We start from the raw sequence: 143,030 nt of genomic DNA, 5'->3' as shown, positions 1-143,030 counted from the left end.
TATCAAAGGGCATGTTTTATGGGCAAAGGGCATTTTGGTAATTTTGCCCTAAAAGTTGGAAAAGACAATTTTGCCCTTGGACTTTTTGAGAAATTACAAGATTGCCCTTGGATATTTTTGACAAGATTCGATCTGGGCCGTCGGTTTCAAGATTAGATCGAATCTGGACCGTCGGATAAAAAATGTGAGAGAGGGACATTTTGGTAATTTACCAAAAAGTGGTCAAAATTGGGATATTTATTCTTTGACCCTTTTCTCTCTCTCTCCCCCGTGAAAGCCCCCCCTTGCCGTGAGCCCCTCCCCCTCCACCGATCTCTCCCTTTCTCCCTTAGCCGCCGCCACCGCGTCATCCCCATCGTCCGTGCGCCCGTCGGACCGCCGTGCCATCCTCGCCATCGTCACCGCCCCCAAGCCGCCGTCCCTCTCCCTCTCGGTTTCTCTCTCTCCTCTCTCGGCCGTGGACCCCTCGGCCGTGGACCCAGCCGCCCCCACCGTGAGCAGCCGCCGTCCGCCCCAAGCCGATCGCCGCCGCCGGGAGCCATTCTTCATCGCCGCCGTTCCCGATTAAGTGCCGCCGCTTTCCGTTCTAGCCGCGATAGTCTAGAACGCGGGTAAGTTGCGCTCTAAACCCAACTTAGGACTTCGGGTATCGGCGGGCGATTTTTGGGCGAAATCTGGTAAAAATTAGGTGCGGAATTACATGAATTGGGAGTGGAAATTTTGTGGCGGGCCTTAGGATTTAATTCGGGCAATATTTATTGGAAATTTGAGAATAACAGTGGCTGTGGTCTACTGTTCATGGGGCCGCTATGGGCCGATCGGGACGCAAGTTGGATTTTTAGAATCGAGAATTTATGGTGAAAAAGTCCCGTGAAGGACCGGAATCGATTTGGCGTCGTTTGGTGGGAGAAAAATAATGATTTCTGTGTTTTACGTGCGTTTGAAAATAATTAGACTGTGGTGGTGAAATTAAACGTGTGATTGTGCACTTGGTTGAGTTAATTATGTTTGTTGGGTGCACGCGTGGGCCACATTATTTTAATTACGGCAAAAGGACACTATAAGTGCCATAACTTGTGTACGGAGATCACTTTGGTGCCATAACTTTTTTTCGGATCACTTTGGTGCCAAGTCGGAGGAAAAACGATCACTTAAGTGTCATAAGTTTTTTTTGGATCACTTAAGTGCTAAAATTTTTGAAAAACGATCACTTAAGTGCCAATCTCCGGCGAGCCACGTCAGCTTCAGAAATTAATAAAAAAAATGCCACGTCGGATTTCCGGCGAAAAATTGTGTACGGCACCGGAGTTGGCACTTAAGTGATCGTTTTTCAAAAATTTTAGCACTTAAGTGATCGTTTTTCAAAAATTTTAGCACTTAAGTGATCGTTTTTCAAAAATTTTAGCACTAAAGTGATCCAAAAAAAACTTATGGCACCAAAGTGAGCGCCGTACACAAGTTATGGCACTTATAGTGTTCTTTTGCCTTTTAATTACTATTATTGGCCGTGTTGACTGCTGGGTGAGCATGGTTTGTGTATAATTGATGCGTGCACGGGCCATGTGTGATTGGCCAGCTGTGTGTGGTAAATGCTTGTTGAGCATGTGTCTGAGTGAGAAGGAAATGTGGCGTGATATGTATTCGTGGAAATTGTACCGTCCTGAGGCGTGTACGTTTACGCGGGACGATGCCCGGTATTACCGGAAGACTGCTAGCCTGAGGCGTGTACTTCAACGCGGGTTACGCAGTAGGTGGTAGGTATTGAGCCTGAGGCGTGTACGTTTATGCGGGCAAGAAACATGGCCTGAGGCGTGTACGTTTACGCGGGCCTGGAAGTGTTGTGGAAAGAGATCGCAGTGTACCTGAGGCGTGTACGTGTACGCGGGTCACTGGCGAGGAATGTGGATGAGATATGATAAGAACGGAACGAGTGCATGACATGAGAATTGTACATACTTGTGATTGTGCTGATGTGCCTGCTATGTGATAATGGTATGTGTGCAATTGTGTTTGTGAAATTGTCTGGAGGTACGTGATAGCCTAGGTAGGGTTTACGGGTGAACTTGCTGAGAAGTGTTCACATGGTTGTTTCAACCAACAAATTTCAGAACCTCGACTGGATCCATGAATCCTCCGCCACTGCCACCAGAACGTTTTGGAGTACCTGTGCACACCGAGCTAGAAGAGTTAGAGTTTCCGATGGGAGATGGTATGACCTGGATTAAGCACACTACTACCGTTTTCGTAGAAGTAGGTTTAACCCTTTGGGAGGAGCAGAAGTACACTGCCTGGTTCTTCCAAGATACTGACGGGGCTGAGTTCGGGCCCGTTAGAGGATTCGATGTTCCTTTTGATCTTGTTGGGGATTGGGACCCGACTGCCGTACCCCCGATTGATGGAGAGTTGACCAGTACGGAGGTTAGTGTAGCGCAGTCAGGGATGCATCCAGCACCCGCCGCTCAGGGATCTTCGGAGGCGGAGTATGAGCCCGAGCCCGAAGCATCACAAGCTGAGGATGACCCGATGGACATAGACTTAGGCTGCGCATGACAACTTGCCAAACAGTGTTTGATTCTGTTCTTTTGTTCCCAGAATCAGTTTGGGAACAGAAATGCGTTTGTTTAATTTTTTGATTCAAGGCACAATTTTTGTCAAAAATTGTTCCTTAATCGCTTTGGAACAGAATCAAGAATAAAAAAAGTAGCTTCTTGATTCTGAGAACAATTTTGAGAATCAATTTTTTTTTCTTCTTCCTTTTCTTGGTTTTTAATTTAGTTTCTAATGTCCGGCCCGAGGACCGCCCTCGCCGGATCTGACGAGAATAAAATATTTTAATAATAAATATTATTAATAAAAAATATTTTACCGGCCATGGCCGGCAACCAGGCCATGGCCATAAAAAAGAAAAAAATATATTTTTAATAAAAATATTTTAATAAAAAAAAATATTAATAAAAAAATTATTTTACCTGCCATAGCCGGTGACCAGGCCATGGCAAAAAAAGAAAATATATATATTTTTAATAAAAAAATTATTAATAAAAAAGATATTTTACCGGCCATGGCCAACGACCAGGCCATGGCCAAAAAAATAAAAATGTATATTTTTAATAAAAATATTTTAATAAAAAATATTATTAATAAAAAAAATATTTTACCTGCCATTGCCGGTGACCAGGCCATGGCCAAAAAAGAAAATATATATATTTTTAATAAAAAATATTATTAATAAAAAAAATATTTTACCGGCCATGGCCAACGACCAGGCCATGGTCAAAAAAATAAAAATGTATATTTTTAATAAAAATATTTTAATAAAAAATTATTAATAAAAAAAATATTTTACAGGCCATGGCCGGCGATCAGGCCATGGCCAAAAAAAAGAAAAAAATATATTTTAATAAAAAAAATATTTTATCGGCCATGGCCGGCGACCAGGCCATGGCCCAAAAAAAATAAAAATGTATATTTTTAATAAAAAAATTTATTAATAAAAAAATATTTTACCGGCCATGGCCGGCAACCAGGCCATGGCCAAAAAATAAAAATATATATTTTTAATAAAAATATTTTAATAAAAAAAATTATTAATAAAAAAAATATTTTACCTGTCATGGCCGGCGACCAGGCCATGGTAAAAAAAAAGAAAAAATACTTTTAATAAAAATATTATTAATAAAAAAATATTTTACCCGTCATGGCTAGGAAAGAGCTATAGCCAAGAAGGAGGAAAAGAAAAAAAGAAAAGAAACAAAAGAAAGAAATATTAAAATATTTAAAAATATTATTAATAAAAAGAAATTTTGTGGCGTTACCAAACGCATTTCTGTTCTTTTTCTATTCCAGGGATGGAATTTTGGGCCGTTAACAAACGCCTTAAAATGCTCAGAATCAATTCCGGGCACAGAATAAAAAAGAATCATTTCTGAACAGAATCTGTTCCCGAGCACAGAATCGTTGTCATGCGCAGCCTTAGAACCAATCCCCGAAGAGGAACCAGAGGAAGAGGAACCAGATGAGGAGGAACCAGAAGAGGAGGAACCAGAAGAGGTGGAGCCCGAGGTAGAGCCTGAGGACGAGTCTGAGGAGTCGGATGAGCCGGCAGGAGACCCGGAGTATATACTCCCGTTTGAGGAATATATGGATCCCAATTTCGTGCCAGAATATAATTTCTTCGATTTCCTAGTCGAGGAGTACCAGAACGCCGTTCCAGCTGAGTCGAGTGACATTGATCATCCGATTGTGATTGAGGCGGAGCCGGAGTCTTCGGAGGAGCCATCGGATCAGGGGAGCTCAGACTCCGGTGATGATGAGTCAGACTCAAAATGGACGCCTAGCAAGGGGCGTAGGGGTTAGTACAGGGGTTCCTAGTAAGTTTTTGGAAAGTATCATTTTTGGGAATAGAAAGCCAGGTCATCGATCTTTTTGGTATATCGATGGTTTGTAATGCGGTGTGCAAGTGTATGCGATGGTTGTAAATCGTGGCTGTTGGAAGTTCTGAATATTTTCTAAGTGGGTAATGGAAAGAAATATGTGTATTCTCCCTGAATATTCTCCCCAGTTTAAATTGTCCGGGTTAATTGTGGTTTCCGTTGTGAATTTAAATCTCTGATGATTATAATTGAGGTCGGCAATAATTCCTGGGTTGTCGCATAAATCGACCAGAGGCAGATGTCGCGAGCTCGGTAGGGTTCGGGGCGTGACAAAGGATGCGTATAATAACCATTTTGTTTCTCTGTTTTTCTATTTTTCTATTCCTGATAACAAGTTTTGTATAGAAATCCGTTTTGTGACGCAATTTCATTTTTCTATTTCTGGAACAAATTTCTAATCCAGAAATAGGTTTGGAATAGATATCAAAAGTAAAAATTTTCTACTTTTCTATTTTTAGAACATAAAAAGAAATAAAAAAATTTCTCATCGCTCGCCCTTGCTACTAACCAGCCGCCCACTTGCCGCCCGCAGTTGCCTCCCGCCACCAACCGCCGGCTGCCTCCCGCCACCGTGGTCCATCGCCGTCCTCCGCTACAAGCTGCCATCCTCCTCCCACCGCCGTCCATCGCCACCCGCCGCCAGCAACCTCCCACCATCGGCCGCTGCCGGCCGCCTCTTGCCATCCTCCGCCAGCCGCTGTCTACCGTCCTTCGCCGCTCGATGCCGATTGCCTCCCGCCGCCGGCCACCTCCTGTCGCCGCCCACCGTCCTCCACCGCTCACCCACCAATTGCTTGGGAGGTAGAAATTTTGTGCCGTTATTAAATGAATTTCTATTTCAGGAACATAAATTTTGTGTCGTTATCAAACTCGTATTTTAGCTCAGAAACTCGTCCATGGAATAGAAATAGAAAAATTTATTTCTAGCCAAAAATCGATTTCTAGAATAGAATGATTATCATTCGAGCCTGGGCACGCACGATAACTATTCTAATTCTCTGATTTTTTATTTTTCTGTTCCCAGTAATAGGTTTGGAACAAAAATCCGTTTGGTAACGCAATTTCATTTTTCTATTTCTGGAACAAATTTCTACTTCAAAAATAGGTTTGGAATATAAATCAGAAGTAAAAATTTTTACTTTTTTATTTCTATAACAGAAATGAGAAATAAAAACTTTTCTTATTACTCACCCACCTGCCACTGGTTGCCTCCCATCGCCTGCCTCCCGCCGCCACCCAACACCAGCCACCTCCCGGCCGCCTCTCGTCGTCGTCCTTCGCCGCCAGTCGCCTCCTACCGCCCCCACTGTCCTCTGTTGCTGCCCAACACCGGCCACCTCCCACCGCTGCCTGCCGTCCACTACCTTCCGCCGGCCGCTCGAGAGGGAGAAATTTTGTGTCATTATCAAACGCGTTTTTTGGCTCAGAAACTCGTCCATGGAATAGAAATAGATTTTTTCTATTTCTGGAACAAAATGATTATCATTCGCGCCCAAGTTACCGTTAAAATGAAAACTTATCATGTTACGAGAAATTAAACACTATTTGTTAATACTAAACTAATAAATATTTTTAAAAATGCCCAAAAAATAAAATTTTAAGAAAGGTAGCCCTCGGTGGGGCTGGCGATTCTGAGAAGCTCCAGCATCCACATCCATGGTCGACAGTCTTGGGCAAGTTTGAAGAAGGGAAGCAGAGCCAAGGCCATAGTTTCTGGTTGAATTGAACAGAATGAAATTGAGGAAAACCTCCAGCAGGATGTGAGAAAAGGGATGAATATGTATGTGTGAACATTATTGACGCTCAGAGATATGCAGGAGATAATATAAAACCGGTACACCTATGATAAATTTACCCAAAACTAATTTTTGGACCACCAAAAACTCTAAACTGGTACACCCATAATAAATTTACCCCCAACTAATTTTTTGACGAAAAAAAACTTCAAACTGATACATTTGTGACAAACTTACCCTCGTTAATTTCTATTAAATTATATTAATACCACGAAAAACTACAAACCGGTACACCTGTGGTAAACAGAAGGTAAAATCCCAAACTGGTACACTCGTCAACTATCACGTGTCATTCAACTCAGCAATTTGACGGTAAAATTTGACGAAAACTAATTTAGGGTAAATTTGTCACAGGTGTACCAGTTTGGAATTTTTTTTTTTGTGGTCAAAATATTAATTTGAGATAAATTTACCACAGGTATATCGATTTGAGGTTTTTCGTAATATTAACCCATTAGAAAATAGAGAGTGCTTGCGGGCGCGCAGGGCAGACAACACAGTTCAAACACCATCATGGATCGACCGAAGAGATGCGAAGAAGAAGCAAAAAGCTTACGGAATGCCTCGGCCTAGTGCTACTGCAACTTGCTATTTGGAAATTTTAAGAGAATAAAAGATTGAGGAAGAGATTGAGATGGCTGTGTTCCAGATGGAGGATGAACGGCCTCAGGCCGCGGTCATCAGCAGCCCGCGCCGCCGCCTCAGCCTGCTGCTTCACCTCCTCCTTCCTCCCTTGTTCTTCCCCCCTCTCTCTCTCTCTATCGCTTTTTCATATTTCTAATATTTTAATCCCCCCAAAACAAACAAAATTCCATTGTTATGGCTGGTTTGTTAGAGTTGATGTGCGTTGTTGACGTGACAAATGAATTGTATAATTTAAGGACCTAATCAGTAAAAATAAAATAAATTAAAGACCAAACTTTACAAATTACAAAGTTCAGAGATTTTATGTCAAAAGGAAATATACAGATGTAGCCACACCATCTGCCGCCGTGGACCAAGCATTGCCGCCGTGCACCACTACTAAGCCGCCACAGCTATCACAGACGACATAGGCACCACCATCGTTACCCGCTATGGACAACATCAGCACCGGCACCCTACCCCCGCTTGGCCTCGACATGACTCAGCCACAGCCACACCAGACTGCTCCAAGTTCACCACACCATCGCCACGAACCAGGCCAGCGTCGATCCAAAACTCTCGTCCTCGCTCAGGTCGACATCCAAAGGAGGTCACGACCTCTCGATCCGAGCTGTGGCCTCCAGATTTGGAGTTACGCGGCCTCGACTTGCAGGTGTGGTCGGTTGGAAATTTCATTATTTTAATCCACAAAGCAAACAAAGAAATTTTGCATTTGGAAATTGATTCTGGATGATCGGGTACAGAAGAAGACTTAATTCTATACCCATTACTTCTTCACTACAATTTGGACCCTAGCCCCATCATCCACGTCGAATTGCGTTCCCAAGCCGAAATGGTTTAACAGAAACCAGACTATGGTCAGAAGTTCTCCGCCCTTGCTCGGTTGTTCTGCGTTTACATCGACCTTGCAGTGGTTCGCGGCATATGACAATAACTCCACCCACACTCCTCCCATTATCTCCCATCTATTCGCCCCGAGCGCTACTCTAAAGCATTTCGCAAGGGAACAAGCAGCAAATAGCACAGACTTGCTCGAGTAACCTTTGATATAACTCGGTTTAACCGGCGTATCCACTTTGAGAATCTCCTCGCATAGGCTTTTCAGATCCACGTCAGGTTTTCCGGATTGCATATTTCTCAAAAATCTATTGGTTTCAGCGCAGGTGTCTTGGAACATCAACTGCCAATTGGACGAGAAGGCGGACATCATATTCGGTTGCAAGATCAGAACATAGAACACGTAGTCTGAGAGTGTCTTGCATATTTTTCGCTTCTTGCGGTCCTCATCTGTGAGGACCTCATCTGTGCTATCTTCATAGCAGAGTGTAGTGGCTATATGCCACAGTAGGACACTTTCGACGCAGGAAACTTCGACGATGCTACTAGACAACTCGCTGTTCTGATGTATGCCAGCGTCTGAAAGAGCCCAACTGCCTCGGTGAGAAGAAATCTTCAAAGCAGATTCAACATCCTTGGCGACCAAGGATCTCCTTCTCAACTCCTTGAAAACGAACTCCTTTAGATCGTCATCCACCTCACAATTGTGCTGCCAAAAGCTTAGCCTAATCTTATCCAGACGACCTCTCATTCGCACAAGTTCGGCAATATTGTTAAGTGAATTGCTTTTTTTATGCAGACAGAACTCTATTAGATTACATTGGGACAACTTTCCTGACCACCTCTTTCTTTTATTCATCTTTTCCAAAATGGGATCGTACCATTTGCTTTCGATGGCCATGGCAGTTCGATCAGAGAACAACAGTATGAAGAGGGAGATGACATCAAGGGAAACTGCCCCAAAGAACAGGAGGTAGGTGATGATGACGTCCGACTTGTGGTATCCATCCTTCTCAACTATATAGAATGAGGCGAAGGCACTCAAGATGGAACAGTAGCTGATGAGGCGCCAGATCCATCCCCATTTGTATCGCAAAACAAATGTCTTGGTGTGGAGGTTCTCATACAGGAAGCTGAGCTCCACTTCTACCAGCCGAAAAGCATGTAGGGCGTTCTGGTTGAGAAAGAAGTGGCGGCTCTCCCGGCGCTCTTTGGTGGTGAAGACGTAGCCGACTATGAGTCCCTTGAAGGTCTTAAACAACTTGTACCCATCTTGGAGGACCTCCCTTGGTGTTGGTTTCTCGTTGATCGTGGCTTCTTGCTCTTTGGGAGCACGAGGTGAGTAGTTGCTTCCGCGCTGATCGATCGTCACAAACTGCGTCGGCATGCCGCTCTCTTTCAAGGACTTGTAGATCTCCACAACTTTCTCATATTCAGGTCCAGGATCTGGCTTCCGGAACACCGAATCCCCGAGTCCGTCCAAGCTCGCTGCATATAGAGCTTGAATTCGCTCAGCGTACCTAACGGTCCCTGCGATAAGCACGAGAATGGTCGACAGCAACAGCAGCTTGTCTCCTGGAAGCGACTTAAGGAAGACATAAACGGCAGCGAGATCCTGCAGAACGAGCCCGCAAAGGTGCCTCGGCCACAGCTCATTGTCCTGGAGAGAGAAGGAACTGATGGTATCAGGGCCTCCCAAGTGGAGTAGGAGGAAAGGTGCCCACAAAGTCACGATATCGGCGTTTTCAGAGAGCCCGCAACCATTGATTTGCTTGCTGGAAATCTTGCCGACCGTGGCGGCGGCCACCCAGTCGGCAAGCAAGTAGACTGTCCAGATCAACGAGATCACAACCACGTTTCCGGTGCGTTTCCTCTGGGGCGTCAGCAGCGTCAACACGACCTGGAGCGAGAGACTGATCAGGATGAACATCCGGATTTCCCATTTGTCCCAAAGCGTCTTCAACTTGTCAGGACCCGGCAGCTTCATGGTTGGACTTCAGCGCTTTGCTTTGCTCTTACTCGCCTCCCTCACTCTTCTCTACTTCTTTCGGCCTTATAACTCCTTTCCGGTGGTTAACTATTGATCACCAATTGATATAGGCTCCCTTGGTTTAAAGAATATATAAATGTAAAGATATTTTCGTCGTCTACGAAAATATTTAGACATAATTATTGTGGATAAAGAAAATATTATTCATTGATTAATTAATTAATTTAAGCGATATAAGAGATTATTTTTTAGGAAAATATTTTTCAAATCATTCTTTTTCACGAAACAAACGGAGCGATAATTTAGAGTTATGCTACTTATATGAAGGTTGATCTACTAAATTGATATGATCTCTTCTTATAGATCATAATGTAGAAACTTGAATGTTTCGCAGCTTCCTCCTCCACTTGCTTTTATTAGCATGCGCAACATAAAAAGATAGCATTAACTAACAAGACGCTGGTTTGGTTTGGTCGGGTCTAAAACTATATTTGTTGTTTCATTTTAAATGTTGGCGAGGACGCGAATTTTCTGTAAGAGAAATAAAGAATATCCAAAGAATTATTAAAAATAAATGAATGTTCGCATCAACAAAAATCTCCCTTAGAGTTTGCAGGAGATTTTATTTATGGTTAATATCACAAAAAACCTCAAATCGGTACAATTATGATAAATTTACCCAAAACTAACTTTTTAACCACAAAAAACTCCAAACTTGTACACTTATGATAAATTTATTGTAAACTAATTTTTTCACCATCAAATACCCCAAATTGGTACACCATTGATAAATGTACCCTTCGTTAATTTCCGTTAAATTAAATTAATACCACGAAAAATCACAAACCGGTAGGCTTGTGACAAACGGAGGGTAAAACTCCAAATCAGTACACTTGTCAACTATCACGTGTCATCCAACTCAACAATTTGACGGTAAAATTTACTAGAAATATATAGAGCGTAAATTTGTCACAAGTATACTTATTTGGGGCTTTTCGTGATTTAATCCTTTTATTTATCACATAAGTTTATCCCCGATCAAAAGAAAAGATGAGATATTAAATTGTAATATGATATGAATACAGGCAACATTGCGAGCACATATATATAATATGAATCGATAACGAACGTGAATACATGAGGTAAATATTCATATTTCCCGCTCTTAGTAGAGTTGTTTGCTGACAAATTAAGCTTACGAAAAGATTATTGACTAGTGACTTTGTTCTTCAAATTTCGAGCCAGACCACTGTTGGTCGATTGTTTGTAAAACAAACAAAATAGTGCTTTTGCTTGTCTCACATAAAAGTTTTGACTGTGTAGGCCACTATATTAGCATGGATTTCTTCTAACTTGCTCAATTGAAGACGATGGGCTTTGGGCTAGATCTCACAATATCTACGTGATATCTGCGTGCAGGTGCACAATTTTGGCCCAATATTTTGGCGAATTTAGCACTTTGCACGTTTACGCACTCGCGGGGATCATAATTAACACTAATCCTCATTTATTATTTTCTATTAAAATAGTGTGACTGTTCGCAATAGAGTGGTGGTTAATTTTTATTAATTAATTTCGAATTTTATTATTTTGCATAACGGTTATCAGGTGCTCTTACAACCTTTGGAAGAATTGTGTTTATTCGGACATAATTAGTTTACCTTTGGAATGTTATATCTTTTCGGACATAACTCCTTTATCTTTGAAATGATGTATTTGTTCAAAGATTATTTTTTCAGAATTGATAAAATTCAGAATAATAAAAATGATATTTTATTTATAATTATTTTAATCCGAATTTTTATTCTTTTAACAATGCAACTTCTCCCGAAAGGTTGCATTTGGTTTAAAAGACTGAAGTATATATTCAAATTTTTCAAGTCTGTTTTTACTTTACTTATACTTCTTTTTTTAAAATCACACAATCATCTTTTCCAATTGTTTCCCTTGAGAGATCTTGGAGAAATACCGGAATTGCTATCTGGTATTGTCATTGAGACTTTGTTATATTTTGGAGGATTTTTTTTAATAACCATTATCAACGTTGTGGAGCAAATAATTCTTTAAAGAAAGTATTATCACGCCTTAAAATCTGATTTCATTGATCTTCCTGATTCACGTGCACATTTTTTCCACGATCACAAGAAGTACTTAATATGATGGATAGTGGTTCTTGCGAATGGTCATTGAAGTAGAATCTAAGTATAACTTTTCTCTAATCTAACTATAACTAAACTTACGATGAAAGTCGAGTCGAATAAACCGGGCATCCTTGGGATACTTGCCACTGCACCACCACCATTCTCATCGTCCCTCTGTAAACCAAGCGAAGGGGAGAGAGAGAGAGAGAGAGAGAGATGCAGCAGCCGACCGTGTCATACACAGGTCACCCTCACCTTCTTGCTGTCCTCGACGATGCGCCCCGCCACGCTCCTCCGTGCAACGAGTGTGGTCGTCCCTGCGACTCGCCGCCGGTCTTTCGCTGTGCCCGGTGCGACTTCAACCTCCATCTCCTTTGCGGCCCCTTGCCAACAACGATCGAGCTGGACGAATTTCCTGGCGATCCCTTCAGCCTCGCCGATTCATTCGCCGAGGATGACTCGGGCGAGTACTACTGCGACTTCTGCGAGGATAAAAGAGATCCGAGGGAGTGCGTTTACCACTCGGGAGATTACTATTTCGTGCACTTCAAATGCGCGATGTCCGAGGTACGCCTGGTTCTTTCAAAGCTCTGCATCCTTGCCCAGTTCATCTCTCCAGTCATCTTTCATTTTCATCCGACCGGAGGAAAACAGTCCCTTTTCCCAATGAATTTTCCTCTACTGGAGATGCTTACAAATAAACCATGACCACAACTAAGTAAGCATCGACTCGTTTAAGAGATAGCTCGTCTGCCCTGATAATAGATGGTGGTAACTCGTTTCGTAAGGATGGGATGACAATGGTTTGTTCCTTTCCTTTCATCAGTTATGCTGATTATTCACGTTTCCTCTCTACTTCTACTGGTATTTTGCCTCCAAAGTAGCATCATTTTGTGGCTGGATCCAAATCTGTTGGATCCCTCTTCTGAAGAGTGGGGAGGAGGAAGTTGAATTACCTCTCCATGCTTTTTGATTTACCTTGTAGGAGTCATTGAATTTATTTCAACAGTTGATCATGCCAAACAAACTGATGATTCTTTAATAGGTATTGAGGTCACTTAAGGGGGAGAGAGGGGATGTAGACTTGAGGACCTTGGGCAAACTTATTCCCGGCCGGGTCGTTAGCAAAGGGTTGAACTCTCAAACCACTGCTCAGTGGGAAAAGCAGATCACGGAATCTACTCTGACTTTGAAGGATATATACGACTCCTTGACTGAGAATGAGTTGATGGAATTCAAGAATCTGTCAATACCTTCTGCAGATATTTCATCAGACTATGCGACAAGTTTCCCCTACTCAGGTGACGCCTTCAAACAGCTCTTAGACAGGCTTGACGCTGTTACACTACCGTGGGAAGAATTGATCAAGTTATATAACTTGGATACCAAGGTTGTCGATGTCGGAGAGCACCAGATCACTTGGGATTTTGCCAACATCATGGACACATTGTTGCGGAAACATAAGGATTTGATTGCTGAATCCAGATTGAGTCCTAAAGTGAAGACGTTCATGTTCGTTTTGTTGTGTGATGTTGTGTACAGCATGTCCAGGACTAAAATCGAGGACGTCACTGAACAGATGCTTATGGACTGGTGGGGCCGCTTGAAGGTTGTGCAGCGTGCCAATTTCCGCATGCAACTTGTTAGGGATCAACTAACCATAGTAGTGAGTGCCTACTTTGGTCTTGCAGCGAATAAATTCAATGAACGCGCCACGGCTGATTTGGATGAACAGATTGACAAACTCTCAAAGGAGCTGGAGCAAGTCAGGGAGAACCGGGAGCAACATCAGAAATTAGTGGAATCCGCATCGACAATCATAGAAAAGTGCTTAGATGACGCTTCAGCTCTATCGTACAAAACAGTTGGCGCTGATCTACTATAATGAACTTGGCATTATAATTGGCGACTCTATGTATCCTTTGTAACTTCTGGTATTCCCGGTTACCACTTTAAATATCATGAATTTAGATTTATCGATAAGCTCGAAAGCATGTTTCTTGAACATGTTCTCCGGTTCATGTTGCACTTTTGTTACAGCAGTACAGTATCTGATCTTATCTTTATATAAACAGTAGTGTATAGATATAGATAGTGCACGCAATGACTTCTATTAGACTATTCCCAAACTACTGGGAGAACATATCGTCTTACAGATAAGCGCACATGCAGACAGTGTCTTTGAAACAGATCAAGAAAGCCGAAAATGATTACAATTTTAACCATTCAGAGTTGATTTATGTTCAATCAATGGAAACTCCTGAATACAAAGAGCAAGATTGCAGAAGATGTGTAATTGAGCTCCTTAGGGTCTGAGTGTCACTTTGAAACCATTGTTTGCTCATGGTCTAAAATATCTGTCCATCCAGCTTGAATGATGTCCACTTCCTGCGTCCTCTGTTCAACAAGCCAATGGGGATCTGTCTTTGGTTGTAAACTTAAAATCAAACGTGGTGAGCTCCTGAACACTGCATATCATTGGCAGCACGCAAATTAGTGTTACCATGCGGTTAACAGAAAAGGTAAGGACGAAACAGACATAAGAAGGCTAAAAAAGAACTCATATCTCTTTCAGTGACGAGCAACAGTACTTGCACATATATTTTTTTTAGCACACTGCGAAGAATTGGAAGTTCAACGTCGGTTAGACTAGCACGAAATGAACTGGTTGAAACGAATGCGATAGACACTATCTGCAGATAGTTTCCAGATGATCCAACGAGATCCAACGCCATCTGCAACGGGGAGTGGAGGGCTGGGCTAGGCAGCGGGTGTCCCCATCGTGAGGCTCGGGCATTATGCAGTGCGACCGCTGCCGCCGCGCCAAAAATCCCCATCTTAGCAACTTTTTTCAAGTTATGGATTTCCCGAATAGGTAAGTCCTGTATCAGATAAGAAATTTGAGCTAATCCAATGACTTATATGTTTTGTAAATGAAAAATCTAAATATGATGCTGATTTCATTTTCCAAAATGGTATCAGAAATTTCATTGCCAACAAGCACCTTCAAGTGCTATGTGCTCACCGTGATGCGGGGTAATCTGCTCATGCCATGGGTGCGACGGAAATTCGCTGGAGCACCGCTAGCAAAGGCTGAACGGAGGGTTGTTAGCAACTGGTGTTTTAACTTTAGGAACTTGAAATAATTTTTGCAAGTTTGAGTAGGATAGGAAACTTGCTAATCATTCTTTAGTGTTGATTTTTTCTTTAGTCATTTATTTATCAAATAGAAGGTGCTGTGTTATATAACTTCTCCGATGATCCTCTAACTTCATATATTAATGAAATATGCACTATCATGTCATATACCTTTTAAAGTAATTGTTTTTTGAATAAACTATTTGGGTTATTTAGTAATTTGTTATGAATTTGCTAATATTTATATTATAAATATGCGCAATCATGAAAAATAACTTCCAGCCTTATTTTTATATAGATATCCCAACATAAAATCTATATAAAACATTTTATCACCAAAATGTGCGCAATATCATCTAATTATACATAGATATTGCTATGTATAATCTAGATATATAAAAAAAATATTTATAATAATTAGAGTCGTTAAAATATGTGCGATAATCTCGATATATTGGCTAAATTATTCACCATATCCCATGTTAAACATTTTATTATTTTTTCTCTTTAATTTAATTTTTGACTTCTCTTCTTTGTTTTTCCTTTTAATTATAACTTAGATGCATGCAAGCCTCATTAACATTTGACTTTTCTCTTTAATTTTAATTTTTCTTATTATAAATTAGATATTGGAAAGCCTTATTTTAGAAAAAAAATCAGCTTCATTTTTACATAGATATACCAAATATGCATAAAGAAATATATTGAAAAATTTATTACCAAAATCTGTGCGCTCCTAGAACATTTTTGTCACGGAATGTAACTTTTTCCATCTATTATACATAGATATTGTAAAAGTCAGTTTATATACACCTAAACGATACGTGCATAAAAAATTAAAATAGAATCGATACATATATTGTTAAAAATTAGAGATTTGCTAAGGTGACATGAAAAAAGCAAATCACTAGAGAAAGTTCCCAGTGCGGACGTGCCACGTCGCATTAAAAACTCCATAACAGCCTGGTTCTTCCATCGACTTTGAAATTCTTGACTCAGATCAGTGGGAGCAATACTCATGAAACTTCCGTTCCTAAAGAACACAGCCGAAGGGAACCCTGAAATTATCATACGGAGAGGAGTAGCACCAAAGTGAAGTGCGTATACATACCCCTGTTGGATCCAATGCCGTTTTTAGTACCCTTCCCGCGAAACATCCCGCAACCCGAAAAGCCGGCCATAAACGAAGTCGACTACATTGAACCGACCAACGGGTCGCTCGATCAGTCTGTGGTTATCGGGCGTGAAGTTGAAACGTCATTCCTCGTCCATGGCTTGATTGCTAAATGCCAAAGCAACTGCAGTCAATTCATGGCGCTCGGGATCGCGGGAACCGCAGGTAGTGGAAAAACTACCATCTGTCAAATGATGTTCAACAGCGAACAAGTGAAAGAGCACTTTCTTCCTCGGATCTGGGTTTGCATGACGAAACAACCCTGGGATGACCCAGACCCGAAGGTCGCTCTCGCTGAGAGGATGCTGACTTGCCTCGGAGAAGACGAGGAGATCATCGAGGAGAAGAAACGTGATGAAGATAGAGTTTCGGGGTTGGTCTCTCTTCTGCATCGGCATTTAGTGGGCAAGAGGTACCTGATCGTGCTGGACGATGCTTGGGATGCGGATGGATGGTATAATTTGGGCTTCGCTAAGAAATGTGATCTGAACGGTCAGAAATGTGAGCCTCACATGAGACTCACCAATTCCATCTCAGATTACTCGATCCAGGACAAACCAAATAAAGGCAAGAATTTCACCTGGGTTCACTCCACGGACTGGAGTCGAGGCCTGGCTTCTGGGCTGCCGAAAGGATATGGAGGAGCTGTGATCGTTAATGGCAGGAGCGATACATTGGTGGAGATGATGGTTGGTAAGGAAAATGTGCACCATCTTCTTCCTCTGACGGACGAAGATTGCTGGGCCATATTCACAAAAGCATCTGGTGACGACGACCTTCAACGCGATCCTCAGGTAATAAGAAGAACACAAATTTTTGCAGATTTCTTTCATAGAGTAGTTTTAGTTTTCTTTACCAAAAAGTGATCTGATTTTTTTGTGAAAACATGTTCTGAGATTGAAAGTAATGAAAATAGTAAAAAAGATATCGGTAACTGCATCAAAATTATTAAAGAGACTGCTTTTTATATCTCAAAACATGTCTGTCTTCATTTGGAGCAAACACAAATGGTATAATCTCCGAGTCAATTCTACTTTATAACATAAGTCGCTTGGAAGCTAACGTTGCCAAGCATGTCTGCAGACTATTTTTATGTTCAAATGATGACTGAAAGACGTTCCGAACAAACAGATTAGATCTTCTTCGTATGGTCCTCACCACCTCATTGTTGTCTAATTGTATTGAGATTGGTTCTCGAGGATTAAAGCATCCAAGCCTGGAGGAGCCAGTATCTGTTAGAGAATGTGTCTACTGTTACACTGCGCTCAGTATTAAGTGACAAATTCTTTCTAGATTCGAATACAAATGTCGATAATCTCATTTGACATGCTACAGTAATATAATAATGGGAAATATGATAAATTACTTACGAAAGTGATTTAAAGAGTGGCATTACTTTGCAATAATTATGTAGATTGGTCTGTCTGTTTGTAGTATTACGTTTGTCTAAATGCCGTTGACATGTTATATAACAAACAGATCAATATAATCGTCGTATGGAATACTTTCTGATTCGTTAGGTAGTAGAACTTCGGAGATTTGTCGTGCAGGGAGCTGGTGGGCACCCACTTATGGCAAAAATTATGGGCCAATGTTACCGTGACATGCAACCACAGGTCGAAGATACTGCACAACAGGCGGCCGATAATAGGAATGTTTCCACCGAAGAAGAATCTGCGATCGGGCAAGCTAACAGTAGCAATGGTTCTTCCATAGCCCAAGTCACGGATCAAGCAGCAGCCCTGGTTACTACACCGCAACCGGTCAATAGTAGCAGTGGCTCTTCCATAACCCAAGTAACTGAGCCAGAATTGGCCCAGGTTACTACACTGCAACCGGTCAATAGTAGCACTGATTCTTCCACAGCCCAAATAACTGGGCCAGAATCGGCTCAAGTTACTGCACTGCAACCGGTCAATAGCAGCAATGGTTCTTCCACAGCCCAAGTAACTGGACCAGAATCAGCCCAGGTTACCGCACCGCAAACGGTCAATAATAGCAGTGATTCTTCCATAGCCCAAATAACTAGGCCAGAATCGGCCCAGGTTACTGCACAGCAACTGGTCAATAGTAGCAATGGTTCTTCCACAGACCAAGTAACTAGGCCAGAATCGGCGCAGGTTACTGCATTGGGTTCTTCCATAGCCCAAGTAACTGGGCTAGAATCGGCACAGGTTACAGCATCGGGTTCTTCAATAGCCCAAGTAACTGTGCCGGAATCGGCCCAGGTTACCACATCACAACCGGCCAATACTAGCACTGGTTCTCCGATGGAAGAATTTATTGGGCCAGACAGGGCCGAAGTTATTGCACCGCAATCAGTCGATAGCGGGGATGTGAAAAAGAACCGGCCGAGCCGAACCAAAAGTTTGGGGTCCTTACGGATCAAGTTTCCTTTCGGTTTGCGTAGAAGTAAAACAACGGGCCCTGACGGTTTCGGGCTGGGGTGGTTACTAGTTTTTTATATTTATTTTTCTTTCCTTTATTGCTTTATAGCTTAAAGCAATTTATTTTCCTTTAGCTGTTTAACGTAAGTCTCTCTAATTTATCAAAAAAGTACCAACTTCACTTTCTTCTAAAAGTTGTACGTAATGAACATATTTGTTTAACTTCTTCTTTACTTTATCTAGATAAAAGACCTTTAAGGACAATCTAAATGACCTAAAGCCATTATAGTGTCCAAATAATCCTTGTATTTTTGTTTCCACACATTTTCCTTGTAGTACTATAATTTGCTATTGCAAAGCGAGGGCTCGCCTATCTTTTAGACCATAAGGGATTAGACAACCAAACAGTCGCAAACATAATGAAAGTTTGGATTGGTGATCTCTTACTGGTAGTTAAGTAAGTGGGTATAGAATACAGTTTAGTTTGGAATACATACAATTGATTCTTTGGCCCAAGCACAGCTATTTTGCATAAAACCAAGTGACAGAGATTATATAACGTCTTATATATGCAAAATCCAACTATGTTATATGCATCAACATAACGAAGAGCATCTGAGAATATGCTAGTTTTGCTTGTGGGGCCAACTAAAAGCAAAAGAGCCATTGCTTAGTCTTGATCGAGTCAAGGTATACATTATTGGGCAAGGATGGACTTTTTCTTTTCCCCTTTCAACAATGAGTCCATAAAGTTCTTTTGAAAAGATATATATCCCATGAACTCAAGTAGGTCTTCTTTTTTCGACCCAAAAAAATAAAAGTAGGTCTTCTTTTTCCCTCCTATCTTCTTTAAGAAATTATGTCCACGCCAAACCCGCAAAACAGATAAGCAAGCCAACCTCTTTATTTCCTTTAAAATTTCAAGAAAGGATAAAGAACTGTGTGCCTGCGTGGATGTTAAAGATGAACAAGAAAATATCCTTTTAGGTCCCTGACGGGTTTTATAATTTTTGGCCGCCAATGTTGGGCTAACCCAGCCCGTTAGACATGAAAGAGCCCATGAGAGAGAGATAACCGCCGAGGCAGTTATTTGTAAAAACTACAACAAGAACAAAAGAGTGAGGCAGAAGGAAAAAGTACGTTCTATAAGTTTGACATTCACACTCACAAGAATAAACCTCTCTCACTCAAAAAGAAAAATGGCTGTCATTTGACGATCGAAGAATCGTACTCTCTCGGCGTTGCAATTGGAGCATTTAATCCGTAGAAAACAAGGTACGTCCTTCTTGGTGATGTACTTTAAACGATCGGTGATTCAAGTTTCAACTGGGCACTTTTCCACATATGTTTTTAGCGTTACTCGTTAGTTCGAGTTTTTCGTCGTTTAGGAATTTGTTTCCATTTTTCCGCATTTTGTTTAGGAATCTGTTTCCAACATTGGTATCAGAGCATGTGTTCTTGTTTCCTGATTGTTTAACGTGTTTATAAAACGGATTTTTGGCCGGAATTCGTGAAACGGTGCCGACGAACGCTCTGGTATGAAAAACCGACACCCGGCGGTACTGTTAGAGGTCGTTTCTCGATTTTCGTGTGTCAAATTTATTTTTGAAAGTGTAGGGTCGTAGTACTCGTCGAGACGAGAAAAACGACCGGTGGCACGCCTTCGGGGGAGGCCAGACACGCCTCCACGCGTGATCGCAAGTGGCGGCTCGCCGGCATGTGCGACGCACGTGCGTAGCGGTTACCACACGCACTTGCGCGGCACGCGCCAAGCAAGCGCGCGCGTGTGGACGTGGCTGACGTTAGCATGACGTCAGCCATGCAGGTTATTCTTCCGGGCCGAAAGGCTCGACCTGACCCGATTGATCCGATCCGACCCATTTTTTGACCCGATGACCCGACTCGCAGACCCGTTTGACTCGTTGGCCCGACCCGGTCATCCGTTCATCGTTGACCTGTGTTGACCACCGTTGACCGGCGTGGACCACCAAAAAAAAATTTGCTGATCATGTGCTTTAAGGATTATTTGTAATCCTGTTTGGTTCTGCATTTGTTGCAAGAACAATGTCGCCCTGTAGAATGCGCACACCTATTATCCCACGATCGGCTGAACAAAAGACAAAACTTGCAGCGTTGAGAGATGAGTTATATGCTTATCGATGGGAAAGTTGTGATTTGGAGAATCACATGGTCAAGATCAATAAGATGATACAGAAAATCATTTGGAATGGTTACTGTATGCCGAACTTTAAGAAGTTGAATGTTCTGATCAACACTCTTCCATCTGAATGGAAAAAGGTGTTGCATCGTCTACAGGAGGTCAACATGGTCCCAGCCTACAAAAAACTTGCAATAGATTTTGTGAGGGAATACTATAGGATTGAGACAACAAAGACTTCAACCCTAGGGATGAATGGAACTTGGCGAAGAATGAATGCGCCATGGAAAAATCCTAAGGAATATCCGATAGTCTTTTCTTGGTTGCCAAAGAAAGAAATTAAGTTTCCTAAAAAATTTGAAAAATCATTCTCTATTTATAGGAAAGTTAGGTATCGTTGATTTTATATATGTTTTAGGTTGATTTTAGATATCCTAGGTGGATATTTCTTTTCATGTTGATGTTGTTGTTTCTTTCCTATGCTGGATTCGTTCTTTATGTAAATAGTATTTAGTTAATGAATGTTGATGGATATTTTTTTGTTGTGAATAGTTTATGGTATTATTCTATTTTAATATCTATCTTATTAGTATCATGCGGTTGAGTGGGAATTCTAAAAGTTTTAGTAACTTTGAAGAACGTAATTTTACCTTAATGATTATATTAATGATAATTTCATATTAGGATTTTAGATGATGATTGGGAACATAGTGAACTTTCAAATCTAAAAACTATGTGAAATTACTTATTAATATAATCAGTTTGCGTAAAATTGACGCATAAATGAGTGGCATTAATAATTCATGCATATATGTCTGAAATGTTTAGATTCAATGGCTTCAGCAACTAAGAACATAATAGCTGAATTGAACAAAGGAGAGAAATTGAACGGTGAAAATTATGGAATATGGAACATGAAAATCCAATATGTGCTGGAAGAGCAAGAGGCACTAGAAACTCTTAACCAAGTCATGAAAGAGCCTGAAGATGGAAATACTGTCCAACACAAAAGGGACAAGGATGCATTTGCTGTTCGGAAGAAAAAGAACTCTCTTGCTCGCATCACGTTGCTGAGTAACAAGGAGAATGACATCATGCGAGAGTTTAGGCGCTTTGAGCATGCCGAAGAAATGTGGGAAGCACTAGCAGCAAGATTTGATCATACATCGGTGACCAAGCTGAGACAGCTCACTATAAGGTTTGACTCGTATAAGAAGCCTCATGGTCAAACCATAAAATAACACTTGAGAAAGATGTCGAACATGATCAATGAGCTGAAGGATGCTAGCCACATTCTGATTGATAAGCAGTAAGTACAAGCAGTGATCCGTTCCTTGCCTCAAAGTTGGGAGCACATGAAGGTGCACCTGACCCATAATGAGAATATCAAGACCTTTGAGGATGTCATGCGCCATCTTGAGTTGGAAGAGGATCGCCTCCTGGTGGCGAAACTAGAAACCGACATCTATTATGCTGGTTCTAGCTCACATGGGGCTTCGAGCTCTAAGCGCAAGCGCGTCGAAAAGTTCATGAAATGGAAAGGCAAGGGAGCAAGTTCTTCGGAAAAGAAACCGAAATTTAACCAACATGATAAACGAAAGCGTCCTTTCGTTAAGAAGATGTCAAGGGTGAAGTGTTACAACTGTAGCAAGAAGGGCCATTTCGCTTGCGATTGTGGCGAGCCAAAGAAGATAAACACCCCTTGTATTTTTGAGAACTTTGCTTATGTGTCAAGTTCTGTATTTCTAACTGAGTCTAATCCTTTGTGGACTGTAAATTCGGGAGCCACGGACCATGTAGCGAAGGATAGAGCTGCCTTCGTAGAGTTCCGACGGGTTCCGACCGGAACGAAATAGATCTATGTAGGGAACAACTCCAAAGTTGAAGTTAAAAGGATTGGCACCTGCCAGTTAATGATGCGTGATGGACGCACATTGTTCTTACATGATGTATTATATGCTTCGGAGATTCGTCGGAATTTAGTGTCTGTATTAGTGTTAGTTAAACTTGGTTTTAATTTGAACTTCCATAATAATGGTGTTGACTTGTATTTGAATAAGAATTACTATGGTTGTGGATACTTTCTGGATAGTTTTATTGTATTAGATGTTAACTATGGTGATATTAATTTTTCTTATTCCCTATTTACATCTTCCAACTCCTATGCTAATGATGTGAATGTGTGGCATGCTAGACTTGGTCATATTGGCCAATAACGAATGAATAGATTAGCCAAAGAGGGCTTATTAGGCAATATTGAAAAAGTCGATTTGCCTATTTGTGAGCATTGCCTGATGGGGAAAACAACAAGAAAACCATTCGGAAAAGGCACAAGAGCTGAGTTTCTTTTGCAACTAATTCATTCTGACATCTGTGGTCCAATAAATGTAAGAGCAAGGCATGGGGCCGTATATTTCATCACATTCATAGATGATTGTACTCGATTTGGATATGTCTATTTGATTTCTCATAAATTTGAGGTATTGAGTTGCTTCAAGAAATTTATGAACTTGGTAGAAAATCAACTAGATAAGAAAATAAAAGCATTAAGATCCGATCAAGGTCAAGAATATTTATCCGATGAGTTTAGAAATTTATGTGATGACAAAGGAATAGAAAGACAGTTATCTATTCCATCTACTCCTCAACAAAATGGTATTGCCGAGAGAAGAAACATAACCCTATTGGAAATGGTTAGGTCCATGATGGCATAAGCTAATTTACCAATTACTTTTTGGGGTGATTCTTTGTTAACTACTGCCTATATACTTAACCGTGTGCCTTCTAAATTATTTACTTCCACTCCGTATGAGTTATGGATAGGTATAAAACCCGATTTAAGTTTTCTTAAACCTTGGGGTTGTGCTGCTTATGCTCACGAGCCATCTCACAAATATGGGAAACTGGGTCTCAGAGGCAAGAAAAGTATTTTCATAAGATACTCAGAGCACTCGAAAGGGTATGTGTTTATAGGTGAGTAAGAAAGTGGAAGTATAACTGAATTTGAATCACAAAATATCACATTCTTAGAGAATGAATTTCCTAAGAAGGGCGAAATAGGTGAGGACTACTCACTATTTGAAACTTTGGATCCTGATAATGAAATTGATGAAGTTCGTCCAAGTGGGAGCAATGTGAGAAGTGAGGAATTAAAAATTCGACTCTATCTTAATTGCAACCGTTTGATGAGACAATATCGTCATTATCTAATCAAAGTGGGAGCATAATGGAGAATGATGTACCACGTGTACAGACTCCCGTATGGTGAACAAGTCACAAAAGTATTCCCCGACGAAGTTTTGACATTGAAGGGGAAACTTTTATGGTCGCTCCAAAAGATGAAGATGAGCCAAGAAATGTAAATGATGCTCTAAGTTGTCCTAATAAGGAAAAATGAATGTTTGCAATGGAAGAAGAAATGGAATCAATGAAGTCAAATCATGTTTATGAACTGGTTGATCTTCCAAAAGGACGCAAAGCTATTGGGAACAAATGGGCTTTCAAAATAAAGCGAAAAGCTGATAGCTCAATAGAAAGATATAAAGCTCGCCTCGTGGTGAAAGGATATAATCAACAGAAAGGAATTGATTATGAGGAAACTTTTTCTCCTGTAGTGAGATTTACCTCAATTTGCCTTATTCTGGCAATAGTGGCAAGTATGGATCTTTAATTACATCAAATGGATGTAAAGACTGCTTTTCTAAATGGAGAATTAGAAGAAGAAATTTACATGGAGCAACCTGTTGGCTTCATTGCGAAAGGCCAAGAACAAAAAGTATGTCGACTTTTAAGATCGATATATGGCCTTAAGCAGTCTTCAAGACAATGGTATATACGTTTTCATAATGCCATAGTGGCATATAATTTTACAATGATTGATGAAGATCATTGTGTATATATCAAAAGATCCAAATATCAATTTGTGATATTATCATTATATGTTGATGACATACTGATTGCCGGACATAATATGGAGTTGGTTAGTACTGTTAAGAGTTGGTTATCGTCCAACTTTGAGAAGAAAGATATGAGTGATGCTGCATATATTCTTGGAGTTAAGATTTCAAGAGATCGTTCCAAGAGATTATTGTCTCTTTCGCAAGAGACTTATATTAACAAAGTTCTTGAACGATTTTGTATGCATGACCGTAAACCCATGGATACTCCTATTACAAAAGGTGAAGGATTGAGCCATAGATTATGTCCTAATACTCCACAAGAGAAGGAACAAATGAAACGTGTTCCTTATGCTAGTGCTATTGGAAGTTTGATGTACGTGATGATGTGTACAAGACCTGACATATGTTTTGCAGTTGAAATGGTAAGTAGATACCAATTCAATATAGGTCAAGCACATTGGAAAGCCGTCAAAAGAATCATGAGGTATTTAAAGGGTACTGCTGATTTTTCTCTGAGTTATTAAGGAAAGGATCTGCGACTTGAGGGCTACTCAGATGCCGACTGGGGAGGAGATTTGGATGAAAGGAAATCTACCTCTGGATTTGTTTACTTACTAAATAATGGCGCCATATCTTGGAGCAGTAAGAAATAAACTTGTATAGCCTTATCCACCATGGAAGCCGAGTTCGTGGCATTGTCAGCAGTAGTATAAGAGGGAGTTTGGCTTAAGAGATTTTTGGAACATTTAAGTGTTACTGAGCATGCTGCAACCTCATTATTGGTTAATTGTGATAGCTAAGCAGCGATAGCTTACACTAAGGATCCAAAATATCATTGCAAGACCAAATATATAGATACCAAGTACAACTTTGTTAAAGATATGGTAGCATGAAAGGATGTAAATTTGCAGTACATATCTACGCATAGAATGATAGCAGATCCTATGACGAACCCAATTCCTAGAGATGTTTTCCATGGTCATGTAAAATCTCTGGGACTGCGTAGAGAGTGATGTACTATATATTGTATTTTCCACGAATGTTCACATTTAATGAAGTTGTTCTATCATTATTAATGTCTATGAGTTTATTTTATATTTATGCATCTTAATGCTTAGTGCATTATATTGAGAAAGTATGTCGGACAGATAAGATTAGCCCACTCACACGGGTAATCGACTCTATTTACTGTGTGATAAACAGAGATAAGATAATTTTTATGTTTATTATCTAGGTGATAATCGAGAGCTCAAGCTTAAAATATAAATGTTGCTTTAGCTGAGTGTTAAGATGAGGACATAATATTTGCTATGTCCGAAAGTAAAATAGCCTACATATTTTACTTTATCTGTCTTTGATGCTAAATATGAGTTATGATGGATTCTTTGGAAGAGTAGATACGTGAACTCAAGTTTAGATATTGAGTATGTCTAAACTATCATCTGTATGGTTTGAATGTAAAGACATAAGCTCTATGGGAAAGGAGTTAATACCATAATACGTATTTCATACTACGTATGCATGAGACGACCAATAAAAGTGGCAAAAGTTTTGATCTCAACTTTATGCCGTGTGAGACTCTTGAGGATAAGAGTTCCTCATTTAGTACCCTTACGACTCTAACTTATTCACAAAGTTTCTATTCAGTGTTTGCTATGTTAGAGTGTTGCCAATGGTTATGAATGATTTGACCTAATGGGGCATTTCTAAAAAAGCGAGCTGGACTGAAATGGAGGGGTTTAAGGAAAGAGGAAGATCAATTTGATTATGATGTCACATTCTATTTTTGTAGTCACAGGTCGATCAATTATGATTTTGAGTAAATCATAGTTGTGAATATAATATACGAGATACTAAAAGAGATCAAGAGAGATATAAATGTGATCGATTAATCTAGAGTACTGCATACTATATCTACTCGAAAACGTTATGCCCAATTTGAGCTGTTATGTACTCCTAACAGATGCATGGCAATGAGCTCTTAAAGTATGTTGGTCGCACGGATTATTTGCTAGTATGAATATTGTAGGGAAGAGAGAGTTATGTTTAGCCCACCATGTGCGAGTGGGAGATGATGGGTTTTATAATTTTGGGTTGCCCATGTTGGGCTAAGCCAACCCGTTAGACATGAAAGAGCCCATGAGAGAGAGATAACCGCTGAGGCAGTTATTTGTGAAAACTGCAACAAGAACAAAAGAGTGAGGCAGAAGGAAAAAATACGTTCTGTAAGTTTGACATTCACACTCACAAGAATAAACATCTCACTCAAAAAGAAAAAGAGCTCTCACTCGACGATCGAAGAATCGTACTCTCTCGGCATTGCAATCGGAGCATTTAATTTGTGGAAAACAAGGTATGTCCTTCTTGGTGATGTACTTTAAACGATTGGTGATTCAAGTTTCAACTGGGTATGTTTCCGCATATGTTTTTAGCGTTACTTGTTAGTTCGAGTTTTTCGTCATTTAGGAATTTGTTTCCGTTTTTCCGCATTTTGTTTAGTAATCTGTTTCCAACAGTCCCAAAAATCATGAGACATTACTCTAAAAAAGTAGATAAATGAGTGGGGATACATGTATATATAGGTTATTTGTTAACAATGGACAATCTGCCTGCTTTTTTATGGTAGCTTATACCGTTCTTCTCAGAAATCTTTATACATTCGCCCAACATGTCTAATTTTTATTAGATAAAGTAAAGGAACGTATTGTCTGCAACATGCATAAAGAAATATTCATTTATTGGCAAATATTCCTGAAAAGTTTAAAAGTAAAATTTATACATCCTCTTTATAATCTTGAAATTTGTAGTGGGCCTACTTCATGCTAAATGGGCTTGATATCTAACAATCAAGGATAGCTATGCAGTTCGATATAAAATAATAAAAGACATGAAGAGAAAAATTGATTGGTGTTCTACAGGGGTCCGGTCACCAAAAAAAATGTTCTTCATGTCCGCTTCAAATCGGATATTAGCGGAGACTTGCACCAGACTGACTCGTTAACACCCCCAATGGACATGGACCGAAAAGATTAAAATCAAGGACCCGATAATTAGACCTCCCGAATATAGCCCTATTTTCATTTTCAAAAGTTAGGCGTACTTTTTTCCCTCGACACTCGAAATAAGAATCGGGCCAAACGAAAAGAACGTCAAATATTTTCCATGAGTGAAAGAAAAGTATCAAATGTTTTATCTTTGTGTAATTGCTACCAAAATGTTCAATAGCATGATATTGTTGGCTCAGAGATGCAATGCAAATACTATAACAAAAGGCACGGAACTAGTTATCTTCCGTCATCTCCATTGAGGTTTAGTAGACAAAATCTTTGTAGAAATTTTATTAACGGTCACGTAAGATTGAAAATACCATAAGAAAAAGTCACGTTTGGTCCCCTTAAAACTTACAGGGTTAACAAAAGGACTAAATCTAAATGCATAGAACAAAGTTTCAAGTTTTAGCAGTTAAATATACGGGATGAAAGTTTTAGGACTTAATGATTTATTGAGACAAGTTTTAGGACTTTTTCTATTATTGTCTGTCACACCCCGAAACCTATCAGAACGAGGGATGACACGGCTATCCTTCCACCCGAAGGACGCAGCCTGAAACCACAACATGAAATCCAACTCCCAAAAGCTCCTACGACATCGCTTTCGCTCTATAAGCTACTAATCAAGGAACCTGAAAGATTAAAGAAAGAGAGGGGTGAGCAACCACAGCTCAGAAAATAGTACATATATATTCTAAGCAGATCGAGCAACCACTATGTATGTGTACATAAAGCAATACTATAAACTCATACCTCAATCCAACTCTTTAATATACATATCAAATTATATATGAGTTGTTTCATTTCCAAAAAACTTTGTACAAGTCAAAAATACTCATTTAATCACCATCAAAAGACAAACATCAATGGTCAAGTTCATTAATTAATCTCTATTAAAAGCCATGTCAATGGTCCATTCCATTGACCGATCTCAAATCACATATCAATAGTCTATTCTATTGATAAATCTCATATCACATCACACGTCAATGGTCCATTCCATTGACAAATCTATTGCTTAATATCTAACCATGATCACGACAAAACACCTTGAGACAAGGCTACCAAAATTTTTCCTTTGGCAATGTCTCCATTTACAAAGCCGGTGGCTCGACCCAAAAGGATATCCTAACTCGGTCTGCATACCCCAAACCCCTTAGTGGGTTCACAACGATTTTAAGCACAAAAACTCATATTTTCCAATGCCATAAATCCAATCCGCAATCAATATCACCAATTGATTTCACCAAACAAAACACATAATCTTTCTCAACTTTGTTTGTCAAACTAAACACATTTCACAAGACATTTCTCATGTTATTTCAAAATTCTTCGTAAACTAATATGTGCAACCTTTCGTGACATTTTTCATAAAAGTTTCTCAAATCATTTAGAGCTCATTCCATAAATTAGTTCACAACATAATACGTATATATCCGTTCGCAATATATTTCTTAAAACCATTCTCAAATGATTAAGGAATAGTAAATGCCCGATCCATACGATACTCAAATCCTTATCACTTTCAAAACATGAGTTTATAAATTCATAGAAGAGATAGCACCACTCACTTGGGAATGTCTATGACCAAACGACAAAGATTACTCGAACCGTTGAACTCGCAATCCTATCAAATAAGTGAGAAACAATATTAAAATTGAGTAAAACGCTACCTCAACCACGACTCGGCTAAACTAGGCTTAGAAGCTAACATAACGACTAAAATGCACCCACAAATCGCTCATTAAAAGCGAATATTCAAAACCGATCGCAACGCGGAGCTTGAGCGCGAAACTTGATCGTGCTATAACTCTCTCCACCGAACCCCTTTTCAAGAGAGCTTATAGTCAAAAGAAAGCGCATTTAAAGAACTACAAGACCCTTGACTTGGCCGACCCAAACTCAGGCCAAAGAGTGACAAAAATCGGCATGTAAAGCTACGGTTGAGCACTATTCATCACTCGTGGTCAACTTCAAAAATTTGTATCTGGCAAACCGTAAGTTCAAATCGAGTTCCGTTAAATTCCACAGCCTCACAACACCATAAACTACCATTTCTATATATATACGCCACTCAACAACTCAAAAATCGGACTACACGGGTTGAATTTCACCAAACTCGGAAATTTGAGCCCTAACCCGAAAAATATTTCGATTGGACGAACAAAGGGCACGAGTACTTACTAGGTATTACGATACAAAGTAACTCTAGCTTGGCGAAACTCCCATGGCAAATACACGTTCTCTTTCTTCTTCTTCTTCTTCTTCTTCTTCTTCTACTTCTTCTTCTTCTCTTCTTTCCTTTCCTTCCTTTCCCTTTTCCTTTCTTTTCTTGGACCAGTGAGCTCTTGGCCACTCTGTTTCTCTCTCTGCCTGACTTTTCCTTTTATAAAGCAACGTCCACTTTATTTCTTTTGTTGACTTTTCAACCCCTTTTTCTTTTCTTTTTTTTTTTAATAAAAAAGTCCAAATATTACATTATCCGCATCCGTAGCATTGGCCAAACACACCACAAAACATTTCCCAGCATGCGTGCACAATAATTTTTGAGTTAATATTGTAAATTCTATTTCCCAAGTTTATTTGGTGTATGCTATTCCCCAAGTTTATTTGGTGTTATGAATGTAGGGATACGATGAGAACAATCATCTGTTGGTGGAGGAAAAAAATGGTGCTGAAAAGAAGATTGCCTAAAATATAGGTATCTGTCAAAAACATAAGTTAAAAACTTATCTTAATTAGCATAGTGTCCCTAATTTTTCTTGAACACTTGTGGAAAGCGAGATAAAAGGGTATTTTGAGTCAATATTTTTATAGATAGAGAGATCTATAATATAAAAGATATTGCAAATGGACCAATCTTAAATTTTGGTGCTATTGTTCTGTTAGATTACTTAGTTGGCAGCATTAGAGCTGTTCTGTCTTATCGAGGCATTATGTATTTGTTACCCCTCCTCCTTCCACTGCTTTGTCCGCGGGGGTGTCCATCGAGGATTTCTTTCGGTTAAGGCTTTTCTATTTTTTAACCTATTAACATAGTCAAGTATTTCTTATATTACTAGACAAAAAAATCTATAGAAATTACATTGTATTTGAGGCCATCTCATGTTCATGAATTTATATTTCTACACTTATAAGTTATCCAAATTTTGACAAGTTTATTTAGTGTACAATCTTATCATCTATGATGTATTAACAAGACAATATTATACTTATGCTGAGACATTTCATACTTCATTTTGATTATACTGTGTATGATAGACCGTGCAAAGCCCCGGTTTACCCCTAGTTATGATGACTACGTTCTACTTTCCATGTGTAAAGTTACATACTTTCTATGGACCTAATTCCAAAAAAGAACACAAACTTTACTTTGAGTGACAATTCTGGCCTGAACTTTTTTTTATTTCATAAAAAATCACCAACTTTCACTTCAATTTCAAATCTGGCCTGAACAATTTGAAAATTTCATATCACGGGTGCCAAATTTGGGACTCGAGTAAAAATTGGTGCTTTTTATTCAGACAAAAAAAATGTTTGGGTCAAAATTATCACTCAAGATAAAGTTGGTGTTTTTTTTTTTGGAATTAGCCCCTTTCCTCATTATATTCATTTCTAGGACATTACTTAGGAAGACTCGGGGGATGACTTTGACTACGGCAGAACAAAGGCTAATGACTACCGGAGGTCTTTGTAAAAGGTAAACACCGGACTTTTGCTGCACATATGCCAAAACCATTCCATTATTTTTATGACTTTTGTTATGCTAGCAACTAATTATGTTTTGTTTTTGGCTACATTAAAATAATTTCTTCATGTGTACAATGGCCCTACAGGTGGATAGACCGAAGCACCTCAGCTAGTGTCTTATACAGATAATTGAGCACGAGGTGGCTATCCAAAATTGTCATTTTCACCAATTTCTCTAAACAAGAACTGACCAACTTGCAAATACTTTATTTGATTAGAAATATGCATTTCTTTGCTGGCATTAGCATGTGCATGCACTGATCAGCAAATATTCTGCTGGGCAAACGGTAGATATGGAATCTTTTTCACTCAGAAGAAAATTTGAAAAATAAAAAAGTCGTATGGTCATACTTCAAAGTCGAATGCTTAGACTTTTTTAGGATTACTAATATTGCATCTCAACTCCCAAAAACGAAATTATTTGGATTGTAAAATTCCATCTAAGAATAATGCGCTTGGAAAAACAAACTACAAAAACGTGGGCTTAGGCGACAAAATTCAAATTGATGTTTGGATGTTTGTTTTATTCGTTCAAGTTGTTATTGTCTTTATTCCATATAAATTATATTTAAATTGATTTTTTTCGGGGCCGTATGCTAGTTTAATTTGGAGGTGTTATTTGCGGATCGCTCCTACTTTAATGCACCACCACTAGTTCACCTCCCGGCTACCTGGGCGATCTTAGAGGGGAAACCACCCCCACTTCAGCCACATGCTTTAGAAAAACATTGATTCGGACGGTCCCTACCAAACAAAAAGGGCGATCCTAATATATGTAGATAGAAAAGAATCATTAATTTCCCATGTCCACATGTCACATTCCCGTTTGTATTTTATAAGATCAAGTTGTGGTCATATGAAAGCAAATGTACCTAATTCCTTGTATTCGACTAATGATTGCGTGTATTGCTTGTTCAAGGTGTTGTTATTTTATACCAAATTGCATGACCACAAGTCTTTTTATTCGGAATATATAAAGGTTTTTCTTCTTTTTTTGCATGGTTCCATAAAGGTCGGGCTTAGGAAATCGGTGCTTGTACTTGGTCGCCTGTGGCCATGCCCAAGTCCTTAGTGCTCGTGCTTGAGGCCTCGGTAGCCACGCTCAGGTACCCAACTCCCGCACCCAACTCAACGACGGCCGAGCCTAGATCCCTCGAGGCTGAGCCTAAGACCCCAGTGCTAGTGCTCGAATTCCCGGCAAACATGCCCAAGTACTTGACTCCTACGCACAAGTTAGGATCCGGTTTCACAGAGGTTGGGCTTGGGTCTCTCGAGGTCGAATGACCCCAATGCCCGTGCCCAAGTCACCAACGGTCATGCCCAAGACCTTAGTGCTTGTGCTCGGGTCTTCAATGACCTTGTCCAGGTATTCAGCTGTCGCCCACAAGTTAAGGCCTTGGTCCACGGAGGCCAACTCGTGTCTCTCGAGCCCAAGGACATTGGTGCCTGTGCTCGAGTCCTTGGTAGCCATGCCTAAGTACCTAGAACCCTTGCACAAGTTCCTAGCGCTCGAAACCACTTCGTCGACGGGTCAGGCTTGAGTCCAAAAGGCTGGGCCTAGGTCCCCTGAGGGCACACCTGAGACCTAGTGGCTATGTCCAAGTGCCCGGCTCTCGTGCCCAAGCCACCAACGATTGAGCCCGGGTCCCCAATGCCAGTGCTCAGGTTTTCAGTGGCCAAGTGCAAGATATCTCATCTCTTGTAATCTAAACCGTTGAGGCTAAGTATTTTTATATCACATGAATAGTGTAGGTCTCTTTAGAAAAATAAAATCAAGCTCTCCGTTTTAAACGGTGGAAAATAATTTCTAGTTTATTATTAAATTTCAACCTAACATCGAAAACTATTGTCACTTTCCTGGAAAATGATCTCTTGGAATTAGATTTAAATTGTTGTCAATAATGAAAATATTTTCCATCGACTATTTATTCCAAGCGATACAAGTGATCATTTTTCGAAAAAATTTTTTTAAATTATTCATTTTTTGCAAAACTAACGGAGCCTTACCTTCCCAAACAAAGTGTTTTATATTGAAGGTTACGCGACTAGTTGCTCGGTCATTCCTAAATGTCTAGTGGAGCTTTTCCTCCAAAAAACAAAAAATCAAAACACAGTAAAAAGGTAAAGAAAAGATGGTCTAATACCCCTAAAAATTTATAATTTTAGCTTTTGTCTCAATTTTACTGTTTGTCTCATAAAACACATCCAATTTTAGGTCTTGTCCCAATCCTGTCCCATGTAAAACCTTAACTTTAGGTCCTGTCTTAATTTTACCACAAACTTTTTTTGTCTCATAAAAAACCCTCAACTTTAAGTTCAATATTAATTCTACCTTAAACTTTTTTTTTTGTCTCATAAAAAAATTATAGCTTTAGATCTAGTTTCAGTTTTACTCTCATAAAAGATCACCAAATTTTACTTGAGTCCTAAATCAGATCTCCATTAACCCTCCGGCAAAATCGCTCTTAGTGAATTTGCGCTTGTTGATCTCTCATGCTAGGGAATGTTCTTTCCCTTGCAGTTGAAGAGCTCGCACTCAGTACGCTAAGTGAGAATTTTCCATATCTTGGTTGTCAACGAGAAATTTTGGATGGATGATTAATGAGAGCAGATTCACAGTAAAAGTTTGTGGTTTTTTAAGAGACTGTAAAAAATTTAGTGTAAAATTGGGACTGGACGGTAATATTGGGACAAGACCTATACTTGGGGGTTTTTCATAGGACAAAAAATTTTATGGTAGAATTAGGACATAATCTAAAGTATATAGTTTTTTATGGGACAAAAAAAAGTTTATGGTAGAATTGGGATATAACCTAAAGTTGGAGGTTTTTTTTATTAGAAAAAAAGGTAAAATTGGGACGAAAGCTATAGTTGGAGGTTTTTTTAGGGTATTAGGCGAAGAAAAGATACATGTATAGCAACGTGCAACGCACGTGGTGCTATCCGCGTATGCATTAATTTTCTCGAACACATCAGCTTGGACTCCTTCTCCAGCTCAGCAAGAGTGGAAACCCGTTGACTTCACATTCCCTTCATGAATCATCATACCGACCTCCGGCCATTTCTCCTCCTCCTTCTCCTCCTCCTTCTGTATTAATACTTCGGAGGTTCAACTCAACACTTCAAATTAGTAGTCATTGATTCATCAGTGAAATCCAGTTTCAATCTCTTCAACTCTTCCATCTCCATCGCATCCACCATGCAGCAGCCGCTGTCGTCGTCGGACGATCCACATGGAGAGATCCAAAGCGTTGACGCGATCATCGAAACCACCGACGTGTGGCACGCCGCAGTGAAGGAAAAATGTCTTGGTGAGCCTGAGCGCCGGAGTGACGGTGGCGATGTCACCACCGGCAAGGCCGAGGACGGTGGCGGCGGCGGCCAAACTGTCTGCTGCTGGAGCAGCGGATTGCCTGGCGACAAGAAGAGCCTAGGCAGCAAGAAGGCAGAATCAGCTCCGAATGGCGGCCCCAACGGAGGCGGAGGCGGCGGCAGCAACAGTAAGGGAGAAGCAAGCGCGAGCGCAAGCTCTCGTGGGCGCAATGGCACGCTGGGGCATCAGGTGGAGAAGTTGCAGAGAGACCTCAATCACATCAAGGGCGCGCTCACCAAGTTCAGGAAATTGGAGGAAGGATTCAGCTCTCAGTTTAACAACATCGACGAACAATGCCGTTCGCTGGATCAGATCCTGAGTAAGATGGCTATGGATCAGAGAAGCACGAGCGCGACCGACATTCAGCAAGACCACAACAAGTTCCACTCGATCAGGGATATGGTAATGCATCTGAAAAGTCAGATTCCTTCTCTCCACAAACAGTCCACCTCTAACACTAGTGCTCATAGATCTGACGCGGGGTTCGTCTTCAACGCGTACTACCTTGTCAATGACATGCCGAGAAAAGACATGAAGGAAAAGGTTCTGGATGCCCCTGCTTTCAAAGAATTTCGTGATGATCTTTCATGTATTTTGAAGGATCTCGCTCCAATGTCGAAGCTATGCTTGATGTGTTTCTCTGTGTTCTCTGAGAATGCTGTTTTGAGGAAGAGGCTTTTAGTGAATTGCTGGATTGGAGAGGGTTTGGTGGATCCCGGGGAGGCGAGGGTTGATGATATTTTCAAGGAGCTCATTGCCAAAGGTTTTGTTGAACCTGTACTCAAGAAACGCAGAGTCATCAGATTCAAGATGGATCCTTTGGTTCGGTTTGTTGTTATTGACATTGCGAAGAAAATTGGGTTCTTTAGTTTCAATCCGATGGGAGTTCCTACTGAAGATTTCGAGTGGTCTTACAGAGCATGCTTGGTAAGAAGTGAAGGAGAATCTTCTCGGGAGAGGTTGACAAAAATTGCGAATTTGGATCCGGAGGAGAAGTCGACAGCAAATGCGACTTGGAATCCTGAAAAACTACAAACCATATTCAACGTCAATGATCCTTATCCGGATTTTAAGCTGGATTGGTTGTCGAAGCTGAAAAATCTCCAAGTACTATACCTTGGCAGTTGGCAAGATTTAGCCAACCATCATATAGAAGTTGAGGGCACGGAGTTCTTGAAAGGGCTAAAGCATACGAAGCATCTTCAATTCTTGAGTCTTCAAGGTATTTCTAGAATTTCGGAGCTCCCGGGTTCCATTTGTAAGCTCACCAGCTTGAAAATCCTGGATCTTAATGCATGCCACAATTTAGAGTTGCTTCCTACGAAAATAGGTGCACTCAAGAAGCTGACACATTTGGATATATCGCAGTGTTACCTGCTGGATCACATTCCGAAAGAGCTTTCTTTACTCAAGCAGCTCCAAGTTCTTAAGGGGTTCGTCATCGGTGACTCGATAAGCGCCGATGACTCATGCACTCTTGAAGATTTAGCAGAATTGCACAATTTAAGAAAATTGAGCGTCTGTGCAGGGAGGGAAGATTTTCCGACAGTCAAAGAGCTAGATGTACTGCAACGTTTTGAGAAGCTTGAGAAGTTAACAATAGTTTGGGGAGGGAAACGGTCTAAACAACTTAAATCTCCAGCAAACTCGAGTGATGCAGTCAGTTTCAAGATGGGAGACAAAACAAAAAGCACAAAAACTAAGCAAGACAAAATTTCAGCACACCCAAATGAACCTCCTCAACCAGCACAGACAGCTCCTGCAGTCGGGAGAAAACTCAGCAAGGCATTTACCTTTAAGAGAAGCTCTACGCAGACCTCTTCCCTGAATGCAGGAGATAGCCCGGGCTTGCAGAAATTGGAGCTCCGTTGCTTTCCACAAACTGCTGCTCTGCCTTGGTTGATTCAAGGCAAATTGAAGTCGCAAAAGGCTCTTTATATATGTGGAGGAAATCTCCAGACACTAAGCATGATTCAGAACGAAAGGATAACATGGAATGTTAAGATATTGTGTCTAAAGTTCTTAAGTGATCTGAAGATGGATTGGGGAGAACTGCAGAAGTCATTTCCAGAGCTAATTTACTTGGAGAAGGACAGATGTCCCAAGCTCACTTTCTTCCCCTGTGATGAGCATGGAGTCTGGTTGAACAGGAAAATGGAAGCGAAAAAGATGGAAGAATCGGAATTGGGTTTGTCTTGGTCTTTTCTTAAACGTAAAAATATAATTCATCCTATTCCTGCTTCTTCCACCTCTAAATGATAATAGTTCATGGATTAAGTGTGCACATTCCTAGAGGAAGTGGACTGCCAGATGATTATTATGGAACTTCAGTGCCACTGGTATTGGTATTTTGTTTGTAATATCGAGTATCATTTTGCTTTGTTTACATTCTGGTGATGCAATGAAAGTCTTTTACCTTTACAGTTGATGAGAAACTTTCAGTCATTGTCAGAGAGAGATGAAATCTTGCTTGGTCTCAGGAGTTACATGGAATTTCATCACAGTAAAATGGCAACCCTTTCGTTTTTCTAGCAAACTGGATAACTATGCTTATTGCTTAGTTCATGCTTCGTAGCAGCAGAACTTGACCCATCTAAGGCTTTTGTTCAGCTATGGTTTGGCTATGTAATCATGTCCACCTTACAAAGTTCTCCCATTAGAGAATTCTTTGCATTCCCTTTGTGGAGCTGATAACTTTCAATCTGAGTGCTAATCTCAGCAATGATCCTTAAACTGCACACATAGAGATATGCTGCCTGATAATAACCACTTAATTGTGAGAGCAAGGAATCCCCAAATATGGATTCCGCAATGGCCATTATCGGTTCTCTGGACATGCTCATTCATAATTCACGGTCACGATTAACCTCAGCCATCTCCGGCTCTGTTTTAATGTTCAGATGCATACGTTTATCCTTGCTGCGGTGTTCTCAACTTCTTGCCTTCTTCTCCCTATGGAGGAACGTTGCTCAGACTACCCTATAAGCGTGATACTTTGAGCAACAAATGCTCGCATAAGTCGGTATGCAGACTTCAACAATTTTATCTGCAGGGTCTCATTAAAATGTTGAGAAAGTTTGGTTACTCGAAAGCACAGCACTGGACTTGGGGTGACAGTGCTACGCTGCAAAAGTAGAGACTGTATTTGAACCAAGATTTGTTGAGAACGACTAGCAAAACATTTATCTAGGAGAAGGAGGACGCGGCTGTGTGAGGAGATTTAAATGAACCGGATATGGGGTCAGTGTTGCGGTCATCGACCGGCCGGCTTTGGTTGTCGACATCGTAATATTGAGGATACCTTCTAAGTTCTGTTTAGTTATATGGTTGTTTGACTTAATGCTTAATCACATACAGCTAACGATAAAAACTTCATAATTCTAGTTCATGTCTTTTGCTGCAATCCAGTGTTTGTACCAGAGAGGAAGAGACACCGAGAAGACCTTTTGCTGGATTTAATTACTTGCAATATTCGATTTTTTTTACCTTGTAATTATGCTGTTGATTTATAATATATTTAAAGTAGTAAAATTATTTGTCGAGTTTATTCATATCTGATGTGATGAAATTATGAACTTTCGTTTTTTTATAATTTAATCTTCATCGATAAAAAAAACAAGAAAATAAATATAATCAAATTCCTATTAAAAACAAACGAATGACAACATCTAAGGAGCGATAGAAATACAATATTTGTCTCCATGCATAGCTCGAAAAGTAAATCAAACATGACAAAAAAATTTACCAAAGTCGGTGCCGATTTTTTACCTAACTCAGCAAACTTTTACTGATAAACGCGACGAACTGTTGTTGTTTGGCAATGAAAATGAGCTTTGTCGCGTTTGAGTAAGACAGCATCTTGTCACCTTAGATGCCAAAGATAAATTTTCTTCTTTTTTTGGCCTTAAATAGCAAAGGCGGAGAAAAAAAATTGTCGCCTTAGGTACCAAAAGGCAACATTCTGTCGCTATAGGCTAATGCCACGGAGCAAACGCGATAAACAGTTCGCTTTGTACCCTTGGTCCATTTTTTTTTCAAGTGTTTTTCCAATTCCAAGCTCATTATTTAGCTGGAATTTATCATTCCGAATATTTTAGCTAAACTTTGACTCAATGTACAATATGGTCTCTAAACTTTGACTCAATATGCAATGTGGTCCATGAACTTTAGCTCAATATACAATATGGCCCATGAACTTTTAATTCGTTTGATATAGTCCATGAACATTTGGTACATGTTTAAATTAGTCTTTAAACTATATAAAAATGTTCAATGTTGTCTGGGGACTAGTTTGAACATGTACTAAAAGTCTAAGGATCACATTGAGCGAATTAAAAGTCCATGGACCACATTGCACAAATTAAAATTTTAGGGACTACATTGTACATTGAGTCAAAGTTCAGGGAGTGTTTGTGCCATTATCCCTATCCAAAAATAAAAACCAAAAAAAGTAAATCTGGACAACAAGTTGATTTCAAGGCTCCTACTATTGTTGTAGCAGCTGATCGGTGCATGCATGCACATGCTAATTAGTTCGGGCAGCTAAGAAATGCATTCATAATAAACTCAATTTGCAAGTTGATTAGTACTTGTTTAGAGAGAAAAAAACAGGAAAAAATGACAATTTTGAATACCGACTTCATGCTTAATTTTCTGTATAAAAGAGACTAGCTGGGGTAACTGTCCAATTAAATGGGATTTTTCTAATGAAGCAAAAGACAAAACGGGATCAGTTGCAAGCATAAAAATAAGTCATATCAGTATCATAGTGGTTTGGTACATGTGCAGCAAAAGTCCAGTGTTTACATTTTACAAAGATCTCCGGTAGTCAGTCTTCCTTATTGAATAACCTAACGATTTTGCAATTAAATATCAAACGCAGGACAACGTTTGTGCCGGTGTATACATAGTTCAGTCCGAGTATTTGTACTTACTCCACGGGAAGAATCGGCTGCAAAGAATTCATTGTCTATTGGAGATTACAAAGTCACAATCAATCATCCAATTCTCACAGGCTCTGGCGTTTTACTCACAGAGTGTCATCAGAATACCTTGAGAGGAAGTCTCACAGACTCAACAAGTAATTTTCTTTGAAAATTTATAAATGCTAATAAGATAAAATAAACCCCAATTTCTAATGTATGTTTCGGGAAAAAATAAGGCATATAAACTTCTGCATACTAGAGTATAGACCAAACTGTCAAAGGCAACATTAGCATCATGTCATATGACAATTTCTTTAGGAACTGTAAATAGAAATCTTGCAGATGATCATGAAGAAAGGATAGAAAAATGCACAGACAAAGTCTTCAGAAAGTGCACCGTTCCTCATGAATTCGCTTTGTTTGAACTTCGGAGATTCCTACTAAGTTGTGACCAATTTATCTTGCTGCTACGAGAATGCCCCAAATTTATACAAATCTTTGTTTCTTCAAGAGACTTCCCACTTTATATAATCAAGAAATGATGTTCTCATCTCACGCTGTTTATATATAATTTCATTGCTCTCGCAATCATGGTCAATCATGGAGAAACAGAATAATGCAGTTTTTCAGTCTAGTGTCAAGTAACTTCTAATGGAGAGCAACTAAAGTAGTACACGTCCCAGGTCTGAATAGTATGAGCGTACTGGTCCTTCTCTAGGTCCCAAAAACCTTCAGCTTGTCTTATTTGCATCATTATTTAGCAGAATGTTGCTCGCCGATGATTAAATTTAGTTACATTGATCATTCAGACATTTCAAAATTCCCATCCAGATCTGCTGAAACCAAGCTGCCAGAGACTACAGTGGTTAAATCCTTGTGTTACTGAAGTATAAACACCTGGGCAGAGGTCATTATTTTTGTCTTGGAACAAGATGACAGAGAGCCCCAAATGCAAAATAAGGTAGAATCAAACATGTAATTCATTGATGGGTTCCCATCATTGATTAGATACCCAAATTGTACAACTTCTACACAGTAACAAATGGAATTTTTTTTCAAGAGGACATACAAAATGCAAGGAACACAAAATTTCAATTCAGTCTCGTTGCTGTCATGGATTAGTGTTTGCTGGTGCTGTTGAAGTTGTTGGTTCATAGATTTGACCCATTATTTTGGCAGCTAAGGGAAGGCCAGCACATTGATTCTTGATATCCTCCTGCAGCTCCAACACTTTGGTGGAATCTATTTGCTTTCCTTGTTGCTTGGCTGAATTCTTGAATATCGCCCTGCAAATTTTAAGATCCGAAAGTGGCATTATCTGGTGCAGATTGTCCTCTCCGACCATCTTCCTGGCCATTTCCTCGTTCCTACATGTGACAATGACTCCCCCACCATACCCTTTCGGCAATCCATGCGCAAGGCGGTCACCCCAGTGAACCATGTTGCTTAAGCTCAAGCCCAAATCAGAATACTATTCATCATCCGCATTGCAGACGCCGTCCAAGACGATCAGATACTTCTTCCCCCACAGATGCTTGTAGAGTAAAGCAACGAGCGCACTTAGGTTAGTTTCGAGATCATCAACTTCGTCTTCAACACCTAGCTGGAACAACATCCTCTTGACAATGTCTGCCTTTTTTTGGGAATCCTCATGAGGCAGTCTGGACAAGCTCACCCAAATTCTAGGAAGGAACTCTCTGGTTGTAACATTTGCCTCTTCTTTTGACCAGGTCAAAAGTCATAGGCCGAAGGAGGATTAAAAAAAAAATCAAAAAGTGAAGATAAAAGGAAGAAAGCAACGGCTGGTCGCGGGAGAACAGAAGAAAAACAGAGGAAAAGAAAAGGAGAAAGGAGAGGAGTTAGGAAAGAAATGAAAGGGAGGGTTTGTGCGCGTGGGTCCTCGCCGAGCCGTTCCGACTACGTAACGCAATGACTAGTAAGTACTCGCAACCCTCGTTAGTCCTATCGGAGTAATTTTTCGATTAGGGCTTAGAAATAAGAGTTATGTGGATTTGAGATGCGTAGTCCAAGTTTTTGGGTTGTCAAGTCTTAAATATCCATGAAAATGAAAGATTATGGTGTTGTGGGGCTATGCGTTTTGACGGATATCGATTTGGAGTTACGGTTTGTCCGGAATCAAATTTTCAAGTTGAGAGCATAATCTGGAATTTCGTGAACAGTACTTTCCAGGGCTTTTATTATCGTTTTTGGGCTGTTGTTTGGGTTGCCTGTGTTGGGACATCCATAGTATACTAGATGAGTTTCGTTTTGACTATAAGAGCGCGCAAAACGGAGTCTGGTGGAGGAAGTTATGGTGCGTGGAAATTTGGACCGCGAGTAGTTCGTTGTGGTTGGCATTAGATTTTTTTCCTTTGAGCAAGCCGTCGTGGGCACATGGGTGTCGGATTATTGGCTAGTTAGCCTTAGCTTATTCGAATTGCGCGTTAGGGGGAAGTATTACTCGGTTTTGATTCGTTTTCCGTATGTTTGATAGGATTTTGGAACCGTCGGCTCGAGTAACACATATGGGTTAGTTTTTGGATTACCAGGTGAGGGACATTATATCTTCTATGAATTTACAAATTCATATTTTGATAATGAGATATAATTTTTAATACAGTGGAGCATGTTTTCTGCATAAATTGGATGTATCATTTACTACCTTTTGTCGATTGTGAAATGAGTTGAAAAGTCTTATGACGTTATTGAAATGAAGCTTTTGTGAATGCTTATATTAAAGGTTTTGTGAAGAGGATTAGCCGAGGGCTATTCTTGTTACGAAATGTTTTGTGAAATGGATTTATTGGTGTTGATTATGGATTTCTGGATTGAGTTATAAGTTGCTGCTGCTCGTATTCCTATGTTGAGAACCCGTTGAGGGGGGAGTATGCATACTGTCAGGATATCCTTTTGGGCCGAACCGCCGGCTTATAATAGGTGGTAGACCTTGCCAAGAGGAGTAAACTTAGTCGCCTTTGTCACGGCGTTAAACTTGACCATAGTTTGATGACGAGCATGAGATTGGTTGATGGATGAACCATCAACGTGTTATGTGATGAGATTAGTCAATGGATAGACCATTGATGATTGGCTATTGTTGTTAAGTGAGTTTTTATTGTGTAATCTGATACGGATGACTTTTATTGAAAAGTTATTATACCTTTGAGATATTTTTGGCTATATTGTACATTGAGTTTGAGTTATGGGTTGTGACATTTTTGATACTATTGCATAGTGATTGTTTGGTCCGCTTAGAAGAAATATGTTACTCACTGAGCCGTGGTAGCTCACCCCTTATCTTACATACCTTTCAGGTTCTTCTGCTGGCCGAAAGTAGGGCGTGAGCGGGCGTTAGTCGGAGGATTTCTTTTTGATTGTGGGATTTTGGGTACGTTGTACATAGTGACGTTGAGCTATTGGAATAGCTTTTTGTTGGATTTGTATATATCCTTTTGATGGTTTTAGAAAGCTCTGATGTTATTCGGGTTTTGTTTAAGTTGAGGCTGCGTCCTTTGGGTGAAAGGACGGCAGTGTTATGATCCCGTTTTGGTTGTGTTCGGGGTGTGACATTTGTTGGTATCAGAGCGTAGGTTATGATTTTTGGGTGGGACGTTGTGAGATTGTGTGATAGACTTTAATGCATTAGTTTTAGATACTAAGGTGTATTCTTGATTCTGGATTTAGGTAATTATGAGTTTCAAGTCGGAGCCGCTTATCTCTTTTCGTAAGAATAATAAGGGAAAGAGAGCCATTACCTTCGACTCGAGAGATGTGCCTCGAGGTCCGAGAGTAAGGTCTCCGACAAGAAGGTGAGATGACGTAGGAGCAGACTCGCAAGAAATAAGAGGGGAAAGTCAACAGCCAAGGGCCCAAGACGTTGTAGTTGAAGCTGGTGAACCTGGGAGTGGCAGAGGCTACACCTTTGCCCAGTTTAGAAAGTCAAAGCCGCCCACTTATGATGGGAAAACTGATCCTCTTGCAGCTGAGCGATAGATTAGGAAGATAGAGGGAATATTCAGAGTTGAAGAAGTTCCGAATGATAAGAAGGTGGACTTTGCCACCCAATATTTGGAAGGTGAAGCTGAGTATTGGTGGGAAGGAAAGAGGTCCACTCTTGGAGATGAAGATGCTACTATTTCTTGGAAGTACTTCAAAGAAGCGTTCAACGCCCAGTTCTTTCCAAAATCCTTCCAAGCAAAGATGAAGGGCGATTTTCTGCATATATCGCAAGGTGATTCTTCTGTTTTAGACTATGTGGGTCGCTTCAATCAGATGAGCAGGTTTGCGGGGCATTTTATGGCAAATGAGAAGGAGAAAGCTGAACATTTTTTTAGAGGACTTCGACCTGAGATTCGTTTTACACTCGCATCTCTTTTACTCACCACTTATGAGGATGTCCTAGAGCGAGCAATTAAGATTGAACAAGAGATCATGGAGAGTGGCACCCAGGGTATTCCTCAGCCCAAGAGGCCGAAGTTCACTAATTTCCAAGAGATCCGTATTCGTGACAGCAACAAACAAAGAAGCACTAGTAGGTTTGAAAGGGGGAAGAGTCAAACTGTTCAGGGTGCTTGCATTACTTATGGGAAATATCATAGTGGCCAATGCTATTGGAAGCGGGGAACTTGTTTTCTATGTGGGAAGATGGGACACATGCGGCAGAATTGTCCAATACAGAGAGATACTCCAGCAGGTAGTAGATTATGCTTTGTATGTGGACAACCTGGTCATATAGCTCGCTTTTGTTCCATGAGGAAGGATGTTCCCTCAGTGGGTAGGCCCCAGGAGAATCAGCCAAAACAAAGGGCGACAGGGAAGGTTTATGCGATGACGGAAGAGGATGCGGCAGCGTCTAACACAGTAGTTGCCGGTAATATCTCAATTACCTCGCAATATGCTTATGCATTGTTTAACCCTGGTGCTACGCATTCTTTCATTTCTACTGAATTCGCAAAGAAACTTGATATGCTACCTGATCCTCTTGAATATGAATTGCGTATTGAGACCCCTACGAGTGACTTCGTTATTGTGGACCGTGTATTTAAGCGATGTATGCTTCTGGTCGATAATGTTCAAATGCCTGGAGATTTGATGTTGTTGAATATTCGAGATTTTGATGTTATTTTAGGGATGGATTGGCTATCAACATATCATGCTATTGTTGATTGTCATTCAAAGAAAGTTAACTTTCGACTCCCAAATGAGCCCGAATTCTCTTTTTCGGGAAGTTGTAAGGGTACTTTTCCAAGATTAATATCGGCAGTGCAAGCGAGGAAGCTTCTAAGGAAAGGTGGTTATGGATATCTAGCTTGCGTAAAAGACACCAGTAAAGAAGTTGTGAAGCTGGAAAATGTTCCAGTTGTTAGAGAATTTCCTAATGTGTTTCCTGAGGATTTGCCAGGCTTGCCACCTGATAGAGAGATTGAGTTCTCTATTGATCTGATGCCTGGTACAGGACCTATCTCGAAGGCACCATATCGGATGGCACCATCTGAATTGAAAGAATTGAAAACACAGCTGCAGGAATTATTGGATAAGGGCTTTATTAGGCCCAGTGCCTCGCCTTGGGGAGCTCCAATCCTATTTGTGAAAAAGAAGGACGGTAGCATGCGGCTTTGTATAGATTACCGCGAACTCAATAAGGTAACGATCAAGAATAAATATCCTTTGCCACAGATTGATGATTTGTTTGATCAACTTCAGGGAGCTCGGGTATTTTCTAAGATCGACCTTCGTTCTGGATATCATCAATTGAAGATTAAAGCAGATGATGTATCTAAAACTGCTTTCAGAACGAGGTATTGGCATTATGAATTTCTTGTCATGCCTTTTGGATTGACAAATGCACCTGCTGCTTTTATGGATTTGATGAACAGGGTATTCAAACATTACCTCGACCAATTCATTGTGGTGTTCATTGATGATATCCTGGTGTACTCGAGGAGTTTGGAGGAGCACGAACAACACTTGAAAGCTTGTCTTGCAGACCTTGCGTGAGAAGAAATTGTTTGCTAAATTCAGTAAGTGCGCTTTCTGGCTTGATCATATTGAGTTCTTGGGTCATGTTATCTCGAAGAATGGCATCGCAGTTGACCCAAAGAAAGTTGAAGCGGTTGTTCAGTGGAATCGCCTTACCAATGTAACAGAAGTGAAAAGTTTTCTTGGGCTAGCTGGCTATTACAGGAGATTTGTGGAGGGATTCTCCAAAATAGCTGGTCCACTTACTCGCCTAACTCAAAAGGGAGTTAAGTTTGTATGGTCTGATAAGTGTGAGCGCAGTTTTCAAGAATTGAAAAGGCGGTTAGTGACGGCTCCCATATTAACCTTACCTTTAGGAACCAGTGGCTTCACAATTTATTGTGACGCATCTAAAGAAGGTTTAGGGTGCGTTCTTATGCAGGACGATAAAGTGGTGGCCTATGCTTCTAGACAGTTGAAGACACATGAAAAGAACTACCCCACTCATGATCTTGAATTGGCAGCAGTTGTATTTGCTTTGAAAATATGGCGACACTACTTGTATGGTGAGAAATGTGAGGTCTTTACTGATCACAAGAGTTTGAAGTACATCTTTACTCAGAAAGAATTGAACATGAGGCAGAGGAGATGGTTAGAACTCTTGAAGGATTATGACTTATCCATCAATTATCACCCAGGTAAGGCAAATGTAGTAGCGGATGCCTTAAGTCGTAATTTTCTGGAAACATGGCAATGTTGCTCACTTCTCAGCAGCCTATCCTTGAGGATATGAGGAAGCTAGATTTGGAGGTGTTGGTGCATCAATTGGGTGCTCAGATAGCTAATCTTCGAGTACAACCGACATTGATTGACAAAATTAAGGCTAAACAGAATGATGATTCTCAGTTGGGAAAGATCAGAGAAGGCGTAAAAGCTGGGAGACAGTTGGATTTTAGTATTCATGTAGATGGGTCATTGAGGTTTCGTGGTTGGCTATGTGTTCCTGATGATCCTGAGTTGAAAAAGGAAATATTGCAGGCAGCTCATGGTACTAAATACTCGATTCATCCAGGAAGTACTAAGATGTATAGAGATTTGAGAGGACATTTCTGGTGGGTCAACATGAAGAAAAACATTGTAAAGTTTGTCGATCAATGCTTGGTTTGTCAGTAAGTAAAGATTGAACATCAGAAACCAGGTGGATAACTACATCCACTTGAGATACCTAAGTGAAAATGGGAGCATATTACCATAGATTTCATCGTCAGTTTACCGAGAACGCCAAGCGGTAAGAATGCTATATGGGTGATTATCGACCGATTGACTAAATCGGCACACTTTTTGTCGTATCGATTTGGCCTTTCACTTGAAGACATGGCTAAGCGGTACGTCAATGAGATAGTGAGACTTCATGGGGTTCCAGTGAGCATAGTTTCTGATCGAGATCCTAGGTTTGTATCCAACTTCTAGAAGAGCTTACAAAGGGCGTTGGGTACTAAACTCAACTTCAGTACAGCTTTTCATCCACAGACAGACGGGCAATCGGAGAGGACGATTCAGACGTTAGAGGATATGCTACGATCCTGTGTTATTAACTTCGGTGGTTCATGAGATGACCATCTTCACTTAGCAGAATTCTCCCATAATAACATCTACCATTTCAGTATTAAGATGGCACCTTTTGAAGCACTGTATGGTCGAAAATGCAGAAGTCCGGTTTGTTGGGACGATGTTGGTGAGAAGAGGTTGACTGGCCTTGAGTTTATACAACAATCAGAAGAAAAAGTCAGGTTGATTCGAGAGCGACTGAAAACAGCTCAAAGCCGTCAGAAAAGCTATGCAGACCTTAAAAGGCGCAAGATAGAATTTGATGTGGGAGATCACGTGTTCCTAAAGGTTTCACCTATGAAGGGTGTTATGAGATTTGGCACTCGCGGGAAACTAAGTCCAAGATATGTGGGACCGTTCTTGATATTGGAGAAGATTGGTGAAGTTGCTTATAAACTGGCTTTGCCACCAGCATTATCTGGAATTCATAATGTGTTCCATGTATCTTTATTGCGAAAATATGTGACAAATCCTGAACACGTATTGGATTTCACTCCTTTGAGGTTAAGAGAAAACCTGACATATGAAGAACGGCCTATTCGCATTGTGGATAAGACGGAGCAAGTGCTGCGGCGATGCACAATCCCTTATGTGAAAATTCAATGGCAAAATCATACTGAGAGAGAGGCCACATGGGAGCTTGAGGAGGAAGCAAGAAACAAATACCCTCATATGTTTGAAAGTTAAGGTAAGGCTAAATTTCGAGGACGAAATTTTTTAAGGAGGGTAGAATGTAACATTTGCCTTTTCTTTTGACTAGGTCAAAAGACTTAGGCTGAAGGAGGATTAAAAAAAAAAGTCAAAAAGTGAAGATAAAAGGAAGAAAGCAGCGGCTGGTCGCGGGAGAACAGAAGAAAAACAGAGGAAAAGAAAAGCAAAAAGGAGAGGAGAAAGGGAAGAAATGAAAGGGAGGGTTTGTGCGCGTGGGTCCTCGCCAAGCCGTTCCGACTATGTAACGCAACGACTAGTAAGTACTCGCAACCCTCGTTAGTCCTATCGGAGTAATTTTTCGATTAGGGCTCGGAAATAAGAGTTTTGTGGATTTGAGCTGCGTAGTCCAAGTTTTTGGGTTGTCAAGTCTTAAATATCCATGAAAATGAAAGATTATGGTGTTATGGGGCTGTGCGTTTTGACGGATATCGATTTGGAGTTACGGTTTGTCCGGAATCAAATTTTCAAGTTGAGAGCATAATCTGGAATTTCGTGAACAGTACTTTCCAGGGCTTTTATTGTCGTTTTTGGGCTGTTGTTTGGGTTGGCTGTGTTGGGACATCCATAGTATACTAGATGAGTTTCGTTTTGACTATAAGAGCGCGCAAAACGGAGTCCGGTGGAGGAAGTTATGATGCGTGAAAATTTGGCGCGCAAGTAGTTCGTCGTGGTTGGCATTAGATTTTTTTCCTTTGAGCAAGCCGTCGTGGGCACATGGGTGTTGGATTATTGGCTAGTTAGCCTTAGCTTATTCGAATTGCGCGTTAGGGGGAATTATTACTCGGTTTTGATTCGTTTTCCGTATGTTTGATAGGATTTTGGAACCGTCGGCTCGAGTAACACATATGGGTTAGTTTTTGGATTACCAGGTGAGGGACATTATATCTTCTATGAATTTACAAATTCATATTTTGATAATGGATATAATTTTTAATACAGTGGAGCATGTTTTCTGCATAAATTGGATGGATCATTTACTACATTTTGTCGATTGTGAAATGAGTTGAAAAGTCTTATGACGTTATTGAAATGAAGCTTTTGTGAATGCTTATATTAAAGGTTTTGTGAAGAGGATTAGCCGAGGGCTATTCTTGTTGCGAAATGTTTTGTGAAATGGATTTATTGGTGTTGATTATGGATTTCTGGATTGAGTTATAAGTTGCTGCTGCTCGTATTCTTATATTGAGAACCCGTTGAGGGGGGAGTATGCATACTGTCAGGATATCCTTTTGGGCCGAAGCGCCGGCTTATAATAGGTGGTAGACCTTGCCAAGAGGAGTAAACTTGGTCGCCTTTGTCACGGCGTTAAACTTGACCATAGTTTGATGACGAGCATGAGATTGGTTGATGGATGAACCATCAACGTGTTATGTGATGAGATTAGTCAATAGATAGATCATTGATGATTGGCTATTGTTGTTAAGTGAGTTTTTATTGAGTAATCTGATACGGATGACTTTTATTGAAAAATTATTATACCTTTGAGATATTTTTGGCTATATTGTACATTGAGTTTGAGTTATGGGCTGTGACATTTTTGATACTATTGCATAGTGATTGTTCGGTCCGCTTAGAAGAAATATGTTACTCACTGAGCCATGGTAGCTCACCCATTATCTTACATACCTTTTAGGTTCTTCTGCTGGCCGCAAGTAGGGCGTGAGCGGGCATTAGTCGGAGGATTTCTTTTTTATTGTGGGATTTTGGGTACGTTGTACATAGTGACGTTGAGCTATTGGAATAGCTTTTTGTTGGATTTGTATATATCATTTTGATGGTTTTAGAAAGCTCTGATGTTATTCGGGTTTTGTTTAAGTTGAAGCTGCGTCCTTTGGGTGAAAGGACGGCAGTGTTATGATCCCGTTTTGGTTGTGTTCGGGGTGTGACACTGGTCCTCTTTGGGTTGCTGAAGAACAGTTGGCATAGAGTTGTTTTGCCAATCCCGCCGTTCCCCACCACACCAATCGCCTTGAATTTGTCGGAGCTAGGTTTCTTGATCAGAGATTCCAGTAACACCAGTTCGCTATCAAACCCGTGATCTGCTGGCAGAGGAATTGGACCGGAAACTTCTCGGCTCTTCGTCGAGCATCCGCCATTGCTATCTTGTGGAGTATTATTGCTCCTGCTAGTTCCCAATTTGTGCTCAAGTTCCACCTGAATCTTCTCCAGGCTGCTCTTTATTCTGTATTTGGTCAAAATCTACTTCTTTGATAGTGTCTGGCACTCGGTCAGGATATTGTTGAGGGGCAAAAGTACACCAGAAGTGCCATAACTTGTGTACAGCGATCACTTTGGTGCCATAACTTTTTTTCGGATCACTTTGGTGCCAAGTCGGAGGAAAAGAGATCACTTTAGTGTCAATTTGGCCGGAAATCCGACGTGGCATTTTTTATTAATTTTTGACCCCGACGTGGCTCGCCGGAGGCTGAGTCAGCGTGTACAGTCAGCATTTTTTATTTTAAATAAATTTTTCCAGCGTGTACAGTCAGCATTTTTAATTTTAAATATTTTTTTCCTTTTTTTTTCTCTTCTTTCCTTTTTCTTTTCTTTTCTTTTTTTTTCTTTTCTCCCCTCGCCGGCCGGTTGCCGGTGGCCGGCCGGCCACCGGCGAAGCCCGGGAAGGGCTGGGCGAGGGCGGCCTTGCCCATGGCCGGCGAGGGGCGGCCTCGCCGGAGACAGGCGAGGCCGCCTCTCGCCGGCCCGAGCGAGGCCGCCTCGCCGGATCCGGCGAGGCGAGCCTCGCCGGCGTCGGGCTAGGGTCGCCCACGCCCGGCTCGGGCGAGGGCGACCCTCGCCCGCCCGGGCGAGGGCTTCCCTCGCCCGACCCGGCGAGGGTCGCCTCGACTAGATCCGGTGAGGGACGGCCTCGCACGGGCGGCGAGAGCGGCCTCGCCTGTCGCCGGCGAGCCGCCCTCGCCGGCCATGGGCAAGGCCGCCCTCGTCCAGTCCTTCCCAGGCTTCGCCGGTGGCCGGCCGGCGAGGGGAGAAAAGAAAAAGGAAAGAAGAGGAAAAAAATATTTAAAATTAAAAATGCTGACTGTACATGCTGGAAAAAATTATTTAAAATAAAAAATGCTGATCGTACACGCTAACTCAGCCTCCGGCGAGCCACGTCGGCGTCAAAAATTAATAAAAAATGCCACGTCGGATTTCCGGCTAAATTGGCACTAAAGTGATCATTTTTCCTCCGACTTGGCACCAAAGTGATCCGAAAAAAAGTTATGGCACCAAAGTGATCGCCGTACACAAGTTATGGCACTTCTTGTGTACTTTTGCCATGTTGAGGTAATAGAGATTGTCGCTGATCGATTTTTCCTCGCATGAAGATGAGCTGAGTCCATCTTTAAGCGGTTTCTTCAGCTTCTGGAAGTCTTTGTATAATGCAACTTTAGGGTTTATTCCATCTTGGAACTTCTTGAGCAGGTACAGCTCGATCTCTCGAGCCATAATAACGCCTGAATTCGTCCTCATTTCTTCTTCAAGAGGTTTTGGAGGAAGAGAGACATGACTGTCCGAAGGCATTTTTACTCGAATCTGTTTGTATGCTGTCAGATGATATGCCTCCAAGAATGTACACCCAGAAAAAGTAATTCTGGAGTTCTGATAAAATCAATAGAGAGGCTCTTGTTTCTTTCAGAGCCTTGAGGGTTACCTTAAAAACCCTCCGAAATAACTAACTTTATACATAAAAGCTTTCTTTTTATTAATGTCCTTAACAGTTGGCCAGTTGGTAATGATTAATTTAAAAGTTGGTCTGTTAAGGCGCGCATGGAATCCATTCTGGAACAGAAATTCTGCTCCAGAATGCATTCCGGAACAGAAATGCATTTGTTAAAATAATTTTGGAATGCATTCTGGAGCAATTTTTGCATTCTGAAATAAAAACGCGTTTGGTAAAACTTCATTCTTTTTTTTGCTCTAGAATGAATTTTTGCTTCCAGAATGAGTTTTGGCCCAAAAAAGAGAAGCTACTTTTTGTAGCTTCTCTCTTCCAGAATGCATTCTAGCCAAAATTTCCTTTTTTACAAGAAATAAAAAATTTCAAAAAATGAAAAAATCAAAAATTTCAAAATTTCACAAAATGGCTTAGAATACCTGTGGCCATCCACTTTGAGTGAAATTTAAATTTTTGAGGTGCTAAAAAAAGAAAAATAATAAAAAATAAAAATTTCAAAACTTCACAAAATGGCTTAAAATACCGTAGCCACCCACTTTGAGTGAAATTTAAATTTTTTAAGGTGCCCAAAAAAATAAAAAAAATAAAAAATTTCAAAACTTCACAGAATAGCTTAGAATATCTGTAGCCACCCACTTTGAGTAAAATTTAAATTTTTTGAGGTGCCCAAAAAAATAAAAAAAAATAAAAAAATTCAAAACTTCACAAAATGGCTTAGAATACCTGTGATCACCCACTTTGAGTGAAATTTAAAATTTTTAGGTGCCAAAAAAAATTAAAAAAAAAATCAAAAATTTCAAAACTTTACAGAATGGCTTATAATACATGTGGCCACCCACTTTGAGTAAAATTTAAATTTTTTTAGGTGCAAAAAAAATCAACAAATCAAAATAGATTTCTGTTCCAGAAATCAATTTCTGGAGCAGAATTAGTCATGTTTTACCAAACAGATTTCTCCTCCAGAAATCAATTTCTAGCAAGAATTCCAGAAATCAATTTCTGGCAAGAATTTGATTTCTGGAGCAGAATGGTTACCATTCGCACCCTTAGTCTACATTCACACCTACACCAGATAAATGGGGGTGACCTTAATTCAATTACTCCAAATTTGAATTTTCTGCTGAGATCGTTCTTTGTATAAACATTATAGAGGGAGATCATTGGTATGATCATCCAATTTTGAATGGTCAAACCATGGTTCTGAACTTCTTATTGGTGGATTTCCTCAGAGGTGGCCCACTTAGGCTGGTGCTAAGAATATTTGAGATGGAGATTTCTTTCTTCTCACCTATTGTGTCAACTATACAAAAAGATGGGTAAAAGTAAAAAATGAAAAGCAAAAAGATACTGAGAATCCAAATGGAATGCAGTCGATGGCTCCTATTATCAATGGTGAGAAAATTTCCACCATCCCTGTTTCTTTCTGTGCCAGGAAACATGAGTTCAATCATTAATAAAATGTATATCTATTTTGTTCAGATGAGGGAAACTTGCACAGTAAAAGGTTATGTGGGTCATTGATTGTAGTTGTCCTTTTCCTAGATACTTTGTGATGGTGGGTTTCTGTCATGCAAGCCTCAATACAATGAGAAAGATTAATTCATCATATATACTAATAAGAAAATGTCATTCTCCACTTAATAATAAATCACAGCATTGTATACACTTCACTTGCAAATGTAAAGTACATTATGTGCTCAGCTTGCTGGGGGTTATGCCATTCCCATCAGGGACAGCTGCAGAGCAGTCAGAAATGTGAACAGGGATGGCCTTCGACCCCATTAAAACAAGCTCAAGTCAAGACCTTTTTGGTCAACCAAAAAGTTACTTGAGTCATTGTTTATTCATTTTATGTACAATTCTAGGCAATTCTGAGATGGTTTCTATTCCCTCATGTGCTTCATCCAATTATAAAGCAGAAAACTTTGTTACTAACTTTTCTCTGAAAGTAATGTGATGGGTAATTCTTTTTTACTTCTTCTCTCTCTCTTACAGATCTTTTGGGAGACTTGCCATGTGAAACGCCAAGGTAAGTCATTGTTTATGGATTGTTTTAGCTTATCATTTTAGTGGAAAAAGAAAGAAATGCTGGGTATGCTTTCGTTGACGTGGAAATTGTGAAGCAAGTGTTCACAAAATACAGCATGGCCAAATGATCAATACCTCAGGAAAAAGATCTCTGGTTTCTTGATTCTCAGACTAATGGCCTTTTCTTCTCCTGCCTTTGAGTTTCCCTAATTCTTTTTCTTTAAAAAAAAAATTGAAACTTGAGTTGCTTGAGTGAGGTTGTAACTAGAGAGGTTTCACTTCAAGTAATCACAAGAACAAAACATGGCTTTCAATCCCATTCCGGCGAGCATCAGGAAGGTTTGGGACACATGGAACCTCAGGGGCTTCATCATCCTGAGCCTCTCTCTTCAGACCATCCTCATCTTCTTTGCACCGTTCAGGAAGAGAACGGCCAACATGTTCATGATGTTCGTCTTGTGGTCGGCTTACTTGCTGGCCGATTGGGCTGCTGCGTTTGCAGTAGGACTCATTTCCAACAGCCAAGGCGATGACTCTGCTCTGGCCGACAACGGAGATCTCTTAGCATTCTGGGCACCTTTCCTTCTGGTGCATCTTGGCGGTCCAGACACCATCACTGCCTTTGCGCTGGAAGATAATGCCCTCTGGCTGCGGCACTTGCTTGGCCTTCTTTTCCAAGTTTTTGCCGCGTGCTATGTGTTCCTCCAGACACTGCCCCATAACAAGCTTTTAGTGCCAACCATACTGATGCTTCTTGCTGGGTTGATCAAGTATGCAGAGAGGACTAGAGCTTTGTATCTTGCAAGCCTGGAGACTTTCAAGAAATCCATGCTCAAAGAGCCCGATCCGGGTCCAAACTACGCGAAGTTTATGGATGAGTACTCGTCGCGGAAGGAGGCCAAGCTCCCAGCCCGCATCAATATCACCGGAGAACCCGACAGAGAATCTAAGACTATGACCTATGACGGCGTGAAAGAAGGGATTCTTTCCAAGAGCGACGTCGTGATGCATGCCCACCACTTCTTCGAAATCTTCAAGGGTCTAATTGTCGATCTCATCTTCAGCTTTCGTGAACGGCACGAGAGCTGGCAGTTTTTCCAGCAGAGGTCTGCAGAGGATGCTTTCAAAGTCATAGCGGTCGAGCTCAACTTCATGTACAAGGTCCTGTACACCAAAGTCCGGGTGGTACATTCTATAGTTGGTTATATTTTTCGGTTCTTTGCATTTGCGAATATCGTGGTAGCTCGTGTTGTTCACCTGCCTAAAGAAGAATGGATTCCATAGTTTTGATGTTGGAATTACCTACTGCTTGCTCTACGGGGCTGTTTCTCTAGATGCAATAGCTCTTTCTATGGCCATTTTCTCTGATTGGACTGTTGCTACCATAAAAAATATCAAGAGAAGATCCAAAATGGCGATCCTGTTTGATAAACTCGTCGGTGCACAATTCCTCTTGATAATGGATCGGAGGAAGGATTTGGGCAAGACTAAATGTCGAATAGGCAATGTTGAGTATGATGTGTTCGATACACCAGTAATGTTCCGAAGGTGGTCTGAGACCATCTCGGTTTACAACCTGTTATCCTATTGTCTGAAAGAGCGTCCAACAAGAATCTCCAAACCGCAGGGGTGCCTGAGCAGCTGTTTCGGTAAAATTGTCAGTTTTCCATGCTACATCATGGGAATGGTAATGTCCTGGCTAGCTCCCTTGGTGAATCAATTTCAAGTTGCTTATTTTTGGGCTGCATCTTCAGAGATGTTGCTCACGTTTCCAAAAAAATCTTCAGTTTTATCACTGATAAATTGGGCATAGCGGACATACTCGACGAAATCAAATATGTGTCCAGTAATCCCTTCATCAAGAAGCTTTGGGAGTTTATATTCGACGAGTTGCAAGACAAGGCGTCATTCGCAGATGACGCTGAGACGGCCAGGAAGATATGTGAGGCACGAGGTCGAGTACGACCGTAGTCTTCTATTGTGGCACATTGCTACGGAGATCTGCTACAACAAAGACGACAACCCCAACCCTGATGCCCAAAATTATAGGATATTCAGTAAGATCCTATCGGACTACATGTTATATCTCCTAGTGAAGCAACCCAAGATGATGTCCGCTGTTGCGGGCATCGGCCAGATTAGGTACCGAGACACCTGTGCCGAGGCCAGGAAGTTCTTCAGCAGACGGGGGATCAAAATGGTTTCTGAGAAGACTAAGAAGGGAGAGGAAAATGTGGCTAAACTGAAGAACGCTTGCAATAAGATCTACGAGGTGGACACAAGCGTCAAACCAGTGGATGTAAAGGGTGATCGGAGCAAATCCGTGTTGTTCGATGGATGCATCTCGGCCAAAGAGCTGGAGAAGCTAAACAAAGGTAAGTGGAAGATCATGAGCAGGGTATGGGTGGAACTGTTGTCATATGCAGCCAGTCATTGTAGGGCCGAAACGCATGCCCATGTACTTAGTAAAGGCGGTGAGCTAGTAACTTTTGTTTGGCTATTGATGGCTCACTTCGGTATTGGAGAGCAGTTCCAGATCAACGAAGGCCATGCCAGAGCAAAGCTTATCGTTGATAAGTGAAGCACCAGCACATCGATCTTCCTAGGATAAGGATGAATGCTTCCTTGAGGAATTCTGTTTCTTGTGTAGAGAAACTTTATTTGGCACTTGCAATGTTGGAAAATTTTCTTCCCAAGTTTTGTCATGCTTCATTTTCCAACATAGTACAAACCCGGAGAGCTCTTTTGCTCTTTCCAGTTCTTTTAGCAATCAGTAGTTCTTCTTTAGCAAGGTTTCGGCCTTGAGCTCACCGTTGCCACTCTCCCTGATAAGCAAAAGGTAAGACTGAAATAGGGGAAGGCTTTCCCTGTGGGTTTGAGTTTGCTTTCGTCTCCAAGTGCCAATCTTCTAAACTCAAGATTGCTCGTGCGCCTAAACTATGGTCATGTTTCTAATGAACTTTAACACGGTAATGGACTGTTAGCGTGTAATATCCCCAATTAAGGAAGTCTGGCTAAACGTATGCAATACTGGTGTGAAAGAACCTGCAAAACTTGTTGAAGACTTGAAGTTGCAGATTCATGAATGGGAACTAGACATCATGCATGGAATTTTTTTCCGACTATTTTTACGAGAAAATATTGTCTACTTACTCCGCGTACATCGGATTAACGACACTCATGTAAAGAAAAAAATTACTTCTTTCAGCAGGTTATATATGAGTTCTTAAACAATTTGCTACTTAGGAGGCATAGATTCATAATTATAACATACATTTTGATGCTTACACTGTAGAGGGTTGCAAATCACTCAACTTCGTATGCTTACCTCTTATCGATTTCACCTAACAGATTAAGTTTTTAGAAAGCAAAAGGTACGACTGAAATAGGGGAAGGCTTTCCCTATTCTTCTAAATTAAAGATTGCTCGTGGTCCTAAAATACGGTCATGTTTCTAATGATGTTTAACATGGTAATGGACTAATAGCATGTAAAATCCCCAATCAAGGAAGTCTGATTAAAAGAACGAAATATCAGGGTACAAGGACTCACAAAACTTGTCGAAGTTAAAGATTTGGATGGATGAGTTCTTGAATGGGTACTGGGCAACATGTACGGAATTTTCTTGACTACTTTTGCGAGAAAATATTGTCTTCTTACTCTGCACATATCATTGGATTAACGACGCTCATGTAAAGAAACAAATTTCTTCTTTCAAGGCTTTATATGAGTTCTTAAACAATTTGATACATAGGTAAATGAAAGACACAAGTTGATGTTTACACTATAGTGGGTTGAGAAACACTCAACTCCATATTGTGACCATCAAGCGCTCCTGAGATCATAAGAGAATTACCTCTTCAACATGTTATGATCTCAGTTGCGTGCAATCATTGCGTTGTAACCATTTGATACTTTTTGAATCTCGACAGAATGGTGTGGGCAAAAGAAAAGTGGCATATTCTGATCAAACACCCATGTAATCACAGTAGAATGCATTATAGAGGCCAAATTGCACGATCTCAATCAGGAAAGGCACCTATCTGTGCCAATTAACTCGGCAGGTGGTCCCAGTTCTGGTTAAGTCTTAAAACAGCAAAAGCATACACGTGCATCCTGTTTTTTCGCCCACTTACACATATACATCTTCGCAGTTCACACTATGTTGCATTGAGGATAACCTGAACTCCATATTGAGGGCGAGAATTGTGAAGTTCGACAGGGGAGTGGACATAAGCAGGGGAGAGGGTGAAACTGAATCGCTGCAGAATCATAGCAAGAACAATTTTAGCTTCAACTGTCGCGAAATTCAGGCCAACACAATTTCTGGGTCCAAGGCCAAAGGGAAGGAATTTCGCAGGATTGTTGTTTGTAGCCTTAGCAACTCCTTCTGAGAATCTCTCTGGCTTGAAAAGATGTGCATCATCTCCCCAAATTTGAGGGTCGTGGTGAATCTTTAGGATTGGTATGTGTACCATTATACCTGCAGGAAGAATGAGATCACCGAGTTTTGCTTGCCTAGTCACTTTTCTAGGGACACCGACTCCTGGAGGATATAAGCGGAGAGATTCGTTTATGATCATGCCCATCTGCACATACACAAGTGCCAGAGTCATTCATGAGGAGAAGAATAATTGAAGATTCTTCGAAAACACAAGAAGATAAAGAAGCTTGTGTTGTTCTTTGCGGTAGAACAATTTGGGTACATAGGCAAAAGTAGTCTCATTACAAGCATTATCAGACAGCTTTCGGAAATAGACATTTATTAGCTCTGTTTCAAGGAAAATTCTTTTACAATCACCTTCTCTTACCTTCTTGAGCTTTGTAGTTCCATTGAAATCGGGATCTTGATCTCCAAGTGTATCAAGGACCTCCTTCCTTGCTTCTTGTTGCCAATCAGTGTGAATTGCTAGGAGGAAGACTGTCCATGCGAGTAATGAGCTTAAGGTTTCAAATCCAGCAGAATAGAACGTCTTGCACTCAGCAATTACATTATCGAATGTGATTTTCTTGTTCTCATCAACATCGTGCATAGCCGTTAAAAGTAACCCTAGGAAATCATTCCCGTAGCTCTCCATCTCTCCGGAATTCATCTTCTGTTGTCTTCTTTTGATAATCTTTAACACAGCTTCTCGTAACCCTTTCTCAAGTTTCTCTGCCTCAATCTCAAAAGTCGGTTTCCAGAGCTTACTGTAACAACAAGAAGCCACACAAGCAAGTACTATAAAACCCAAGTATTTTGTTCATCTGCGAAACAAACTGTGATATGCAAGAACTCTAGGGGGTGCTGTATTCTGTTGCATCCTATCCGTCGTAAAAGTCCAAAAGACCAAAAAGCAGACACATCGAATAATGACCGCATTACATAGGATGACAATCATTCGAAGTCCTGTCTGAATGTTTTTACTACCCTCCATGTCGTAAAATTTATTTACCTGACTCCAGGTAATCTTATTTGTGAAGAAGCTTTTGCCATTGTCAATCCCAACTTAACCACGTTCTCAAAAACAGTTTTGCCTTCAACGTAGCTGCTCCCAAATGCAGTTTTCGATATTGCATCCGATGTGCACAGTTTAAATTCTTCATAAACATCGATTTCCAGGCATTCTCGATCACGCCATCTCTGGATCATAATATGAGCACAGTCCACCATTGCCGGAACCATACTCTGCAAACAAATGGATTGACATTCCATCATAAGCACAATTTGAAAAGCACTCTCATGTCCAATACCTCCCACAAAATTACTTCACTAATTCTAATTCCTACCATGTTTGTTTTGGAAGCAAGGCTCCCATGGCCAGCATACAAATAATGTCTCAAATGTACCTTCAGACTTCCCCCGTGAAAAGCGAAATTCGCCAGCTTTCGGTGCTTTGCCCATTGCTCGCCTTCAGATGTCACCAGTCCATCACCTACAAGCTTCTTCACTTGGTCTTGGAGGAAAATTTTTGAAAAAGTGTGGTCTTTATCATTAAGTACCTCTTTAACCATGTCCAGATCCGAGACAACTAGGAAAGCTTGAGGGCCATGCCACACCAAGAAATTTCTCCCTGCGACATTTTTTAATTTTTGTGAGTAACATAGATTGAAGAGTTAAGAACGAGCCTGTTCTCAAATACAAATCAATATCCTCTCAAACGGCATGTCACATCCTGTCCAGCAAATGGGTGTTCAGAAAGTACTTCGCAAGTGATATCTCGTGATCTTAACATCGATAAACTGAGTCAACTACAGGACTATTAATCACCATAAGTTTGAGCCCACTTGTGGAAGTGAGGCTGGACGTAAGGGAAAATATCGTGAGAAAGGCTCATGGGTCTGCTGGTGGCTTCCCTCTTCATTCGAAGCATCTCTGTGGTGCTTCCATGGAAGAACCCGTAAGCTGGACCTTTGATTCCTTGGGCAGCCATCTTTCTTTGCATTTGAATTGGAATCCACCATAGTTTGTGCAGCATTTTGATAACAAGAGCCAAGAGAAGAGAAAGAACCAGAGAGGACAATGAGAGCAACACACCATTTCTGAGGAAATCCATGTTTCTTTCGCGAGTGGAGCTGTTTTACAGAGCTATGAACTTAAACTACCATTGGACTGATTCTTGTAGTCCTTTGGTTTCGGTCCCATGAGGGGTGGTTCGAAATGCTGAGTGACAAAGACTTGCGCCGTATGACAGTATGTTTGACCTTCAGTACGAGTATGTGGCACAAGATTGAACACATGGATGGGGGTCCCCTGCTAATAAATGAATAAGACTTTAATTTTAGCTACTAGCTTGGTTCGTCTGCACAATTCATGGATAGAGAAACGATCAATAAGGCTAAGGTTTAGTCGTGCACGGCATGAAATGTAACTTGCAAGTTGCCCCCACTTCTGTCAAATGCTTATAGTTTCTTGCCAAAAGGAACTATTGCGGATTTGCAAAACAATAACGGATTTTTCATGAACAAAAGTTTTAACTCATGAAGCATTTTAAAAGTTCGACATTATATGAAGATAAAATCTGAAACCCTAAAAACAAAAATAGAACTTTCGCGCCAATAAATTAAATAGTATTCAAATTGAAAAGTTACGAAAATTTGATAGGTAAATAATTAAAGCAACATCCGTATGTTTTGAAAAGTTTAGGCCATCTCGCTTTAAGGAAAGGCAGAAGGTTTGATAGAAATAATAAAAATTGAGAAATAAAAGCCCTTCCAATTCAACCGATCGAAAAAAGTTTCATGCTTTCATTTGGGACCACACAACCGACAAACGTCGAATGCACCTCATGAATAGGGAGTCTATCTGTAAGCCTAAGAAATGTGGCGACCTTGGTTTTAGAGCTCTCGAATTGACTTATCAAGGGTTCGTGATGAAACCAGCGTGGGGCTCATAACGCAGCCAAGTCTCGGGGCACAAGCTCTAATCGCCAAATATTGTCCACATCCTAAACAGGACTAATATTCATGCTAAACCTGGAGACTCGATCTCAATGAAGGGAATTATGAACCCATGGCCGAAATTAAAGGAGGGAGCTTTGTGGAGCCTGGGAAATGGCAAACAAGTTAGATTTTGGATAGATAGATGGATTTCAGATTTGGAGCCACTCTATAACTTTATTATTACTCAAATGTCTCTCTATGAGATGGAGAGAGAAGTTTGCGACTATGTGTTAAATGGGAATCATAAATATCAAGTACTTCAAGCACTTTTACCATAAGATATAATCTTTCGAATTCGGGCTATCAAACCTCCTTTAGCCTGTGATGGAGAAGATAATCTTCTGTGGGAGGGTACTGGAAGAGGGACTTTCTCCGTTAAGTCAGCATACGATTTATTCGATAGGGTAGATAATCAAGACTCTGATGGTATATGGTCCGTTATTTGGAAGTGGCAGGGTCCACAATGTATTAAAACGTTTCTCTAGCTAGCCACTCATAAGCGACTATTGATTAATAAACTGAAAACTACTCGCAATTTGGGAGGAAACCCTTATTGCTTGATATGTGAATCTCGTGTGGAAACAACCTTACATGTTCTTCGGGATTGTCCAATTGCTCACGAAATATGGCTTGAGATTGTCCGGCAACATTGCTTGGAAGAATTCTTCTTAATGATTTTGTCTCAATGGTTCAAAGTAAATATTACTACCAAAGGGCGGTCAAACTTTCATCGCTCCTGAAGCATAACTTTTGGAGTGGTTCTGTGCTTTTCTAGCAACGGCGGAATAAGTCGCTTTTCCAAGTCAATTTTGTTTTTTCTTCAAATCCTGCACAGTTTATTCGGTCACACATGAAGGAAATCACCAACTTCTCATCTGTGAACAACTTACTGTCGAGTGGAAATCCTGCGTAGTTCATTCGTTATCTTCTTGTTTTCATTAACTTCATGAGAAGCTCTCAAAAGCAAACCTAGAAAATCATTCCTATAGCTCTCTAAGGGCCCGTTTGGCAAGTTGCCAAATAATAAAAATTTCTGTTCTTTTGTTCTCAGAATCAGTTTGGGAATAGAAATCCGTTTGTTAAATTTTTTGTGCCCGGACACAAATTTGCAAAAAATTGTTCCCAGAATCAATTTTGGAACAGAATTAAGAAGCAAAAAAAAAGTAGCTTCTTGATTTTGGGAACAATTTTTCCATTTCTGATTCTTCTTGGTTTGTTGTTCTTGTTCTTCCTAGCTTGCCGTTGGCCTCCGGCCACAAGCGAGGGCCGGCGAGGGCGGCTTGCGGCCATGACGGTGAGGCCTCGCCTAGCCATGGCGAGGCCGACCTTGCCGTAGAGACCGGTGAGGGCGGCGGCGAGGGCCGCTACACCCTCGCCGGCCCTGGCCCGTGGCCGATTGCCGGCGTCGGCGACCAGCGATGGCTAAGGAAGGGAAGGGAAAGAAAGAAAAAAAAAAGAAAGAAATATTAAAAAATTCAAAATATTATTAAAAAATTATTAATAAAAAGAAATTTTGTGTAGTTACCAAACACATTTCTGTTCTTTTTCTATTCTAAGAATAGAAATTTTAGGAAGTTACCAAACACCTTCAAATGTTTAGAAATTGTTCCCGGGCACAGAATAAAAAAGAATCATTTTTTAGCAGAATCAGTTCTCAGGTACAGAATCGTTGTCATGCGCACCCTAAGTCTCAAGAGTCCAACTTCTCCTGCCTCTGTTTAATAATCTCTAGCACGGCTTCACGAAACCCTTTCACTATTTTCTCTCCCTCGATTTTGTACACCGGTTTCCAAAGTTTCCTATTAACAAAATATCCATCAATTTGTATATTACAAACATTGATCCAATTTGTTATGATCCTGGGTAAGAATTAACTAAATAAATGAGCGTTTTTTTTCGCGATAGTACTCGTTTAAGGCCAAGAACAAGGAAGATTGAAATGCATATATCTACGGTGCTATGTCTATGTCAGATCAGATCTATGCCAGAGAGAGAGAGAACAAACATTGATTTACCTAACTATCGGAAAACTAGTAGAAGCATGCACCATTACGAGGATCAACTTGTTCACATTCTCAAATGTACTTTCGCCTTCAATATAGCTGCTCCTAAATGCTGTTTTTGATATCACATCTGACGCATACTATCTAAGTTCTTTACGAACATTGGTCTCTTTTTCTTCTCGGTCACTCCATCTCTTGAGCATCGTATGAGTGCAATCTACCATTGCCGGAACCATACCCTGCAAATCCATGCATAATAGACCTCTCTATAATTAGCACAACTTTTTTTAGCAACTCAGTGAAATTTAGGGACCGTTCTTGCAATCTTTGATGCTGTTGGGAAAAATAAAGTAAAGACTAAAGTACCTTTGGATTCATATTTCATGTTTCTACGTCACAGTGGCATAACTAATTCCAACATACCTTCAAGTTTTCTCGGAAAAAATGTCAAAAAAGTCATAAACATTTTGCATTGGTGCCAATTTAGTCATAAACTTTTTTTGGTACCAATTCAGTCCTAAACCTTTTGCATTGGTGCCAAGTTAGTCATAAACTTTTTTTTTGTGCCAATTCAATCCTAAACCTTTTGCATTTATGCCAATTCAATCCTAAACCTTTTTGTCTTTGTGCCAATTCAGTCCTTCCGGCCAATTTTGGCCTGATTTTGTTGATGTGGACAACTTTTAATAATATTTTAATTTTTTTGAATTTTTATTTATTTCTTTATTTCTTTTTTTTCCTCCCTCCCCTCCTTCCTCTAGCAGGTCGCCGGAAAATTTTTAAAAATATTAAAATATTATTAAAAGTTGTCAACGTCAGCAAAATCCGGCCAAAATTGGCTGGAATGACTGAATTGGCACAAAGACAAAAATGTTTAGGACTGAATTGGTACCAATGCAAAAAGTTTAGGATTGAATTGGCACCAAAAAAAAGTTTAGGACTAAATTGGCACAAATGCAAAAGGTTTAGGACTAAATTGGTACCAAAAAAAGGTTTAGGACTAAATTGACATCAATGCCAAAGGTTTATGACTTTTTTGACACTTTTCCCAAGTTTTCTCCATGGAAAGCGAAATTCGCCAGCTTACGATGCTTTGCCCATTTTTCACCTTTGAGATGTCGTAAGCCGGTCCCCTATATACTTCTTGACTTGGTCTTGGAGAAACTCTTTCGAGTAAGTGTCATCTCTATCGTTGAGGAACTCTTTAACCATCTCAGATCCAAGATTACTAGAAAAGCCTGAATGCCGTACCACATCAAGATATTCCTCCCTAATACATTTTTAGGAACATTTGAGAAAGCAAGCATAGATCAAAGCTCGTGCATTTTTCGTGGGTTATAAATAAGAATCAGGAACTGGAATAATTTACCAGATCAACGCGATAAACAAACTTGATAGACCTATGATACTCGAAAAGCAAGTGAATGGCTAAGATGCATTTTGCAGAACATGTGTTGATATCTAAATAGGATAAATTGAGTCAAGCTATTGAAAATGCCTCGATTTAAGCTGAGTTAAACTATAGAAGTAGAAACCCTCGCCGTTTGCTCTTCTCTTCCACCTCTTTCTGGTTCCCTTTTCTCTTCCACTCCAAGCTCCCTCGACTAAGAGTCGAGAGAGGCTCTATCTTCTCAACTCGAATTGAGATTTTCTTTCCCGATTTGAATTGGGAGTATCTTATTATTTTCATATAGTTTTTTTCTTTGTTCACTGTGATGCTCTTCCTTGCTCGCTTGGCTTATTTTCTGCTTTCATCGTAGGAATCGACTGCTGCTTCATCTTCCAAACCAAGTCAAACAGGATCAAGGAGAAATATGGTGAGTTCATGCTGCACTGGAAGCGGTTATATGACTTCACCGAGTTTTAGAAGCTCTCATCTCCCGATCTAGATCTAGATTTGGGAGCTCTTCTGTAACACCCCGGGTTTATACTGTGTAATATTCTCCTTTTTGGGACCACTGACCCTCACGGCTTAAAAACGCGTTACACAGATATAGAACCACAAGCCTTATAAGCCAGTCCAGAACTCCCCCCTAGGCGATGTGGAATAAAAGAGGCTCCCGCTCCCTTCCCTGCGCGTGTCTGAAGACCGAGGCGCGAACGCACCGCCATCCCTCCTCCCCACGCACTGCCGCCTAGGCCGTCACACTCTCCATCCCTTGCGAGCACAGCGCCCTCGTTGTGGCTCCACACGCGGTTAGAAGTCGGCTCTGATACCACCTGTAACACCCCGATTTTACACTGTGTAATATTGTTCGCTTTGGGACCACTAACCCTCACGACTTTAAACGTGTTACACAGATATAGAACCCTAAGCCTTATAAGCTCTCCATCCCTTGTGGGCACATCACCCTTGCTATAACTTCACACACGGTTAGGAGTCGGCTCTGATACCACCTGTAACATCCCGGGTTTACACTGTGTAATATTGTTCGCTTTGGGATCACTGACCCTCACGACTTTAAAACGCGTTACACAAATATAGAACCCTAAGCCTTATAAGCCAGTCCAGGACTCCTCCCCTAGGCGATGTAGGACAAGAGAGGCTCCCCCTCCCTTCCCTGCGCATGTCCGAGGACCGAGGTGCAGATGCACCTCCATCCCTCCTCCCCTCACACTGCCGCCTGGGCCGTCACATCTTCTCTCCCGATCTAGTCGTTTCTATGCTCATTCAACTTCTCCTAATTTAAATCTAGATTTGGGAGCTTGTTTTTGGTGTTTCCGTACGATGATGGTGTTAAGGACATTGAACCTAAGCATGAACCGTCCACTAGGCAGGCTAGCTATTGGAGAAGAAGACTACATATGTGCTCATTACTTACAATGATGCGAGATTCGATAATCGGCCGCCATTCATTTTGTTTTGATGCTCAGATTGATCTATTCTTGTGGGATGAGAATGTGTTTATCATAACAGTTTGTGCTTTATTATTATATTTTACTGTTTGGCATTTGTTTTGTTTTGAATCTTTCATGTATCATCTTGAGATCTTGAAATATGAATGCAATATTTACTTTGGACATAAAAAAACTATGAAAGCAAACAAAGAAGCAGAAAAAGACGAAATAAAAAGCTGAAATTACCGTAAGTTTTGGACTATTAGTACAAGTGAGGATGGACATAAGGGAAAATATCATGAGAAAGGTTCATGGGCTTTTGGTGACTTCCTTCTTCATTTGAAGCATCTCTTTGGTGCTTCCATAGAAGAATGCGTAAGGAGGACCTTTGATTCCTTGTGCGGCAACTTTTTCTTGGATTCGAAGCAGATTCCACCATAATTTGTGCAGGGTTTTGATAATAAGAGCTAAGAAAAGTAGCAGAAACAAGGAGAAAGATAACGCTACAAGAACATTGCTCATTATATCCTTTCATATCAAAGAAAAGAAAGAAAGTGACTTTGGGCGTTTGAGAGCTGTGACTTCTAAGGGTGGCCATGTTTTCTAAGGGTGGCTAATAGTATCATCTAGAGGGGGATGAATAGGTGATTTCAAATAAAATGTTTTGTTGTTAGAAAAATATTGCAAAATTAAATATGCCAAGTTTGAAATAAACGTGACTGGGTCAAACAAAGTATTAATATAAGCAGGTTCTAATGATATTCAACAGTGTAGTGTAGTGCTTTTATCAAACAATAGGTAAATAGGAGTAGAGAAACATAGAACAAAACACAAGAGTTTATAGCGGTTTGGCTTGGAATAAGTTTACGTCCACTTTCTCAGACTAACAGAGTAGTGACTTGATTCCACTAATCAATTGTTGAGAAATTACAAAAGTAGGTGTCGCTTATAATCAAGCACTTCTCTTCAAAACTGGTGTTGCTTATATCCAAGCAAATAAGTCTCACTATCTCACACCTTAGCAAAAACTCTGACAACATTTCTCAAAACATTACAGTATTAAGCTCTCTAAGACCATACAACAATATGTAAAGCCCTCTGTAAATTTGGAATTATAAATTCTTGATCTCTCTTTGTCTTTAGCGTATTGGTTTCTTTTATACTCCTCTCATCCAAGCTTCCCGTTGGCAATCTTTAAGAGGATCAATCTTCAATCTAGCCATTGGACAATTGTTGAGAAGATTAGATAGCCATTGAGGTTGATAAATCAGAATTTCTATTAATTTGGTTGCCCATATAATCAAATCTTGGTTTCCAAAATGCAGTGCTTCAATTATGAAAATAATCTTGTCTTCGGAATCAGTCAAGATATCTCGCGTGATTGAGTATTACTCGTAGATAATCTTGGTCAATTTAAATCCTCTGTAATAAGAATCTATACCAAATCACAAGTTATCAAGGGATAAAATATCTCAAGATGAGTCTTGAAATTCATGATAAAGAGTTGTCATCGCACGTTTATAAGTACGCTGCTCATATTCACAGTCGTTGCCTATATCCGGCTAGTGATATCTAGCGTATACACTTCTAATATCCACTTAGTACTCTGCTTATATCCACACAAAAAGCCGCTAATATCCATGCAATACCTGGCTTCCTAGATCTATTCAACTGTTCTCATAAAGATACTTTGATTTTGATATTGATGTAGATCCTGTACACTTAACATTAGTATATCTAAGATTATGTGTGCTCCACATTGGTTCTTCTAGTCAATTAGAATCTTTTTTTCCAATAATATCAAAGTTCTTTTTCAACGTGAATACAACCTGAAATACAACCAACTCTTACATTTATGAAGATCGACATAAACCATGAATAATTTTGTGAACTTCAAAACATAATAGGGGTTTTCTCAACAATTTCAACTTGTATTGGATTGTTTTATAACTACTTTTGTTGCTGAATTGCCGGTGCCAAGTAATTATAAATAATGATAAGTGTACTAAAAGTCATAAAATTTATTACGAAAGTGGAATTGAGTCCTAAAACTTTCAAAAAGTGCAATTAAGTCCTAAAACTTCTCACAAAAATACAATTGAGTCCTAAAACCTTCAAAAATGCAATCAAGTCCTACAACTTGTCAAATTGGTCCAATTAAGTTCTTCTGTTGATTGCACATTTTGAAAGTTTTAAGATTCGATTGCGCTGTCTTAACAAGTTTTAGAACTTGATTGATCTTGTTGAAAGTTTTAGGAGTCAATTGTACTTTCGTAACAAGTTTTAGGACTTTTAGTGCACTTATTCCTTATAAAGAAAAGAAAGCATGCCCCATGTGAGAAAGTTTGACCTTCTTTAACAAAATCCTCAGGAGAAGTTTGAGCAAGTTTTGATACTGTCATTAGAGCTTCACTTCAGATAAATATATAAGTGCAAGTGGAGTATATGCATGAGATTAACTCATGGAGGTTATCAACTATTAAGTGCATAAAATTGAATTTTACCCGGGCACGAGATTCAGGTGCAATTTGAATAAATATTAATTAGAGTAACATAATTAAATTGTTACGGACTCAATGAAGACCGGATAAGTAAAATCACTTGTAGTTATCCACGGTAGGAAACATTCTAATGGTAGTCGATAGGCATACAAAAGTGGACCATGCTAGCGTTTGATTGGTGAGTTACATGTTTGGATATGATTCAAATATAACGCAAAACATAGAGCAGAAAATAATAACTGTCGCGACCGAACTCCCGAGCCCTTTTTTAAACAACATGCAAAAAAGGGGGGGGCTCGCCTGGTACGTGCTAAGTCTAGGTTCGGGACTTAACTCGGGCTCTCCCAAGCCCATACCATATCGCGACTTAGGGTTTAAGTTTTTAACATGCAAGTGGTTTATATCAAGGAGTCGCCACTAATCGATTTGGGGTAGGTCGATTAGAAACCCAAATAGGGTGATGGGAGAATCACCCTATTCCTACGAACCAGAGATTAAATGAGTTCGGGGACTTGGTTACACTAGTTGGATAACTAATGCCCTTTTGGTACCATTTTACCCTGTTCATTTCAAAAAACATTTGTCGGCAATTTGGATTGATTTTAGGACCTTTCTCCTAACATGTGAGGTGATCAAGCGAGTGCATAATCAGAAACGATTAGCAGTCAGGAACACAACCATTCATGCAGCCTAAGGTTCTAACCTTAACTAAGTCAGATGACATTCAAAACACAACAGCTCATGCAATTGTATTAAAAACATGCATAACAATACAACGGTAATAAAAACTATCATGCAAAATACTACCGCGTAATCCTAGGTTTATCTAATTTAAACATGGTAAATTATGCATAATAATACTATAACAAATAAAACATTTAGAATATAATACAATTTTAAAAAAGTTTTTTTTTTAAATTTTTTTTAATTTAATTTTTAAATTTTTTTTTTTTCGAAAAAAAAAATAATAATAATAATACAGAAGAAAAAAAAGGAAAAAAAAATAATTTTAATTTAATTTTTTTTTTAAATTTTTTTTATTTTTAAATTTTTTTAAAATTTTTTATTTTTTTAAAAATAATATTATAATAAAACCGGGTCGGGCGGATCCGGGTCGGAACCGACCCGGGCGTTGACCCGGGTCGGATCGGCTGATCCGGGTCGGTTTCGACCGACCCGGGTCAACGGGTCCGACCCGAGCGTTGACCGGGTCGGATCGGGCGATCCCGGGTCGGTTTCGGCCCGAGGCCGAGTCAGCGGATCCGACCGAGGGCGTTGGCCTATGGTCGGATCCGCTGATTCGGGTCGGGTCTGACCCGAACTCGCAGACCCGCAGGGAGGAACGCCGGCGGAGCCAAAATTGGCCGCCCGCCGGCCGACCCAGACCGGCGCCGACCCCAAAATGACCCCCTCGTACCACCATTAAGCTACACCACTCACCTGGGCCGCCGTCGGACCACCGTTCGCCGGCCGGCGACAAGACAAAAACCGGCCTCATTGAGGCATTTTGTCGAACACTGGGCGTGCGCGGTGGAAATCAGCCGATTTCGACCTCGTCCGGCGGCACGGTCGGCTCCGACGGCTGCGGCTGACGTTTGACTGCGAGTGGGGACCGGGAACGGTGACGGCATAGGCCGGGAATCGCGCGACTCAGCCGGCGCGAGTCCCGGCCGGACCGCGTGCAAAAACAGGGGAGGACAGAGCAGAACAGGGGCAGTCTAGACCGGGAGAGGCTCACCGGTCGACGGCGCGTCTGGGGACTTCCGGTTGATCAAGGGGCGACGGCGACGCGGCTGAGGACCTGTAAAAACCCACTCTCCTCTCTTTCTCTCTCTATTCTCTCTCGGTCTCTCTCAGTTTCTTCCTCTCACTCTGTTTTTCTCTGAAAATCGCCGACCGGGACTCTCTCTCTCTGTGTCGCCGCCGTCGACTCGGCGACGGGGATGGATGGCTGAGGCGCGGTGGCCGCCGGATGAGCTCTCCGTCTCTCTGTCTCGCTCAATCTCTTTCTTTCTCTCCCCGGCTTCTCTCTGTTCTGTTTCTTCTTTTTTTTTTTAAAAAAAAAAACGGCCGACCGGGCCTCTCTCTCTCTCTCCGGCTTTTATAGGCGGCGACGACGCGTCTCTCTGCCTCTCTGCGTCGGCGTGACCTCGGCCTGCACCGGCCTACGCCACGCCACGACTTTCGTGGCCATTTGCAGGCCGGTGCAGGGCAGAGCAAAAAGGGGGGGGCCGGTTCAGTGAAGGTGCAGAGAGACGGGGCAGAGAGGGAGAGAGAGCCTGGGAGATGGGGAAGACGGGACTGGCCTTAATGGCCAGTCCCTGTGGCGTGCCCGCCTGGGCCTCCTCTGACCGGATGACGACGATGAGGAGCGGCGCCGCCGTGCGTCACGCTTCGGTCGCGCACAGGGGAGAACAGGGGAGGAGAGAGCGACCGGCGCAGGGGGAAGGAAGGAAGGAAGAAGGCTGGGCCGGGCCAGGCCCAGCAGCGGCGGGGGGAAAAGAAGAAAAGGAAAGCGGGCCGGGCCCGCGCGAAGGAAAAAAAAGAAAAGAAAAGAAAAAGGGGGCCGGGCCCGGGGGGAAAAAGAAAAAAAGAAATGGGCCGGGTCGGGCCCGGTCCGATCCGACTCGATTTTTTTTTTTTTTTAAATTTTGTTTAAAATTTAAGAAAATATGCTCTAATAGGTCCTATTAATATACATATGCCTAATGTCTATATGCAATGCATTTAAATAGAAATATTTTTTTTGTTTTAGGAATTAAAGAAAATTAATTCCTAAATTTTGTGTAATTAATTTTGGGCAAATTAAAAATAGGTGTCAACAATAACAAAAGAAATGCCAAAATTAGCCCCCACCCTTACCCCTGCAAACCGGTGCAACGCTCCACTCCCACCGTCGCCACTTTCGTGCTCGTGCCGTCTCCAACACTCGTCCCGTCATGCCCAACGGTCTAGACTGTGGGACCAATCAACCGCATGGCAAAGCCATCCCGAGCCCCTGAACGACAGTGGGGTGTCATGGCTAGTCCGAGCTCGCGTCATGGCTGCGCCGATGGGAGCTTGGATAGGCCACCAGCGGCATGGCGAGCTGGGGATGGGTCGAGTGGGCTGCAGCTGATGTGAGAGAGAAAGAGAGGAGCAGAGGCAGAGAAAAAAAAAAGGATTGTTTCTGTTGTGCTTTCAAGTATATGGTGAAAGTCGCTCGGTGTAAAATCTCGCCCAAAAGCCAACCAATTAGGTGTTAAGAAAAGTTTCTCCATCTTTTAGATTGAATGAAAACAAGGACATATAAAAATGAGAAATGCTATGTTTATCCAGATTGGTTTACAAAAATCTATATACTAAATGATGTGGGAGTACCTTATTAGATATTAAATATGACTCACTTATTTAATTGACTCTTTGCAATCCGCCACATCATTTAATATACATACTTTTAAATTTGGATGTTTTAAATTGTCTTTGCTCTTACATGCAAAATAGAGGGGGAAGATGGCCGGCGCCAATCATTACTCTATCCATTGAAGTTCCCTGCCTATTTTAATAGTTTCAAAATAAATTCAATATCGTGGACATACTAAAACTTGAGAGAAAGGACATCACAATTGTCATAATTTTTGCACAGCACCCATTTTGATGTCATAACTTTTCAATTGACCACTTGAGTACCATAATTTTTATCGTTTACTTGAGTGATATCGGCGATTTCCCTTACTGGAAAATTCGACGTGGTATTAAAATTTATAGCGCTTGTGTTGAACGTCTTTAAAAAATTATGAAACCCAAGTGATTCATTAAATAATTAAGGTACTCAAGTGATCGAATCATTAATGTTACAAAATCCTTTTAGAAGTTACCAACTTTAATAAGTGTGATTACTAATTTTTCTCTGATTAAGTTGTCAACTAGTTTGCATTACCAACTCTTATGTGAGTTAGTCATCAACGCATATTGTTTTTTTTTTAAATTACAAACTTTTCTTATCTCTGTCAAAAAGCTCGTCTTATCTTTTATAAAACTTTGACTTAAGTATTTTTTGTCAAATCCTAAAATTTACCAATTGTTATATCAAATTGCCAATCTTAATTAGAATGACTTACCAACTTTTTTTACCGTTTTAGGGTTATCCACTCTCACTTGAGTTGCTTAGCAAGTTTATTTATTTTTTTAACTTCCAACTTTTCCATTGAGTTAGTACTTTTATTTACCCAATTAACCAACTTTTTTTAATTTCTTGTTTAGTTCCGTGCAATCATTGTGTTGTCACAATATGATACAGTCTTTGAATCTCGATAGAATGGTATGGGCAAAAGAAAAGCGGCATATCCTTATCAAACACCCACGTAATCAACAATCACAGGAGATTGCACTCAAGAAGCCAAATTGCGTCATCTCAATCTGGAAAGGCACCTATCTCTGCCAAATTAATTGGCAGATGGTCCGAGTTTCGATTAAGTCTTACAAACCAGCGAAAGTATACACATGTTTCTTCGCCCACTTACACATACACATCTTCACAGTTCACACTATGTTGAATTGAGAATAACCTGAATTCCATATTGGGGGCGAGAAGAGTGAATGTCGACAGGGGAGTGAACATAAGCAGGGGAGAGAGTGAAAGTGTATCGCTGCAGAATCATAGCGAGGACAATTTTAGCTTCAACTGTCGCGAAATTCTCACCTACACAACTTCTGGGTCCAAGGCCAAAGGGAAGGAATATCGCCGGATTGTTGTTTGTAGCCTTAGCAACTCCTTCTGAGAATCTCTCTGGCTTGAAAAGACGTGCATCATCTCCCCAAACTTGAGGGTCGTGGTGAATATTTAGGATTGGTATGTATACCATTGTACCTGAAGGAAGAACGAGCTTGCCGAGTTTTGCCTGCCTAGTAACTTTCCTATGGACACCGACTGCTGGAGGATATAAGCGAAGAGATTCGTTTATGAACATGCCCATCTGAATATACACAAATGCCAAAGTCATTCACGAGGAGAAAAATATTCGAGCATGCTTTGAAAAGATAAGAAGATAGAAAAGCTGGTGCTGTTCTTTGGTTTAGAAGAATATGTGCACATAACAAGAATAGTCTCATTACAAGAATTACTAGACAGCTTTCGGATATAGAAATTTATTAGCTGTCTTCAATGGAAATTGTTTTAAAATCACATTCTCTTACCTTCTTGAGCTTTTTAACTCCATCGAAATTGGGATCTCGATTTCCAAGGACATCAAGGACCTCCTTTCTTGCTTCTTGTTGCCAATCAGTGTGAATAGCTAGGAGGAAGACTGTCCATGAAAGTAATGAGCTTGTGGTTTCCTGTGCAGCAGAATAGAACGTCTTGCACTCAGTAATTACATTGTCGAATGTGATTTTCTTGTTCTCGTCGGCATCATGCGTAGCCTTTGAAAGTAACCCTAGGAAATCATTATAGTTCTCTCTCTCCGCAATTCATCTTCTGTTGTCTCCTGTTGATAATCTTTATCCCAGCTTCCGTAACCCTGTCTCAAGTTTCTCTGCCTCAAGCTCGTAAGTCGGTTTCCAGAGCTTACTGTAACGATAACAAGCCGTGTAGGCAAGTATTACAAAACCCAATTATTATGTTCATCTTCCAAAGTATGAGATACAAGAACTTTAGGTGGTGGTTTTGTATCTATTGCGTCCTATCCTTTGTAATAGTCCAAAAGACCAAAAAGCAGACACACATAGAATAATGACTGCATTACTTAGGATGAAAAATCACTCGATTTCATATGTCAGATTGCTTCTCTAGCTTCCATGTCATAAAATCTGGCACATCTTAGTTTTCCCTTTTTCTTAGTTTCTCTTTTGCCATTAAATTAGAGTAAAAGTTAATTACCTGACTCCCGGTAATCTTATTTGTGAAGAAGCTTTTGCGACTATCAATCCCAACTTGACCAAGTTCTCAAAAACACTTTTGCCTTCAATGTAGCTGCTACCAAATGCAGTTTTTGATATGGCATCCGATGTGCACAGTTTAAATTCTTCATAAACATTGATCTCTTGGCATTCTCGATAACTCCATCTCTGGATCATCATATGAGCACAGTCCACCATTGCCGGAACCATACTCTACAAATGAAATGACTTGACTTTCCATCATATGCATTATTTGAAAAGCGCTCTCATATGTCCTATCCCCCCACAAAATTAGTTCACTAACTCTAATTTCTGTCAAATTATATATACATATATACATATATATATATATATATATACATATATACATATATATATATATTCAAATGTACCTTCAGACTTTCCCCGTGAAAAGCGAAATTTGCCAGCTTTCGGTGCTTTGCCCATTTTTCACCTTCAGATGTCACAAGTCCATCACCTAAAATCTTCTTCACTTGGCCTCGGTCCAAAATTTTTGAAAAAGTGTGGTCTTTATTGTTAAGTACCTGTTTAACCATGTCCAGATCGGAGATGAATAGGAAAGCTTGAGGGCCATGCCACCCCAAGAAGTTCCTCCCTGCGACATATTTGAATTTTTATAAGTAAACAGAGTGAAGAGTAAGAAAAATTAGCCTGTTCTCAGTAAGAAATACAAATCACAATCCTCTCAATTTAACAGATAAATAAACTTGAAATACATTCAAATTGTGACACATCACATCCTCTCAGCAAATGGGTGGTCGGAAAGTACTACGCACACTATATGTTGTGATCTTTACATCGATAAACTGAGTCAACTTCAGGGATGTTAATTACCATAAGTTTGAGCCCAGTTGTGGAAGTGAGGCTGGACATATGGGAAAATATCGTGAGAAAGACTCATGGGTCTGCTTGTGGCTTCCCTCTTCATTTGAAGCATCTCTTTGGTGCTTCCATAGAAGAACCTGTAGGCTGGACCTTTGATTCCTTGGGCAGCCATTTTTCTTTGTACTTGCATTGGAACCCACCAGGACTTGTGCAGCATATTGATAACAAGAGCTAAGAAAAGAGATAGAACCAGAGAGCACAATGAGAAGAACACACCACTTCTGAGGAAATCCATGTTTCTTTCCAAATTCGCAATTTGCAAAAGAAAGGGAGTGAAGAGCTGTTTTACAGAGCTTTGAAGTCAACTACTGGCTTGGACCCAAAAGGGTTTGATTCGAAATTATCGAGTCGATAAAGACTTGCCCCGTGTCACAATATGATTGACCTCCTAAACTTTTAATTTTAGCTGATGGGCTCGTTTGCACCGAGATATCCATGGATAGAGAAAGGATCTTAACGTCAAATGTCTAGTCGTTTACGTTATGAAATGTAGCTTACAAGTAATCCTCGTTTGCCAGACTTCTGTTAAATGCTAGTAGTTTCTTGCCAAAGGAACTATTGCAAACAGAGAAAGCAACATATGTACGTTTTGTAAAGTTTAAGGCATTTCGCCTTAAAAGAAATATTTAACCGCGAATGAAAAAAAGTCACTCTAAACAAACAAAAATGCTTACATGCGTAAAAGCACATAGATACCCTTGTAGTCCTTGTATTCATGGTCCATTCTAATTGAGTCCCCCATATTGAATATTTCGTCACTTGTGTTCTTGCAATTCCCGTACTTCAATTTTCCTACAGTTTTAGGATTGATTTTAGGACTTTTATTTGTTACATTTACGGAATGATTTGTTAGTGGACGCATGGTATCACAAGCCAAAACTTTTGTGGCCGAGGACAAGCCCACGTGGCGCCATATGAGTTGGAACATCATGCTAACCTTCCCTCATTAAATCATTTCAAAGATTAGTATGGCAAATCGCATTATTCATTATCAAACGTACCACGTCTTATTTAACTTGGACATTCAGTCTCTCGAGTAAGACATACACATAACTTTAAAACATAATAACCGGTTCGGCCCATGACAATCATTAAGAGAGTGTCATAATTCCAGACTAGTTTGAACTTAGATTGCCAATCCCGCTCCGGGAGATCCCCTAGCAAGATTATCCCTTATACAAACATCTTGATTGACCTCCCACAATCTACTTGTACTGACTCTCCTGTATCCCTCCCACTACGTTCCGATACCGTGAAACCTTACTTCCAACCCACATAGATAAGGGAGAAAGCAAACGGTGACACTGTCCCTCGTCCAATTTCTGCAATATTTCCTTGACCATTTTTGCCACTCCCCTAGAACTCATGTGAATGGTAACCGCTCGCCCAAAGAACAGACCACTTCACACCGTCGATTGCTTCCCCAGATCAAATTTAATTTGGAATCTTCAGTGTTTGTGCTCTACCCTGGCAAGTGTGGTACCCAAAGCCCAATGTGCTCTAATGGCAGCACTTTCTTTTGTCTACACCGTCGATTGTTCTCCCCAGATCAAATTTAATTTCGAATCTTCAGTGTTTGTGCTCTACCCTGGCAAGTGTGGTACCCAAAGCCCGGTGTGCTCTAATGGCAGTTCTTTCTTTTGTCTACTAAGCTTATCCTTATTTCAGCAAACTAAAAGGCATATTCTTTTTAGTTGGAAAAATGGCAATGGATCTTATCGTGGCATCCACCCATACCGTTTAGAAAACCAGCTATGATCCCACTTGTCATGGGCCAACCTCACCACTGGGGATCCCCTAAGAAGATTAACACCACATCGCCGGGCCATTAACGCAAACGTTCGGACGTCACTCCCACGCCTCAATTGTGTAATATTAACCCTTCTAAATCCCTGACCCTTCACCTCTATATCATGAAGTCCCATTTTTCAGCTCACATGGATAAGGAAGGTGAATGTGCATTGCAGCAGAATTATTGACGAGGGGCGAGATGGGCGATAAGCGTTGACAAAGTCTTGACTAAAATAAATAAAAGAAAGTACAGCCCATGTGACAGGTAATTATAAATAAATGAGGTTACGTATATGTATGTACTCATAAGTAACTATAACTAAAAGAAAGGATGCCCCAGGTGATAACATATCGTCCTAAAATCATTCAAAGATCGACCTTCTTTTAAAAATTCTGACGAGAAGCTTGAGCAACTTTTGATGGTGTCATTCGAGCTTTGCTTCTGATGAATCTATAAGTGGAAGTGGAGTATATGGACACGATAAACAGATGGAGGTTGCCAACTAACTAGTGCATAAACTTGAATACATTACTCCTGGGCACGAGATTCCGTGCACCCTGAACTGAAAATGAAAGAAGAGTTGACTTGAATACATTACTCATCGAACGAAATAATTTCGTATTAAGGATAGATACATCTTAACACTATACAGAAGTGAGAATGAGTTGAACCCATATTCAGGGCAAGCAGGACGACCTTAGCTTCAACCGTCGCAAAATTCAAGCCGACACTACTTCTCGGAGTTGGCGACTCTGTTCGAGAATCTCTCCGGCTTGAAAATAAATACGTGCGTCATCTCCCCAAATTCGAGGGTCGTGGTGGATCTTTAGAGTCGGAATGTATGTTGTAACACCGGTCGGAAGAATGAGCTTTGCAAGTATCGCCTACCTAATAATTAACTTTTCTGGAGATGCTGACTACCGGACGATACAATCGTGGAGATCCGTTTATTATCATGCTCATATGCACTAAAAGAAAGTGCCAGAGATTCAATTCATCAGTACTTAAAATCGAACAATTCTACTCGTCCGTTCTGAAAAAAAACAGAAGAAAAGATTTGTCCCCACTTTGGTAGATTTCTAAAAGAGTAAAAACCGTTGATAAAATATTAGAAGAAATCTGATTTTTCGATAACTTATTAATAACTTGCCCACTTTGATGAAATTTACCAACTTTTATTTGTTTATTCTTATCGAAACTTTAAGCTTGACAACTCTTTTATGAATTTGTCTTGAATTACCTACTCTTATTTGAGTTACTTACCGACATTCATTTAGTTTTTTGAGTTTATCAATTATTGTTATTCATTTACCAACTTTTATTTATTTTTCTTACAAATGCCTTAAATTTATCAACTCTTATTTGAAATTGTCACATTTTACTTATGTTACTTACCACTTTTTCTCCCATTAGGTTACCCACTAGTTTTAGTTAGGGTTAATACCGCGAAAAACCCAAAATTAGTACACCCGTAACAAATTTACCCCAAAATAATATTTTTACCATAAAAAACCCCCCAAACTAGTACACTTGTGACTGATTTACCCTAAATTAATTTTTTGACCATCAAAAACCTCAAACGGGTACATTTGTAACAAATTTATACTCCGTTAAATTGGATTAATATCATGAAAAATCACAAAATGGTACACTTGTGACAGACGGAGGGTAAAACCCCAAACTTGTATACCTGTCAACTGCCACGTGTCATCCAACTTAAAAATTTGATGATAAAATTTAATAGAAACTAATAGAAGGTAAAATTGTCACAAGTGTACCAGTTTGGGGTTTTTCATGATCAAAAAATTAGTTTGGGGTAAATTTATCACAGGTGTATCAATTTGAGGTTTTCGTGGTATTAACCCCTTTTAGATAACTAATTGCTTAATGATGTTGATTTAATTTCTTCTTTGTAAATTTACCAATCTTTTTGTGGAGTTATTAACTTTTATTTGCCTTTTGTTTCAACCCGTTAAATTTACCAAATTCTTTTAGATAGTACCAAACCTAATACGAGCAATTACCAACTTTTCTCTGACTAAGCTGCTAACTAGTTTTGCATTACCAACTACCAACGTTTATCTGATATTTTCACAAATTGACAACTTCTTTTATCTCTATAAAAAAAATTTATCCCATTTTTTCACAAAACTTTAGTTTTCCTTTCTTGTCAACGCCCTACATTTACCAACCAATTATATCAAATTACCAACCTTTAGGGTGACTCATCAACTTTGCTTTGATTAAATTACCTACTATTTTTTTGCTAACTGTCATTTAAGTAATTAGTTACCAACGTTTATTCATTTTTTCTCTAAATTTTATCAAATTTTCATCTGGTTAACTTACCAACTTTTTTTAAATTTACCAACTTATTTTACAAATTATCAACTTCAATTAAAGTAATTATCAAATTTCTCCAACTAAGTTACCAACTAATATTGCATTACCAACTCTCATTTGAGTTAGTAACCAATGTTATTTTGGTTTTTGTTTAAATTACCAACATCTCTTATCTCTAATACATAAAAAAGCTTCTTTTCGTTTATCGATTTCTATTTACATTTCTTACTCAACTCTTAAATTTACCAACTATTTTATGAAAGTATTAATCTTTATTCGTGTGGCTTACCAATTTTTCTTTGATTAAGTTACCGAGTAGTTTATTTGTTTATAAACTCTCATTTGTTTTGTTTAGTAGCGTCTTTTTGTTTTTTCTTAAATTTACCAACTAATCTATTTTTTTTTTTGTTGAAGCCAACTAATCTATGAGTTACTGCTTTTTCTCTCACTTATTAAATTTATCAACTCTTTTAAATATTACTAACCTCAGTTAGAATAAATATCAACTTTTCTTTGATTAAGCTGTCAACTCTTAGTTGTTTTTAGGGATAAGTGTACTGAAAATCCTAAAACCCTGTCACTAAATTGCAATTAAGTCCTAAAACTTTCAAAAAGTACAATCAAGTCCTAAAACTTGTCAAATTAAATTTGTCAAATTGGTGCAATCAAGTTCTTCTATTAACTCTATCCAACTTCGCTAACGGAAAACACTAACGTGATTTTTTTTATTATTCTCTCTCTCCTAAAGCATGAAGGACAAGGCAAAAACGACATCATTTTGGTCCAAATCTATTTTTTAATCTAAATATCATTTAAATTAGATTAAAAAATGAAAAAAATTATAAAGAGTACAAACCGAGTGAGTGCCTGCGGGGTCCTCACCGCTGCCGCCCACCAACGCCGAAAAGGTGATGGTGGAGCGAGGCTCAGCCGGGGTCGCCAAGCCCCGGCGACCGTAGGCAAGGGCTTTTGCTTTTTAAAAAAAATATTTATTTTTAATTAAATTTAAATAATACTTAGATTAAAAAATTATATTTGGACCAAAATGACATTGTTTTGGCCTTGTCCTTCATGTTTTAGCCACGTCAGTATTTAGCTTTAGCCAAATTGAACAGAGATAACGGATGGACTTGATTGCACTAATTTGATAAGTTTTAGGACTTGATTGCACTTTTTGAAAGATTTAGGACTCAACTGCACTTTCATGACAAGTTTTAGAACTGTAAATTTAGCCCAGTGGTAAAAAAGGTAAATAAAAGTAGTTACATGATAAAAGAATTAAGTTCATCTTCAAAGATAAGAGAAGATTGTAATTCAAAAGAAAAAAAATAAATGGACATTATTAATCAACTGAAATAAGAACTGGCAACAAACTCATTGGTAACATAAATGGAGACTGTGATAATCACTCTAATTGAGATTGGTAATTTCATAACATGAATTAGTATTTAGAAAATTGGTACGTAAGGCAAATAAAAGTTGAGAAACAGTAAGAAGTTAATAATTTAAAAAAAAAGGAAAAAAGAAAGAAACAAACATTGTGGTACCTCAAATGAGAGTTGATAATCCAAAACTAGTCAATAACTTAATAAAGGTCGGTTAATTTCATTAATTGGTGAATTCAAGTTGATAAAAACGATAATAAAAGTTGATTTTAGATAATGGATTTTTTTTGTCTAAATAAAAGAAGTTGGTAACATAAACCAAACTATGTCGGCAATAAATTCAATTAACAGTTGTTAAAGCGAAACGAGATGGTAATTAATTGGAAAAAAGTTGGTAATCGCTCTAATTAAGATTCGTAATTTCTAAAAGAGTTGATAAGTCTTAAAAATAGTCAGAATGGCAAAGAGAAGTTGGTAACTCAATAGAAAACGTGCTAAATTAATTAAGCATTAAGAAAGGAAAATAAAAGCTGATAATCAGTAAAGTAAAGTTGGTAAATTAAGAAGAACCATATAATGAGTTTCCCCGCGTAGGATTGACCGGACAAATGGGTAAGAAAAGATTAATAAACTCAAGAGGCTCAATAAATAATGTACACTTGACTTTCGAACTATAAACCAATGATAAACTGGGCATAAAAGGCGGACATCTAAGTCTTTAATTCTCGTCTCCTTCAGTTAGTTTTATGAAAGTGTCGGTAAATTACAAATAAGTTATAGGAAATGAGGTAATGGATAGTTGTCTTCACCAATATTTTTTTTTTGGCATTCATCAACTCCTTTAAAAATCTACCAGAACAAAAAAAAAAATCGGCTAACGGAACGGGAGTATCCTCCATATATTAATAGGCAGAAGTTCAAGAGGGTGTCAATCTCGATGCCATCTATCTTCGTGAATTGGTTACACTTCTAGCCCAGGCACTTCGAGCCCATTTTAGATGAGTTTTTTGTACTCTCAATTATCAAAGACGATTTACGCAAAAGGGAAACTCATTTCCTCATATCCAAAATTTGTGAAAGACGATATGATATAATAAGTGTTGACACCTAAAATTTTACGCCCCAAAGATCTCTTTCGCATTTTGTAGAAAAGTAGGGACTAAATCCGCCGAATTTGACCCTTAAACAAATATACCAAAGTTGCACTGCATTCTTATTCTTCACTTGATTTCTTTGCAATAAGAAATTAAGCATTTAGTTTTGCTTAAACATGGCATGCCTACACCGAGCATCGACTTACGCAAGCTTACAATTTTTAGTGAACCGGCCCGATATGCGACCCGACCTGAATCATCTTGTGCCGAATTGAAACTGAGAAATTTTCTAAGGCTTCCGTACAGATTCTGAATAGGGCCCTATTGTTCACAGGGAACCTTGGCTTATTTCGATTCTGAAGCTCAGGCCTGCGAAACTCTACAAGCCCGGCTCATCTCCCTCTCTCTCTCTCTCTCTCTCTCTCTCTCTCTCTCTCTCTACTAATTGAACTGCTTGTCTTCCCCTCCATCTCTTCTACCGAAATGGCATTCATGGTTGCTTTCCACTTCGCACCACTCAAAGCAAGGCAAGGATCGAGAGGGGAGGGACAGGATTCCATGCAAGTGAAAAGGGAAGTCTCGGCCAGGAAGGAAGGAACGAGAGAGAGAGATGAATACGACTACGGAGAGTGCTTGGTGGTGGTCTCCTGGAGAGATCTCGGGGAGGGGTAAGTCAATGATTGGAACCAAAAATGAGGAATCTCGTCCAGACGAGAGAGAGAACTGATGTTGATGCTCCTCTCGGCTTTTTGGGTTTTCTGGCCATGACAGATGACCTCCATCTGGAGATATATTCGCTCACTCAGCCATTTAAAAGGAGGATTTCAGGAGCATATTCTCGTGCATGAGTGTGTGAGTGAGTGTGGGATTACAGCGGGGAAAGAGAAGAGAAAGCAAAAAGAAAGTATACAGAAAGGGGAAAGATTATGAGAAAGAGAGAAAATCTTGAGGATTGCTTGACGAACTGGAGGCGCTCGTCGTCAACTTGGTGATCCGCTGTCTCTGCTCCAATGGTTTCCTCTTCCTCAACCGAGTCCAGATACAGTCCTTGACGTCTCGCGAGGTCGTTCCCATCTGCCATCTTCGCATTGAGGTGAGCGACTCCATTCCATTCCTTTATATTGTGAAGTACCTGCTGGTGTGAGCTCAGTAACAGTTTCGCTTGTTGGTGTACATTCATCCCTCAGAAAATTCTGTGAAACTCATCAGAAGCATCATGTAACCCCTTGTCGAGTAAAGACTGATGCTTGATCGGGCGGTTTTTTTATCCGTTTTCATTTGAATAAAATTCTGCTTTGACATCATCATTAGAAGTAAATAGTTCATAATCACACATTCGTTTTGTCTATATCATCTTAGTTCGAACTTGCATTCGTACATTTAGCGATCTTATTTGCAGTGTAGGACCGCCCTAGAGTCGTGGAGGCATGTTTCTAGGACTTTACTGAGCCTGGAAGTGGGTTGAATGCTCACTGTTCAGACCGCCCCTCGGTTCAAATAGTGAGTGTTCAGCCCTCTCTCGGACCGTTCGCGCGTCCCTGGGGCAAATCTCGATGCCCTGATCTGTTTTTGTTGTTAGGAATTCGCCCGTTTTGGCATCGCATAGCATGTAATCACTCCTGTGGGATCCGTTTCCAACTTTTAATATGGAAAATAATACGAGATGTCGAGGATAAATATGTCGTGGACCGTGCTTGAACCAATTGCGTTCAAATTGCCTCAACTTTTGAGTCCATTCATATAAATTCTCTATGGGTTCTCTTTGAATTTTCAATTGCGATCGAATTGCTTCTCACGTTTCATGAAGGATTGGTTTGAGTCTGTTTTTTTCGCAGTTTTAACGCACATCATTTAGAGTTTGTTAGGTGAGTTGAATGACCTTTCTTTTCTTTAACTTTTATGCATAGCTCAAGGGATCTTGGATCGAAGTGTTACGACGAGGTCATGTGTTAATTTTGCCCAATACACCGCTCGGTTTACCTTTTTATTTCATTTACTTTGCTATTCTTATTATTTTTATTTTTTAGTGATTCATCCCATTGATTACATGCTTGCTCATGACCACTTCGATTTGCATGTTAAAGAATTATAAAAAGATTGCACAAAATGACATTTTCTCTAAAAAAAAAAATAAAGATATAGATAACGGGGTTAAGTAAAACTAGCATAAGCAAGTTCCTGAACATAAGATTTTTGGTTAGAAGATATAAGGCGGGATTCGATGCTTTATGTGGTTCCTACTTGGCCTAAAATAGGTCAAACGTAAATGTTACATCATGAGAGGATTATTAGCTCACGCCTAGAAATCCATTAAACCACCTCGAAGTCCATCTTGGGGGGTCAGTGACATTAAGGATTGGAAAATGCTTAATTAGGAAGTCACCCTAAAAGAGGCACCAACTTCGGGAAGAAATTTACCCACGAACCCACACCCTACCGCAAGCCTCCTCCAAACCCGAACCAAATTCCGCGATCAGAGAAGGGTTCGGCGGCTACTGTCGGTTTCGATGTCGATGGCAGGGCGGCGATGACAAGGGTGCGATGGCGACGGCGATGGCGGTTGGACAGCTCTTCTGTGGTTGTTGGTGGAAGAAAAAGATAGGAAAAGAAAAAAGGAAAAGTAAGGAAAAAGAAAAAAAGGGGTAGCTTTGTCTGGCTGAAAAAGCTTTTCAGAAATTGTATGGACTTTTGGATAATTTAACGTCACATATGGTAAACCACACAACATATATGTAAATATATATTTATTTTACATAATTTTGTTTTCCATTAATTGAAAACACAGTTGTACAGTATACACAGTATTTCTTTCCACTATGGACAATTTCTCTCATTTTCCTTCTTTTTTCACCTGTCCAACGGGTGATTATAAGGCGTTCGATAACTCAACTCATACCATCGTAATAGTAGATTACAACCGCATGCGACTCAATAATTAGATAGAAGGAAAAGCCCTTCCAGCAAAAAAATGTTTTATACCCAATAATGGTGTCATGATTGCTGTGAGATCCGACCCGGGTTTGCCTCCACCGCCACTACTTGAATATCCTCTCCGCCCGGAGCCTGAACCACCATCCCGGGCGGGTACGTCGGAACCATGCCTCCATTGCTTACCCCGTAGTATACCTGGTGGCTCACGCCATCGGCAACCACGGACCTCACCACTCCGCCGTACATCTGGCCCGGACTCGGGCCGGGCTGATGGTAGCCGACCGGTATTTGACCCGCTGAAGCGGGGTACTGCTGGTGCTGGACATAGTGTCCTCGGGCCATCATGGGCGGGACTGACATGTTACTGGGAGGCATGGGACTCGGGAGGTAATAGACGGGCATGTGCTGCATCGGAGGCCCGGAATAGTGAGAACTCGTGGGGTAGTAACCCGCCGGATTGCCCGGATACCCGCCCGGCTGCACGACTATGGTTTCGCCCGTTTCCTCGAAACTCTCGCTTTCCTTAGGGTCGGATCTGGGAACCGGATTCTCGGGCTTCGTCTTCACCGGAGGAAGGTCCGGCATGGACGCTGAAGAGGTCGAGCAATACGACGAATTGGCGACGGGGATGGGCGAGCCCGGATCGGAAATCGAGATGGTCTCGAGCAGCAAACTCCGGGCCTTTGATTTGGGCTCGCGGGGCTGATTCTCCTCCGAGATCTCCAGCCCGAACAAGTAGTCCGGGACCTCCGAGACGATCGAGGAGGCCTCGGAGCGGAGGCGCTCGAGGCCCAGGCACAGAGGCGGGCCGCCGCCGCCGCCGTTGAGGGCGTCCAAGAACCACTGCTCCCGGTTCGACGAGCCGTCGAGGAGCGAGCCAATGCTGCTGGTTCGCGAGTCGTCGCCTTTGTTGAAGAGGAAGAGACGGAGCCGAGCCGTCCGCGGGTTCTGGTTCTGGGCAACCCGGTCGTACTCCTCCATCATGTTCTCGATATCCTCGTCCGTCGTCACCGAAATCAAGGCATCCAGATCTTCATTGGGAAGCTGGTACTTCACTGTAATGTTCGTCGTACCTACACAGCATATTCCAATGAATACTTCCATCAATAAAAACGAAAGGCACAACCAAGGAGACAGCGAAGCAGACAAAGCAGATCTGTTATTCCCTCCTAAAAAATAATTTATTTTCCTCATGAAACGCGATATTATCTAATTTCGAACAAGTTAAATAGTCATCAAAAGTCCTGAATTCGTCTATGATACTGGTTCAATCAATCCAAGATCTTTCTCATATCAACCAGATCATTGCAAATTGTATAGATTGACATAAAGAAAGAATCAGTAGGGCACCAAGAGAAATTGGGCAAAAACTTGAATAACATCACCAGAGGACAATTTAACATGAACTTCCCTCATAAATGTCTTGAATTTGAGCGTGCCATATAGTCCAGATAACGAGAATCTCGATAAAAAGCATGTAATTTGTTGAGCATATGAACATAAGATCAGAATGGCTATAGAGATAGGGTCTTGGTTAGTGCCTGAGAGCTTGGAGAGCTTGTTGAGGAGAGCGTTGAAGGTGGTGGCACGCTGGACGGCGACGATCCGGGTGTCGCCGCCAACGTAACGGAGCAGATTATCGTGCGGGCGGGGGAGGATCTTGCCGCCGAAGCTGCACATGAGGCGGACGCGCTGGTGGAGATCGTGGGGGTGGTGTTCGGACCGCGGGGAGGAGGCGACCGAGTCGTTGGCGGCGGCCTCGAGGTCCGGCGGGTGGTGGGTGGCCATCTTTCTTCCTGGACAGGGAGTGAGAGTGGTGTAAAAGTTGAAAAAGGTAGGGGTTATATAGAGTCCAAGCGAGTAGAGAGAGATGAAGATAACGTGCTAGTGTGCGACCACAAAGGGAAGGTTCTAATAAAGATGCTCGGGGAGAGTTGTAGAAAAGAACAGCAACGAATTTAATTTTCTTCTCATGGCAACGGCAAGGGACATTGCACATAGATTGTTTCTTTTTTTGGACTAAAATTATTGCGTCGACCCAATACACGTACTAAATATGAATTCAAATCGTTAAAAACGGCGGGCCTTACATGGATCCCCTCGGATCTAACGATTTATATTCAATTTAATATACTTTTCCGGTTTTTGAATATTTGGTCAGACCGACTCAGGTTTTTTCAGGAAGATAACGCGAAATGTAATTGGGTAGATTTCTTTCGTAAGAAATAGTTGTTGCATCCACCCAAAATGGTATATATTTGGACCATCGAATTCCATGGGGCAATGGCAAATCTTAGACATCAGGATTATATTAAACGTTAGTCTCTCGGACGCGATAGATACAATTTCCACGAATTAAGACGCATTAGTAAACTTTGGGATGATCTAAGAACCTATTGTGTCGTCATAGAGATTTACAAAACGGACTACAATGATTCGTCGATATGGTACAACTTGTCTGTTTAATATATGAATCGTTACTTTTGTCGGGTTAAGATGTCCCGCAGAAATTTGTTTTGGTGATGAGTTGGACAGCAAAAAGAAAGAAGATGACAGCTCGTTTTTTGTTAATGTCGTTGGGCCATAGGACTCGATTTCAACGGCCGACCTTTGTGTTTGTTTTTTGCTGGGGAAAGTGACGAGAGAGCGACTCCATACATCAGACGTGCATGTCTATTTCTAATTTTTCATTTTAAAAAAGATAATAACACAAATAGTCTTTGAATTTTTGCTAAATGCAAGAATGCCATCACTGAATTTTTAATTTATTCGATATGGCCTCTTAACTTTAAATTTCAATATACAATGTAATCCTTAAACTTTTAATTTTAATGTGGTTACTAAACTTTTGATACATATTTAACTTAGCCCATGAACTATATGAAAATGGTCAATGTTATCCTTTTTAACTTTTTTTTTTTTTTGTAACCGAGGATCCGCTACCATTCCTCGGGGACGAGCCCGCACTGCAGTAACCCTGAGCGCCTATACCTCGGGGAGACTAGCCCAAGAACCCACCGCTGGAAGGCCCCACTTAAATTACTTGAACCGAGCGAAGATTCGAATCCAGAACCTCTCTGAGGGAAGGAAAGCGCCCACCAACTCGACCATGCGCAGGTGGGTCTGTCCTTTTTAACTTAGTCCCTGAACTATATGAAAATGTCCAATATTGGACATTTTCATATAGTTTAGGGATTAAATTGAACATGTAAAAAGATTCAAGGACCACATTGAATTCAAATTGAAAGTTCAGAGACTACATTACACATTGGGCTTTAATTTAAGGACCATATTGCACATTTGGTTAAAATTCAGGGACTACTTATGTCATTTTCCCTTTTAAGAAAAAAAATACATTATGAAGAAATTTGTTTTCCAATTTTCATCAAATTGACGGAAAGTCAGCACCGTGTTGAGTTGTTCCATGTGATACTGATGTTTGCTTATCGGACTTTTTATTTGTAGCATCGTGTTTATTAATTGGATGCTCTTTTGGTCTTGGTATATACATTGATGTGAACTCAGAAGCAGTCAATTCATGGAACATATTCTACACTTTGTTTAAATCTGGTACCTTTAACCAAAGTGCAAGGGTCAATTCTACTGTACTATTGTTAAGAAAAAAGTGATAAGTGCACCGAAAGTTTTAAAACTTATACGAAAGTCTTATTAAGCCCATAAAACTTTTTTAAAAATGCAATCAAATCCTAAAACTTTGTCGTGAAAGTGCAATCGAGTCCTAAAACTTTCAAAAAATCTAATCAACAGAGATAACTAATTTGACAAGTTGTAGGATTTAATTGCACTTTTTTGAAAGTTTTAGGACTCGATTACACTTTCGTGACAAGTTTAGGATTTCATTGCACTTTTTGAAAGTTTTAAGACCCAATTGCACTTTTGTGAAAAGTTTTAGGACTTCCAATACACTTATCCACACACACACAAAAAAATGGACTTTTTTTCATGCAAATAAATTTATGAAAAAGTTTATACGTGTGAAAAATAAAAATATTGGTAAAAAAGCTTTTATCGCCTATCTTTCAGGTAACTTGTTGGTCACTATCGACACTTCAATGAAATTGCTACTTCTTTTATATAGTGTTTTTTGGTCGAAATATTTTTTTAACCTTAACAACCCCTTAAATTTACCAACTCCCAGATGTATTTACCAATATTTATTTGAGTAACTTACCAACCTTTCTCAAATAAATTGTCAACTAGGTTTGGACCTCCAACTCTCATTTGAATTTCTTACCAATATTTATTTTATTTTTCTTAGTACATTAACTATTGCTATCGTTTTTACACTTTTATTTATCTCTCTTTTAAATATGTTATATTTACCGATTATTATATGAAATTACCAATCTTTATTTGTGTCGCTCACAAAAACAATTCCGGTCCTCATTTGAGTTGATCACCAACATTTATGTGTTTTTTCTTACATTTATTAATTATTAATTTTAGTTGCCATTTTTATTTACCTTGCTTGCAAGATTTTCATATCAGCCTACTCTTTTTTGAAACTTCCAACCTCAGTGAGAGTTACTAATAACTTTTCTTTGATCAAGTTGCTGATTAGTTCTGCTTTACTAACTCTTATTTGAGTTAGTTGCCAATGTACATTTTTATCTTTTATTTTTAAATTACCAACTTCTCTTATCTCTAATAAAAAGCATACTCTTAGATTATATCAATTTTTATGTATTTTTCTTAGTAACACCTTAAAATTTAATAACTGTTATGTGAAATTACCAACCTTTTGGGTTGGTCTTAACAACTATTCTCCGACCAACTAGTTTTGATTTAACTCTCATTTGAGTTGCTTAACAACGTTAATAATTTTTTTGTTAATTTAACGATTATTTCTTTTGGGTTACTACTTGCATTTTCCTTATCAACAACCATTGTCTACGATCAAATTATCAACTAATGTTGCATTAATAATTTTTAGTTGAATTAGTTACAAATGTCTATTTGGGTTTTTCTAAACAACCAATTTCTCTATCTATGACAAAGAGATATTTATGTTATTATTTGTCGACTTTAATTTAAATTTATTTCTAAAACCTTAAATTTACTTACTATCATATGAAATTACCAACCTTTCTTTAGTGATTTACCAAATTTATTCCCAATTTACTAACCAAATAGAAAGTCCGTATTCATGTAAATATCAATAACTAAATTAAGTGAGAGTTGCTAATCCAACACTAGTTTATTAAGTAATCGTGGCTATTCAATTAAATTATATTTAGTATTTTCATAAAGATTTGGTAAATTTAAGGGTTAATTAATAAAGGTGAATAAAAATTGGTAAAGGATAAGAAAATTTAGTAAGTAATAGCAAAAAAAGTTTATAAGTAATTCAAATGAAAGTTGATAACCCAAAACTAATTGGTAACATAATTAGAGAAAATTCAGAATGTTGCTCTAATTAAGGTTGATCATTTCTTAAAAAGGATGGAAAATAAAAAAATTCCAACAAATATTGGTAAATAACTCAGACTAGAGTTGGTAACCCAATATAGGTGGCAATTTAATGGAAGAAAAGTTGGTGAGTCATGCTAATTTAGGTTGGTAATCTTCGAAAATAGTTAGTAAATGTAAGAGATTGCTAACCAAGGAAAATAAAAATTAATAACTCAATAGAAAAGTTTAAATAAAAAAAGTAATTAAACGTGGATAAGTAACTCAAACTTAAGTTGGCGACCCAAAACTTGTTGGTAAATCACTTTAATTTAGATCTATGATTTCATATAAGAGATAGTAATTTCAAAGCGTACAAATAAAAGTTAGTAAACTGTTGCGATAATTTTCAATTTGCAATCTACCAAAAAAGATTGTAATTTCACAAAAATATATACAAATCACTAATAAGTTACCAAGAAAAAAGTCACTGGTCATTTTCCTTACTAACAGATTTTCTTTATACTTACCAATAGTTATTGAAATTTACAAGCACGAAAAAAAAATTACTACTTTTGCACATAGAACAATCGAATTTTTGCAGTGGAAAGATTTGAATTTTTATTGTTGTCTCCATCCAAAACAGATATTTTTTTTCACAAGTGCTATTAGGAGATTGGTATCTACGTTGGTGGTTTAGTAATGAAATATTAGAATTCCCGATTCCAACTATACAAGTTGCAATATTCATAACATTGTTTTGGGGACAATTGTATTCTTATCAATGTCGGCAAAATAACACTGAAAAAGTTGATCTGGTAATTGACTTGCGGTCTTGTTAACCAGTACCCTCGTTAAACATTCCGTATAAAAATAGTTTAATTTCCAATGCATTGATTGTGCATAACACAAGGAAAACAGTGCTTTGAAAATAATAAAATTCATTTAGTTACGTGTTTTACAAGTACTGCCGAAACACTCATTAACAAAACCCTTAACATATTCACATGTATATTTCCACAACGACTAGAATCAGTGCATGGGCCTTTTGGCTATTATGTGTATTTAACTATGGAAATTCAGCTTTTCTTTCCCAGTAATCTGAAATAAATACCCACAAGTTTAAACAAAAAATTTAAGCAGAATGATTGAGAGTTGAAAAATGTAAAGATGAGTGGAAGAGATGGTGTTAATAAAAAAATAAATCAAGAAGTTTAGAACATGATAACTCGTTGCTTCGATTCTATCACGTATAGCCAAATCATCGCCATGTCATCTACTGTTTTAATATATGAATTGCAAAGGGTATTTTAATCACCTAATTTCTATATTCATGGTCGGCACAAAGTTCTACCAAAACGTCGTCATCTCAACTCCCAAAAGAATATTAAAATATGGGAAATTATTTGGCTTAAAAGAATTCCTAGAACACCAAAACAGTTAGTAAGAAGCAGTAGCTCTACACAATTTCTTATGGCTTTTGTCATGTTGCTTGTTTGGAACGTTTCGATGAAGATGTGGCCAAGCGAATCTCAACGCTTGAAGATCTCACTAACATTGCTCTATTTCTTTAACACCGACAAAAGAGGGAAAATTAAGAAGAAAAATCTTCTCTTAATTTGAAGAGATTGGAGTTAATCATTGATTAGTAGCATATGTCAAAAGCGTTGCATCATATTACAACTCATGAGTATACTAAATAATGCATTTGTAGGCTGATGGATTCGTTAAAAGAAGGAAGGAAGTAAGGAACAAAGATAAGCACTAGCCGGACTCTATATTATTTTATCATCCTAACTTATTGAAATGTCACCGCACCTAACATGTGATAGATTGCGTATTTTGGGTAATGAGTCTAGTCACCGATAGTCTCTCGGTTTTCCATGGCATGCAACAAATTACTCAGTGAACCTAGTACATTTATTGAAATGAATCCAAACCATTAGATCTGATGGGATTCATATAGGACCCACATGAAAATCTATCATTTTCAAGTGTCTGAATTTAATCTAGTACATATGCTACATGTAATAATTAATTGAGATTAGATACAATCATAAAATGATTAAATTGAAGGTTTGATTGACTTGGTATATATTTGTGTCTACAACTGTAGCTACTATAGACTAACTTGATTGCGGAGGCATGCGAAATTCTTATTAGGCTTTACAAATAGACAAATAACCACATTTCATATCTAGAAGCTGACTTCTCTAAAAGCCTCAGTCTAAGTCTTCGTAGTTCCCACTAATTGGAGTATGATAAAGGGTAAAAGCCACAAAAAAATCTTAAACTATTCTCACTATTACACATTTACTATAAACTTTTTTTTTCTATGACACCAAGTGTCCACATTGCATTGTGAACCGCCTTAACTCGTGACAACCTCCTACCCAAGATCGACGAGCACCTGCAGTGATCGGCTAGTAGTTTTAAGGATATCGACAAGTTACTCTCTTCTTGCAGGTTTTCCAGTGATACTCTCCGGTTCTAGTGATGTCTCGGTTTCCTTCCACCATGGCGCTGACAATAAGCAGCTCGTACAATACCCCCATAGCGCCTGTTTCTTTGACCCACCCAAGGATCAGACCAGACAAGACAGTCCGATACGATCCAGGACCAGGTGGGCCAATTCTCAGTTCCGAAAACTAGGAATTGACCACTCTGGTTTAGTTCTCGGCCCACCCTAGAACTGATCACCCCTAATAAACGGTATATCTCTTCTATAGTCAAGCCATACACCATTATGTATTTCTAAGTGTCCACATTACACTTAAACGGGTCCCATTACTAAGCCTCGCGTAAGCTTTCATCTACAATTACAATACTTTTGTATTTACCCCTACTTTGGTGAGTCTAATGGTCCAAAACTCGGTTTGCAAATTGAAATCCATGAGTTCGATACCACAATCTATTCTCGATCTCCATAAACCTCAATGGGATTAAGTAAATCATCGATTTTGGACTTCTCACTCTCATCACGAGAGAGAGAGAGAGAGAGAGAGAGAGAGAGAGAGAGAGAGAGAGAGAGAGACAGAGCGAGAGAGACAGAGAGAGATGTTGTTGTCACCCTCGTGGTGGTGGCAGAGACAAAAGGGCGACGTTGACATGGTGGTGGATGGAAGGCTTGAAAAGTCTTTGGTGAGTTGGATCTGTGATTTAGGTCCTATATTTAGATGTGAACTTTGTGGACCGATTTCGAGGTGGAAACCATATTTAGCAAAACGAAATAAATACATTACTCCCTACGATGTCTACCTAAAGATATCAAACACATTCTGTAGCAAAATCCTGTAAAATCTTGTAGTCTTGGCTCTTCAATGAATCAACCCGAGTACTTTTAGCTTTGAAACCAAACTGAAGTCAACAAAAGTCGATCGTCAACAAAACCAACGTTGAGCCCCACTAACTTTAAAGTATCCAATGAAAAAGTCCCCGAAAGAATCTGAATTTAAGTATTAATGTTAGAATACCGTCGGACCAATGAGAGGATGCCAACTGGAAAGGCCAATCCCCAGACATGAGACTTTTCAAGAAAAATTGTTGTGCATTGGGCAACGTGCATCTCTCGTTCTATACAATTATTGGATGTTTCTCGCGTGCACAGGCCTCGAAGGTCACGTTTAGTTGTCGTTGAAACCGCTGATAAACACTGCTTTTCTTGGATTAAAACGACGAAAACAACTGCGCCAATCAAACGGGTAAGTCAAATCAAATTTAACTTTAATTGAAAATTGTCCGACCTTAATTGATTTATTTAACTCGTTTTAACTCATTTTCATATAGTGCAATCTAGCGAATCATACCCGATTTAACCCATACCCTACTCATACCCTACCTGACTCGATCCAAAGAGAAGGGTTAAATTTAAGTAAATTGTAAACCTATTTAACACAAGTATTATTTTGGATTTTAACATCTTAAATCCATTTATAACTTATTTACTGAATATAACTAACATATATAATAATAATCTTATCAAATATAGGTTAAAAGGGGATCTATAACACATTTTGATAAGTCTATATACAACTGAACATCAGCTCCAATCTGACAAGAAGAAATGTAAGCATCAGCTCCGTTCAAAAGTGTCTACAGTGTCAAACCAAATATTCAAAATTGGAAGACAATGGAATCACAAAAGAACCTTCATGTATCTTATGTGTTGAAAGAAGTTACATCATTATTTCTTCAAGTGTATATGATATTTATATATCAATTACCAAAGTTAAATCACTTTCTAAAACAAGTTGCAATTCCAGTGGCTTGACCTCGTCTTTGTGGAAAAAAAAAACAAGAAGATCTTTACTATCAACCCAATTTTTTTTTATCAGATAGAAGATATTTCATCACATTTATTAAGTAACAACAAAATTCGTATGTTATTATTTGAATTTTGTTAATAGAAAGGATCTTATGAAAAGTTCATCTAAAGTGATGGAATAATGATATTACTCCTTTTGACACATAAAATACTTTGAAGGTAGGTTTTATCTCGTTACTTATGACAAAAATGGGGACCCCTTCTCCATTTGATCACATTCTCCACCGTCTCGTCTTTCGTAGCTTGAAGATTCCATACTCTAAGCCCGTAAATATTTTAATGAGATGAAAAGTGAATTGCGTGATGATACATGCATTGGCTATTACTTCTATTAATTTTGTCCTCACAAATTCGTCCTTTGTTTTCAAAGTGTCAAATTTACAAGCCGTGATAAATAACCTAACAGTGATAAATTGAAAATGCTCAATCAATCTCACTTTAAAAGCTTAGAATGATTGAAAATATCAATTGTGCCTGCCTTCTACGCTTCAAAATCTTAATACATCATGTATAGTAGACATCCACCGACAGAAGAATTTTAACCAATCATAGCAACCACAAAAAACCAAACTAATATGAACTGTTACACGATTAATGCCTCACATAAACTATTTATGTTATACATCTAATTTTTAGTCCTTTTTTTTTTTTTTTGCCACATGCGATTATCTATCAATTTCAGTCCTGACCCTAGTCAAAACGGCTTGCGTTTGGACTAGAAGATGTGAGAACAATAGCTCAATAGCTCGGTCTTCTTTTCATACCTTTTTACGGGAATTGAGATGGATAGACACGAACCCACACTAGTTGTAAATGGTCATTAATTGATCCTTGAACAGTGACGTAAATGGCAATAAATCTAAAAGTACGAAGATCGGGAATAATCATTGCTGGAGATGTAAATGATACTGTAAAAGTAGAATATACTGAAGATAAAATTGAGCATGTGTTCTTGGATGGATTGGCAGTCCTTTATACATATTTCAATGCATGTGCTTGTACTTACAATCGATAGTTACATACATGGTTATTAAGAAACAAAGCGTAAGCTACATGGCTCCTACAATTCAGCAATTCTTACCTATAAGCGGTTACATCCAAGATTATCGATTCCACCATTTGAGGTGACATCACCTCTATTTCCTTAATGGTGACATCTTGCACTTATCTCCAATCAACTGAGTTAGTCTTTCATCCATCGACTCCACTCGAGTACTTAACCATTCGCATTGACTAGCCTGTCAAAATTGGATTTTCTGGTCGACTAACTATTCCCAACACTCAGCAATTTCCTGCCCGTCACCCTCCTGTCGGGCTTCTAATGATGCAGTTTTAATTTCACTTCAAAAAGGCAAAGAATCTTGATTTCGTTCCAACTGAGGTAATGGAGAAGGCCGTCGACAACCACACTAGTTTGCATCACCAAAATAAAGGTCTGTCTTTGTTTTCTGTTCGGTGTAACCACGTCACTCCCTCTGTACTGTGCAATGTCTCTTACGTATATAGCTTTTGATTGACCAGACTCAAAAGTAACTTTTTTTTAGGGCTGAATTTGTTTTGTTCGGCAAGTTTTGCAGGGAAGAAACAATGACCAATGCTGGTGAAACTGGGGTTCCAGTTAGACTTGAGGTCTGTGTCTCAATTCGCTTGTTTTTGTCCTGTTTTATAGTTTTATTAGGTAAACCAATACACGGGTATTATCTTGATCAATGTTGTCCTTTTGTTTGATGACATTTTAGAATCAATTTCCCAATTTCTTCAGGGAAGTTCAAGGCCACGGTGTTCTATTTGGTCCTTGGATTTGGGGGTCTCTTGTGGCTTGGTACAGTATGCCGACAGTTGGAGACTACTACTATAATGTGTTCCGGGCAATCAATTCCGGGTTATTCCCAATTTCCCACATGTTTTTAGAGTAGATTCCCTGATTCCTTTGTTTTGTGTCCTATGTTTTGTAAAATATCTGTTCTCTTTAGCTGTCTCATATTGATATGGAAGAGTATTGACTCTGAGTTCTGAGAATTGCAGCTCAGTTATTGTTTACACATCAGTGTCTGACTAGAAAACAGGTGTGCCCAATGACTTCTGCTAATCAAGTTGATTTTTGGTACAATGATTTCATTATTGTCATCTTGGGTATGGTTTATTCCCCTCATCACTGGCCTCATAGCAATAGGAGTTCGTTGCAATATGTTTGACTTAACCATCACTATGCTGTGTGACATATGGATGAGTTCTTAACTCAATCATCTCAGAAGTGCTATTTTGGGACTCGCAAACTTTTTACTTGTCTTTCAATATCTTTTCTTCTCTTATTTCGGTTTGTAATCAGCCTAGAGCAATTTAAAATCACAGGTTGATTGAGCTCTTCTAATTATGTGTTTTGTATTGGTTGAAGCATTACCATTTTTCAAGAGAGCTTACCATTGTTCATCAACCATCCGCAATTGGGACGCTGGCTTTCTTAGGCTACCACAAATCCATAGCTGATACAAGAAAGACGAATATAATTGGATCCACTTTTTTCACTTGGAGTACACTCTTTCTCATAGTTGTAAGTTGTCCGAAGGCATAAATATTTCTATTCATGATGCTCCTACTAGTTCAATTATCTAGTTTAAGTTATGTTCCCTAAATTCTAGTATCTTGCATTAATTCCATTGCTGGAATTCATACATCATAGGTGCATACAGCCACGTCAGGGAAAGGAGGAGTTGGGCCTTACTTTGGTGTATTTGTGCTTGATGCCTATATTGGAGTGGCCGATGCTCACGTTTAGGGTGGTATGGTCAGCAAACTGTCTTTCATGTGTCCAGAATTTATTCAATTTATTCAGGTTGGCGGTCTCCTACAGTTCCTATTGCATTTTTTTGCAGTTTATTTCCTTAAAGGCCTTTTGTGAGATGGACGGACTCTTACGGTTCCTATTGCATTCTTTTTGCAGCGTATATCCTTAAAGATACACCATTGTAGTCATATCTTGACATTTTATGAGATTTTATAGGACCACTGCCAACTGTTCTAAGAGATACCATGTAAGATTTATGGAATCATTGCCAAATGTTCTAAAAACTTAAGCTGTTAGATAAAAGTTTGGTTTAATATTTATATATTTTATCACTTTTTAAGTCAAATTATGCTGGAATGTCATTTATGTAGTCCTTTTTGGCTGGTTTAGCTGAATCAGGAGCTCTAACATCTGCTTTGAGGCTGATCGCAAAAGTAGCCTTTTGACAAGGCTCATGATGGTCTTCGCAAGGAAGCTAGTATGTAATTCTTTGTCGTCATCAGAAAATCTTTATCAATTTCTAGATTCATCCTGTAATGTAGGGATCTTGTTGTTTGTGGAATTTTGACACTCGAGCAAGTCTAGTTTGACTTGATAGTCATCTACGATCTCGTACTGATAGCGTGCAGTCCTTAAGGACTTGGGTTTTATGTTATACTATGGTCTCATCTTATATTTTAAGTTATTATTAGAAAGGAGGTAAAACTCACCTTTCTATGTTGTGCCTTGTCTATACACATAGGAAACTCGTGGTGCAAAAACCAGCTTTGTCAAGTGAAAGAAATAGGCAGAACCCTTACTCATTAATCTTCGATTTGTTTTTCAGTGTTGTTTTTGGCAATCTTCACGTTCTTTGAGTTTATCTGCATCATTTTGTATGCGACTTGATTTGCTAAGGTAGCCTCGGAATGGTCTAAAATTGTCTCGGCTGATCTTGCTACTGTTGGAATCCAAAGACAGGTGCATTGAAGTAGTGGACCTTTCTCTGCTATAGTTGTAAAATTTGTTTTCCTTTTGATGTATTTGCAACCTTGCAAAATTTTGAAATTTCAACAAGATGGAAACTCTAAAGATGATCGATTGAGCAACAAACAATTGTTGTTTCAGAACACAGATTATGCCATGGATCTATACCTTATACATGTTTTAACACTAACACTTTCTCTATGAGAACACCGGAACACACAAGTTTGGATCATGGTGAGTGCTGATGACAGAAGTTAGATTTCTCTACTTCAAGTAAATGTTACACTTATGAATTATATTCCTATATTTTTAAGATTTTGTATTTGTAGGATAATTTCATATGCTTTTGCTGATTGTATGCATATAGACACTTTGAATGTGGACTTCTGCAAAGGTTTGTGTACTCAATTACGATCTTGCTTGACTGATTCTGTTTTAGGTTCCCGATGGTTCTAATTGCCATGTACAATGTATGGGATTTCATATCTTTATATATTCCCCTTATCAGCCGGCTCAAGTTAGAGTCCCGAAAGGGCTCATGTTAGCGATTTTTGCCTGTTTCTTGCTTGTCCAGGCATTCTACTTCATAGCAAAGTATGGCGATCAAGGGCAGATGATAATTCTCACTTCATTATTGGGCTTGACCAATGGTTATCTCACTGTCTGTGTTATGACGGTAACACCTAAAGGCTATAAGTTTGACCTGAACTTCAACTCTTTTGTCGAAGTTGTATTCATTTTAGCGTAGTTTCTTTGTGCAATTCAAATGGGATGAGCTGTTTTTTCAGGGACCGGAGCAAAATGCCTTGGACAACTTGCTCGTGTTGTTTCTCTTGGATGGGACATTTTCAGGAGTCGCTCTAGGCTGGTTGTGGATAATAGGCAATGGCAAGTTTTGGAGATCGTCTCTGTCACCAGAGAAGGAAATTATCTGTTTCTTTTGATTCGCACATATTGAAAAGGAGACATTCAGTTCTTGGGCTAACTAGAGGTACACTTCGCTTTCTCTTTAGATGAATGCTACAATTAGATTAGAAAGTAATCATACATTTTTATTTGTCAATTGCAAGTAAATGTTTCGGTGCTCGTCCTTTCACACTTGGACCGAAGGGTAAAAACCCTATGTGGTAACCGCTGGGCCAGGGGAAGGGGAAGGGGAAAGGGAAGGGGAAAAAAGAACAAAGAGAAATGAGTATTGCAGCAAGACGACAAAGCAGATTTAATCGGCTTCACCACATTTTAGTGCTCATCTTTGAAAAGCCTCACTTAGGGTATGTTTCAAATCTTATAGCTGCTTCGAGCTTTAGCACAAATCGCCGAGAACAACCCCTTCCTTCAAATCCGCACAGCTGTGAACAGAGATGTGATATGTATGACAGTCATTTCAGACTTCCTAGTTCTCCTAAACTATGTAGCACCGACACGTGATATAACACGCGACATGCTATTTTTCAAAAAATAGATAATTCCGACACGTTAGGACCATTATATATTAAATTTATATTATTAACATTGACGAGGGCGCTCGCCAGGAGGGAGAGGAGGAGGAGCCGTATGCTAGAGGGGTTCTTGGTCCACAAAACGGAGGAGGGTGGTGGTGCGTTCAGGGTCTGAGGGTGGGGATTTGGGGGTTTGGAGCCTGGAGGATGCGAAGGAAGAAGATGAAAAATGATGAGGAAATAGACGCAATCGGTGTTCCTCATCAAGGCCTCCTCCTCAACAGATATCATTGGTTCAAGAGAAGAAGAGAAATCACGAATCGAGCGAGGGAGGGAGTACAGAGTGCGAGTGAAGGCACTCTAAAGACAAGAACATTAGACTAGGTTTTCTTTCACCCTCTTCTGTCTTTTTTTTTTTCTTTTTTTTATAAATTTACATTTTGACCCCTAATTTTTTGAAAATTTATAAAATTGACCCTATGCATGTCGAAATCGCATGTCGTGCTACCGGACTCGCATGTCAGCGACGTGTCTAGCACATTGACCGCGTGTCAGATTTCCGACACCTATTGATCGCATGTCGGACACCGACACGACGGCCTCCTAAACGTGTCAGTGCTATATAGCTCCTAAAGCTCAGATGAATCGAACATGCACTAGAAAGCTTATTAATTCTAACTTATTGTCTACTTGATGTCCAAATTGATCTAATTCCATATGCCGGCACTGGAAGCTGACAAGTCTCATCAGAATTAATGAAATGACTCAAATGAAGAAGGGGAAGATACGCTCTACTTTGAAGCGGAAGACTACATACAACGAGGTACTGTATAAAAGGATCAACAAAGTCAGGATCATATCCGATAACGCGGGGAATATCCAACTCTAGGATCACTTTTTCATCACGAGGGTCACTAGTCTAGGTTCACATTTTGTGCTTGACATGATCATCCCAGCAAAAGACCCTATTGACTGACAAAAAATATCTATCAGTTCGGAAACTCACGGTTATATAAATTCGAGCAATCAAATTCATAATAATCCCAAATTCTTTCCCTATATATTCTGCAGAAAGCAATAAAGAAGAAGACAGATATAAATGGATCGAAAACGGGAAATGCGTCACAAGAAAATATATGCTGCAATCAAGTTTTGTGCAGTGCATTGAAGGGAAAACATATCATGCTTGAAATTTGCAGTCTTTCTAAATCGTAGTAGCCAGAATCCAAATCCAAACCAAAACCACGCTTAAAACCCAAAGAAATTCATGAATTCCAATGCCAATTTCGACTCTCTGTTTCCTCGCAAAATGGACGGTTTGGCTGAACTTTTTAGACCCGATGGGCAAAAGCTTGGACAAAAATTCCAGGCGCCTGGAGGCCTGAACTGGCCCGCTCCTAAATGGTAAAAAAATAAATAGAATTGGTAAGTTAGTAAAACGTACTTTTAGGGTTCTGTGTTATTTTATTTTATTTATTACTTTGCTTTTGAGTTCTAGACCGATTTTCTTTACTATATTGGAATTCGGGCTTATTTTATCCTATTAATGTTTATTTATAATATTTATTAAAGTAAAATTAATATAAAAAACAGTTTATGTAGATATTTTCCTCCCACCTTGGTTGATGTGATATTTCTTCTCGACCAAAGAAATTGAACTCGGATTAATGTGATATCTTGGAATAAAGAAGCGTTTGGACATTGTGTTCTTTTCAAAGCCTCCTACGGAGTTGTCTCATACTTTGTTAGGTGACAACATAGGGGTGTTTGATTTTAGGAGATAATTTATATTTCATTTCTTTCTATATACCAAATATATATATATATATATATATATATATATTCTAACACTCCCCTCACACGTCGGGTAGACTTTGGCATAAGCTTAAAGCGTAAAAATATGTAATTGGGGAGGCAAATAGGAGCCTGGAAAAATTTAAAGTCGGGACATCCTGCTCTAATACTAAACGAGATTTTATGGGACCACCAACAGATCTAAAAGTTTAAGCTATTAGATAAAAGTACGGTTTAAAATTTTAATATTCTGACAAAGGTTATTGTCCTTTCAATAAAAACTTACTATAGTGCAAAAATGAGCAAACATTAGAGAGTAATAGATAGTATAAGAGAACATTAAGACTAGGGACCATTAACCTTGCCTTCAACTTAATTTAGGCCAACAATATTGCGCCGTTTATTTCATGAAAAAATTGATATTTTTCGATGTTTACGATAATATTTTCTATGTTCAATTGAAATATGAAAATGAACTGAATATTATTTTTTGTCATTTGAAAAGGAAAATTTGCTTTTATTCCCTTAAAGAGACATTCACTATTTAATGTCTGATGTAAAGGCTGCACATGCTATAACATCAAATTTTAAATAAAGTTATATTGAATTAAATTTTCATTACATAAATACTTTAATAGATGGTAGATAATCTATTCTTTTCCTCTTATGGATTGTCATGGGTGGAGCCTTGGGTTACTCGGGCTCTCCCGCTAAGTCCTATACCCGAGTGTTAAGGACCTCAGCTCAAGTGTCAAGGACTAGGCCTCAACCTCAGAGGAGTCAAGCAGGGCCGCTAGGGTCCCCAAGCCCAGGTGCTAGGGTCCCCAAGCCCAGGTGCTAGGGTCCTAGTCATAGGAGCCTAAGTTTCTCAAGCCTGGCCAATGGTAACCCAAGGACAGGCACCGAGGCCCCAAGTCCACGCCTCGATGACTTGGGCGAAGGATCCATGTATATGGGCATAGCCGCTAGGGATCTAGTCACTGGCATCGGGTCCTTGCGACCAGCCTCAAGAGACTTGGGCAACCTTTGTGGACTCGGGCCCGGTAGGCGAGGAACTAGGCTCAGGTGCTAGTGATTTGGCCCACAGGAGTTGGGTACACAAGATAACCTTCAGGGACTTGGGCATAGGCGTGGGTCCCAGGCTCTGCCACTAAGTACCCGGGCACAAGCATCGGGGTCCCCGTACCCAAGCACCAACGTCTGTAGTCCAATTGCCGAGTCTTTAGTTGTATTTTGAAAAATGATTTACAATTTTCAAATGAAGAAATTTCTAAATTTAAATATAGGCGTTTTCATTGGATATGATAAAAAAAACATCGTTTTGACCCATAAGCGATCCAAATGTTAAAAAATGAAATGAAAATATTTTTGCGAAATAAACAGGGCGATAGTTTTGGCTTTTCAGTGAATTCAATTTCTTTAGTTGAGAAGAAATATCGCATAAACCTGAGTTCTTTCAGCTTGAAACCAAACTGAAGGTGACAAAAGTTGATTGCCTCACTTTGGCTTTTTTATATATATATAGAGACCCAACACCGAGCCCACCAAGCTTAAAGTTTCCAAAGAAAACTCCTCCATTGAAATATCCACAGTTAAGTACAATGCGATGACGTGACATCCTGAAAAATAGTTCATTTGGAATTTATAAAATACTGAGTTTTATAAATATGCTCGTAGTTAGTTCTCACCCGGAACTGATCATTCCTGGGATGCTAACCATTAGGGAAAGGCTAATCGGGGAGTTAAATTCGTACGACTAAAGAAAATTCGATCGTGGATTGACTTTCGGCCATTAAATCGCCGAGATGATATTTTGGCCAGTTGGCCGTCCCCAGGATAGTCGGGGGTCGGTTCGCCATTGTCAGCATAGTGGATCGCGGGTGATACCGCTGGACCACGAAATGAATTGACGAACGATCTTGAACCTATACCAAACGATCGTGCCCCACGGATCTAGTAATTGATCCTCGCGATTTTATTGACAACCGAAGTCGTGACGGTCTGAATAAATTGCACGTGAGTCGATTTAGTGTCAGTCACGGGTCGAATAAGCGAATTTCCCCAACAAGCCACCCGTTAGTTTGAGAAACGCTCGAGTTACATTTAATAGAATTAAATTATTTAATTCAGCCCAAATTGGATACCGGAAAATTAGGAAGTCACGCCGGAATGTTAGGACGACGTTGCACGTGACATGTATGAATTTTTTGTGCGCTCAATTCCTTCGGAAAAATTCGATTTGGACAAAAAACGGAGAAAGTGACCAAAATACCCCTAGGATATATTAAAGGACAAGCTTTAAGGGTAAAGGGTATTTTGGTAAATTACCAAAAAAATGGTCAAAATTGGATATAAGCCCTTGACCCCCCTTTCTCTCTCTCCTCTCTCTTCTTTTCCCCCTTTCCCCGTGAAATTTCCCCCTTGCCGTGAGCTCCTCCCCCTCCACCGTATACTCTCTCTCTCTCTCCCTTTGCCGCCGGACCGCCGATCGCCGGTCACGCCCGCAAGCCGCCGCCGTCCGCTCGCCAAATCGCACCACGCCACCCCCCCATCCCGCCGTTCTCTCTCTCTTCCTTTTCGGTCCTCCCTTTGGCCGTGAGCCTCACCGGCCACCGCCCAAGCCGCGCCGTCGCCACCCAAGCCGATCGCCGCCACCCAGGAGCCGTCGTCGTCCCCGCCGTTCCCGATTAAGTGCCGCCGCTTTCCGTTCTAGCCGCGATAGTCTAGAACGCGGGTAAGTCGCGCTCTAAACCCAATTTAGGACGTCGGGTATCGACGGGCGATTTTTGGGCGAAATCTGGTAAAAGTTAGGTGCGGAATTGCATGAATAGGGAGTAGAAATTTTATGGAGGGCCTTGGGATTTAATTCGGGCATTATTTATTGGAAATTAGAAAATAACAGTGGCTGTGGTCTACTGTTCACAGGGCCGTGATGGGCCGATCGGGACGCAAGTTGGATTTTTAGAACCGAGAATTTATGGTGAGAAAGTCCCGTGAAGGACCGGAATCGATTTGACGTCGTATGGTTAGAGAAAAATAGCAATTTCTGTGTTTATTGTGCGTTTGGAATATAATTGAGTTGGGATGGTGAAATTAAATGTGTGATTGTGCGATTGGTTGAGTTAATTATGATTGTTGGGTGCGCGCGTGGGCCAGATTATTTTAATTATTATTATTGGCCGTGTTGAATGCTGAGTGAGCATGGGATTGTGTGTAATTGATGCGTGCACGGGCCACGTGTGATTGGCCAGTTGTGTTTGGTAAATACATGTTGAGCATGTGCCTGTGTGAGAAAAAAATGTGGCATGACACGTGATTGTGGAAAATTGTGCCGTCCTGAGGCGTGTACGTTTACGCGGGACGATACCCGGTATTACCGGAAGACTGCTAGCATGAGGCGTGTACTTCAACCCGGGTTACGCAGTAGGTGGTAGGTATTGAGCCTGAGGCGTGTACGTTTACGCAGGCAAGAAATATGGCCTGAGGCGTGTACGTTTACGCGGGCCTGGAAGTGTTGTGGAAAGAGGTCGCAGTGTACCTGAGGCGTGTACGTTTACGCGGGTCACTGGCGAGGAATGTGAATGGGATATGATGAGAACGAGGTCGCAGTGTACCTGAGGCGTGTACGTTTACGCGGGTCACTGGCGAGGAATGTGAATGGGATATGATGAGAACGAGGTCGCAGTGTACCTGAGGCGTGTACGTATACGCAGGTCACTGGCAAGGAACGTGAATGAGACATGATGAGAACGGAATGAGTGCATGACATGAAAATTTGTGCATGCTTGCGATTGTGTTGATGTGCCTGCTATGTGATTATGTGGTGTAGGTGAGTGATTGTGTTTTGTGAAATTGTCTGGAGGTACGTGATAGCCTCGATGGGGTTTAGGGGTGAACTTGCTGAGAAGTGTTCTCACGATTGTTTCAACCGACAATTTCAGAACCCCGACAGGAACCATGAATCCTCCACCGCCGCCACCAGAACGTTTTGGAGTCCCTGTACACACCGAGTTGGACGTTGCAGAGTTTCCGATGGGCGATAACTTCACCTGGATTAAGCACACTTCCGCAGTATTTGTAGATGTAGTTTGGGGTGTATCTGTATATTTAGTGACTTGTAAATTTTGGGGTACTTGCATATGTGGTGGCTTTGTAACTGTAAATATTATGGTCTAAGTTTAGCAATGGGAAAAGAAATATATGTATTCTCTCTATTCTCCCCAGTTTTATTTGTCAGGGATTAATTGTTAGTATCCGTTGTGATTGTAAATCTCTGATGGCGATTTGAGGTCGGCGACATTCCTAGGACGTCGCACTAATCGATCAGTGGCGGGTGTCACGTGCCCATTGAAGTTCGGGGCGTGACAGATGACGCCGCTCACAAACCGATGAGAGCCTCCCAACTGGAAATGCAAATCCCCAAACATGAGACAGTTAAGTACTGCCACATAATCTCTTTTTTTTGGGGGATTATTACATATTTGTTAATCAGTATATATATAATTTATAATATATTTCATGACTATTTTATCCTATATGATTTGATTTGATGTCTCTGACGTGACGGGGCTCAAATTTCTTGTCATTGCACGTCAATTGGTCGATGAAACAGCAGATAAGGACTGCTTTTAATAGATAAAAAACGATAAAACTATTATGTGCAAGAAAAAAGTAAACGCCAGCTCCGTTCAAAAGTTTCTACCGATATTTTATCTCAGTGGTTACAATAGAAGATCAAAGGCCTATCCAGATAAGCAAGTCGATCACCTACCTTATCTTGCCCGAAAGGCATGGTCGATGAAAGCTGATGCATGAACAGTTTCCCACCAAAGACTCATTAAGGATAACAATGGAATCTCAAAAGAACCTTTATGATCCTCTCTCTTTCTCTCTCTGTGTTTGTATTTTCTTTTGGATGATCATATTATAATTTATAAGGTATGCTTTTAGGGCTAGAGGGTGTGTGAACATGAGGATACAGCGAGCAAGATCTTTCCGTCCATATTGATTCTCGAATATGTATGTGATAATAACAGCTATAGCAAAAGATATGGCTCGAATTGTTTCTTGTATTTGGCGTTTCCTTTGAGTTCTTATGCCGTTGACCGGCCATTTTCTACTTGTCCTTTTTTTATTGTGGGCACACTTCCCTGAATATAACTAGTCGCCACCCAATTGAAATTTCTTCAAATTTATTACATATTTATTTATTATCTTTGTGGAAAACAAAGGAGAGAATCTTTACCATCGAGCCATCTTTGATAAGATAAAAAGATATATTATCACGTTCATTTCACCATCCGTCTCTCTCGTAACTTAGGGACTCCGGCCTATAGAAATTTTTATCGAGATGAAAAGGAGATTACATGACGCTTCACGTATTGGTAATTCATTCTATTAATTTCGTCCTCACAACTCCATCCCTACTTTTCGAAGTTTCTAATATTAGAAAACACGATAAACAAGCTAATATTAATAAGTTGAGAACACTCAATCGATCTCACTTAAAAAATTTAACACGGTGGAACATACAAATCTTGCCTGCCTTTTGCGCATCAAAATCTTCACACATCATGTTTAGTAGACATCAACCTACCGGAGAACTTTGACTAATCCTAGTAACCACAAAAGACCGGATCCCTAATTATAGGCAATAAAAAATTAAAAAAAATGAGCTGTTACACAATTGATGCGTTCACAAGAACTATTTTATTTTATATATTTCCAATTTATTTTCCGATATTTTTGGCCACGTGCAACGCCAGTCAAAACCGCTTGCGTTCGCATTGGAAGATGTGGAAACGATCGCCCCATAACTCGGGCTCCTTTGTTATACTCTTAGCTCCACGAAGGTCAGAAAGTTCTTAAAAAAGTTTCTCCCAAAGTAGAGAAGATTCTCTCGTTGCACTTTATTCATAAAGGCAAAAGAATCTTTCTTAATCTTCCTCTCCCCATTGATCACCAACAGTCCACATGCTCAGCTGTCCACGCCCCCACACTGGTTTGCATCTCCCAAGATAAAGGTCTCTGCATCTTGAGTTCCTCTAGATACAGAGAAGCAGATATCCTTCATTTTGTCTTTTGTTTGCTGTTCGGTGTTAGCCATCTCGCATCCTGAGTAAATCATTGTGCATATTCTCTTATGTCCTGAGTTTTTGAATGACCAGACTCGAAAGTAGATCATTTGTGAGCTGAGTTTGTTTGCTCTGGTGAGTTTTGCAGGGAAGCAACTATGGCCACTGCTGATGAAACTGGGGTTCCGGTTAGGCTTGAGGTTTGTGTCTCCATTCGCTTGCTTTTGTCCTGCTTTATAGTTTTCTCAGGAATACCGGTACAGGGGTACTAATGAATTTCCCAAACTTTTCAGGGGAAGTTCAAGGCCATGGTGTTCTGTTGGGTCCTTGGACTTGGGTCTCTGGTGGCATGGAACAGTATGCTGACTATTGGAGATTATTATTATAAAGTGTTCCCGGTAATCAATTGCGGGTTATTCCCAATCTCCGACTAATTTTTTAAGCAAATACCATAATTTCTCTGTTTCGTGTTCTGTATTTAGTGAACTCTTTGTTCTCTTTTGCTGTCTCATATTCATATGGAAGAGTCTTAGACTCTGTTTGAAGTGTGAGAATTGTAGCTCAGTAATTGTTTACTCCACAGTGTCTGACTATAAAACAGGTGTGTCCAATGAATTTCGCTAATCAAGTGGATCTGCTGTCCAATACTTTCATTACTGTCATCTTGACTATGGTTCATTTTCTTCATCACTGGCCTCATAGAATTGTGGCTCAGTAGTTGTTTACTCCACAGTGTCTAAATAGAAAACAGGTGTGTCCAATAAATTTTGTTAATCAAGTGGATCTGTTGTCCAATACTTTCATTATTGTCATCTTGATTACGTTCATTTTCTTCATCACTGGCCTCAAAGCAGTAGGAGTTCTGAGAACTGTGGCTCGGTAATTGTTTACTCCACGGTGTCTGACTAGAAAACAGGTGTGTCCAATGAATTTTGCTAATCAAGTGGATCTGTCGCCCAGTACTTTCATTATTGTCATCTTGGCTATGGTTCATTTTCTTCATCACTGGCCTCATAGCAGTAGGAGTTTGTTGATATGTGGTTGATATAACGATCCTTATGCTGTGTGACATCCGGATGAGTTCTTAACATAATCATCTAAGAAGTGCTTTTAGGACTCGCAAATTATTTACTTGTCCTTCAATATCTTTTCTTCTCTTATTTCGGTTTATAATTTGCTCAGGGCAATGTGAAGTCCCCGGCTGATTGTGCTATTCTAATTATATGTTTTTTTTATGGCTGAAGCATTACCATCCTTCAAGAGTGCTTACCATTGTTTATCAACCATTCGCAATTGGGACGATGGCTATCTTATCGTACCACGAATCCAAAGTTGATACGAGAAAGAGGAATATAATTGGATACATCCTTTTCACTCTAAGTACACTCTTTCTCATAGTTGTAAGTTGTCCAATACTCCTACTAGTACAATTGTCTAATTTAAGTTATTTTCCATGAATTCTAGTATATCACATTAACTCCATTGCTGGATTTCATACATGATAGTTGGACTTAGCAACGTCGGGGAAAGGGGGAGTTGGGCCTTATTTCGGTATATGTGTGCTCGTTGCCTGTTTTGGAGTGGCAGATGCTCATGTTCAGGGTGGTATGGTCGGCGATCTGTCTTTCATGTGTCCTGAATTCATGCAGGTGGGCGGTCCCTTAAACTTTTTATTGCATTCTTTTCAAAACTTATGTCCTTAAATTACATCTTTCGAGTCAGATTTTGGTCTTTCTACCTCAAATCATGGTGGATTTTCATTTATGCAGTCGTTTTTCGCTGGTTTAGCTGCATCAGGAGCTCTAACATCTGGTTTGAGGCTGATCACAAAAGCAGCCTTTGACAAAGCTCATGATGGTCTTCGCAAGGGAGCGAGTATGTAATTCTTTGTCATCATCAGAAAATCATCTCAATTTCTTCATCCTGTCATTTAGGGGTCTTGTTGTTAGTGGAATTTTAACACTCGGGCAAGTCTAGTTTGTCTTGTTAGTCATATGTGGTCACGTGCCGATAACCTACAATCTTAAAGGACTTTAGTTTTATGTCATAACATGGTTTCATCTCAAATTTTAAGGTATTATTGGTAAGTAGGTAAAACCCAACTTCCTATGTCATGCCCTGCGTATACACAGAGGAAGCTCGTGGTGCAATAATCAGTTTTGTCAAGTGAAAGCTATATGCAGAACTCATCTCATCAATCTTAAATTTGTTTTTCAGTGTTGTTTTTGGCAATCTCCACATTCTTCGAGTTCATCTGCATCATTTTGTATGCAACTTGGTTCGCTAAGATTCCGATTGTGAAGTACTACCGCTCCAAGGCGGCCTCAGAAGGGTCTAAAACTGTCTCAGCTGATCTTGCTGCCGCTGGAATCCAAACACAGGTGCATTATAGCAATGGAACTTTCTCTATTGTAGTTGCAAAATTTGTGTTCCTTTCAATGTATCTAAAACCTTGAAAATTTTGAAATTTTGGCAGGATGGAAGCTCTAAAGAAGATCGATTGAGCAACAAACAATTGTTGTTTCAGAATATAGATTATGCCATTGATCTATATCTTATATATGTTTTGACACTGACAATCTTCCCAGGCTTTCTCTATGAGAATACCGGAACACACCAGTTGGGATCATGGTGAGTATTGATAAGAGAAGCCAATTTCTCTACTTCAAGTAAATGTTACACTTCTCAATATAATCCTATGTTGTCTTGTATTTGTAAGATAATTTCATATACTTCTGCTGCATCTATGCATATCATATACTTTTTATGTCACCTTCTGCAAAGGTTTGTGTCCTCGTTATGATGTTGCTTTACCGTTTTAGGTACCCGCTGGTTCTAATTGCTATGTATAATGTATGGGATCTCATATCTCGATACATTCCCCTTATTGGTTGGCTCAAGTTAGAGTCCCGAAAGGGCCTCCTGTTCGCCATTCTTGCCCGTTTCTTGCTTGTCCCTGCATTCTACTTCACGGCAAAGTATGGTGATCAAGGGTGGATGATAATGCTCATTTCGTTCTTGGGCTTGAGCAATGGTTATCTCACTGTCTGTGTTATGACAGTAGCGCCCAAAGGCTACAAGGTTTGACTTGAACATATCTCTTTTGTCGAAGTTGTGTTTATTTTATCATAATTTTTACATACGATTCAAAATGGGATTGTTTCAGGGACCAGAGCAAAATGCCTTGGGCAACTTGCTTGTGCTTTTTCTCTTGGGTGGGATATTTTCGGGAGTTTCTTTGGGCTGGCTGTGGATCATAGGCAACGACAAGTTCTAGAGAGCCATCATCGCTGTCACTGGAGAAGAAAATGATGAGATCTTTCCATTCGCAAATATTGAAAAGGGGTCATTTAATTGTTAGGCTAACTACAAGTTTCCCTTCTTTCTCTTCAAATGAATACTAGTTAATTAGAATGTAATGGTACATTTGTAATTATCAATTGCAAGTAAATGTTTCGTGCTGGAAACTCTTAGAGAGAGAGAAGCACTAAAATTTCTATTACTTATGAGATGATACAAATGAGGAGAGGGGACCTATATATACAAATACTCTCATAATCACAACCGTACATATCCCTTCAATCTAATAGTGGAGGTTCTATCTTTCCTATCTACCAACTAACCACATTAATTACAAAAATGCTCCAAAAAAATATACAATTCTCATATTGCCTGCCCCTAAAAATATTCTAGAATACACAAGAAACCCTAGGACTTTTAGAAGCTTCAAGGCTCTCCTGTTCCTCTTGGATCATCTTCGGTCCATTCTACGTTGAAAACCCCTGGACCGTGACATTATCATCATGGTCTCCAATTCGACCTGATCAATGGATGGGTATGGGAGGGCCGGTTCATAGTGAGAATCGAGTCTCAAAGTCCTTTCTCCAAGGTCGCATTCATCATTTGATATAAGAAAATATTAAGTTTTTTCTTCATTAAATTGTCTGGTCTGGGAGAAGCCCGACAAAACCTAAGTTGACGGGCTTGGGCCGAATCGAATATACTTACCTAGGCCATCCTACAACATGCTTTGGGCCTAATGGATCACCTGTCCATGATCAGGCCAAGTTTCTAGCTTTCTACGCCCCCTTGCTACTAACATTAATTGGGCACCCTATCATCTCAGTTGTATAAAGAGTGATTTGAGAGACTTAAAACACTCAAATCAACCACTTTCTCCTCTTTGTCCCTTTCTTTCTCACCTTGTGGGCCAGGCTTGTGCAAGGGCCCTGAGGCTTGACCCGGCCCGCCCATATATTTTTAAAGGAGATATAAAATATGTTGTCTCGATAAATTTACTTTTCATATTCAAAGCTTATAAACAATAATCGGACAAAATAAGCCCAAATTTCTAATATGGTAGAGGAAAAATAGTGTGAAACTCACAGTTAAAGTAAAAAAAATAGAATAGAGCAAATCCCTAAACTTATGTTCCATTTGCTTTCCGATCCCATTTTTTGCAGAAAAGCTTTAAAAATAAAAGAAAAAAGGTGGCTCGCCCGTGTTTTTTTTCCCTTGGACAGGGCGAGCCGAGGCAGGACCTCAGGAGGTTCGCGCTCAAGCAGGCCCAGCGCGAACCCGCCCCAATGAGCTGCTCCACTTGCGAGCATTCGTGTGCCTTTGTAACCGATGGCAAATACCAAAAAGATAAAAGAAAAGGCAAAAAAAGCGCCGAATATCCTCTTCTTTTTTCGGAAGAAAAGGTTTTACAGGTGATGGGAGCTAAAATTATGGGTTAACTTCCAATCTTTGGATGACTGTCAAGAACTCGAAGTTGAAACAATGGCTTTCCTTCTTTGGAGCGAACAAACTGGTCATTAGCTGCAGGCTAAAAAGTTAACCGTCAGAACCAAACCAAAGACGTCCACTAACTTGACATTCACGTCTAGAAATCCGTTTATCCATGGGGTGAAGCAAGCAGCTGCATGAGAACCTCTTCTCGAAAACACAAGTTACAGAAACATGCACGTCATATCATGTGTACTTTTGTTACGAGGGTTTTTGTTTTTTGTTTTTTCTGATGGCTTGTTTGTTAAGGTAACTTGAGTCTTCGTTCCTTGCTCTCTCTGCACTCAAAACCATATATAAGACAGACTTGCATGAAAATTGCATGTTCATCATTCACAAGAAGGAGGGTGATCCTCATTGTTTTGTCAGAGATTTGCATGCACCCCCTTTAGCTGCGAACATCTTCCTTTGGGGTAATTGTCCTGGCCGATTGTGTCATGAGTTCGCCGATAGTTGGTGGTCGAGGTTAATATTTGTTCTTCGTCAGCCTTTCTTCATTTCTAAAGTTTCCACCCAATTTATGATACCGTATCGTATCATGTGTCTTTCAGCTGTAATGATCTAACCCTAGGTGACATATAGGTCCTTTTGTGCTTTCTTCTCCTTCCACATTCATCAATTCCTTTGTAAAGCATAGCATGTGGTTGAATTCAAGTTTCTGAGCAGAAAAATAACGGATTAAAGATTTTAGTCCGGCATTTTCTCTGAATTTCTCCGGAGAATAGTTGCTCGTTTTATTTATTTAAGCGCTGAAGTTTGAGAAAGAATCGCACATAGCTAAAAATATGTTTTTGGCGACAGCCGGGAAGAGTTTCATACGCCAAAGGCTAATCCAATCATGTCCATTAAGTGTATTCAATAGGAGTTTTCACAAGAAACCTATTCCGGTTTCCTGGGAAAAGCCCGAACTTGGTTGGACCAAACTAAACTTTGATGGGTCATGGAGAGGTAGGACCGGGAAAGCTAGCATCGGCGGGGTGTTTCGGGACCATAGGGCCGAGTTCTTGCTCGGCTACGCCGAACCCATTGGGAGAACCACTAGCACCATCGCTGAGCTAGCCGCGCTCCGACGAGGCCTCGACTTGGTGGTTCAGAATGGATGGAGCAACGTGTGGCTCGAAGGAGACGCGAAAACTCTGGTCGAAATCATCTTGCAGAAAAGGCGGGTCAAGTGCGCAGAAGTTCAAAAGCATTTGAGTCACATCAACTTGATCATTCCGGAGCTCGACAATTGCATCGTGACTCACATCTACAGAGAAGGGAATAGAGCCGCCGATAAATTCGCTCAAATGGGGCATCAGTCGGAGAGGCTTCGCATTTGGCGCTACGCTCCTCCCGATGAAGTTTTGCCCATCGTTCTCGAAGATGCGGAAGGAAAGATTGTTCTCCGCAAACGATAATGAAGCGCTTCACTTCCAATTCTTTTCCTAGCTTTTTCTTTATTATTTGTCTACATTCTTTCTTTGCTGGGCAACGTACAAAATGTGAATTTTTAGATAGAATATGACTGCTACTTAGATAAATGTAGAATCATGTACAGTTGGTCAGTTATACATAGGCAAAGATGAAGTTTCTTTTTTTCTGGAATTGTCAAATTGACTGCGCGGAAGAGCAGTGCTTGGTTTGAGCCTTTCTCCGACGTACATCTCCTTTCGCGTGTCCTCTAATCATGATGCAATAATAACGTAACAACACACCAATTCATTATCAGTTTATATAGTCTGATCTGATACGTAATTTCAAGGGCAAGCAATTCAGCTCTAAGACGAGAAATGAGACGTGAGTAAGGATCATATTCGTTCACTTCCCACCAGGACAAGCAAGATGGGGGGGAACTGAGATTGCCTGGTTGGCGACGTATGCTGCAATACGTTTACGTGAGAAGATATTGATTTAGCTTAATGTCTGCAAAGGGTATGAGCAAACACCGTATTTGATAAGCCTTTTGGCCATCGACCCAAGTTAAGTTTCGTAGAACGAAGAATATTCGTTATTTGTTTTCCATCAGCACGAAAGCTTAAGAAAAAGTAATCTATTGTAGCGTGACAAGCAATGTACATGCTCGGTGCTGAATGCTTTGACTTTCAGCAGAAAACTACTGTGGAAATGCGTTTCTGGTGTTGAAAGGAAAAGTCTACGATCTTGAAATGCCATCCCTTCGTTTTTGGACTCGGAAATGCATATGCAGATGACTCTGCCACATAACAAAGAATAACAACGGGGAATAAGGACTGAATTGCAATTGATTCCGCAAAATGATGAGGCGAGCTCTAAATGAAAAGGGAAATGAGATCCATTCTTGTTCCTGACCAAAAAGTTTAGCGCATCAGTTCGGTAATTGATTTTTGCACCTCGACAAGCCGATGTCATGACTCCCGCGTACTGTGTTCTAGGAAAGACGGGAAATTCCCACTCTGCCCCTACCGGGATCGGAACTTGATAGTTTCGACCACCTGTCCAGGATTAACTAAGGGGACTTGAGACACTAGGCTTTTAAGAGAGTCATCAAATCTTCTATTCATGTTTGAGCAATTTCAATAGAGGGTTCTTGTGCAATTTCAATAGAGGGTTCTTGTGCCATTCCTGGTGTCCTACTCTCAATGATCTGAAAATTCATGCTTTTATGATATGGGCTAAGCTGATAATCTGCAAATCCAAGAAAGGAAAGTCCACTTCTAAATGTTGCCAACCTCGAACAAGAAAGACTAAGCAAAGCATCCAAAAACTTGTAAAATTGAGTGAGTGAACGGTAATGTTGTCATATGTACCGAGATTACACTCATTTTTCCTCGCACGTAATCACTCGCGCGAATGAGAGTCGGCATCGCTGCCCGAGCACCTAACAATTTCTCGTAACGTAGAGCCTAGAAGACGAATCATCGATTCAACACGTGTGGGAGCAATTTGTTACAACTGTTATTGCAGGATTTATGCCAGCAGAGACACATGCTCAGAAGACCTTTGTGCGGATTCAACACATAAAACATTGCTCGTAGACATTTTCCCTTGATCCTGTAACAGCACAATGTAGAATTGCCTGAATTCAGGGGATCATCAGGTCCTCAAAACATGGTAAGTTGGAAAAAATATCTGCTTCTCACATTAATTATATCTGCATCATGGTTGTAAAAGACACCATCGACTGACCAAAATTTGTGAACCTAACAAAACTATCTGTCAATTCCTCTAGAGCAGCCGCATCAGTTCAGAAACTATCACTTACAAATGCATCAGAAATCAATTTAAGAGGAACCCAAATACAAATGCATCAGAAAAAGGAAAATAGATCAAGTGCAAATGAATGCTGCAATCAAGTTTATGCAGTGCATATAAGGGAAAACACATCATACCTCCGATCTTGGTGGGTTTGGCCATGAAATTTTCAAATTTGCAGTCTTTTGGGAAAGATGAAATCCTAGAAACCAAAACCCAAATCCCAAATCCCAGATCCAATCCCAAATCAACGCTTAAAACCCAAGAAAATCCATGAATTCCAATACCCATTTGGACTCTCTGTGTCCTCGCAATTCTCAAGAATGCCACTCCCCACATACTGTATCTGAATCTCTGCATCTTTTCTGCCCAAGATAAATACCCACATCTCCTGCTTAAAACCCTTTTCTTTGTCACCCGCAGAAGCACAAAACCCACCTCTGGGTCTGCTGATTTTCCACCGAAGATCGCCAGATTTTCCCGGCAAAGACCCCTTTTTTCCGGGAAATTGCGGTTCAGGGGGTCCGACCATGAAGGCAGACGCGGCTCTGCCGGACCACTTGCGGTGCAACCGGACGGACGGCCGTCAATGGCGGTGCAATCGCCCGGTCATGGAGGACAAGAAGCTCTGCGAAATTCACTACCTGCAGGGGAAGCACCGCCAGCACAAGGAGAAAGTGCCCGAGTCGCTCAAGATCCAGAGGAGGACCGGGAAATCGGAAGGTAAGGTCCCCGCGCTCCACAACCTCAAAATTAGGGCTCAGAAGATCGAGAAGCCCGGTCGGCGGGCGGTGAGGCTGAGGCGGAAGAATCTGGCGAGGGACCTGGTGAGGATTGTGGTGAAGAGGGAGGCCGAGAAGCGGCGCGAGGTGGAGGGGAGCGGCGGCGAGGATATGATGCGGCGTTTGCCCAACGGCGTCATGGTGATTTCGCAATCGGCCGCGCGGCGGCAGCAGAGCGGGGGCGCGAGCGCGAACGACAATGTGGGTTCTCAGTGCGATGTTAAGGTAGGAGTCGATGCTAATGTTGCTCCGAGGAGGCGGTTCCGGTCTAAGAATCTTGAGCCGCTGCCAATTGGGGCAGTTCAGGTTGGTACCATGTGTGTCGCGTGCTTTTGTTGTCCTCCTTGGTTCTGCTTTCGTGTGTGGAGTTTTCTTCGCTTGTTCTTGATTCATAGTTGTTTGGTAATCTCAAGGTTATGCCATATAAGAGGAATGTGGAGAAAGTCGGGAGGAAGAAGTGTCACTGGTGTAAAAGCAGCGATGCCGCGAGTTTGATCAAGTGTTCGAGTTGTAGGAAGCATCACTTCTGCTTGGAGTGCATCAAGGGGAGGTTAGTGCTTCTGTGATCATTCCAGTTTGACATTTTTTTTCGTGGCATTGAATTTCTTGTTCAATCTCGATTTGGTTGTAATGGTGGGTTGTTCCTTTTTTTTGTTTTTTCTCACTTGAATCATTGTGGATTGTCAGTTTTTGTTGTTGACTATCAATGTTCATCTTTTCTGCTGGAATGCTATCAATCTTCATGGGATGGATTTAAAGATTGAAGTGTGTTCATCTTGATTTTAGTATCTGTTCGAGTGAGGAAGGTTGTCTTTGATACATCATAAATGCAGTAAAAGGAAAAAAGAGACTACATATGACACTACCTAAGATGGGTAAAACTCAATTAATTGCTAATAAAGGATCTGAACTCTTAATTTTACATGAGAGTTGGTTCTGCATACAGGTGACATTGGAAACTAGCCAGTTGTCTGATGTGGGGATGTAGCATAGGTGGTCATGTCTTTGTGTTGTAGTACAGCTGCTAAACCTGTGGTCAACTTAAATTATAGCATTACTTATTTGCTTAAACTGGATAGCCAAAAGTATTGCCATCTAAAAAGTACGTTTCTTGGGCTATATAAAACTCCAAGTCTTGGCATTGTGGTTTGTGCAAGAAACAATATCTTTTCAGGCCCATGCTTCGGAGAATATTGATCTTTTCCCTTTCAAATCTCTAGAAAGGTCAACCTGATTATCTCATTTCTGGTCATTGTTAACCAGTAGGAAGGGGCATTTTTAACATACCATTATTTAGTTTTTTTTTACATATTCTATAGTCTGTAACATGAGAAATTCAAATGAATCCAGGTACTTCGACACACAAGAAGAAGTTAAGATGGAATGTCCAGTTTGTCGCAAAACTTGCAGGTGTAAGGGGTGCTTGGCTTACAAATATAAGGACAGTGCCTGTCAGGTCTGAATTGTGATTTTATTGACATGTGATCCAGAGGATTCCTTGTTTGCATTAGATGGGTTTGATTATATCTGCTTATCTCTTGTTTCAGGAACTTTCAATTGATGACAGTAGAGCTGACAAAATTTTACATTCTCATTACTTGATCTCTGTTCTTCTTCCTGTACTGAAAGAAATAAATCATGAACGAAGCATTGAGCTTGAGGTCGAGGCAAAATTAAAAGGTTTGAATATTACATGTTATTGGAATTTTTCTATCCGATATGATGCTTCAACCATCAATATAATTTGTAATTGATCTAATATCGGTTATTTGCTGCAGGAATGGAAGTTTCTCAAGTTGAAATCCATCAAGCTGAATGTGGCTTTAATAAGCAATATTGCTGGTATGTCCTTTGCTAATTAATAGTTCCACGATTTAGTCTCTTAAATAGTTGGCTTCACATATCTGATACTTGGCATGGTTCCTGGAGCAGCAATAATTGCAGAACATCAATCCTGGATCTCCATAGGAGCTGTTCAAGTTGTTCTTATAATCTTTGCTTAAGTTGTTATTGGGATTTCTATCGAGGGATTTTACCAAAAGGAGTGAAGTTGCCCAACAATAAATACGATAGAAAGAGAAAAGCCTCTGTTCAGGGTCATAAACAACTTTCTGCAAAGTCAATAAGCAAACTTGAGCAAAGATATGGTGGTAAATCTCTCACTGTTTCAATGCCGTTAGCGACTTCAAAAGCTTGTAACGGCGATGATGTATCATGCCCACCATGGGAGTTTGGCTGTTGTAGTAAAGGCCGATTCAACCTGCAATCCTTTTTTCCCGTAAACTGGAGTAAAGAGCTAGAGAAAAAGGCGGAAGAAGTTGTTTGCAGCTATGATTTACGAGAAAACTTAGATGGTAATTTGTGTTGCCCCTTGTGTCATGGGGATAATCATGAAGCTGTAAGTAAGCAGTTGCAACAAGCAGCAACAAGGAGAACTTCAAATGATAACTTCCTGTATTACCCAACTGCATTGGAAGTTTATGCTGATAAGTGTGAGCACTTCCAGAAGCACTGGGTTAGAGGTCATCCAGTTATTGTTCGTGACATACTTTGGAGGACATCAGATCTTAGTTGGGACCCGGTTGCTATGTTCTGTACCTACCTCGAGGGTAGCATTGCCAGGTGTGAAAATGAAAAGGAAGCATCAAAAGCCAGTCCTTGCCTGGAGTGGTCTGAGGTCAGTGTTTCTACGTGACCATTCGTCATATAAAAGGCCTTATCTAAGTTCCTGGTGAAAGAGATCACCCTCATTTTCCTTTCAATGTGCATTACACATGGCTTCCCTATTAAGATTCTTCTTGTGAACCTAAAGAATAGAATGGAGATCTTCCGTATATGTTTTAAAATGAGAACCACCCTTAACAGTCCAAAAATCAATAGACCCTGATACAATGGCTCAAAATGGTCTTTCATGTTCCTTGACTTTACTGATGATCAAATGTTATTCCATAACAAGTGCAATTCTGATGTTGAATCTGTAAAGTCATTAAAAGAATTCATTGCAGTCTGCATTGATACAATGGCTCAAATAATTCTTTTCATCAGGACCAGCAACTCAGATAGATATGATGTTAGATTTGCTAAAGCTGATCTTTTTGTCATTGGAATGAAATTGAAACCCTGAGTAACGTTTCAGAATATGACATACATGGTTTTCGCAGGGTTTATTAAAAAATATACATATTAAGACATACATATTCTATATCTTTACAGACCACTTAAGGACAGAACTGCCAATTTAAGACCACTTGTTTCATTATCTTAAGGACTTTACTGATGACCAATTTGTTGTTTGTCCTAGAATTTATGTGTTAAGAAATCGCTCTTGGCTAGTGCATTAAAACAATCTCTTAATGTAGCTTTTTTTGCAAACATGCCACTTATATCTTCGAAAGAGAAATATAGGGTGACCTATGCCTAATCTTTGTCTGGTCGGAAGTATGATTTTTCTGGGTTGTGTAAAAGCATATGCATATTATCTTACTCATGGGATCCTACTTAATATAGTCAGATTAGACTGTTATAATTTGGACCAAAGCTGGTGACCTTGGTGATTCTCCGCTTACCAGATGATAGTTGGAATTATGTTGCTTCTACCCCAGCCAAATCACATTTGGCATCAGAGCACTGACAATTATTGGTAGACCATGCGAGCAAGGATAATCCATAATAGCAACAACGACAGTGATTAGAAGTTGCTTAAATGGGAGTTGAGGCTTATGGTTCTACTTAAAGATGCAATGAGCAGCAACTATAGTAGGTTTACATCCTCTTTAGACATGTGATAGGTAGGATCACTAGTCACTAGTGAGGTGAGTTGGGCTTTAACTCGAGTTTCTTATCCCTTTTCCACTGCCTCAGGACAGCATTATGGATTAGCTATCCTCCATATACCTTGGGAGTAATTTCGCCAGCAGTGTTGTTTTTTTTTACCTTCGACAATTTCATAAGATATTTTTAATTATTGCTCTGTCCCTATATGCTCCAATGATTTTCTTGTTCTGTCTCCTTGCTTAGTGCACAATGCTAATTGCTATTAAATTAGCTTATGTTGTGCATGGCAGGTAGAAATCAGCATGAGACAATCGTTTATTGGCTCTTTCAGAGGGAAAGCACGTGAAAGTATTCGACATGAGAAACTGGAGATAAAGAGTTGGCTTTCATCCCGATATTTTCGTGAACAATTCCCTGCTCATTATGCTGAAATTCTCTCTGCATTACCACTTCAGGATTACATGAACCCAGATTTAGGCCGCTTAAATCTTGCCACAATGTTGCCTCTGGAAAATATGTCAGCTGAAATTGGTCCATATGTCTATATCTCCTATTGCAGTCCTAATGAACATCCCTCGGCACAATTTGGGTCAAAACTATGCTATGATTTGTGTGATGTGGTATGTTGCTCTAATCTCTTATTACTTTGTCAGCATTTTTTTTTTTTTGGCTTATGTTTGCATGCTTGGAACCACAATGCCCATTTTTTGTCTTGTATCTTTTTAACTCTGAATCTTGTACATTTGTTCTTTATAATTTGCACTTGCGCTTAGCCTGCATAGATGGATAATGAAAGAATGAGCATGTGGAAGACGTGTCTTACCATTCCTATTTATGCCTTTTCTTTGTTTTAAAAATAGGTTAATATTTTGGCGAATACTACAGATGATGTTTCGCCGGACAAAATTAATAGAATCAAAAAGCTGATGAGGAAGCGCCAGGCTCAGGATAAAAAGGGGTCAACTGGTGCTCCAAATGGTGAACTCTTGGGAACTGACATTGAAAATTCAAGTGAGGCGCTTGATGTGAGTATAGATGAGACCCAAATACGGAAGAAAATGGCAAGAGTGACTTGGCTGGCAACGACCTCAGAAGAACCGCCTTGTCTAATTGCCCGAGATAACAAACAGAAACAAGATCACAATAGCACATCGATAGAGGATATCCAACACTCTAAAGAGCCAAAGCTTTATGAGAATCAGACAGAAAGCCATAGCCATTACATGAAGAAAGTGGGAAAATCTTGTGGTGCCCAGTGGGATGTGTTCCGCAGGGAAGATGTACCAAAGCTTGTAGAATACTTTAGGCGATACTCTGCTGAATTCGTGCAGCCATGTGACTCTCAGAAGCGTGTAAGTTGATGAAGTAGTCACTTCGGCCTATATATGTGCCCCCCTATATCCTAGATTGTTGGACTGATGCCTTGCATGTGACAGGTCGTCCATCCAATTCTGGATCAGTGTTACTATCTTGACAAATATCACAAGTTGAGGCTCAAGGATGAGTTTGGTATGATGTTGTCATTATATTTCACTATATAGTTCAGCATTTCCTTATTTTGACTTATCCTCTCTTGGTTTTCTAGAAATCGAACCCTGGACTTTTGAGCAACATGTTGGTGAGGCTGTCATTATTCCTGCCGGGTGCCCATATCAAATTAGAAGTCCCAAGGTAATAACGGTATCTGATAATTGCTACAAAGAATATGCTTTTACCAACTACTGTTTCTTCATGGTACATTTGGTTTATGGAGCATTGCAGTCTAGTGTAAATGTGATTCTGCACTTCGTTTCACCTGAGAGCGCTGCTGAGTGCATCCATTTGATCGATGAACTCCGCCTGCTCCCAGAAGAACATGAGGCCAGAGTAGACAAGCTCGAGGTAAGTTTTACTATTTGGGATTATCCTTCCAAATGTGAATGTTAGAAATACTCCATCTACAATGCCTTTATTTTAATGCAGGTGAAGAAAATGGCTGTAAATAGTTTAAGCAGAGCAATCGACGAAATACGCGAGCTTACATCTGCAAAGTGAGTTACATTTCAAATGCATCTTTCCTCTGATTTAGTTTCGCCCTCTTTCTCTTCTGTTCTCCTCTTGTATCGGCCACCCGGTATTTACTGCTCGTATTTCGCTTCATTTTTGTTCATATGTACCATTTTCCTTGCTTCTTACCCCGAGTGTGCGCTTAAAGGTGTCCTAACTGATGTGGGTTTCTCAGGGATAGTGCTGATGCTTAGCAGTGTCTTCGAATGGAGTCTTGTATGTTGGGGGAAGTCATGCGAAATGCCAGGGCTTCACTCAGATGGCTTCATCAAGATATTCAGCATTCCTAGATTTCTGACTTGGGCAGATGGAAGGGCATGTTTCGTCTATAGAAATTTTGATACCTCTCTTTCTCTATTTCTCTCTCTCATTCTGTGTACAGAAGTTCAAATCCTGAACTGCATCCAGCATGCATATGCTGGAGAATCATTAGTTGCAGATCAATTGGTTCGGAATGTAGATATATTGAGCTGATTGACCATTCTATAAATAGATTCTCAGGCACATGTCACATTCATGCCAGCCAATTTGCACCTTGGTCTAAAAATTTGTTCATTTCGGGGAAAATTACGCAAAACTCCCCTGAATTTTGGGCTGGGCTGGGCTAGTACGCGTTCCCTGCCGCCCCCACCCCCCCGCACACGAGGTTTCTGTCGTGTGCTCCTGAACTTTCATTTTATTACTGTCATTGATCCTTTGTCGTTTTCTCCATTGTCATATGCAATGCACATTGCTTTCAAGGGACAAAGTGCACTTTCGTCATTTTTTTTTATCGAAAATATATCTTTTACTCTTAATTGTTGTCGACAAACAAAAAAAAATTTGGAAACGGAAGAATACTAAATTAACTAAAATAGTAATCATAGAAAAAGGAAATATCAATAATAGTATTAGACAATAAAGATATGTTCAAATTTGACGAATATAGCCACATTAATAAGAAAACGTAAGCCACTTTAATAAAAACAAAAAAAGTCAACTAATAAAAATTGATTACTTATTATGTGTTTTTAAATAATCAATTAATGTAAAAAAACGATTGATCAACAGAAAGTTTTATCGAATAATAATCGAGGTAAATAATTCATTAATAAAAACTTTAATTGATCAATCAAAATATTACTATTTTAACACATTTTTAATACTAACTAGTATTGTTGGTATTTATTTTTTATCTACTATCATTTAAACAGTAGATCTACTTCTCTCCCATTTCTTTTTTTTATCATTTTCTCCCATATTGCAAAAGATAAATTTCATATAAAAAATGAGATGAAAAATACACTTCTACCCCTTAAAAGTAAGTCATGAGGCATTGCACATTCAACGAAAAGAATAGTGAAGAACTAAACGGCCGTAACAAAATAGAATTTAAGGGAAAATATTGTCTGACGGTTGAAAGTTTGATCACGTAATTTTCCCGTTTCTTTTCGTACTTCCTTATTCCAAATCCCCGACAACAGACAGGTTGACATTTTAGAACAACACAATCAATCGATTTCTGTGCCACTAGTTACAAATTAGTACCACTGATTACTTTGATTATGTTAGGACAACAGAAGCACAATGTACTATGTTTCAAACAACTTCCTCTGAATCTCCTCAGGAAAGAACATATAAAGCCACACACACACAGAGGCTACACCTGAGGGTAAAAGGAACAATGATGAGCCACTTCATATCTTAGAAGGTCCAAACGGAGGGAAATGAAAGATTCTGCACCATCTCAAAGCTATTGCAGCCTACCTGTGAAGTACTTAAAAACACTTTCGATAAAAAAAAAAGTACTTAAAAACATATCAAACAAGCCATATATCAGATTGCTTGGTAGCTCCATTTACCAAATGACAAGATCCAGATTTCTTCAAGCAGTCCCATCTGCCTGAGAATCTCGTGCTCTTCAACTTGACGACCGAAAAAATGATCTTGGAAGGATCTAGAATTCCACCTCGTTGAAAACATTTACGAATTCGTAGGACTCTAACCACAAAACTGACCCCATATCAGCGAGGGAGGCGTACTCAGATATCGAAATCTCGGATGGTAAACCTAAACTGAATGGGAGAAATAGCCAATAATGGGAATAATAACACTTTTATTTCTATTTTCAGCAATCTTTGAGCTCTCATCAGTCAGTTGGAAGTCCAAACTCAACAGTCAAAACTTTTGGAACTGTTTTAAGTACACGAAATGGAACAAAAAATATGGTTGAGTACAAGCGAAAATATCAAAAACAAAAAAGAGGTCCTATAGCCCGCTTGTTATTTCTTGAAAGCACTGTATACCTAGACCGTTTCGGCTGTCAAAATTGTTCAGAAGAGTAGCTACACAGAGAAAATCCTTCTTATGGGGCCATAAGTCCATCAATTGTGTAGGATAGAGATTTTGCCCAGTCAGCTCTGAGCAGCAAAGTCTGCAGAGTCTGCATCACATTGTACCCTGGATCAAGCTTCCGTTGCCAACCCTGTACAACAATCAACCAGCCATGAGAAATGAATCTCTAGTTCCAATGACATAAACAAACCAAACATGAACGTGAGTTGGAAAAAAGCGGTCAAAAGCCCGAAACCCAGATCGTGGGTAATTGTATCTTCATGCTCTTTTATACATGTTGATAGCTTATTCATAGAAAAATGAGTGGAAGAGGCTAAAACGAATTGCAAAAACAGAGGCACTACAGAAAAAATCCCAATACCACTGAACATATAAAATGGGATTTAAGAAAGAGAATCAGTTTGAACAGCTTGAGATAGATAATTGTGATGCAAGGATCATCATTGCTTCACGAAATATTTGCCATGTCTTCGGTTGCTTCAAATTGCCAAGGAAACAAGACACAGAATTTACCTCAAGAACCAAAGTAGTTACCATCACAGTGCACACATTGCCATCGATATTAACTTTATGACGCCTAACTTTCTCAAGTAGTTCCTGCATGCAATCAGCAGGATGGATCCTATCACCTTCAGGAGTTCCCCAGAAACTGAAAGCCTCCTCCACTTCCTGTCATTCATTTTGTTTGACATTTCCACATTAAAAAAGGATAATAGCAGAAAGAAAGTTCACTACTATAATTTGCAAAAGCTCTCATGAGGTGCACTGGGGAGCCAATACGCATACTATTACAAAAAGCTATTACGAGCAGTCATTACATTGCGAAAAGCAAGGGTATTTCATAAAACAATATTCGAAAAGGGTCATTTTCAGGCACTTGCAAAGTGGCCTAATTATACATAACAGAGTACCAAAACTCTCCAGTGTAGTACCAGCATCGGGAAACAAGTATCCTCATGACACTAATCCATTAGTGAAGGTAAAAACCAACTAAAAGCTAGAATATTTAAGAAAATGAAATTAGACTAATTAGGTAATTGCCTATTCTTAATAAGAAAAATCTCATCACTCATGCCAAGTGAAATTTTAACAGACAAATCGATTTAAAGTCAGACAACAGAAATACTGTGTAGACACTCATAATGAATATGAAGGCCTGCAGATGAAGGTTTGAATTTTTCTAAATCATTTGATGAGGGTACTATAAAATATTGAGAATTTGCAAAAAGATTTCATTCTCATCAAAGTAAATGCCACAAACACAGTAAACAGTACCTCTATAAAGGATTTAGGATCTGGACAGTTTTGTCGCTTTGATAATCTAAGTGCACGTTCAGCAGCAGTACGGCCATCACGACGAGCTACAGCTTTAAAAAATTCCAATAAATTTACACGGTCACTTTTAGACAGTTCAGCGGTCATGCCAACATCAAGGAATACAACATGAGGCTTTGACTTAAACAGCTGTTTCCGAGAAGATTTGTTCTTAGCTACCCGGACAAGGATGTTCCCGGGATGCATGTCTGCATGAATGAAGTTGTCTACCTGATAAAGACACAAGACCAACGGTTAAGTGAGCTGGTAAAGCATGCCATGAGTTCTCAGGTCACATTAGTTCCATGCACTCAGATATTGGGCAACTTATGTCACTCAAAGATCTGGCACAAATTGACAAAAGAGTCGCCCATTTCTCAATGAAGAATCAACCGAAGCATCAAACTAGATAGAGAAAAAAAAATTATTTCATGTTTTTGGCAGCATTAATAAGTGAAATGTTACCAGAAGCATCTTCAGAAGTGCATGTGTCCCTATGTGAGCAAGTGCACTTTTAAGGCGAGCATGTCCTTCAAGCCCATCGACATAGTGTGAGACGCATTCCCCTTGCTCATATGTTTCCACTAAAACAGCTGGATGAACAAGAGGATACACTGGCTTCGGAAAAGAAACATCCTTCCACATCCGGAAATTGTAAATGAAGCGACTCAAATGGGCAGCCTCTCTTGCAAGGTCAACTTGAGACATCATAAAAACTGCAAACTGTTGGACACTCTCATCCAATCTCAACCACTTCAAAGTAGGAATAAAATTCGAAACTTTCGCTGCCAGGTTGATTATTGCAAAATCTCTTCTAATGGATTCACCAACGCCAGGATGTCTAACCTTTACAGCAACCACCATGGGTTTTGCCTGTTGACCAGGGTATCGAGATCTCAAAGAAGCTCGATGCACTTGAGCAATACTTCCAGATGCCACTGGAACCTCCTCAAAATGCTCAAATATATCAGAAAGTTTGCGACCAAATGCCTTCTCAATAGTCTTTCTTGTGTATTTGAAGCTATGTTGAGGGGCCTTCGTGTGAAGCTCTGCAAGCTGAGCGCATAAGTCTCTAGGAAAGAGGTCCGGCCTTGTTGCAGCCCACTGACCCCATTTTATAAATGCAGGACCTGCTCTTTCCAGTGTTCGCAGAACAACCTGAAGCCACAATCTCCGAAACTGGGCTCCACAACAATCCACAAATGGTGCCATCATTATGCTGGGTGAGAACAAAATCATTAAATATAGAGCTCTCAAAAGCAACACGATGCCTTCGTAAACTGCATACACTAGCGACGTGACAACAGCATGTCCATGCTGGGCACGCTTGTAGAGAGCATTCGGTGATGGGTAATAATCTGTATCGACAAAACTTCTCTCTGCCCATGCTAGCTGCCCTGTGGTGAAAGCAAAGATACCGGGAACAACAAGCGGCGAGCGGATCAAGCCAAGACTGACTGCTTGAGCTATCCTATTTGTGCGGGGAAAACCACCGCCACTAGAATGGCACTTCTGCGAGATCCTTTTCCAAGTGAGCTGGGCATGATGGCTCACTGCACTGCTTACCGAGAAGACAGATAATTTCCTTGACAAATAACGCATGTAGAAACATTGTCCAGGACTATATCGTTGGAAAGCATCAGGCCCTCTGCCGGGAAATCTACAGTGCACGTGTAACCTGTACGGTTGCCCCGCTAACCCAGCTGAAGCAATCGTCGCATACTTTGTAACTCCAGTGTAACTGCTCCTAGGATTACTCGAAATTGAATTTACAACTCTCCTGATACTAGAAATCGTCAGAAACCTGCATTCCAACAACTAAGAGCATTACGGCCAATTTCGAGACTCGAGAGCAAGCTCGCTTCATCATTAAATCACACAGGCTGCAGAATGACCACAGGGTGTTTAAAACCTAGTCTCTCGCCCCTGAAACTCCATCCTTAGCAACGAGTGCATCTCCCAGATTGTTGGAAACTACTATCCAGAAAAATTACTTCGTCACATCATCTAGGGATAAAAACTACTAACAAAGAAATCACCTTCCGCTATTAACTATGTACCAAAAGGGACAGGTTAAGCAACATGTTTCTCCACAAAGAGGAAAGCCTGCAAAAGTAATGTCGCCTTCAAAAACGCATTGTTACTATTCCTACGGGGAAACCTATAATCACGAAGAGGGCGGAGAAAAGAACCCCACAAAACAAGCACCACCGATCCAAAATTACAAGAAACTCAGCTGGCTCAAGAAACGACTTTTCGTCTGGAAAAACCCTCCAAAAAGCAGCTCAACAACAAACTCCCGAAGGAAAAAAAAACCGCCCCGACCCAAAACAAGCACGACCCACGTTCGAGCGCGCGACGAATCGGCAAACAAGAACGGCAACGACGAGCGGAGGAGCCAGGACCGACCTTGACATGGCGATCTTGATGCGGGGAAGGCAACGGGGGAGGGTGTCAACGCGGGCAGGTGGTGGTGGTGGAGAGACGTCGCCGCCAGCATCTTCTCATCGGCCGGGCCACGGGGGGGGGGGGGGGGCCGGAGAGAGCTCAAAAGGGTCCGCCGCTTCGATGCCCGAAACGCGAACGGCGGTGTAGCAGAAGGAAGAACAGAGAGAGAGAGAGAGAGAGGTCGAAGAGGAGGGAGGAAGGAGGGAAGGTGGACCCGTGGACCTTCGCGTGTGCGCGCTCTCTATCTATCTCTCTCTCTCTCTCTCTTGGGCCTTAAGCCAAGAAAGCCTGCGGTCCTTCGCCGTCCTAAAAGTCTCCACTTCCCTGTTTTTCTTTTTCCAAATTTTTGATTTCTTGAATATTAAAAAAGAAATAAAAACATTATATTTGTTATAGCACTATATATATAAATAGTCAATGGAAAATTTGGACCTTGTTATTTAAAAGTCGGAATGTCACACACGTTACTGCTTCGTGTTATTCATAAAAAGGTAAGGGAATATTTTACTTATTCTTGTGAATATGATACAATGGCAATTTTTATGCATAGAGATTGTCATAAAAGGGGAGCACGTAAGTTATTTATGATATTAAGTCTAGCATGGGTTTGAAATAAGAATGTAACTTGTTATATAAATGTATTGGTAGACAAATCGAACATGACATGGACTTAGTTAACACATAAAAGAGAAAAAAAACAAAAGAGAGGCAAAATCATGCGTCGAGATACTTAATCGACCAGCTAGGCATGAATGAAACTTGGGAACTCATCAAGGCAAAATCATGTGTCGATTACTCGAACACCTCTCGATGAACTTATATGATCCGAACAAGCCTAGAGTGATCAAACACGCATAAGTACGACCAATGTTACGTTTGTTTTAAGGAAAATTTGTAATTCAGAAAATATTTTTCTATATAATGATCGCCCGTATCGTTTATAAAAAAAGAATAAACGAAAAATATTTTTCATCTTACATGAAAATATTTAAACATAAATTATTGTTGACAATAAATTATTTCAAACGATACAAGCAATCTTTTTCGGGAAGATATTTTCCAAATTGTTCAGTTTCCGATAAATAAATGGACCCTAAGTGACAAAGTTGAGCCTAATAGGACTTATTAAGTTAAAACTTCATATTAAGCTTGGGCGGCCACCATCAAGCGATGGCCCCGGGGCCTCGCTTGGATCCTTAGTTGGTGGTTACATTGGTAACCTCACCAAACCAAGATTGTTTCCAACCAACAGGCCGTTTGTGCTTGTCCACAAATGTGGCGGACTGCCAGACTACGTTCCTTATTTTTACGTGCCGGTGCTCGTGCGCCCTACTCTCCTTAGTTAGGGAAAAGTTTTTCTTCCCTCGCCTAGGGGAATACTTCGCATTTTAGATCCCAAAGTTGAGATGAAGTAGTTTAAGGACTTGCTTAGGTGCATTAACCACGGGATTAAACTTGATATTAAGCTTGGGCGGCCACAATCAAGCGACGGATCAACCACGGCCAGAATCTAAATCGAGTGAGCCAGCGAGTAGAGTAGTCAATTTGTAATGTGGTCGGGCCTCAAAGTTAGTCACTAGTTAGTAAAATTAGACATTTAATTAGAACAGGCCAGCAAGCATTAACCAACTTGGTGAAGACTCGATCGTAGAGTTCAACTCAACGGCAATACAAGCAAGGTCCTTGTGGCTCACAGTGTTGACGGCAACATGGATCGATTGGATCGAGCGACGCCGGTGGCGACTCAATCTTACTTGCCGTCGCCGGCAATGTCCTGGGTAGATTAGTGATGGTGGTGAAATTGGTTGCCATCTAGATTTCTTTTTTCTTGTTCAAGTCGATACTTATGTTAAATACGCAAAGGGAATCTAACGTGGCATTCCATGTAACGCTAATTACACTAATTAGGGTGACGGGAATTTAATATTAACCAAGTGCTGACATAGGTAAGAAAAAAGGGAGAAATAAAAAAAAAAGCTTAACCCTTTCCCATATTCATGCATAGCCATAAGGAAGGGAGGGCTAGAGTGGGCAGCGGCGTCGGCCGGTCGCCGAGGCACGGCGAGGGCTGCCAAGTGTTCGCTGGCCTCTGGCGACCACCTTGTTGCTACCGCTGCCTCCGCTCGAGCACAAATGCCATGAAAGAGAAGGAGAGAAAAAAAAAAAAAAAAAAGACTGGCGGTGGCTAGGCAGGCGCTGCCCGACCCTAACAAGGCGTCGCTAGGGTCGCGAGACCTGATCGATACGAATCATATGGCCAGTTTAGGTAAGAAAAACGAGATCCGAAGCTATTAGGGAGTCTGTTCCAAAGAATTCAGGTGAATAAGGAAAGTAAAATATGGTTTTGCCAATATTGTGGATCTACCAAGGAAGGAGAACGATGTAATAGGGTTGCACTCTTCTTCCATTGCCTAATTCAATGAAAATTTCTCTTATCGACCAAATGAAAGAAAGCAAGACAATAGGAAAAGTTTCAGAGAGCCAAGTTAGATTGAGGAGCACAAAATCGAAGCTGAATGGTATCTAGTATTGGATATTTGGGTATAGGATGGGTATGGCCACAAATCAAAAAAACTTACCCTAGACTTGCCAATTTGAAATTATTAGAAATCTACATACCCATTGTGTAAGCTACGAGGCCATATTGATTACGCAGGTTTCACAGGTCCTTTGCACGTTTTATTACCAACCGAGTAGGTCGTTTACATTCTCCAAAGTCATATTTTCACGCTTGAAAGTAGACATTCGTCTCCGTTAGTGTTGGTACGAGCTATTCAAATGTACAAATTATGTTTCTTTAGCATGTGAATTCAAGTTAAAATCTTGTTAAATTTGCTGGCTAGAAAGCTTTATGAATAATTAGTCAGTTTAGCATACGGACTCGTTTGGATCATGCAGAGAATGGGCTATTGTAGCCCCTTCCAAGGCCCAGCTAAAAAAACTTTGGGCTTTTTAGGCTCTTTTCTAACCCGATTTGATTTTCGGACCTGCAGCTATAAATTTCTCTCTCGTTAAATCACTCCAAAGAGCCAATAGGCATTGGGCCCTGTTGGTAAAGAGGTTGGGGGGTGGGGACGCTAGTATCACAGGTGCGGGGTTCGACTCCCACACTCTGCAAGGGCACAGCAAAAGTTTGAGAGTGAGGTGAATTAGAGATAGGACGGTGAAGATATTAGCTGAACTTTTGTTTTTCTTGCCAAGAATGTGGCGCGTGTTTTGATAACTTTAACAAATGCTAAAAATTTAATATTTTTAGCCATTAATAAATTTGGCACACTTGACAACCACAACCAGTTTTGACGTAAAAGATTTAATCGAGTAAAAAAAATCATTTGATTCGTCATGGTAGACATGCGAGACTCAAAATCTCGTACAATTTTTATGCACGAGAAGACGAGTCCATGTGCGAAGTATATTCATTAATTTCTCACTTAGAGCACCACTGAAAAAGTTAAATGAGGCAAAAGCAAATAAGAGATTTGACCATAACTATCATTGATAGAGACTCCAACTGCATTATTTGGAGTAACAGAAGTGATGCAAAATTTCAGAGTATAGTACCTAAGATACACCATGTTATAAATTTGGCCTATATTTCATTCCTTTGCCCCTTTGCAGTGGACCTTATCATCTAAAGTTGATCATCCATTTTTCCTATTTGATCAGGCCATTTTCCAAATAATACGGCTATGACTAATGTGCAGAACCAAAGACATGATTTTCTTGGATGTGACACACGCATCGATAAATCCTAACATGCCGTTTCCCATGTTCAGTCAAATACACATCGATCACATGTACCTATTTTAAACATTGACTAAATATCGAAAATTCCCCCCCCCCCCCCTCCCCCCCAATAATATCATAATTGTGGAGAATATATCTCGAGTTTGACCCGGTCAAAGAAATCCATTCAAAATAGATTCCCTAGTTTGAATGGTTTCCTATTTTGGACACAAATATTACACTCACATACACAAAATAGGTTCTAGTCTGTTATCAAACACTAGAGCAAATATGAGGAATTTTAGGCTTTTTTCTCTATGATTTTCTGAGTGAGTTTTTTTTTGAAAGATCATGAAATAACATTTGTGGGTTTGCTTTAAGTGTAATTTAGGGTTGGAAAACATTTGAGCGATTGTAAACCCTGTGCTCTCCAAATTCATAGTGGATTTCTTGGTGGCTGGCTCTTCTCGTGGAGTAGGTATCAATTCGGATTGAACCACATAAATCTCTGGTGTTCTTTATTGTTCTCCCTTAATTTCTCTATTAATTTCGTTCACTTGTGTCGATCTTGAATTGCAAGATCCGTTAGCTTCTGCATTATGTTTACAACAAAAACTATAAGGGAAAATTGCACAAGTGCTTGGACAGTATTACCAATGCCAAAATACACATGTGGGAAATTACAGTTCTCTCCGTGTAGCTTGAGAGTAGTCTCACTTTGCCCCCAACTATTCTTAATTTTCTAACTTTCCCCTCTACATACTGCAATGTCTCAATCTGTCCCGGAACTTAAAACCACTGGACAAGTTTGGATGGAAAATTGGTATATGCCATCGTAAGAGTTAAAAGTATTTCACATTGCGTGCACACATGAAATGTACTAGTTTTCATGCACACCGCTGCATACGTCCGCGATTACATTTTTTTTTTACTCTTACGTATGATTTTGAGTACGTTGACAAATGACACTACGAAATTGTGGTTGGGCAAGCGAAATAAATTTTTGAACCAAACATATTCTTCTCATCAGAGGTGCTAAATTCAGATTGTCCATAAGCAAAAAATTTAAACCACAACATAAGGTTATTGAAAATCCTTGAGAATGTTTGCTCACCATGGAAAGTGATTATATGCTTATATCATATAGTACAGGGACAATAATCAATTCAATCATCTAGAAGCCATCTCAACAACACCTTTTTAGTAATTCCCAACACTTTCCATACCCCCAAAAAAGCCAAGAACACATGCTTGCCCCCTACAGGTGCAACGTAAAAATCAGAAAGTGGCCGTCTTTTTTAATGACCCAAAGCTTAAAAAAGCTTCTCTAAACCCAATCTAAGAAGTTACATATCCCACGTTTTGTAGCCAATCATGCCGTCAGCCCCCATCATCACGAGGAGGGCCCTCTTTGCTTGTATCTCTCGTGCACGATTTTCCTTTGGAAAATGTCGAGATTAACGTCAATCTCAAAGCCGACACAGCAAACGAAAAAAAAGAAAACGAAACATGGACGTCAACGAGACCCTTTCCTTCTTTTTCCTTGGGCGGTCGAGACGGAAAGCGAGGCTTTGTCGCTTTCCGGCGGTGTCGGGCGGTGGTCAAAGGCCAGGTCGTAATGGTTTTGCAACCCCAATTGTCGACGTCTTCGCGGGGCATGTTTTCCTCATGCTCATAATGCCATGACGCCAAGCAGAGCGAGGGTTTCTTTCTAATTATTCTAGGTTGTTCAAATTGCGTATAAGTCTGTTCTGACAATATTTTCTTGATGCTAACTTTGCTTTTGTCACTATAGGGTTTACTGTAATTGTCATTTCTGCTATATCACATGATTATTATTACTGTGTCAAAGAAGACTCAAAATCTTATGTTATAATTCAACTATCCCGGTCATTTATAATGAGGAGATTCGAATAAGTATCTTTAAATTATATCACGTGTCGAACTCCTCATCCGATATCGGGTTAAACTAGCTTTGCGTCAATAGAAAAACGGTAGAATCGGCACAAAAAATGCACAACAGGTTGGATCGGCACCTAATTGAATTGGTTTAACTTTTGATCAAGTCCACTTTTCAAAATATTGTTAGTCGTACTCCATTCATGTGGCTTAGATATGAGCTGCGAGATTTTTTTTTTGGCCATAATTATACTGTTAACATCCATTATAAGCTAATTTTATACGTCGATCTCAATTTTATTCATAAACATAATAAGAATTAACCAATCTTGTTGGTAAGTAAAATCAATAATTTCAAAATATAATAAATCATTTCCGTACCTTGATAGACTATATGTTACTTTGAAAATATGTTAAGAGTCCTGAACAAGTCCATGTAATAATTACAATTATACCGATTTTTAGTAAACAATAACAATTTGTAACAACTCAACATGACGGCAAAGTGATGCGTAGATTACGTGCAAGAAGATTTGACCTTAGAGGGCCTATAAGAAGTCAAGAACTTCGTCGGAGCAGGAAAAATAGACAGAGATAAAGTTACACTTTTGGAAATCTTTGAGGAAATTTGTGGTACTTCGGTTCGCTTGAACATGGAGAGAGTTGACTAAAGGGACCAATTTCATCCTCTACTAAATTGCCAAATTTGGTGAAAATGATTGCTAATCTTCTAATCTCAACGGCTCAACCATTCTTGTAAGCGAGTTTAATTCCTAAAACACGGGGGATATCAACTTTTTTCCCAACCCACAAGAAAATTTAAGGAATTCGAAAGGAATGACTTCCTTGTGGACTAACCTAAAAGATCGAACCCAATGAGAAATATAATCAAACTTAGGACACCGCGTTTCATGGTGGGTTTCGCCTTTCAGTCAGGAAGTACATATCAGGCAGTTGTCACAAAGCTTGCATAATGATCCTAAACTTAGCATTCTACATTGGGTCTAGAGTACCTTACGTTTGATGCAATCTTATAAACTCTTGTGTAATGATTGGAGAGGAAAATCCTATACGATCCATTTTGGATTTGTATGGACCTTGTGTACACAGGCCATGGAAACTAACAGCTTGGGATCTTGATGCTGACACATCACATACTTTTTTCTTTTTGTCGGTTGATCTTAAGACGTGTTCTCGCTTTAAAACGATCTAGTATTGGAACAGACACTTCGTTAAAAGGGTCATAAATTTGGAGCGGGAGACATCTTGAAGATTGTTAAAGTCGTGAAGGCAAATTCGCAAGCTCAGACAAGACATGAAAGAGCCATGAAAACTTGCTCGAAGACCGCGTAATAGGGTTCTGAGAACTCCGTGTGAGATGAATTTTAGCAATGTTATTTTCAGGATTTAAGGTGAAAAAATGTACCAGGACGGTTGTAATTGAGTATTTAAACAAGTAGATAAACTTCAAAGCACCCGACGGAGTTCTGATATAAACCGGCAATGACAATGAATGCTTCTTGAAACTTCGGTTATCTTAGTGTTTCAAGTATTTTGAGAATTTTTGGGATTTAGACTAATCACCATTTTATTGTTACTTGCTCTTCATTTCGTTGGTCATATGTTAGCATCAGCTGCTCATCATGAGATGAACCGTCTACATAAGCCTTTGAAAATCTAAAGTTAAATCCATTTAGGTCAAATTCTAAGTAGAATTGCAAAAGTTGATCATAATTAAAGTCTTTTCTCACTCCCATTTGAGACTTTGGTGCTGATGGGTGCTCTCAATCTTGAGATTTATCATCCTGATAACCCTTTTCACCAAAATGAGTCTTACTTCCTTACACATCTTGACTTTCAGCTATTTTTGCGCGCTAGTACGGAGTTCACATACTTCAGATCTTAATCGCCTTATCAAACTTTATGTGAGGGAGAACATTTTCATTTTTCTCAATTAAAACCGCCCCCCTACATTGAAATTCTGACCACAAGTGTCGGTTTTTAATTTTCAACTTTTTGTTCATTTAAGTATTTTAATCGAGTCGTTTTGGCTTTATGGGTCTCAAGTGAATACCACATATCTCACGATCTATCCAGTGTTCTTGATTTAGCCATCGTATAAGCAGTGCGTACAGCGCACTGAAATTAACACGTAAATAATTGGGCTTGCATGTTTATGATTTTGGGTCATATGATATAGCATTAAATTTATCGACAAAGAGCCCCTGAAATTGCACATATATGAATGCGACTTCGCGTAATGCATTAAAATCCACCTATTAATAATCAACTACATTCGGACAAATTGTTAGTCAAAAAAGTGGCTCATCGCCATCCGGGACGGGGAAACCCTAACGCTACTCGGCCAACCGGTCACCCAAAGCACCCCAAAGTGGGACCACAAACCGCATACATCGCCGTCCACGTGTACCGACCGTGACGTAATCGGCGAGAAGAGGGGCTCCTGGGGCTTGACGATGGAAGCCATTAATGGCACACACCAGCCAACAAAAGAGATGAGCAGCGCAAGAACCCCGCCCGAGATTTTCAATAAAGCAAAACACGCCCTTTCCTCGGTGGTCCCCCCACACGACAGCTGGTGCCTCGACACGTGGCGTTCCTGTCCGGGACGCCAAGAGTTTCCCGCGTTATCGGCACGGCGGTTTGGCGCGGCGGGAGACGGATCACCGTACACGTGGCGGGGGACAGGTGTCGTCTCCATCTGGTCCCGGCCTCTGTCGCCGGAGCTTTTCTCGAGTCTCCGCCGTCGGGGGTTCTCGAAACTAGCTTTGATTTCTTGTGACTTTGTCTTTAGTCTTGATCCGTTGCTCATTGCTTCTCTTTACTCGGCCGAAATTCATCCGAGAGTAAATGTTGCGTGTACTAAAACTCGACCGACTCCGGCTTACGAAATGATGCCCTTGCTTATGTTGCCGATCGGCCATGCTCTGCTCCGGCCCACCACCGATCCATCGTCTTTGCGGACCGCCCTCCCCATCTATGATGGAGTGTGATTTATACTCTCCATCGACAGAAAGGTACGGAGGGTCTCACTCCTCAGTGAGTGGGCAGAGGTCGCAGGTGGCCGCGCCCCCTACCCCAGCGACGCGCTGCCACCTGCGACGTCAAAATGCTTTTATAATTGGCCTAATTCTCTAAAAAAAACCCTAAACTTTAGGTCAAGTCTCAAATTTGCCCCGAACTTTTTTTGTCTAAAAAAAAACCCTAAACTTTAGGTCTAGTCCCAAATTTGCTCTGAACTTTTTTTTGTCTCGGAAAAAACCCCAAACTTTAAGTTTGGAGCAAATTTGGACTAAACCTAAAAGTTAGGTTTTTTTTTTTAATTTAAAAAAAAAATTGAGGTGAATTTGTTATCGTATCTAACTTTCATGTCTTAGAATGGTTTTATTTTGGAGAATTTCAACAACTTTTATTGGGTTGGATTTGTTATCGAAGGGGAAATGCAACGTCGGTCTGTATATATCGCCCCATTACTTTGCTGATGTGGATTTGTTATCGACGTGGAAGTACCACGTCAAGTTGGGACTGGATCACGGGAGTATATTTTTGAAAATAAATTGAAATTTGCTGATTTTTTTTTACACAAAACAAAACTCATGGCAGATTTGGAACTGAATTTGAAGTTTGAGTTTTTTTCTGAGACAAAAAAAAGTTCAGAACAGATTTGAGACTGAATCTAAAGTTTGGGATTTTTTCTGAGATAAAAAAAAGTTCGAGGCAGATTTAGTACTTGACCTAAAGTTGGAAGTTTTTTAGTGAATTCACCATTTTCACAATCGAATTCCTTCACCCATGCGCTTGGGGTCCTCAACATCCTTGAGGATTGGCTAAGGTCTCAGCCCGACGGCGATGACAGTCACTTTGTCGATCATTTCCCAGTATGCGCCATGTTGCTTCATGTTTTGGAGATAAACTCGAGGGAAAGTAGACTGATGAGATTGAAGAGGTTCAATCTTTCTCGAGTCTATTAATCTTCTTGAAGAAGGAATATATCCACAGATGCTGCCGCCTCATTCAGTATACCAGTCTTAGGCTCCGTTCGTTTGGCGAAAAATATTCTCCTTTTGGAAAATATTTTCCCGGAAGTCATTTTCATGGAAAATGTTTTCCCGGAACATAATTTTCAGGTGTTCGGTGATCAATATGAAAAAGTTTCGGAAAATATTTTTCGCCGTGCGCGCGGCGACCCGGCGACCGGCGGCGCGGCGGCGCCGCGCGGCCGGCGACCGGCAGCGGCGCGGCGGCCGGCGGCGGCCGGCGACCGGCGGCGGCCGGCGGCGGCCGGCGACCGGCGGCGGCGGCCGGCGACCTTAGTGAAGAAGAAGAAGAAGAAGCTCCGGAAAATGATTTCCGCTTTTGAAGAAGCGGAAGTCATTTTCCATAGACTTAGGCTATTTTGTGAGGGGGGAAGGAAAATATTTTCCCACGAAAAACGTTTTCCGCCCCCCGAACACCGGAAAACCCGGAAAATATTTTTCGGGAGAATATTTTCCGCTAAACGAATGGAGCCTTAGTATACATTTAGTAGATCTAGTATTACTCTGCGAATACATTTAGTAGATTAGCGATTTTCGAAGCTTAACGAGTGGATTGTGAATTATGCTAGATTTGGCTTTGAAGCGATTAGAATGTCAGTTTTGACTCTCCCATGCATCAAAAATAAAAAAATAAATTGTTAAAGTCAATTACGCAAAGTTCTGATATGAACTTAAGTTTAGTTTTTCATAATTTTCAGATCGACAATTTCTTTGGAAAGATAAATTTTAAGACGTTCAATATCCAATTTCATCTAAAACTTAAACTGAAGGTCATAATCTGATGGAAAAATAAACAAAACACCCAATAACCAGTTAGAAAAGTTATCAGTAACGAATTTCTTTAAGCACTCTTACGATTCTCAAATATAGGAAGGTTACTAAGATTAATTCTTAAAGCTTGAAAACAAGCAGGTCGATATGAAAATCATACGAAAGAGGGAATACAGAGCGTGAATGTGAGAATTAGTGTGCGAAACCCTCATTTGTCTATGGATATTATATTAAGCAGGATAAGCAGCCGATTGTATTGATAAATTATGCTATCATTAGTATAACCTCATGAGTACGGACATCATATCTTAAAAATAAATTTGATATTTCGTTCTCCAGTTACGTGCTGCAGTTGCTATATAAGCCTTGACATGAACTCAAGAGTTGATATCTGCTGGTGCTGATGTGCATGTCTTGGGGAAGATCTTGCACAGGATCCAGGCGACAGAAAATTTAGTACGACAATTGGTTGAAATATACAAAACTGTGGAGCTTGTGCAGCTTTAATTGACTTTTGTGCTCCCATAGAAGATTTAAAATTTTTGACTTGCCATCTATGTTGACCAGTTTTGCATGTCGGCTGGGTTGAAGATTCCCATCCTTGTAACAAGTAGATGAATGAATTGAAGATGAAGCACAAAGACAAAAGAGAAACCTACGGATAGTAATTAAAGACTTTTTATTGAAAAGAGCAGAGATGATCTTGCTTCCTGGTAATAATGTTATTGAAGTCACTAGAAGTTTGATACAAGAAAGCTCTATAGTTATCAACATCGACTCCAAGACCCGAAAAATTGGTAGCTTCCCATTAACTGGGACTCATTACAGTCTACTAAAATATCCGGTACTTCATATGTTAACATCATGTTGCTGCTATAACTTTCGTCTTCAGTGCCGCAACCATTGATGCCCGTTGAGTTCGAATTCATTGGCGCCGGGCTCGATGAAGGCGTTGATATAGCCGAGGAATTCGATATGGCTGGATCAAGAACATAAAGGTCCTCATAATTATGTGGGATCAGAGCATAATCATCCGTAAAGTTTGAGGACAGCCCATTATCCTTCCAATCAATGACTTGAGAACTTTGGGAGCTCGAGCCGGCGAAATTCGACGGAAATTGTTGCTCTAGATTGGACTGCAGAAGTCTGGTAGCTTCGTCGGAAAATGAAACACTGTGAGTGCTCACCGGCGTGCAAGCCGGGACTTCTTGAACTGGAGTTTGCATTTGGTAGTTTTCAGGCAGTGCTTGGCATTGGCTTTGGTTAATATCTTGCTGTGCTTGCGGAAGATAATTGTGACGTTGATGTTGAGATGACAGGAGCGAGGTTGCAAGCGTTAGGAATTCCGGGTTAACATAGGGCTGGACTCCGACTAATCTCGAAAAGCTCATCTGGGATGAGCTGTAGAGAGAAGAGCTTAGGATCGAGGAGAGGTCGAGAAGGTCGAGGCGAGGGCTGTGAGTCACCGGATCGATTCCCATCCGAAGAAGCCTCTTCCGTATGTGGGTGTTCCAGAAGTTCTTGATTTCGTTGTCGGTCCTTCCGGGCAAGCGGGCGGCGATGGCGGACCACCTGGCGGCCACAAAAGAAGACGATGAGCGAGAGCGTTCTTTTTCTTGAACGGTGTAATTCGTTTTAGATACGCGCACCACGTGAAGAGAAAACAATTCATGCGTCATGCAAAGCAAAAGGGACCACTCACTTGTTGCCCAACAAGCAGTGGAGCTGAATGATGGTCTCTTCCTCTTCGAACGAGAACCGTCCCCTCTTGATATCGGGCCTCAGATAGTTGGTCCAACGCAAGCGGCAGCTCTTCCCGCACCTCTGCAACCCTAACACAAACAACACCAAGAACTCAGAACGATGACCCTAAACAAGAACCCTAAAAGCAAAAACCAGTTAAAAACTACCCTAAACCTTGAAACAAGAAGGTCATATGCAACAGAGAGACGCAAACTTTTGAGGAGCGTTATGGTCCTTGATAAGTACCTGCATTCTTGGGGAGGGTCCTCCAGTTACCGTAGCCGTGCCCCTGGATGTAGTCGATCAGCTTCTGGTCCTCCTCCGGCGTCCACGGGCCTCTCTTCAGCCCGTTCTTGTCGCAGCACGGCGTCCTCCCCATTCTTCTTCAGGACAAGCTCACAATCTCCGGCGCACCGCCCTTCTCGTACGCAGCCGTCGATCGTTCAGAGAGAGAGAGAGGGTGCGTGTGGTGAAGATGAAGAGCTGCGTGTGAAGATGTACGCGTATATATAGTGGCGAAGCAGAAACCCGTGTGGAAGACGGAGGAGGAGGAGGAGGAGCTGGAGGAGGCAAAAAGTCAAAAGGATTCGGTGCCGTCCTCTTCGCGAGACGGTGGCGACGTGTCCCTCTCCGATTCCCTGGAGCAACAAACGCCAACGTTGCTAACTTCAGTCTGCTTCCTTTCTCTCTCTAGGGCTTCGCCTAGTTTCTCTCTCCTGGCCCATCCATCAATCTCCGGCGACGGGGAGAGGTGGCGATCTGACCTGTCCTGGCTTTTGGGATTCACGTTAGCTGTCCACCGAGCAATGATAGGGCCACGTACCCCCCCAAACCTTCAAGGAAGAAAACAATTACATATTCTTGAAAATTGACATGAAAAATAGTAAAATGATATGGATTTACATGATCTTAATGCCAATCTCGTGTTACTTTAAATTCTCAATTGCACGCGAATCATATTAACCGATATAAGATTGAACGGTTGAATAAGATGGGATTCCGATTTACATAATCTGAATACAAATCATATTTATGCCAGAGAGTATCGTGCATTAATCAATATTATACCATGTGCACGAAATTCGATCCATCCCTATCGTCGTCTTGTCGATTGGTCTTACTTAGCTTTCACGTGGACTCGTCAAAACCCGACGAATCAATACATGCGCCGAATCTGCACGGAAAGGAATTTAGCGTGAAGTTAAACACGATTAATTTTAGATTTAATCGAACGCGTCGTTTCGAGATTTCGATTTGGTTTGATTTAATTTCTATAATATCAATTTATTTTTTTCGTATAGTTGATGAAATTGTTTTAAGCGAGGGACATAAACTTAACAAGGCGGACAAGATGGCACATCGGCAAGAGCAAAAACAATGAAATGACACCGATCACCATCCCGATTTTCGGGGATGCATTAATTCAATACAAAATCACATCATCAAAGTAGATATTTTCAAACATATTATATAATTTCGACTTGGCACGGGCTGATTTGGAACGATGCAAGGGGCAATTTTGGGATTTCTCCGGGTGTACGGGTGGTCAAAAAAGTTGGGTCTCTGAAGAAAATTTCATGGATGTCATTGCCGTGAGCACTTAATTCAAGGTGGGCAATAATTGATCGACCTCGGTGCTTGTCCCAAAATAGGAACGTTTGTGGTATATCTTGACCAAAAAGGTTTATCCAAGAAACATGTTTAAGAAATGAAAGGTGTGGTATCATATATATGGTTTGTTTTGATGGCCTGTAATGACCAACTGGACCGACTTGTCGGATCGGCAAAGCGTAATATTGATCGGTAGGATTATATTGAAATTTCATATGAATATTTAAGATTAAATTATTAAATTTAGAAAGTTTAGAGTTGAACTCACATCCGTACAATATAATCTAAATTTGATTGGACAATTTTCCCCGGGAGGGTCTCTTATGGACCAAGATCGAGTGAGATAGCTAGATAGAACAATCTCGTTGGCTATCATAATTACTCCAGACATGGCGATAACTTGAGGATTAGCCCTTTGGGCTTTAATCTTTGTCTCGGCCAACTTCGGCCTTTTCCTACAATATCAACAGTTATATGTGGGCGGTATATATAACTTGCAATCCACCAATTAGAGGCATAGTTAAAGGAAATTTCCTCCAAGCAGGGGTGGAGAAAAATATTGCACTCATCAGAGTTGATACTAACTCCATGCCCGACTCCAATCTTCCCATTGTGATGAACACTATTATTGCCTGCTTGTGCGTGCGAGAGAGACGTGATGATGTTAGTATAAAAGCTTGTAGAAGAAGTAGTACTTCAGTATTGTCTTCTTGTTGAATGAATTTACTTCCTTATCAACTAACAAACTGTGTGTGCGAAGCAAAAAGTCATTGGATTGAAAATCAATGATACTAGCTTAGTACTTTTTCTACAAACCCTTAGCCGTTAAAACCCCTCTCTCTCTCTCGACCACACGTTGATGATGATCTGCTGTCGAGCAAGAATCGAAGAACTCAATTTCATTGACTTTGCGCAAAAATGATTGAACGAATGATTATATAGCTTTCATCTTGGTGTGGGCTTC

General features: G+C 40.1%; 10 protein-coding genes and 3 pseudogenes across 14 annotated transcripts; 7 read left to right on the top strand and 6 right to left on the bottom strand.

Annotated features, from left to right (window-relative positions):
• Window positions 1–7,640: 7,640 nt before the first annotated feature.
• On the bottom strand, window positions 7,641–9,698 carry LOC115694157 (uncharacterized). Its single transcript, XM_030621276.1, has one exon. It carries the CDS (start codon window positions 9,696–9,698, stop codon window positions 7,641–7,643), a length of 2,058 nt encoding a protein of 685 aa, XP_030477136.1.
• Window positions 9,699–11,954: 2,256 nt separating this feature from the next.
• Window positions 11,955–13,825, top strand: LOC130135244 (uncharacterized). The gene is made up of 2 exons (XM_056303872.1): window positions 11,955–12,409; window positions 12,888–13,825. The coding sequence occupies exons 1-2, from the start codon at window positions 12,059–12,061 to the stop codon at window positions 13,725–13,727; spliced, it is 1,191 nt and encodes a 396-aa protein (XP_056159847.1). The 5' UTR covers window positions 11,955–12,058; the 3' UTR covers window positions 13,728–13,825.
• Window positions 13,826–16,271: 2,446 nt separating this feature from the next.
• On the top strand, window positions 16,272–18,716 carry LOC130135251 (uncharacterized). The gene is made up of 2 exons (XM_056303924.1): window positions 16,272–16,948; window positions 17,675–18,716. The coding sequence occupies exons 1-2, from the start codon at window positions 16,292–16,294 to the stop codon at window positions 18,653–18,655; spliced, it is 1,638 nt and encodes a 545-aa protein (XP_056159899.1). The 5' UTR covers window positions 16,272–16,291; the 3' UTR covers window positions 18,656–18,716.
• A 28,609-nt stretch (window positions 18,717–47,325) lies between these two features.
• On the top strand, window positions 47,326–47,949 carry LOC130135188 (uncharacterized). Its single transcript, XM_056303730.1, has one exon. The coding sequence runs from the start codon at window positions 47,326–47,328 to the stop codon at window positions 47,947–47,949; it is 624 nt and encodes a 207-aa protein (XP_056159705.1).
• A 5,693-nt stretch (window positions 47,950–53,642) lies between these two features.
• Window positions 53,643–56,536, top strand: LOC115690856 (uncharacterized; annotated as a pseudogene).
• A 1,079-nt stretch (window positions 56,537–57,615) lies between these two features.
• Window positions 57,616–60,321, bottom strand: LOC130134416 (cytochrome P450 CYP749A22-like). Of its 2 annotated transcripts, none has more exons than XM_056303857.1 (5): window positions 59,927–60,321; window positions 59,446–59,729; window positions 59,112–59,344; window positions 58,488–58,866; window positions 57,616–58,265 (listed from the first exon to the last, which is right to left on the bottom strand). In XM_056303857.1, the coding sequence occupies exons 1-5, from the start codon at window positions 60,210–60,212 to the stop codon at window positions 57,837–57,839; spliced, it is 1,611 nt and encodes a 536-aa protein (XP_056159832.1). In that variant the 5' UTR covers window positions 60,213–60,321; the 3' UTR covers window positions 57,616–57,836. The 2 variants fall into 2 exon arrangements, with proteins under 2 accessions (XP_056159832.1, XP_056159833.1); XM_056303858.1 differs by having other exon boundaries at window positions 59,506–59,729; window positions 59,927–60,315.
• Window positions 60,322–72,966: 12,645 nt separating this feature from the next.
• Window positions 72,967–75,458, bottom strand: LOC115667393 (cytochrome P450 CYP749A22-like; annotated as a pseudogene).
• Window positions 75,459–84,190: 8,732 nt separating this feature from the next.
• On the bottom strand, window positions 84,191–86,669 carry LOC130135210 (uncharacterized). 2 transcript variants are annotated; one of them, XM_056303772.1, is made up of 3 exons: window positions 86,310–86,669; window positions 84,817–85,841; window positions 84,191–84,410 (listed from the first exon to the last, which is right to left on the bottom strand). In XM_056303772.1, the coding sequence occupies exons 1-2, from the start codon at window positions 86,554–86,556 to the stop codon at window positions 84,829–84,831; spliced, it is 1,260 nt and encodes a 419-aa protein (XP_056159747.1). In that variant the 5' UTR covers window positions 86,557–86,669; the 3' UTR covers window positions 84,191–84,410; window positions 84,817–84,828. The 2 variants fall into 2 exon arrangements, with proteins under 2 accessions (XP_056159747.1, XP_056159746.1); XM_056303771.1 differs by lacking the exon at window positions 84,191–84,410 and having other exon boundaries at window positions 84,760–85,841.
• A 9,419-nt stretch (window positions 86,670–96,088) lies between these two features.
• LOC115690858 (equilibrative nucleotide transporter 3-like) lies at window positions 96,089–99,196 on the top strand (annotated as a pseudogene).
• Window positions 99,197–107,285: 8,089 nt separating this feature from the next.
• On the top strand, window positions 107,286–110,892 carry LOC130135238 (equilibrative nucleotide transporter 3-like). 3 transcript variants are annotated; one of them, XM_056303846.1, is made up of 10 exons: window positions 107,286–107,508; window positions 107,708–107,759; window positions 107,853–107,957; window positions 108,804–108,959; window positions 109,065–109,208; window positions 109,329–109,434; window positions 109,777–109,940; window positions 110,036–110,190; window positions 110,382–110,640; window positions 110,726–110,892. In XM_056303846.1, the coding sequence occupies exons 2-10, from the start codon at window positions 107,718–107,720 to the stop codon at window positions 110,834–110,836; spliced, it is 1,242 nt and encodes a 413-aa protein (XP_056159821.1). In that variant the 5' UTR covers window positions 107,286–107,508; window positions 107,708–107,717; the 3' UTR covers window positions 110,837–110,892. The 3 variants fall into 3 exon arrangements, with proteins under 3 accessions (XP_056159821.1, XP_056159819.1, XP_056159820.1); XM_056303844.1 differs by having other exon boundaries at window positions 107,286–107,603; XM_056303845.1 differs by having other exon boundaries at window positions 107,286–107,613.
• Window positions 110,893–115,696: 4,804 nt separating this feature from the next.
• On the top strand, window positions 115,697–122,709 carry LOC115690839 (lysine-specific demethylase JMJ28). The gene is made up of 13 exons (XM_030617319.2): window positions 115,697–116,648; window positions 116,756–116,892; window positions 117,693–117,798; window positions 117,890–118,022; window positions 118,121–118,184; window positions 118,275–119,019; window positions 120,407–120,736; window positions 120,977–121,468; window positions 121,553–121,625; window positions 121,702–121,787; window positions 121,878–121,997; window positions 122,079–122,146; window positions 122,338–122,709. Exons 1-13 carry the CDS (start codon window positions 116,091–116,093, stop codon window positions 122,354–122,356), a joined length of 2,931 nt encoding a protein of 976 aa, XP_030473179.1. The 5' UTR covers window positions 115,697–116,090; the 3' UTR covers window positions 122,357–122,709.
• Window positions 122,710–124,237: 1,528 nt separating this feature from the next.
• LOC130135252 (uncharacterized) lies at window positions 124,238–128,392 on the bottom strand. Its single transcript, XM_056303925.1, has 5 exons — window positions 128,220–128,392; window positions 126,276–127,614; window positions 125,772–126,041; window positions 125,010–125,165; window positions 124,238–124,626 (listed from the first exon to the last, which is right to left on the bottom strand). Exons 1-5 carry the CDS (start codon window positions 128,225–128,227, stop codon window positions 124,507–124,509), a joined length of 1,893 nt encoding a protein of 630 aa, XP_056159900.1. The 5' UTR covers window positions 128,228–128,392; the 3' UTR covers window positions 124,238–124,506.
• An 11,027-nt stretch (window positions 128,393–139,419) lies between these two features.
• Window positions 139,420–140,908, bottom strand: LOC130135240 (transcription factor MYB74-like). The gene is made up of 3 exons (XM_056303854.1): window positions 140,702–140,908; window positions 140,415–140,544; window positions 139,420–140,284 (listed from the first exon to the last, which is right to left on the bottom strand). Exons 1-3 carry the CDS (start codon window positions 140,832–140,834, stop codon window positions 139,480–139,482), a joined length of 1,068 nt encoding a protein of 355 aa, XP_056159829.1. The 5' UTR covers window positions 140,835–140,908; the 3' UTR covers window positions 139,420–139,479.
• Window positions 140,909–143,030: the final 2,122 nt, after the last annotated feature.

This window comes from Syzygium oleosum, unplaced genomic scaffold (assembly GCF_021117445.2).
Source record: "Syzygium oleosum isolate NSW1041296 unplaced genomic scaffold, Sole_v2.1 Sole_v2.29, whole genome shotgun sequence".
NCBI lineage: Eukaryota > Viridiplantae > Streptophyta > Magnoliopsida > Myrtales > Myrtaceae > Syzygium > Syzygium oleosum.
This window is presented reverse-complemented; position numbering and strand designations above follow the sequence as displayed.

Bases quoted from the DNA above. Each gene is read 5' to 3' on its own strand.
- LOC115694157 (XM_030621276.1), bottom strand. From the start codon at position 9,698: ATGAAGCTGCCGGGTCCTGACAAGTTGAAGACGCTTTGGGACAAATGG.
- LOC130135244 (XM_056303872.1), top strand. From the start codon at position 12,059: ATGCAGCAGCCGACCGTGTCATACACAGGTCACCCTCACCTTCTTGCT. The intron at 12,410-12,887 runs GTACGCCTGGTT...ATTCTTTAATAG, and splicing joins TCAAATGCGCGATGTCCGAG to GTATTGAGGTCACTTAAGGG.
- LOC130135251 (XM_056303924.1), top strand. From the start codon at position 16,292: ATGGCGCTCGGGATCGCGGGAACCGCAGGTAGTGGAAAAACTACCATC. The intron at 16,949-17,674 runs GTAATAAGAAGA...CTGATTCGTTAG, and splicing joins ACCTTCAACGCGATCCTCAG to GTAGTAGAACTTCGGAGATT.
- LOC130135188 (XM_056303730.1), top strand. From the start codon at position 47,326: ATGGCACCTTTTGAAGCACTGTATGGTCGAAAATGCAGAAGTCCGGTT.
- LOC130134416 (XM_056303857.1), bottom strand. From the start codon at position 60,212: ATGGATTTCCTCAGAAATGGTGTGTTGCTCTCATTGTCCTCTCTGGTT. The intron at 59,345-59,445 runs GTAGGAATTAGA...ATTTGTTTGCAG, and splicing joins TTGCTTCCAAAACAAACATG to AGTATGGTTCCGGCAATGGT. The intron at 58,266-58,487 runs GTAAGAGAAGGT...GTGTATGTGCAG, and splicing joins GAACTACAAAGCTCAAGAAG to ATGGGCATGATCATAAACGA.
- LOC130135210 (XM_056303772.1), bottom strand. From the start codon at position 86,556: ATGGCCACCCACCACCCGCCGGACCTCGAGGCCGCCGCCAACGACTCG. The intron at 85,842-86,309 runs GCACTAACCAAG...TATGCTGTGTAG, and splicing joins CAAGCTCTCCAAGCTCTCAG to GTACGACGAACATTACAGTG.
- LOC130135238 (XM_056303846.1), top strand. From the start codon at position 107,718: ATGGCCACTGCTGATGAAACTGGGGTTCCGGTTAGGCTTGAG. The intron at 109,435-109,776 runs GTATGTAATTCT...TTTGTTTTTCAG, and splicing joins TGGTCTTCGCAAGGGAGCGA to TGTTGTTTTTGGCAATCTCC. The intron at 109,941-110,035 runs GTGCATTATAGC...AAATTTTGGCAG, and splicing joins CCGCTGGAATCCAAACACAG to GATGGAAGCTCTAAAGAAGA.
- LOC115690839 (XM_030617319.2), top strand. From the start codon at position 116,091: ATGAAGGCAGACGCGGCTCTGCCGGACCACTTGCGGTGCAACCGGACG. The intron at 118,185-118,274 runs GTATGTCCTTTG...TTCCTGGAGCAG, and splicing joins TTTAATAAGCAATATTGCTG to CAATAATTGCAGAACATCAA. The intron at 121,788-121,877 runs GTAATAACGGTA...GGAGCATTGCAG, and splicing joins ATCAAATTAGAAGTCCCAAG to TCTAGTGTAAATGTGATTCT.
- LOC130135252 (XM_056303925.1), bottom strand. The intron at 126,042-126,275 runs GTAACATTTCAC...TGTCTTTATCAG, and splicing joins CACTTCTGAAGATGCTTCTG to GTAGACAACTTCATTCATGC. The intron at 125,166-125,771 runs GTACTGTTTACT...AATGAATGACAG, and splicing joins ATCCTAAATCCTTTATAGAG to GAAGTGGAGGAGGCTTTCAG.
- LOC130135240 (XM_056303854.1), bottom strand. From the start codon at position 140,834: ATGGGGAGGACGCCGTGCTGCGACAAGAACGGGCTGAAGAGAGGCCCG. The intron at 140,545-140,701 runs GTACTTATCAAG...TGTTTGTGTTAG, and splicing joins GACCCTCCCCAAGAATGCAG to GGTTGCAGAGGTGCGGGAAG. The intron at 140,285-140,414 runs GTGAGTGGTCCC...TGTGGCCGCCAG, and splicing joins CACTGCTTGTTGGGCAACAA to GTGGTCCGCCATCGCCGCCC.